The sequence below is a fragment of the Medicago sativa genome, chromosome 8 (genome assembly GCF_051527215.1).
Source record: "Medicago sativa cultivar Bolivia chromosome 8, Bolivia_mono, whole genome shotgun sequence".
Taxonomy (NCBI): domain Eukaryota; kingdom Viridiplantae; phylum Streptophyta; class Magnoliopsida; order Fabales; family Fabaceae; genus Medicago; species Medicago sativa.
In genome coordinates, this window is record NC_140756.1 from 78,465,241 (window position 1) to 78,608,464 (window position 143,224).

A 143,224-nucleotide genomic window follows, 5' to 3' on the forward strand; every position below is an offset into this window, starting at 1 on the left:
TGGAAAATAACGTAAAGTGAAACGATTAAAATTGACAAAACGGACTAAAACGAACCAATGGCCTAAATGAGGTACTTTAAAGTAACCTCTCTTTGCCGAAATTTCGTGTGAAATGACCAAAATGCCCCTGGGGCTAAAACGACTGAAAATGACTCAGATGCAAACTTAAAATGGATTTTTAACAGAGAAATGAAACAAAGGCTTATACAAGCAAAATTAAAAGACTCAGAGACAATTTTTAGGATTTAAACAGTGACTTGACACTTGAAATGACCAAAATGCCCCTAGGGGCAAAACTGACTCAAAATGGCTTCAAATGCAATTTTAAAAATGGATTTTGACATAGAATGATACAGAGACTTATTCACACTACTTGAAAGGACTTCAAACAAAATTTTGAAAGACTGAGAGACACTTGACATAGGAAATGACTAAAATGCCCCTGCATGTGAATTTTGCAAATAAAATTGAAATAAAATGCAGAGAAAGATGCAACTGATCAGAGATAGTTCAAATAGCTTGTAATGCAAGAAAAGAAGAATTGGACTAGTATTTTTAGGTCCAAAATTAGGGTATAACAAGTGTAACTCGCTTACGCGAGATCAATGTCGAGAGCAAAAAGAATCTCGCTTTTCATCTCGCTTCCAGTTCGCGCAAGCCAGGTTCAAAGGCGGTTTAAAGATTGAAGCAAGTTCGCTTACGCGAGTTAATGTCGCTTACGCGAAATCATTGTCGAAAGGAACTTCAGGAACTCGCTTCTGGATCGCTTCCAGATCGCTTACGCGAGATGCAATTTCATCAGGTCTAAGGGCTACGTGGCAAGACTTCATTGGTCAGAATTAGATATTTATGCTACTCGCTTACGCGAGATGTAGCTCGCTTACGCGAGTGGTCACGTTTTCAGCCCATTTAAATATAACTTTTCCCTCTCTCTAGCACTATTCACTATTCCATTGATAAATTTTATACATTTTAAGAGAGAGGTTAGAGCTATTTCCAAGAGAGAAACACAAAGCAAGGTGTTTAGGAGTAGATTCAACTCAAGATCACTTTGGACACGAAGGATCTTGACATAGAATCTTCATCTTTCCTTCATCCTTTGCATAGTATACATGTCTATGTGTAGCTATCATCTTCTTTGTAGTATTGAGGTAACAAACAAGCTATTATGTAATCTTTTGATCTTTTAATATATAAGGTTCTAGCTTAATGATTCAATATTGTTGTTATTCTTATGTTTAATGCTTTCAATGAGATTCAAGATGATTTGGACACGAACTCTTGAATCTAGAACTAGAATAACAATCTATCTTATGTTATATCACTCTTGACAAGTTTGTAAACCTTTGATAATTACTTTTAATCAAGATTTTAATGCTTTCGGATACTTAATCAGGTTGGACACGGTCGATTAAGTTATCCGATCGACTTTGTTATCGTTTAAGGGATTTGGACACGAATGTTTAAACGCTAACTTAGAAATAACGATGTCGCTTTGGACACGAAGGATGTTGTAGAAATGATTGTAATAATATTGGTTATAAAGCTAGAGTCTGTTAATCGATCGAGAGATTGCTGCTGTTATGCTTGCTCGTTATCTTATACCGCAAGCGAAATAGTTCGATCTCCTCTCGTTTTTACTTTTATGTCATCTGTGGATATAGTGTTACAAACAAACATTTTATAAAGGATACCTTAATGTGAAAGATTGTGAAAATGCTTATGATTTAACGCAACTCCCTGCGGAAAACGATCCTATATATACTCACGTGTACATAGTTATATGACATGTAGAAATCCTACATCACTACCTACCCTAGAAAAGGCTCTATCGATGGATACTTGTCTATACAGGTAGTAATTTAATTTGTTTATATAATAGTGATTGTATATATATGTGTTAATATAATTTGATGTACATAAATGTGATGTTGAAATATTTGTTTGTATTTGTAGGTTTGAGCTCTAGAGAACTTCACTAGATTATATCCATGGAACCCTAATCTAGATTATTCCCCACAGTTTCCACGTGCCAACCGTTTTGTTCAGAAAAGGGCCCACATTTCACCAAGTCGCTAGCGAGACATCCTAGATCGGCTACCGATGGAGGACGTCGTATTCTCCTCGTACGACGATCGTCGAGATGTTGTTTCATTAGCAGAAATATGCTGGTACTCCAGTTGGATTATGGTCGGCAAAAGTACACCGTTGGCTGAGTCGGGTCTGGTGGCAGCGGATTAGTGGATGACCGAAGGGGGTTATACTGATTAGACTAATTAGTTAGACTAATTAGAATAATATTTTCTATCTATATATAGATAGAGTATTATTATATTCTCATATTCAATATTAGATATTTTATTGAATCAAAAAATAAAATAAAAAAAAACAGGAGCACGTTTATTATATCGAAAGTAAGGAGCAATAATCTATCGTGGGTAAAGATACTATCGCTGATATGCTAACTTTGATACGCAATGCTGACATGAATAGAAAAAGAACGGTACATTACATGGTTCTATTGAGTCTCTCATCTGATTATGACCCACCTGCGGAGGTTGTTGTGGTACCACTTCCTAGGCCTCTTAATGAGGAGATCATTATTAAGGAGGAGTATGTAACATCCCAGACTGCTTTCAGGATTGCCGACTGACCCCACAAACCAACACGAGTCTTTTTAGCATTTTTTGTCCTCACTCGTACACTTACCGGGAAACTTCCCAGTAGGTCACCCATCCCAAAATTGCTCCAAGTCAAGCACGCTTAACTGTGGGGTTCTTAAGGAATGAGCTACCGAAAAGAAGATGCATCTTGTTGATATAGGTAGTACCAAACAATTCTTATAAGCTTTCCTTCAACCACGTAGTCTCATACCTACAAGGCCTCAGGATCCCTCTCATTCCGGTGTAATTCGGTTCCTCTAGATGCTATCGGGAGCTGCTCATTGTCGTGCCTTGTGCACCGGCGACCACTCCCCGCCCTCGTCAGCCTTGGGGGTTACAGAGTATGCCAGAGACCGTCCCAACCCACTCCAGATCATACAGAACATCTACAACATTACGAAATAGGCGTTGCGTGATGGCTATCCACATGGATACTATCATAATATATTGAAGATGATGCAAGATGAGATGCACCTGGTCACCGAGCTTTAGATTGCCCGGAGGAGGAGGTGGGGAGGTAGTTTATGGTTTGTTTTTTTTTAATGATTTCCGTGATTGTAAATTATCGCTTTTCCATGACATTATTGTTCTTATAGTGAATTAATGAAATTTGCGTACTTGCTTATTTTTCTACGACATTTGCGTTATTTTGGAATTTATTTTAATTTTGCGCATTTTTAGTTAGAATTGATTTTGAAAATGGTTAATGAATTTATTTTTCTATTACATGTGAATGATTGAATGAATGAATATAGTGAAAGCATGTAGCAGTAGTGAATGATTAAAAATGAAAAAAAAAATGCAAGTTTAAATCCTTAAAAAAACAGCAACCTGAAACCAACTGTCGTTGGAGCAGCAATTGTTAACTATCATTGAGACAACGATAGTTAACTGGTGTTGATAGCGAGCGATAATGAACTAGCACTAAAATTAATAGGGTAAACTTCAGGTGTTAATGAACAATTACAAGAGTATGTCCTCGTGAGCATAACACTCTCACACACTAAATCAAGGGTTAGAAAAGTATTGAAAAAATAGCGTGGATAGATATTTATATTTTCATCCCAAAAAATAATAATTATATATATTTTTATAGAAAGAAGTTGATAGCGAGCGATAATGAACTAGCACTAAAATTAATAGGGTAAACTTCAGGTGTTAATGAACAATTACAAGCTATGAAGCCCGGATACGTAGTGCGATACGGGTACGCGAATACGCGAAATTTTTAAAATTTAGGATACGATACGGCTAAGATGCGTTAACAAAATATTTATATTAAAATTTATATGCGTGTAAAATACTTAAAAAAAACATTGATTACTCATACTATATAATCATAAAAGTTACAATTTACAAAAAAAAAAAAAAATACATATGATCAAAATAAAAAATGTATAGTTTTTGTATAAATCATATTCTATTTTCATTCATATGTTAGGATATCAACAAATGTATCAATAAAAGAACTCAAAACAAAGTTTGTTTAATGTTGATTGATTAAATCTCCCCTCTCTCGTTACTTTCATCCACCAAAATCATAATATTTAATTTGTTAATTGAAAAGTAATTATAGTGATTCGTATCTTAAATTTTCACAACACAATCTCATTTTTATACACTTCATTTTTTTTGGATACGTCTGTGTGAAGTATCTTATAAGTATCTGTGTGTATCTGTCGAGTATCTTTTAAGTATCCGATAAAATATATATTTTAAATTAAAATAATTAATTCCGATACTTCTGGGATACGGTATCCGGAGTATCCGCGAAGTATCGGTATCCGATACGTATCCGACACGGGTACGGCACCATTTTAGAGTATCCGGGCTTCATAGATTACAAGAGTATGTCCTCGTGAGCATAACACTCTCACACACTAAATCAAGGGTTAGAAAAGTATTGAAAAAATAGCGTGGATAGATATTTATATTTTCATCCCAAAAAATAATAATTATATATATTTTTACAAAAAGAAGTTGATAGCGAGCGATAATGAACTAGCACTAAAATTAATAGGGTAAACTTCAGGTGTTAATGAACAATTACAAATTTACAAGAGTATGTCCTCGTGAGCATAACACTCTCACACACTAAATCAAGGGTTAGAAAAGTATTGAAAAAATAGCGTGGATAGATATTTATATTTTCATCCCAAAAAATAATAATTAGGGTTAATATGTGTTTACCCCCATTTAGGCGAGTTCCGGTTTTCCCCCTGTGAAAAATTTTGTTAAAATTCAGACCCTGTAATTTGAAGATTCCGTCGAAAACCCCCCTGGTCGAATCTGGCACACGCCAGGTGTTGATGTGGCGTGTCACGTCACCTTTTTATGATGATGTGGCACGCTGACTGTATAATTATTTTATTTTTTAAATTTTTTTTGAAAAAAAATTTCTAAAAAAAACGGAAAAAATTTTTAACCAAAAAAAAATGAAAAAATACCGAAAAAATTAATAAAAATGAAAAAAAAATCTGGAAAATTTTAAAAATAAAAAATAAAATCTGGAAAAATTAAAAAATGAAAACATTCTGGAAAAAAATTAATAAATTTCGAAAAATTCATATTTTCAGATTTTTTTAATACCGGAAAAATGAAAAAAATTCATTTTTTTAGAAAGTACTTTTCAAAAATGTCCTCAATTTTCAATACAAATAATTTCCAGATTGTTTTTATCCTCAATTTTTAAATATTAGAAAATATTCTCAAATTTGTAACACATCATAAAAAAAAATTGAAAAAAAATCTGAATTTTCCTAAATTTTTAAATAAATTTGTACACAGATTTTTAAAAATAAAAATATTTTCAAGATTTTTTTTTGTTGAGAAAATTTGAAAAACTTCTTTTTCAAAAAATAAAAACAATCTGGAATTTTTTTTAATATTTACGATGTATTACATGTTGAAAATTGAGGACATTTTTGAAAAGAAACAACCAGTCCCAAAGAGTTGATTAATCTTTTTTCAAAAATTTCAAAATTGATCATTTTCAAAATTTTCAAGATTAATCATATTTATAAAAATCATGTCCGAATAATAGGATACAATGTATATTGATTGAGACCGGTATATAAATCATGTTATACGGTTGAAAGACAAGTACTTTCCGGAAAAAAAAGAATTTTTTTCATTTTTCCGGTATTTAAAAAAATCTGGAAATATGAATTTTTCAAAATTTATTAATTTTTTCCCGAATGTTTTCATTTTTTTTTATTTTTCCAGATTTTATTTTTTATTTTTAAAATTTTCCAGATTTTTGTTTTCATTTTTATTATTTTTTCGGTATTTTTTTCATTTTTTTTTATTTGTTAAGAATTTTTTTCGTTTTTTTTTAAAAAAAAATTTAAAACATTTTTTTTAAAAAAAGTTAAAAAAAAATATTTTTTAATTAAAAAAAATATTTTTTTAATAAAAAAATAAAAAATGCCACGTGTACAATATAAAAAAATAAAAAATAAAATAATTATACATTCAGCGTGCCACGTCATCATAAAAAGGTGATGTGGCACTCCACATCAGCACCTGGCGTGTGCCAGATTCGACCAGGGGGTTTTCGACGGAATCTTCAAATTACAGGGTCTGAATTTTAACAAAATTTTTTACAGGGGGAAGAACCGGAACTCGCCCAAATTACAGGGGTAAACACATATTAACCCATAATAATTATAGGGTTAATACATTTTTACCCCCCTGTAATATAGGCGAGTTCCGGTTTTCCCCCTGTAAAAAAGATTCTTTCGATTCCAACCCTGAAATATGAAGATTCCGTCGAAAACACCCCTGGTCAAATCTGGCACACGCCAGGTGCTGATGTGGCGCGCAACGTCACCTTTTTTGATGACGTGGCACGCTGACTGTATAATTATTTTTATTTTTTATTTTTTTAATAGGGACACGTGGCATTTCTTATTTTTTAATAAAAAAATATTTTTTTAATAAAAAAAATATTTTTTTAATAATTAAAAAAATATTTTTTTTAAAGTTTTTTTTAAATTTTTTTTTAAAAAATAAAAAAAATTCTTAACAAATATAAAAAATGAAAAAAAATCTGAAAAAAAATAAAAAAATACCGAAATTTTTTTAAAAAAATTGGAAAAATTAAAAAAATGAAAACATTATGGAAAAAATTAATAAATTTTGAAAAATTCATATTTCCAGATTTTTTTCAATACCGGAAAAATGAAAAAAAAATCATATTTTTTTCGGAAAGTACTTGTCATTCAACCGTATAACATGATTTATATACCGATCTCAATCAATATACATTGTATCCTGTTATTCGGACATGGTTTTTATAAATATGAATAATCCTCAAATTTTTGAAAATGACCAATCTTGAAATTTTTGAAAAAAGATTAATCATATTTACAAAAACTAAATTTTCGAAAAAAAAAAGAAAAAAAAATATGGTATTTGAGTCAAACATAATTCATATTTTTTTCGAAAAACATACAAACTGCTCAAAACATTTTTTATATTAGTGCTACTAGTTTCAATGGTATTTGAGTCAAACATAATTCAAGATTCATCATTTTCTAAAATTTGAAGATTAATCATATTTATAAAAAGCATGTCCGAATAACAAGATACAAAGTATATTGATTGACACCGGTATATAAATCATGTTATACGGTTGAATGACAAGTACTTTTCGAAAAAAAAAATATGATTTTTTTTTCATTTTTCCGGTATTGAAAAAAATCTGGAAATATGAATTTTTCAAAATTTATTAATTTTTTCCATAATGTTTTCATTTTTTTAATTTTTCCAGATTTTTGTTTTCATTTTTATTAATTTTTCCGATTTTTTTAAAAAAAATTCGGTATTTTTTTAGTTTTTTTTAGAATTTTTTTCATTTTTTTTATTTGTTAAGAATTTTTTTCGTTTTTTTTATTTTTTTAGAATTTTTTTTTTAAAAAAACTTAAAAAAAATATTTTTTAATTATTAAAAAAATATTTTTTTTATTAAAAAAAATAAGAAATGCCACGTGTCCCTATTAAAAAAATAAAAAATAAAAAAAATTATACAGTCAGCGTGCCACGTCATCAAAAAAGGTGACGTGGCGCGCCACATCAGCACCTGGCGTGTGCCAGATTTGACCAGGGGTGTTTTCGACGGAATCTTCATATTTCAGGGTTGGAATCGAAAGAATCTTTTTTACAGGGGGGAAAACCGGAACTCGTCTATATTACATGGGGTAAAAATGTATTAACCCATAATTATATATATTTTTATAGAAAGAAAGATTTAAAAACAAAACATCTCTCTTTTCTCTTTTTGTCATAGAGAATAGAAGAAAGAAATGATATAAGAGTGGAAGGGGACGGTGATTAGACCAGAATCGAAACCAACCACGCCACGCCTGCCTTTAAATTCTAAATTCACCATAGCCGCCTGCCGTTGCTTTCGATTCGATCCCTCTCTCTCTCTCTCTCTCTCTCTCTCCCAAACACTAACGGGTCAGTCAATTATTCCCTCTCCGTTTTCAATCAATTGTATTGCTTTTATCTCCTTGTTGTTTCCGTGATCGATTTATACTCTGGATCTGCATCAAAACCCTATATTATTTGTATTCATCAAAATTGAAATTGAAAATCTCCACTTTTTCTTAATTTTTGGGGTTTTGCTTTTTGTTGCCGACATAATTCACTGTGAGATTACTCTGAAATTTAATTTAATTTTATGAATTAACTTGTCATTAAATTGATTTTGGAGGTTTTGCCTTTTGTTGCCGGCACATGTAATTACGTTGAATTATACTGAATTATGTTATTTTATCAAGTTATTGTCTGTGTCTGTGTTTCATAGCATACTAGGTTTTGTCTTGTGGAACTTTTAATTTTATTGAAGTTGGAAAAAATTGATTTTTGCAGGTGGTATCGATGTCGACTCCAGCTAGGAAGAGACTGATGAGAGATTTCAAGAGATTGCAACATGACCCACCTGCAGGAATTAGTGGTGCTCCTCAGGATAACAATATCATGCTGTGGAATGCTGTTATATTTGGGTGAGTTGGATTGAGAATTGTATAAATATGCATATTATTATGTATAATTGTATAATTTAGTCAGTTTGTTTTATTTTATTTCATTTTTTCACTTTGTTTAAGTATATGAATGGATAAGCAATTTCTCTGCTTTCTTGTCTGCTTTGGATTGCAGTCCTGATGATACTCCATGGGATGGAGGTGAGTCAGTTCTTTACCACCACAACTCTTATTTGCAAACTATTTTTATTTTTATACTAGTGTCAGTTAGGTTATCAAGCCATTTTGTGTGTTACAAGTATTTTCAATGATTCTGTTATATTCATTTTTGAATAGTAAAGTCCAATTTGGTCCCCCGCAGTTTTCTTACGGCCCAATTCAGTCTCAGACAAAATATAATATTCAAATCAGTTCCTCGCATTTTATATAGGGTACAGATTAGTCCCTCTATCATTATAGCAGAGGGACTAGTTTGTCTCCCATATGAAAATCTGAGGATTAATTTGAATATTTTTTTTTGTCAAGGACTGAAGGCCTGTTTGGATAAACAACTTATTTGCAACTTATAGCACAAGCGATTATCATGGTAAGAGATTATATATAAGCTTGCATAAGCTATTTTTATAGCAAAAGATAAAACAGCGTTAAATTGATTGTGTACGCTATAAGTTGTTTTTATAAGCTAATATTGATTATATATAAGTTGTTTTTATAAAACAGCGTTAAAGATAAGTTTAAAAAAAAAAAAAAAAACTTATGAAAAATGCCATGCGCTGTTTTCATCCCAAACAGTCTCACAAAACTTATGCCAGTATATAAGCTTAAATCAGCCAATCCAAACAGGCCCGAGAAAATTGTCAGGGACCAAATTGAGTCTTTGCTCTTAATTTTTTTTAGGTTATGTTAATATTAGCCGAACTTGGTTTTAGATGGCATTAGAATTATGTTGCAAAGAACATCATAGGCCTTCCATCCTATAAAAGATTTTGGGTTGCTCTAGATAGGTATCTAAGCTATCTTAAAATTGAGTTTTTTAAAATCTAAAACTGGCTTATGTTTTGTGGTTTGACACTATTTTATGACTCTCTTTTCCTTTGTTTTTCAATATTAATTTTAACACTCTTGATCGTTGTGTTGTCGTTCTCTACCTGATGCGCCTGTTACAGGGCTACATTTGCACTCTCTTGAAATCTATACTTTCTGTCACACTGTTGAGCAAAATTAATTTTTTCCATCAAATCAAAATATGTTGTACATTTGGGGGCTCTTGCTCGAGTAGTCTGTCTTCATGTATGTATTTTGATGTGACATTTTATGTTGTGTTTTGATAGTATCATGAAATTAGATATGTTTACATAACTGCATGTATATATTTTGAGTTATTCAGGCACGTTTAAGTTGAGCCTTCAATTTTCCGAGGATTATCCGAACAAGCCACCCACTGTACGATTTGTCTCCCGAATGTTTCATCCAAACAGTAAGTATTAGGTGGAAAATACAAACCTTCTTATCTGTTAGTTGTGTCTGCCAACTAATGTAATTGCTGCTCTGAACAGTTTATGCAGATGGAAGTATTTGTCTGGATATATTGCAAAATCAGTGGAGTCCTATATATGATGTTGCTGCGATTCTCACTTCTATCCAGGTATCATTTAGTATAGTGTATCAGTTATATCTTAATTTTATCAAATTGTAAATTAGAAATGAAACTTATAGTTGTGAATCATAAAAAAATAAAAGTAGCAAGATATAAATTGTACAATACAAGTTATGTAGTGTTTTCAATGTGATAATTTTAAATTATGAGTTGACAAAACAAATTAATCATAAGTACCATAATTTATAAGTCAGAACAAAACCAGAGCATATAATCATTGAGATACACATGGAGTATATGAATGACTCTGCGATGAAGGCTTTGTGTTAGATTAATGAAAACTAAATGGAAATGCCAAATAGGGTGAATGGGGTGAGTGAGTGAGTGACTTTGTGAAGCCCCTGTTTTGAAATGATTCCCTTTTTTCTTTAACCCCCCTTTGCACTGAACAGTTTAAGTCTATACGACCTTCCAATTTCTTTGATGAGAATTGGTGAACAAAATCAAGAAAGAAGTAATATTTTTTGTTGAACTGTGCAATTCATATTGGTGAGATTGAATTGCAGTATTCATGCATGTATAGTATGAATATGAGTCATAGCTATTTGTTGATTTGCCCTTTGTTTAGCATACTTATTTCTGTAGTTTCTTTGTTCGTGGCTGCTAAGGCATTTATAAGAGTTTCTTAAGTCTGATATGCAAATGGATTGCACTTTCTGTTTTCATCTGATGTACTTTTCCCCCTTCTTTCTCCTGTATTGCTTTTTGTAGTTTTAAGATGATTTCAGTCCTCCTGTTTTGTAGATTTCTCTTTCTGAATAGATTCTTTTGCTTGCAACCTAAAAATCTAAGGAAGAGCCTTGTTATGTTTGTTTTCCACAAAGTTTACTGTCTTTTTCTGGTTCTCCCACTTCTGTTTACTAGGGAATTTTAAGACTGTTTTGGAGGGGTTGTGAAGGGTCAACTAGCTGAAAGGTATAGAACCTCTTTGAAAAATGAGAATTAAACCTGTTATGAGGTGCTTCCCAAAGGACTGTGTGCTGATAGTCTGCAAGGCCATCATTGGCAGATATTACAGTTGATTTACATGCCTATGTGAAATATCAAATGATATGCGCTTTAATGTTTTCCTGTGTGGGATCACGGTTCCAATGTGCCCTTGATGCAAGAGTGTGATATGCAAGTATTCAATGTGGATGAGATAATGTTGAACATTATTTTGTGCCATTTTTCAATAACCTGCAATTACTCAGCTTCTACACTGGTTGAGATGTAATAATTTTCTTTGTGGATGTCCTAATCTTCGTCTTCCTGACTCCACTCTTTAACATCCCATCCCATTATATTATTGTATTTGGAAGTTTCCGGGGAACTTTTATCTCCATACTAAATAGAATCAAACTTTTAAAATTGATTTGCCTGTTATGTATTGACCAGCATTGTGTGATTATTTTCTGAGAAGTTATTATTCCTTTTTGACAGTCATTGCTTTGTGATCCCAACCCAAATTCTCCTGCAAACTCTGAAGCGGCTCGAATGTTCAGTGAGAACAAGCGTGAGTACAATCGTAGAGTGCGGGAAGTTGTGGAGCAGAGTTGGACAGCTGACTAAGGTCATCTTGATATGCTTGTTGGCGGCCTGTGAAGGCAGGATTTGGATTGCATTGCTACCTATGAGAGTCATGCAAACTCATTCCTTGTTATGAATGTTAGGTTCATCTTATCTTTCATTCATGGTAGTTTATGCATCTTCCAATGCAGTTCATGTAATATAAAATTGTATCAATGTGCACCGGATTGTTGTCAACACTGTTCAATGTATAAGTTGTACTTGTCTGAATTGGTTATGATCATAAGGATTATTTAAACCGGGTTGAATTCTGTTTGCACTGTATAATTTCCAACATTCAATGTTTGATTGATTTTTGTTATGTATGAATGGATATTAGTTAAAATGAGGAATAAATCTGGTTTTGTTCTAATAAAATCATTGAATTTTGGTGTTGGTTTGTCCTAGTTTACCCTCGTTTTTTCTTTTTCTTTTGAAAGATAGTTTTCTCCCCTCTTAAAATGTTTGGAATCTGTTCATGAATATTCTTGATGTGTTGATATAGGCTATTGAATTAAATCTCTACAACTTGCACATAGTAATATGGGCGTACCTACCTTTTACAAATTATCGTATCTAGTAACCTGCATGTTAAGACTTTTCTTCCCTCTCAAATAATCATATCTAGTTTTTTCTATGAATTGTGTTTATTTGTTGTAGCTAGCAGTCTAGCATGACAGTAGGACTAATCATCAAAAATGAAAATTGAAGGTTTGCTTGTTTATGTGTTGTAACCGTTGCTATAGTGTATCCAATTGAACTACATGAAATGCAGTATTAATGTCATTGTTTTTTTTTTTTTTTAATTCATCATCAAGATGACAATCAAACTAAACCGTCCAAACAAATAACACGCAACACAATCGAACCAAAGACAAGAGATAGAGTGACAAACACTGAGATTGTTTTTGTTCAATTGAAACTGACCTATGTCTTGGGAGGAGAGAGCAACTATCCGATTCACTATCAATGAGTCTTAGAGTTAAAAAGTTACAAGAAATTAGTTTTCAATGTTCAACAAGAACAATACTTTCTACCATTTATCTTTTTTTCAATAGAGGCAAAAGTGAACAAGAAATTATTTTGAATTGCTCGCCAAGAGCAATCTCAAATTTCCTTCATTTTCTCTCTCAACCCTTAAATAGTTTTCACACAATAACTCACTAGAGAAATCATGAATCTTTTTCTTGTTGATTTCAAACCACCCAAAGTGTTTAGATGTATTTCTCAACCCTATAATCTCACCTAAAAACCGTCAGCACTCAATGAGTAACTCTAAAATTAAAATATTTGGTAAATAACATTTTATGTTTTGGACTATAAACAAAGTGAAAAGTTGATCCTGAGTAACTCTAAGATGAGTTATTCTGCTTAATAATTCATTATAAACAACAAATTTCACTAATTCAACCATCAATTCGAAAGTTCGTATCAACTCAATGACTTTTTATAGAGTTTGATACCTTATAAAATGATTTTAAAGGAACGTATAATAACATTTTAAATAACTTTGAATTAATTTTGGATTAATGTAAACCTTTGTGTGTTTAATCATAAAATTAATAGTATATTTTGACTAAACATTAGAATATCGTCGATATACAAATGGCAACGGAGTTACCAAAAGATGGTCTGCAAAATCGAATAAAAAATGTGACAAAGTGAGGCTTGAAAGTTAATAGACATCTTGAAAGTTAGAAAACTATTTTTTTTTTTTTTTGACAATTGAAAGTTAGTAAAACTTAAAACACAACTTTTTTTTTTGATGGAACTTATTTGTTAACTAAACATATATATAGGCTCTGTTTGGTAAACCCAAAAAAAGAGCTTTTAGCTCTTAACTTTTAGCTTATAAGCTCATTTGACAAAAAAAACTCTGTTTGGTAACACTTTAGCTCTGTTTGGTACAACGAGCTTATAGCTTATTTCAGGAGCTTATAAGCTATTTTTCAGAAGCTACTTCAAGTAGCTTTTGAGCTTATAGCTTTTAGCTTCTCATTTTTTCTTCCATATTTACCCTTATTATTCAAAGCAAAAGCTATCAGTTAATTTTACCAAACACTTCAACTAGCTTATCAGCTAAAAGCTATCAGCTAGCTTATCAGCTAAAAGCTATCAGCTATCAGCTAATTTTACCAAACAGATTATGTATCAAACATTCTCAGATTATATATATATATCTATATATGGTCAGTTATCATTTGCGTAAATGCGTGAGAAGAAATAATAATTCACAACCTTCCCTCAAAAAAAATAAAAATAATAATTCACAACCTTAAAAAAGAAAAGAAATAATATAATTCACAAAAGATTCAAATTTATCTCAAATTGCAGTTTCCACAGACCACTATAATAAAACCAAATATATAGAGTATAAAGTATTATACACAAACAAACCATAACATTCAATACAAGAAGAAATCTAATTTTCATCTGTACTCCTAAAAAGATCAAGCAAACTCCACACACAGAATATTATACACATCCAAACAAAGTTTCAGAATGACAAAATTCAGAACTGCAACTTGTTACATGACTTCAATCAAATCATCATCAGTGGACCGAACATCCTACAAGACAAAACCAACATATCAGACATATATTCTCTTCTAACACATTGTAGAAACTGTAATTGTAGAAACTGTAATTCATTATCATAGTAAACCACTTACCATATTTTCTTTTTCTTCAGCACTTGTAATAGGACTAACAGAAACTGTAAAAAAAGCAAAAAGTAACAACACCAAGGCATTAGATTTTAGACAATGAACTAGAAAAAATTAAGTGTGATAAAAGAAAAATTTATGCACCTTCTTTAGCATCAGCTTTCCTTCCATATTTCTTGACCCCACTCTTATTGGTTTCAAGCTTGCTTGGCTTATCTGACTTTTTAACTGACCTACTACGGTTCAAACTACCAGAAGCAGATTTTGAAATTGCAGAGTTCATTCTGAGATTTTCTCTCAACTTGGTTCCAAGATTTTTCTTTTGGCTAGTTTCCTTTTTGGGTGACTCTATGGTTTTACCAGGAGAAGTGACTTGAATAGAGGCAGTGAGATTTTTCTTTTGGCTAATTTCCTTTTTGGGCGACTCTATGGCTTTAACAGGAGAAATGACTTGAATAGAGGCAGTGTTTAAGCACTTGGGGGTCAGTTTACCAGTAGCCATGGTAGAAGAAGTGCTGAAGTTGCCTTCATCATCAGACGAACGAGTTTCCTCTTCTGGCATCTGTGAAATACTCTCAGAAACTTGAGACTGCTCTATGACTTCTGCAATGTTATAGCTTTCTACCAGTACTTTCACTTGTTCTCCAAGTTCAGTAAGTTTTTGTTGGTGTCGGAGCAAGTAACACTTCAGCTCGTCTTGTAATTTCTGGAAGGGCTGTAGTTGAAATTTCACAAAAACCATAAAAAAGACGACTTGATTAGTTCATGGGAAAACACAAGATCTGTAGTCTAGCCCACAACCACGGTTGAGGCCACTCATGTATATATGTGATTTATACAACCAAAGATCATGATGCGATTGCAATCAAAGTTTATCAATTGGATTTGACTGCTATACTCCACAATATCAAAAATCACAATACAGTCAAAATTTTAAAACTTGCTAAGTAGGTACATTGTTGAAAAGAAAAAATGACAAAATTGAAATAAACAGGAATGAATTGATTGGTGTGTGTTTTACCTCACATCCTGCCTCCAAGGCTAGTTTGAAGAATCCAAGTGAAATGTTGTGCTTTTCAACATTTTCAGAGAGCTTGATTTGGCTTAACCAATATGAAGCTGAAGACAAGAGACTAAACTTCATTTTAGTAGATGATCTGAAAATCTCAGAGACCGGCGTTCGGGTTCTGGTTTGAGGCTCTTGGCTATTTCCAGACCTCCTTGATCTTGTCTCAGAGATTGGGGTTATGTTGCCAACCGCCTTTGGACTCGGAGTTGTAGATGATTTGACAGGATTAGAGAGCCTTCTTGGTGGTTTAGCACTTGAAGATCTGTCCTTGCCAGAGAAATCAAGGGCACCTACACTTTGGCTTACATTGGCAGTACTTCTTCCTCTGAAAATGTAAATTAGATTTTTTTAATTTGTACTCTACTTCAATTCAAGGGACACAATTAAAGAAAATACCCTAAAAAGTATTCACTCAGTTTTCATATATAACTAAGGTTATGGTGAATAAGTAAGATAAGTCTTGCATAATGCAAATGGATCAATAAATCTCACTATTAGATCAAATGAGATATGACAAAGACTTATCGATCTTAAGGTGAAAACAGATTTGTGCATGATACAAAACTATTTTACTTGTTCACATTAAACAAACTAAAGGCAAATGCCAATATATGTATACATGTTGGTAAGCTAAATGTAGAAATATATTATTTCTGAATTCGTGTATTGAAAAAGTTAAAAATTACATTTTTCAACCTAAAGCTCTTATTTTTAGATTCCTTAACATGTATCTTTAGGCACAAGTTCAAGTTAGCAAGATTTTTAACATAAAGTTTTTAGTTTAATATATATATATATATAAATAAAAATAAACAAATATGAATCAAATTACGCATATCCAATATTATCCTTCTTGCATGAATTTTCAGTTTTCTGTTTTGTTTTGTTTATTATGTTGAAAATCGAAGGGAAAAGTGTATAATGTAATTAACGTTGGAAGTAGTGACTCAAAAATCAAAATCCAATGTTTTGAAATTAACTTCATCTAAAAAATAATCCCCACAAATTCAAACAATCTGAGTAAAAGTATAACGTTTTCCAAACAAAACTATAATTCTCTACATTCTGAAAAATTTCAACAAATATTTAAGAAAAGATGAAAAAATACCTCTTAGATTGAGAAGCATTGGTGCTAACAGGTGCATCTGGCTTCTGTTCCTTGGATCTAGAAGCCGAACGCAGTGGATATCTTTGAAGTTTTGGTTTCGCAGAAGCAGAGTTCCCTGAAAGGAAAAAAAAAACAGTTGAATTGTTTGTTACTGCATAGTAACAGAACAATCAATAATTAATTGAAAAAGGAAAGAAAGAAAAAAATAGAATACCAGAAACATCAACAGAGGATTGTTGTTCTTCCATCGTTTTTGGTGAAGAATGAGAGAAACTAATTCCAAAGTTGGTTTTTTGTGTTAGATAGAAATGAAAAGCATGAAAACGCGTTTGATTTTATAAAGAGTGTGTATCTTTTACACGTGTCAAGGCTTTGAGCGGGAAAAGGATCAACTCAAAATTTGTTGCCACAACGAATAGGCGAGCGTGATTACGTGGATAAAGGGGACCCACTCATCATGGGCCATGTCTTCTCCTTTCCTGCATTTGAATTTGAAATTTGAATATCAAAATTCAAAATGAATGAAAGAGCTGTTATTTGTGCGGTACGGGGTCTTTGTTCCGTTTTCTAAAGCAGAAACTGCTTTACAGTTGGTTGATTTTATGATAACCGTTGCCCACCCCACTGATTAAACCTTGCATAGGACATTAACCCGTTGTATTGAAGTTGTTTTCTTTGAAGTACCCGTTGTGTGGGAGTTACTTGACTTATTTTAAGCAATTGGATTTAAAGCTGATCTGGAAGTCAAGCTCTCTCCTTGTATAACTTTAGGGTTCAAATAAATCTTCCAATATGATTTTCTAATAAAAAAAATATATATACAAAGACGTGTCACTCCACCCGTTGTATGTGATAATAAAAGAAATATATACGAGGATGTGTCACTCCACTCTTGTATATGATAAGATGTTCATCTCTTTTTCTAAAAGATGTGTTGGTTATAGTAAGATTTTTTTTGAAGGAGTAATACTAAGATTAAAAGCAAACAAAAAAAATCTATTATGGATTTACCCGCCACATTAATCTCCCTCATATCATACCCCTTGTTCAAGCCCTCAAAAAACCTCTTGATATACTTCATACATGCTCATTTAGATCCCTTCCTAGAAAAATATTTTCTTCTAGCAGTTTATCCTGAATTAAGTAAGCCTTCTAACTCCTCCTAAAATTTTACTTTAAGATGTTTTTCTAACCCTACATGAGGTGTGTAACCCTACATTAAAGATGTCATGTTCTATTACAAATTTTAGAGCTATTATCTGATCTCTTATCATTTTAATATACACAATATCTTTCTTTCACTCCTTATCCATAATATTGCTTATCTCATTTCTTAATCTAACATTACGAGTGTACTAGTAATCTGATTTGACAAGTGCACCTCACTTTGCCCCATGCACCTAGGGCAAGTGAGGCACACGCGAACCATATGACCTTAGCCTCTAGTGCTAATTGTACCTTTTTCGAGTGTTTTCTTTCTTTGATTTAGTCTGGGGGATCGATACATGTTTTTCTCAACTTGTAATGTCTTCATGTGCTTCTTGAAATTTATTCCATGTCTTCTAAAACTTTTACGGGGTGTCTTGTTTTGCCGAATTACATGATTTTTCACCAAAAGGCTCAAAATACCTATGATATTGTCTGATTTAGGGAAAAAACAAAATTACACGACTCGTTTTGAAAACATTACAAAATGTCAATTAAACCATGAGAAACTTCTCTTAAACTCCTCTTATTGACTCGATTACTTACTAAAATGAGTGAAAAACATGCTGAAAAGAACGTAAGATTACTTGTCATCATGTGCCAAAGCTTAAATCGTGAATTGTCTGTTCACTTCACCTTTTTCACCCATCCACTTAGTTTCGTGTAGCCACATAAAATTAATCCAATTTCTAGTCACAATCAGGGCCGGCCTAATAATTTTAAAAAATAAGCAGGGCCTAAAGCAAGATTGAATACATGAGACATTTTTTATTTGAATATGTAACGCCCGTCTTAATTATTTACTTAATTTAATGAGGATTTATATATTTATTTATATATATATTTATATGATTTAAGAATTTAAATAGTTTGCATGATTTATAGATAAATTATGTGATTTTCTAGAATGACGTGAAGTATATTGATGTTGTGAAGTTGTTATGTTAGTGTGACTTATTTTATTATTAAATAAAATAAGATATGAGAAATAAAATAAAAATATTAAAGATTGGGCTGCGTGGTGAGATGAGCAATTAGTAGTGAGAAGAGTAATAAGGAGAGATAAATAGACAGACATAAGTTAGGAAAAGTAGTACGTACGTTTTTGGAGAAAAAGGGAGAAAAGTCAGAAAGAGAGAAGAACCAAAGGAGGGCTGCGATTCTGCTGTTATCAGGTAAGGGTGAGACTAATTTTCAATATTATTAAGGGTATAATTCTATAGGATGAATTTAGCATGATTAGGTTAAGTTTTGGTGAGAATTGAGAATTTGGTTTAGGATCAATTTTGATGAATGAATCAAGAACAGATGTTAGATTGATGCAAAATTAGTGTACAGACCTTAGATATGACTTAAGATGATAATTAGATGCTATTTGGATGAAGGAATCATGAATATAGGTGAAAAGTTGTGATTTTTAGGTTTCTGGCCGTACTGACATTCATCGCTCGCATCTGCGAGCAAGAACACTCGCAACGGCGAGCTAGAACCCAGAGCTCGCATCTGCGAGCAATGCAACTCGCAACTGCGAGTGACCTGTAAGCTCGCAACCGCGAGCAGAATAACTCGCCACTGCGAGTAAGGACTTAGGAACCCAGAATGCACGCTTTGCTCGCCATTGCGAGCAGAGTTACTCGCCACTGCGAGTTAGGCTGTTAGTTGCCCAAAATTGTCCCGATGCGATCCCTTCGCACGTGTAGTCTTGAGTTGACCTTAGAATTAAGTAAGAGAGCTGTTTAGGATGTTTTTATAGACCATGCAGTCTGTTCAGGTGACTGAGATTAGAAGTGTGGTTGCATGAATGTTATAATGATGCTTTATGGTATTTATGTTGATGTAATTCATACCTTAGATGATGTTAACGCATTCAAATGTTAATAAATGTTGTATCTTGCTGCTGTTCCCTGCTTTTGACTGTTAGTGTCTTGAAGTTGCATGAGTCGGTCTATGTTGTAGAATTCAAGGAGTGGTCCATGATTATGAGTCGTATGAGTTGTTTATGTTGTTGTCTAAGTTGTTGGAAGTTGAGTTCATTGCATACTCATTAAAGTTGGGGGCTTTAGGCCCGGCAGCCATTGTGCTCATTAAAGTTGGGGGCTTTAGGCCTGGCAGCCATTGTGCTCATTGAAGTTGGGGGCTTTAGGCCCGGCAGCCTTTGTGCTCATTAAAGTTGGGGGCTTTAGGCCCGGCAGCCTTTGTGCTCACACGTTGAAAAGCCTATTATGCTCATTTTGTTGTTGATTGGTACCACATGCATTTGCATATCAAGAAGTTTCATGATGTTTAAGTTGTCAAGTTGTTGTTGAGTTGATAGAGTTGCATGGTCAAAGATGAGTTGTGTTGTCAAGTTGTTGTTGAGTTGATAGAGTTGCATGGTCAAAGATGAGTTGTGTCGTCAAGTTGAGTGTTAAGTTGATTATGATTTGTGATGAAAATTAGTAATGGTATTTGATGATTGTATTTGTTATGAAATGAAAAATATGTTAATTGTTAATTTGTTGATATGTTATTAATGTTTAAGTTGTTAAATGCATTTTATTGGATTATATGCTTAATGTATTGATTATGAAATCTCACCCCTTCTGCGTATATGTTGCCTCGACCGTGGGTAATGTGCAGGTAATAAAGATTAGAGGCATTCGTGAGTGGACTCCTCACTTGGTGTTTAGGTGCTCTGATACGTAACGGGATGGGGGCTTGCTTTTACTGCTATTCCTTACGTGTCTCTTTTATGAACTAATTTATGAGATTTTCCAATAAGGCCTGCGTGCCAAGACTTTAAAATGTTGAACTATTTTCCGCTGCAACAGTTTAAGATTTTTCATGATGTTGAATTTGAAGGATAATTATTATTATCTGTTTTGAGATGTTAAAGTAGTGTGTAGCATTCCGTTATGAATTAAATACTCTGATTTTAAATGAAATTTTTATGTTGGGAAAACGGGGTGTTACAATTGGTATCAGAGCAGGTCGGTCCGTCCGGCCAAGTAGTGAGTCGAGTTGTGTCTTTAGGAGTTGGAATACCACTATTATGATATTCTAAATGTTGTGTGTTGTGCAGAGAAGAGACCTGGAGGCTGCGAATCTTATTTGCTACAAGAGGACTAGAATGGCTGGAAGAAATGATGCTGCGATTGCTGCTGCTTTGGAAGCTGTAGCCCAAGCTGTGGGACAACATCCAAATGCTGGTGCTGGTGCGAATGCTGATGTGAGGATGTTGGAGACCTTTCTGAGAAATCATCCTCCTACCTTCAAAGGAAGGTACGACCCTGATGGAGCACAGGCGTGGCTCAAGGAGGTTGAGAGAATTTTCAGAGTTATGCAATGTACTGATGATCAGAAGGTGCGTTTTGGAACGCATATGCTGGATGAGGAAGCTGATGACTGGTGGGTGAGCCTCCAACCTACCCTAGAGCAGGATGATGCAGTTATTACTTGGGCTGTGTTTAAGAGAGAGTTCCTCAACAGATATTTTCCTGAGGATGTTCGCGGAAGAAAAGAGATCGAGTTCCTTGAGCTGAAGCAAGAAAACATGTCGGTGACAGAGTATGCAGCAAAGTTTGTGGAGCTGGCTCAGTTCTATCCACACTACACTGGGGACAATGCCGAGTTCTCTAAGTGTATCAAGTTCGAGAATGGTTTGCGTGCTGATATTAAGCGAGCCATTGGTTACCAACAGATCCGTGACTTTTCTGCTTTGGTGAGCAGATGCAGAATCTATGAAGATGACAGCAAAGCTCATTATAAGATTATGAGTGAGAAGAGGGGTAAGGGCCAACAAAGTCGCCCAAAGCCTTACAGTGCTCCTGCTGACAAAGGAAAAGGAAGAGCTAATGATGAGAGGAGGTCAAATAAGAAGGATGCTGGTGCTGAGGTTGTTTGTTACACTTGTGGCGAGAAAGGCCATAAGAGTAATGCTTGCACTAAGGATATTAAACGGTGCTTTCGTTGTGGCAGTAAAGGACATACACTTGCAGAGTGTAAGCATGCGGACATTGTGTGTTTTAACTGCAAAGAAGAGGGTCATATTGGGTCTCAGTGTACGAATCCGAAGAAGGCTCAGACTAGAGGGAAAGTGTTTGCTTTGACTGGTACTCAGACTGAAAATGAGGATCGTTTGATCAGAGGTACTTGTTATATTAACAATACTCCTTTAGTTGCTATTATTGATACTGGTGCTACACATTGTTTTGTTGCCTTTGATTGTGCTTCTAAGTTGGGTCTTGCTGTGTCTGATATGAGTGGAGAAATGGTCGTCGAAACTCCAGCTAAGGGTTCGGTGACTACTTCTCTTGTTTGTTTACGATGTCCTTTGTTTATGTTTGATCGTGATTTTGAGATTGATTTAGTTTGTCTGCCTCTGAGTGGAATGGATGTAATTCTTGGTATGAACTGGTTAGAGTACAACCATGTTCTCATTAATTGTTTTAGTAAGTCGGTGCGTTTCTCTTCTGCTGAAGAGGAAAGTGGAGCAGAATTTTTGTCTACTAAGCAGCTGAAGCAATTAGAACGCGATGGGATCTTGATGTTTTCCTTGATGGCATCCTTATCTTTGGAGAATCAAGCAGTGATTGATAAGTTGCAGGTGGTGTGTGATTTTCCTGAAGTTTTCCCTGATGAAATCCCTGATGTACCACCGGAGAGAGAAGTTGAATTTTCTATTGACCTTGTTCCGGGAACGAAGCCTGTGTCTATGACACCTTATCGTATGTCAGCTTCTGAGTTGGCTGAGTTGAAGAAATAGTTGGAGGAATTGCTAGATAAGAAGTTCATTAGACCGAGTGTTTCACCTTGGGGAGCGCCGGTATTGTTGGTTAAGAAGAAAGATGGAAGTATGAGGTTGTGCATTGATTATCGACAACTGAATAAAGTAACTATAAAGAATAGATATCCACTTTCTAGAATTGATGATTTGATGGACCAGCTGGTGGGTGCACGTGTGTTCAGCAAGATTGATTTAAGGTCGGGTTATCATCAGATTAAAGTAAAAGATGAAGACATGCAGAAGACGGCCTTTAGGACGCGATATGGTCATTATGAATATAAGGTGATGCCTTTTGGTGTGAGTAATGCGCCTGGCGTGTTTATGGAGTATATGAATCGCATCTTCCATGCATTTTTGGATCGCTTTGTGGTTGTGTTCATCGATGATATTCTGATTTACTCTAAGACAGAAGAAGAACATGCAGAACATTTGAAGATTGTCTTGCAAGTGCTGAAAGAGAAGAAGTTGTATGCTAAATTGTCTAAGTGTGAATTCTGGTTGAACGAGGTAAGTTTTCTGGGCCATGTTATTTCTGGTAGTGGTATTGCAGTCGATCCATCTAAAGTTGAAGCAGTATCACAATGGGAGACTCCTAAGTCAGTTACAGAGATTAGAAGCTTTTTGGGTTTGGCAGGATACTATCGAAGATTTATAGAAGGATTTTCTAAGTTGGCACTTCCGTTAACTCAATTGACGTGTAAAAGTAAAACCTTTGTGTGGGATGTTCATTGTGAGAACAGTTTTAATGAATTGAAGAAGCGTTTGACGACGGCTCCAGTTTTGATTTTGCCAAAACCTGATGAACCTTTTGCGGTGTATTGTGATGCGTCCAAATTGGGTTTAGGCGGTGTGCTTATGCAAGATGGTAAAGTTGTTGCTTATGCATCAAGACAGTTGAGAACTCATGAACGAAACTATCCTACTCATGACCTTGAATTAGCTGCAGTCGTATTTGTCCTTAAGATTTGGAGACACTACTTGTATGGTTCGAGATTCGAGGTGTTTAGTGATCACAAGAGCTTGAAGTATTTGTTTGATCAGAAAGAATTGAATATGCGACAGCGACGGTGGCTCGAATTGTTGAAGGATTATGACTTTAGTTTGAATTACCATCCGGGTAAAGCTAATGTTGTTGCGGATGCCTTAAGTAGGAAGAGTTTACATATGTCTGCTATGATGGTGAAGGAATTTGAATTACTTGAACAGTTTAGAGATATGAGCTTAGTTTGTGAAATGTCGTCTCGGAGCGTTAAGTTAGGAATGCTGAAAATTGATAACGATTTCTTGAAAAGTATTAGAGATGCACAGAAGGTTGATGTTAAGTTTGTGGACTTGTTGGTTGCTAGTAACCAAACTGAAGATGGTGACTTTAAAGTCGATGATCAAGGTTTGTTGAGGTTCCGAGGTAGGATTTGTATTCCAGACAATGATGAGATAAAAAGGATGATTCTGGAAGAGAGTCATAGGAGTAGCTTGAGCATTCATCCGGGAGCTACAAAGATGTATCATGATTTAAAGAAGCTGTTTTGGTGGTCAGGATTGAAACGTGATGTGGCACAATTTGTGTACTCTTGTTTGATTTGTCAGAAGTCGAAGGTAGAGCATCAGAAACCTGCTGGGTTGATGACACCGTTAGATGTACCAGAATGGAAATGGGATAGTATATCCATGGATTTTTTGACGAGTTTGCCAAATACTCCTAAAGGGAATGACGCAATTTGGGTGATTGTTGACAGATTGACGAAGTCGGCACATTTCCTTCCGATTAATATTAGTTTTCCTGTGGCTCAGTTGGCAGATATTTATATTCGAGACATTGTGAAGCTGCATGGTGTTCCTTCGAGCATTGTGTCAGACAGAGACCCACGATTTACTTCTAGATTTTGGAAGAGTTTGCAAGAGGCTTTAGGCTCTAAGTTGAGATTGAGTTCGGCTTATCATCCTCAGACAGATGGTCAGTCGGAAAGAACAATTCAGTCACTCGAAGACTTGTTGAGAGTTTGTGTACTTGAGCAAGGTGGGACTTGGGATAGTCATCTCCCGTTAATAGAGTTCACATATAATAACAGCTATCATTCAAGTATTGGGATGGCACCTTTCGAGGCTTTGTATGGTCGGAAGTGTAGGACTCCGTTGTGTTGGTTTGAAACAGGTGAAAGTGTAGTTTTAGGACCAGAAATTGTTCAGCAGACTACTGAGAAAGTGAAAATGATTCAAGAAAAGATGAAAGCGTCGCAGAGTCGACAAAAGAGTTACCATGATAAGCGTAGGAAAGACATTGAGTTTCAAGAAGGGGACCACGTGTTCTTGAGAGTTACTCCGATGACCGGTGTTGGTCGTGCATTGAAGTCTAAGAAGTTGACTCCGAAGTTTATTGGTCCTTATCAGATATCTGAGAGAATTGGCACGGTGGCTTATAGAGTTGGCTTACCACCGCATTTATCAAATTTGCATGATGTGTTTCATGTGTCGTAGTTGAGGAAGTATGTCCCAGACCTGTCCCATGTGATTCAGAGTGATGATGTGCAAGTTAGAGACAACCTTACGGTGGAGACTTTACCTTTGAGGATCGATGATCGCAAAATGAAGACGTTGAGAGGCAAAGAAATACCTCTAGTGAGAGTTGTTTGGAGCGGCACTACTGGTGAAAGCTTGACGTGGGAGCTGGAGAGTAAGATGATGGAGTCTTACCCAGAGTTGTTTGCTTGAGGTAAATTTTCGAGGACGAAAATTCTATAAGTTGGGGAGAGTTGTAACGCCCGTCTTAATTATTTACTTAATTTAATGAGGATTTATATATTTATTTATATATATATTTATATGATTTAAGAATTTAAATAGTTTGCATGATTTATAGATAAATTATGTGATTTTCTAGAATGACGTGAAGTATATTGATGTTGTGAAGTTGTTATGTTAGTGTGACTTATTTTATTATTAAATAAAATAAGATATGAGAAATAAAATAAAAATATTAAAGATTGGGCTGCGTGGTGAGATGAGCAATTAGTAGTGAGAAGAGTAATAAGGAGAGATAAATAGACAGACATAAGTTAGGAAAAGTAGTACGTACGTTTTTGGAGAAAAAGGGAGAAAAGTCAGAAAGAGAGAAGAACCAAAGGAGGGCTGCGATTCTGCTATTATCAGGTAAGGGTGAGACTAATTTTCAATATTATTAAGGGTATAATTCTATAGGATGAATTTAGCATGATTAGGTTAAGTTTTGGTGAGAATTGAGAATTTGGTTTAGGATCAATTTTGATGAATGAATCAAGAACAGATGTTAGATTGATGCAAAATTAGTGTACAGACCTTAGATATGACTTAAGATGATAATTAGATGCTATTTGGATGAAGGAATCATGAATATAGGTGAAAAGTTGTGATTTTTAGGTTTCTGGCCGTACTGACATTCATCGCTCGCATCTGCGAGCAAGAACACTCGCAACGGCGAGCTAGAACCCAGAGCTCGCATCTGCGAGCAATGCAACTCGCAACTGCGAGTGACCTGTAAGCTCGCAACCGCGAGCAGAATAACTCGCCACTGCGAGTAAGGACTTAGGAACCCAGAATGCACGCTTTGCTCGCCATTGCGAGCAGAGTTACTCGCCACTGCGAGTTAGGCTGTTAGTTGCCCAAAATTGTCCCGATGCGATCCCTTCGCACGTGTAGTCTTGAGTTGACCTTAGAATTAAGTAAGAGAGCTGTTTAGGATGTTTTTATAGACCATGCAGTCTGTTCAGGTGACTGAGATTAGAAGTGTGGTTGCATGAATGTTATAATGATGCTTTATGGTATTTATGTTGATGTAATTCATACCTTAGATGATGTTAACGCATTCAAATGTTAATAAATGTTGTATCTTGCTGCTGTTCCCTGCTTTTGACTGTTAGTGTCTTGAAGTTGCATGAGTCGGTCTATGTTGTAGAATTCAAGGAGTGGTCCATGATTATGAGTCGTATGAGTTGTTTATGTTGTTGTCTAAGTTGTTGGAAGTTGAGTTCATTGCATACTCATTAAAGTTGGGGGCTTTAGGCCCGGCAGCCATTGTGCTCATTAAAGTTGGGGGCTTTAGGCCTGGCAGCCATTGTGCTCATTGAAGTTGGGGGCTTTAGGCCCGGCAGCCTTTGTGCTCATTAAAGTTGGGGGCTTTAGGCCCGGCAGCCTTTGTGCTCACACGTTGAAAAGCCTATTATGCTCATTTTGTTGTTGATTGGTACCACATGCATTTGCATATCAAGAAGTTTCATGATGTTTAAGTTGTCAAGTTGTTGTTGAGTTGATAGAGTTGCATGGTCAAAGATGAGTTGTGTTGTCAAGTTGTTGTTGAGTTGATAGAGTTGCATGGTCAAAGATGAGTTGTGTCGTCAAGTTGAGTGTTAAGTTGATTATGATTTGTGATGAAAATTAGTAATGGTATTTGATGATTGTATTTGTTATGAAATGAAAAATATGTTAATTGTTAATTTGTTGATATGTTATTAATGTTTAAGTTGTTAAATGCATTTTATTGGATTATATGCTTAATGTATTGATTATGAAATCTCACCCCTTCTGCGTATATGTTGCTTCGACCGTGGGTAATGTGCAGGTAATAAAGATTAGAGGCGTTCGTGAGTGGACTCCTCACTTGGTGTTTAGGTGCTCTGATACGTAACGGGATGGGGGCTTGCTTTTACTGCTATTCCTTACGTGTCTCTTTTATGAACTAATTTATGAGATTTTCCAATAAGGCCTGCGTGCCAAGACTTTAAAATGTTGAACTATTTTCCGCTGCAACAGTTTAAGATTTTTCATGATGTTGAATTTGAAGGATAATTATTATTATCTGTTTTGAGATGTTAAAGTAGTGTGTAGCATTCCGTTATGAATTAAATACTCTGATTTTAAATGAAATTTTTATGTTGGGTAAACGGGGTGTTACAGAATATGTGGCCTTTTTGCTTGTAAAATCTAATAAAAAAATGATTTTTTGTTAGGAGGCCTAAAGTTAGGGCTTTGGTGGCCTTACCCTTAGATCGGCCTTGGTCACAATGTTCAATACCTCCATTTATTTTCATGTAAGAGTGCCTGCATTTTATGTTCCAAAACTATCATGTTCTCTTGAACTACCTTCTTTAGCCATACCTATTCACCAAGATGTGGGAACATTTGCTTATATCTAGGCGACCTAGTTTTAACCACACTTTTCATCTTGAGAATTTCTAATCTTTTTAACTGTTTTCCTAACCTTTAACTTTTTATATTTATTGTTGTGACAAATGATTTATTTTGATTTTCTTGCAAACAAGTTTTCTAATGAAAAACTATATGAAGCTATAGCTTCCCAGTCCCTGCGGGATCAATATATTTTTACACTATAACTTGAATAGTGTATACTTGCACTCAGTTTTTCTACCTTAAAATACTCATGGTGTTTTGGGAGACACCAATTATCATACATTGACCACGACATATCTTCGACAAGGTATCCCTTACATATCTCAACGAGAACATTTTCAAATAGTACAATAATGTACATTTAATCTAACTTACTATAGTAAGTATTAACAACCCATTGCATATCTATTTAAAAAAGAATTGTGATATTTGATCACCGTATAAAAAAACACACACATAACAAATGTTAACATGATCAATAGAGAAAAAAAATTAGTGTTAAAACAACAACGATATAAAAATTGTATTACAATGTCTGATAATTTTTATTTTGGTTTTAATCCTCTAATTTTTAGAGAAAATGGTCCATGTCAATTCAAAGTTTAGTTAGAAGATAATTCTAACAAATAATTATTTTGCACCTGAATATAGGGGTGTTCAAAACCGAACCAACCCAATAGAAAAACCGCAAATCAAACCAATTCAAACCGAAACCGCAAAAAACCGCACTTGGTTCGGATGACTTTTGCACTGAACCGTGCGGTTCGGTTCGGTTTGTGGCTTGACTTTCTCAGCAACCGAACCAAATCAAACCAAACCGCAAGAATAATGAATATTACTTAAATATGTACTAGCCCAATTACATAACTCAAGAATAATCTCTTTTGATTCGATTTTTCCATCGTTGCACCATCAGGTTCGATTATAATTCCTTTTCATCTCTTTCAATTCATTTAGTGATGAATTTGTTTTCTTTACTTTCCAATAATTTGTTTCATGCTTATGTTTCTTCTTAATTTTACCTATTTTGATATAAGTTTTACCTAATATTTTATCATATAAACATCAAAATAAAATGTCCTAAGTTTATTTTGTAACAAGTTGGCAATATTAGAGTTAATGTAATATTTTTTTATCTTGCGATAAACCACACAAACCAAACCAATCCAAACCGCATTGGTTTGGTTTGGTTGGGATGACTTTTTAAAAATCAACCGAACCAAAGCAAACCGCATGCTTTTTTATCTCGCGGTTTGGATGAATTTTTTGCTCAAAACCGAACCAAACCGCACCGCGAACACTCCTACCTAACTCAAAGTCAGACTCTCACAAATAATTCATCTTTATTGGAGTTTATTAACCACTATAAACTAAATTGTATTTGTTTGGTTATTTAACTTTTTTTTTGTGTACAAGTTATTTAACATTTTAATTTATTTTAAAATAAATACTTAATCAAACTTAACGGAGACCATTGTTTATTAATAATTAATCACAAAAAATACCTTAAAATGAGAGGAGTTGGTCATTGTGAAAAAACTTTTATGAGAGGGTTAACCTTACCTTAATTTAATTGAGTTTGTTACGAAGGAGGGTAGGGTCAGTAACTACACTCCTTGACTACATTACCTACTGTAGCATATCTCCTACATCCTCCGTCTTTGTTTTTGTCGGCACGTATCCACTAATGCCAGCGTGGCACCTTTTCCACGCGCCACGCAATCCCACTTCACCAAACGCCACGCATTCAATCCACGCCTCTGCAGTCCACATCACTCCATCAACGGCCCTCATTTTCCAACACGCGCATTCGCGGGTGACTCTTATCTCAACATCACGGGTCATAAATGTAATTTCCAATGCTTCAGAATAAAGCTAAAAAAGAAACAGTAAAGAAAACAAACACTTGGTTTTGAAGTAACTCCACTGGGACTCCCCAAGAACAACCCTTTTTTAATCACAACCACTCTCTGTCTCCCTCACGTGTGTAAAAGTCTACCACAAGTTTTTCATATTCACCCTTTGATCAAATCATTAACTAAATCAATGGTTCCAACCTAATCAAATCATTACATCATGAGTATGTTTGGTTAAACATAAATTTGAAAAGCTTCAAAAATATCAATAATGGAAGATATATTATATATGAAAACTTATAAGGTAATAGGCCAGGCTCAGGCCTAACATTTTTGAAGTAGGTCAGGCTTAGGCCTTACAAAGCCCAGCCCGGCCTAGCCCATTTCCACCCCTAGTAGTATATAATTAAAAAAACCTATTTGATAACTGTGAATTTTATACGAGCTTGTAACTTATTTTCATGAGTTTATAATTGTTTTTGATAAGTTCATTCAATTAGTTTATAACTTATCAGTTCATATCTCATTTTTACTCTTGCAATCAATGTTCTTTAATTCGAATGTTAACTCGCTGAGTTTACCGAGTTTACGTTTTTAGGTGCCAAAATCGTGTCAACTCGAAGGTAAACTCGATTTTTGGTAAAATCGGAATGTTTGACGAGTTTAACTCGAGTTAACTCGGTCAAACTCGGTAAACACGGGTAAAATCAGGTAAACTCGGGTCAAATCGGAATGTAAGTCTAATTTTTTTTTTTTATAGTTTTATTAAAAACTGTAGGAACTTGTGAAACTTGCCTTTTTGGATGGTTAAGACTTATGATTTTGCAAGTTTATTTTGTATTTTGATGTTTAGTTGAACATAATTCTTTATTATGGTGCTTGTAAACCTTTATAATTTAGTCATATTTTACACTATTGGACTATTTACAATATTACATTAGTTTAAATATGTCATGTAAATAATAAATTTTATTGAATTTTAATTTTAGGTAAACTCGTACGAGTTCTCGAGTCGAGTTTACGATTCGAGTTTACCTGGGTAAAACGAGTTGAAGTAAACTCTCGAGTTGTAAAAACTTGCTTGCAATCTTAATTGAAAAAAAAAACAATTCTTATACCATTTCATATTTATAAGTTATTTCAACCACTAATTTTATCAAACAATATAAATTCAATCGACTAGTTTATCCGCTATCATCTATAAATTAACTTATAAGTCATTTGTTATAAATTAGTCTATCAGCTATCTACAATTTTTTATTAAACAAAGTCTAAGATGAGACGATAAATTATCTCTTTCGACTTAAAAAATGTTATGAATTCAAATTCAGCCATAGATATACAACAATGTTAAATCCCTGGTCATAGAGTTTATACACTAACTATAATTTTTCCTCAGATTTGAGAGATTAGTCTTTTTTTTTTGACGTTAAAGACAATTTCATTAATGAAAGTCTGGCAACAAATCAAATGCCAAGACTGCAGAAATACAAGACGGAGTTTCTTCGATCCATATGCAATCTGAATTCTTAAGAGTATATTTAGCTAAATAATGAGCAGCTTGGTTGGCTTCACGCCTAACATGCAAAAAATTTAAACTACGAAAACTACCCTTAAAACTAATACAATCTCGAATAATAGAGCCAACATAGTTGAAAGATTGTTGGTGAGCATTCAACGCTAAAACCACATTAGAAGCATCAGATTCTATTTGAAGGATTAGTCTTAGTTGCACACACATGGTTAAAAAAATAAGAAAACATTACAAGATCATACGGTTGAAAATATGGGTCCTAACTTGTTCCACGTGTGACTAACTTACACATTATGATTCCCAAGAAATTATCTCAGCTTTTCAATTTTCAATTTTCACTATACCAGCTAGCACAGTGACAGAGAGAGTAACAAACAAAGCAACCACAAAATTTATGCAGCTTTAGATCAACAATCTCTCACTGTCTTCTTCTATGGTACACTCAAAACTTCTTCTCTCTCCCTGTCTTCTTTTCTCCTCACTTTATATATTTCTCTTCTTTTCTCTCTATGAAAAAAATAAGTGATTATTTTAAGTCTATAAGCTGATTATTTGGTTCTGCTTCACAGGAATGGTAGATTTGAGCTGAACAACTTCCACATTGGTAAGGTAATTGTTAGATCTACCCTCAAACAACCTCTTCACCACCAATTTCAAACACTGATTCATGGATTATGCATGTTCTGTGTTTTACACTTCTTGCTTGTACTAGATCTCGTCGATTCTAGGGTTTACACTGTCTGTTACATTACATTCTCCGTGTTTTGCGGTTCTATGTTCTTGTTTGATCACTTTTACCGTGTAATTTGTTTAGATTTGTTGATCTTTCAAGAAGATTGAGACATGAAGCGTAATTTGTGGTGTGATTTGATTAATCTTTTGATTAGTGTAAGCTACTATTATTGTCGGTGGCTTACGGTGGAGATCGCAAAAAAGTCAATGTATGTGTGTGACGGTCCAATCATGTTAAAAAGGAAATAATATGATGGTGTTTAATTGGTGATGTATTATTGCATAAAGAAAATATGCTACTATTAATTCTGCATGATGTCTATGTTACTGTTTAATAATTGTTTGATCATTATTTCTATAAATATAAATTATGCCTGTTCTGGTTGGGTTCGGTTTGCATGTTACCCTATACTTACTTTTGATCTTAGTAGTAAATAAAATAATAATAGTTTAATATAATTACCTATAAATATAATTACTTGATCTTATAGTAAAATAATACTAATAGTTTAATATAATTTTTTTCTTTTGACAAGGATAGTTTAATATAATATATGCATTTTTTGAGGGTTTATTTATTTACTGAGAATTAAGAACAAAAACTATTCTCTGAGAGCAACAACACCTCAAATTATTTTCATAGCTCAATTAAATTAAATGAGATGTCAATGTCATTATCAGATGCACTTTATAAAATTGTGACAACTAAAATTTATATTCTCCTACAACTTCAACTTCAACTTATTTTTTTGCACTCGTATTTTCATGGTCCAACTTAATTAAATGTTTTTATTTTTTATTTTTAAAATCACAACATTTTATCTGTGAGTACTTTAGCTAACCAAGCACTGAAAGAAGCTGGCTATAGGAATTGAGTTACAACAATTGAAGCTCATTGTCAATTGCACCAACTTAAGTTGACTGAATTTGCGGTCTAGTTTAAGCAACCATGTTGCATGATTTAAGAATTAATTGTATTTTTGTGTGTATTAATAACTTGCATATTTATAAAAATATGAAATAAAAATAATAATCCTAGGATCCATTTAGAGACTGATATCGCCTTTTTTCTGTTACAGATCTTGGTATCACAATGGGTAAATCACCAGGAAAATGGATCAAAACTGTACTGTTTGGGAAGAAGGCATCCAAATCAAATATACCAAGAGGAAGAGAGGTAAATCTGTAATGCTATGATAGTTAAGGCAAAATTAGTCCTCTGTTCATTATTAAACCACATGCATAATTTATTGAATGCATTCCTAAACATCCATTGAAGTTACATTATTGGTGACACAACACAAATATTGAACTCTAAATTAACCGTTCACCCTTTAAATTCTTACCAAAACGGCATCATCAGATCTATTAGTTAATTGTTGTCATAGATAGACAGAAAGGAAGCAGACATTATGCTTTGGCGATGTTGCCACAATTCTTAAATTTTATTCGATACTTTTACACTTCATGGACTTCGTTAACTTCATTTACAAACGGTCTAAAATTATGCACACTAGTTGTTGCATTGGATCATAAGTATAACTGCTGTAATATTATTGAAAAGTATCACTGTTGGATTGCTTTTTTCTCAACAAAATTGAGAGTAATTTGATATGACCGGTAATGAAAATCCTGATGTCTTTTACTATATTTTAATTTAGAAGCTTGTTAATCAAAAGGAAGGAGTTGTTGCTTCCAAGGTTTCGGAAACTGGTTTAGCTTTAGAGCCATCCTCCAACACTATTGCCGTACATGTGGAAGACCTGGAGCTGGAGAATAAAGAAGCAGAAAATGTTTTACCTGGAGATCAAGAAATTGACACAGTGGGACCTGTTGATCAAGATGCACCACTTGATCCAGAGAAGATGAAGCTGGAGGAAGCAGCTACAAAAGCACAGGCTGCTTTCAGGGGTTATTTGGTACGTAACTAACTGTTTTATAGATATTTTCCGATGGAACTCTAAGTGCCTTTTAGTCTGCAAAATTATGAATTTTTAACTATAAACCATGGAAACATATTTTGAAGTGCACTTTCTGATTGTAGTGGATTGAGAATTATGAATTTTTAACTATAAACCATGGAAACATATTTTGAAGTGCACTTTCTGATTGTAGTGGATTGAGAAATGAAGTTTAGAAGATTTAATGTTACTACTTACTAGAGCACAATCTTGAAGCTTAGTGCAGCATTTTAGTTTTAGTGTTACAATAACCCCTACATTTTTACAGTTTGTCTTTATTTCTCCTTAATTTCAATTCGATAATAAATTTGTGCTCTTAATTTGAAATTGATTTTGGGACTTTGAAATATTTATTTGTCCAGAGCAGCTATCAAGCAATGTTCTGCCTTCATGTTCTCTAAATAGAGAAACTTTATTATTTCTTTCATATTATAACTAATTCTCGAAAGCTTCTTGTTGGAGATCAATACCTCTTGGTTCTCACTGATATGTCACTCTAGATAGAAAAACATACTTCATCAATAAATTTGTTGACATCTTGAATTCTTTGCTGTATCTGTCTCTGATTATTTGTTTACTGACAAATATGTCGATGAAAGAATTGGCAAGTGGACCAGTTTTTAATTTATTGGCATTATTTTTTTGGTGGATTGATTGTGTGAGTTCTTATAAGTTGTTATATTTGATATTTTGCCTTAACTAATGCAAATGTCTCTATTGAAGGCCCGGAGAGCATTTAGAGCCTTAAAAGGCATAATAAGGTTACAAGCACTTATTCGTGGGCACTTGGTTAGAAGACAAGCTGTTGCTACTTTGTGCTGTATGTATGGAATTGTCAAATTACAAGCACTTGTTCGTGGACAAATAATTAGAAAGTCTGATGTTGGATTTGAAATTCATGAGAAGTGCAATCTATTGAAGCTCCAGGTTATTATTTCCAAATCCATTTTCTCTCTACATTATAATTTATTTGTCGAGGGGTAACCTTGGCGCAACTGGTAAAGTTGTTGTCATGTGACTGAAAGGTCACGGGTTCAAGTCCTGGAAACAGCCTCTTGTGTAAAACAAGGTAAGGCTGCGTACAATACACCAAATGGTGAGACCCCTTCCCGGACCCTGCATATGCGGGAGCTCTAGTGCACCGGGTTGCCCCCCCTTTTTTTTTTTATTATAATTTATTTGTCATCTTTTCTTTAAATTCTTCTGATTAGTCCATGGGTGGGGTTGGCATATGAAATTGAATTTATAATTTACCTGATTTCCTTGCCCAAACTGAAATTAGAGCTAAATTGTTCTATTACAACAACAACCAAGCCTTATCCCGTAAATTGTTCTATTAAAGATCATAATTCTTGCTGGGCTGGCAGCCACGACATTCAAAATGAGGACTTACTGTGCAAATAAAGGTGCAAGCTGGTGCTTTAAAGCTTGGCTCCTTGCTGTTCAAATAAATGGGTTTATTTTAAGTTATTTGCTACAACTAGAATTATGGATGTCTCTTATCATGCAATACTTTTTAATCTTATTAAGAAGTTGGTGCAATGCACAAGCTGTTGCGGATTGTCTTCAAAGATTTTTTTTTTCTTTCTGAGGGAACTTATTGTTAAAGACAAGCATGGTTTCTATTATCAAACAATGTGTGAAAATTCTTATGAGTGTCTTTTGGTTATTTAAGTATTGTTAGAGTTTGATAACTTCAAAGTGCACAACAAGTCAGTGATAAGAAAGGGAGGGGAGGTTGCATGTTTAATATTTGTTAACTGCTGTTGCTGCTAATGATTTTCTTTCTCAATGTGTTTTTCCTCAGGATGCCAAACCTGTCAAGCCAATTGCTATATCTGGTAAAATTATGAAGCTGTCAGCAAACACTTTCACCCGTAAGGTAACCTACATTACACCATATATGTGTGATAACTATGCTAGATCAGTTTTTTTCTGTGGCTACAAATTCCAGACTGAGTTTCTTTCGAGAACAAACAATGCGATAGATTAGAAAATAAGAAGTTTAATTTTTTCTTAAAGCTGATGAAATTTGAAGTTTAACTTTTTCGCTACAATAATACTATAGATCTCATCAATAGCCGTATCTTTTGTGTATTTAATACTGAACTAGCAATCATGCATAAAACAGAGGCCTTAGATCTATATATTATTCGTGGCATCTCAGGGCTAGTCACTTCTCTCCCCAATTACTCAAGTGATCTCTGTATTGATAATTGATATGGTGGAGGGAGAAATTATAGGAATGTAGGGGGGCACAGTCTATTTTGTTTTCTGTGACCCACCGTTTGAAATAATAGGAATGTGGTTGTTAGGCATATCAACTCAACAAGAAATATTACAGTATTATCTCAAGAACTTTTTCATCTCTTCATATATTGGAAATGCAATCTTCAAGCTGAGGTTTAGGTAAATAGTCTTAGTTAGAGCAACACTTTGAGAAAGTCAAATTAAATTAATTAAAGCAGATGCCAAGATTATACACGTAATTATTGTTACCTAACCGTGTGTGTTCTTAATCCCAGTTGCATGTAGACTAATTCATAATCTACTAATTTTGTAGTTAAAGCACTTGATTATTGACACTATTCACAGGAAGGCTAACTGGGTTTAATTCACATGGGGGATGTAATTGAGTAAAAGCTGGAGTAAATTATATCATGATATAGTGAATGAATATCTTATAAATTATCAGAGACTGTCCATTAATTTGTTCTGAGTGGGGTTTTTGTCCATTATTTGGTTATGTCATGTCATATTTTAGTTTGGTTAAATCCAAAAAAACCCGGTTTTCACATCAATTAGATTTTTTTAAAGAGAGTATATCTTTGAAGTGAGAAAGTAAGGCATATCTAATTGATTTCATTCAACTCTATAAAAACCCGGTTTTCACATCAATTAGACTTTTCTTGCTTTATTTAAGACAGCTTTTTTCTGTTTCATTTATCTAAGTTCATGCATGTGTCAATTATATAGAACACATACTTCTATTACAATTTGCCTCTGGATCTATTTGTTGTTTCAGCTTATTGCTTCATCAACTACAATTATGGCCCTGCGTTTGCAATATGTTTGTGGTGATCCAAATTCAGTCCTTAGTTGGTCTGAGCGCTGGTCAGCATGTCGGTTTTGGAAGCCAATTCCCCAACCCAAGAAAATCCGGGATACTAAGTCTCAGAAAAAGCAGGGTAATATTTCAACTGGAGACGCTCAGATGACCAAGTCTAAACGTACCCACAGGAAGCTTCCTACTGCAAATTTTGACCTAGCCCCAGCACAAGCAAACCCTGAAATTGAAAAACCAAAACGAAACGCAAGGAAATTTCCTAGCCAACCCTCAGATCCTTTGCTGGAAAATCCACAGATTGAGCTTGAGAAGGTTAAACGTAACTTGCGAAAGGTTCATAACCCAGTTGTTGAAGCTGCAGTTCCGTCAGAAGTTGAATCTGAGATTCCAAAGCCTCATTTGGAAAAGGAAACAGTTGCCTCAAGTGTTGGTGTTTCAGAACAAGGGGTCATTAGTTCCAATGAAATGGTCAGAAAGGAAGCAATGTTAACCAGTGAGCCAGAGATGGGAATTACTCCTAGTCCTAGAGATTTAGTTACTAAGGAGGTGTTTGACACTCCAAACAGTTATCAGGTGAATGTGGAATCAAAGCCTTTGACAGATATTACAAGTAAAGATAAAAACATTTCCGATGATGAAGTTAAAAACGAACCCAAAGATTTAGAAGAGACTGTTTGCAAAGATGAAAATTCTCACTTAACAAACGGAGATTTGAATCACAAGGAAGATCAAACAGGAAGTGAAAACCAGAAACCAACCCGAAAAACCTCAACTGGAGCTAAGCAGGAACGTGCAGAGAATGGTTTGCATAATAGTCCGACGATACCAAGTTATATGGCAGCAACTGAATCTGCCAAGGCAAAATTGAGGGCTCAAGGATCACCAAAAGTCGTACAAGATGGAAGTGAGAAAAACAACAGTGCTCGGCGACAGTCCCTGCCATCTTCAACTAACAGCAAAATCAGTTCGCATTCACCTAGGACACAGAGACCAGTTCATTCAGGTGGTAAAGGGGGACATAAAAGTGACAAAGCAGTATCTTCTTCTAGAGATGGAAATGGTATGATGTAGTGTTCCTTCTGCATAGAAAATTTACCAAAAAAGTGCTTTGAAAATATCACCTGAAAAAGAAAATATCACACCATAATATCACGTAAAAATGACTTTTCAGTAAAAATATCAACTTAGTGGCATGCCTTGTTTCATAAGTATGACAAATAATGCCTCCTTTCTAAACAATATGTATGAGAACTTTTCTCCAAAATTTGATTGCAGGTTCAAATATCACTACATTCAAATAACAATACGGTTTCTTTCATCTACTGTAAAACAACTTGATAGAATACTTGAAGTGAACTACTTTCATCTACCGTAAAACAACTTGATAGAATACTTGAAGTGAACTACAAAATCCATGTTTGTTTATTCTGGCGTATGTCTTTATTCATTATGATTTATATGATTTATGATCATCAACTATTCCGTTATTCTTGCAGGAAAGGTAGTTCAAGCAGAATGGAAGAGGTGATTTGAGGAAGACTATTTTCCGGAGTTGACATGAAGAAATTGAAACTTGTGATGTTTATGTGTTATCTTTGATGGAAATTGCTGAATTGACCGAACTATAGGTGTGTTTGATCAAGTTTATCTTCGCTGCATTTTGGCGTTTGAGAGTGATTTGTACATTATAGGTTTTTAGTTTTGCATGAAGCAACTATACCCAAATTTATGTCCTGTTTGTTTTCGAGCATTATTTCTGGGCTGTCCATATTGTTTGTTTTTTTCCCTGAAGTGTGTATGATCTTAACACGTACCTTCCTAGGTGTTACAAAGTACTTATGTGTGTTGAATTTCGACCTAAATATTTTATGGTAACATGAATTTGTTCTTGCTAGATTTCTTCATATTTGTTTTAGGCATTTCGTTGAGGTAAACTAACAAATGTTGAAGGATGCCAGTAGTGAAGGGTGTGTTAAAAAGTATGTTTTTAATTGATGATTGTATAGGACAGGTGGAAACAATTTGAAAATATTTAGTGAGATTGGATAACTAAGGCTAAGGTTAACATGTGAGAGATGAGCATGGTAGTTCGTCAAACATGATGAGAAAATATCAAATTTCACCAATCTTGATAAGGATTAGCACAGCATGGAAATGAAGAAAAGAGAAGTAGAAGTGCCATCTTTTAACGGAGATGAACCTTTTGAGTGGAAAACCAGGGTTGAGATTTATTTCGAAGTTTACAATATTTGTGAAGATATGAAAATTTAGACCAAGGAGAATTAAGTTTTAAAAGTACGGAGAAGAGATAAAAGATTAGACATGAATGATGCACTTTAGAAAAGGATTAACGTAGTTTTTTTTATACAATTTACGATAATTGTTTAGAGTCTTGTTAACAAAAACTCCCTTCCCGATATTTTTTTTTTTTTGAAGTAAAATCCCTTCCTGATAATGATATATGACCTATATACTCTTAGACTTAGTAGATGCTATGGGCGATGACCTTGGTTTGGGTCTTTTCCCTGTAGTTTTCTTGTTTTTTTTCCTCTTTCCTTTTTTCCCTTTTGTTATAAAAAAAAATACTCCTAAAATCTACACAAATTTTTGGAAATAAATATTTTTAAAAAGTAAACGGACATTTAATTAGCTAAGCATGATAAGTTCCACTATCCGTCAGTGCAATAGAAGATGAACATACATGAGAGAAATTGAAAAGAGAACTTTTTTATGTTGAGAAAAGTTGAAAAGAGAACTGTTGACATTGTTTAGGGGTGACGATATGAAAACCGTTTGCCTAAATTGTCATTTGCATTTGCATATTTCTCATCACAAGCTTAACATTTTCTAAAAGGATAATAATTTTGCCTAGAAAAAAAGAGAGCATAGTATTTAGTTTTTTTTTTTTTTTTTGACAAAAGAGGATAATATTAAGTTGTTTTTGGAAAGGTTATTATAACATGAAATTAAGCATCAAGGGCAAAATTTCAACCTACAGCTAGAATTCAAGCCACGAGGTAGAGAGAAACACACCTACATTTCTACTTAGAACAATCTCGAGAATCAACACACCATAGAATTTTCGCTTAAACATAGAATTTTTATTAATACAAGAAATTTCACTTAGATGGAATACAAATTACTTGTCACTATAGTGAGGCTATGAAAAAGAAGACAAAGATGCTTCAATTTTAAACCATCACAATAATAATGATAATAATCAAGTATGAACGAAATGTTCATTGGCAAAAACAAATAACAAGTGCTAGAGAGAATATACCAAAAAGTACAAAATCCACACACCACATGAAGAATAAAAAATATAGTGCGACACAACTATATCAGGTAGTAGTGTCTATTTAAGCGCACACGAAACCCTTTGGAACTCCCTTTCCACAATAGTTAAGAACCAAGCTCAAATTAATGGGAAGATTAAGGTTAATGCCTAAGATATTAGCCTTAAGAGCAGTACAAAGGCACACAGCAGCTTCAAGATTAGCAAGACCATCAATGAGAGAGCAGCATGGTGTCTTTGGTGGCTTACCAAGCTCAACATTAATCAAACCCAATACATCAGCACACACACCAAACTTAATTGTGTCTCTAGGACAAGTTGGATATTTAGAGGAAGGTGGATGTGGGTGTTTGTGGCTGTGATCTTTGTGAGGTGGTGGGGGACATGGAACATATGTAGAGCTTACCACAGTGAAAAATAGGATGTTGAGGCAAAGGAGCATAGCAACCTTGGAAGCCATTTGGAATGATTGAGGTGCTAATACTCTTAGTTTGATTTGGTGTGTGAGTGAGTGATGATGTTTGAGAGGAATGAGAGGGGTTTTTATAGGGAAGGATTAGTGAATTTGTTGATTAAAATAACTGGTTTATTTGGAGGGCCATGTGAGTGGAAACTTGATTAGTCACCAGCACAAGCTGGCAGATCAACATGGATGAAGGAAATATGATCTTCATTGAGGGAGTATGATATGTATTTTATGGTAAAGTTTGGAACTATCTACTATATAAGTTGCAATTTATGATTTGTCATTTTGTGATCATATCAACTCAATGAAATCATTTCATACGTATAAGTTGTTGTGAAGCAGTCCTCAGTCCCCGTAAACTTAGATCAGTTGGTAAGCACAATGCATAATATACGCAAAGTCCGGGGTTCGAACCTCGTACACAAGTAATTTTCATTAGTTTGATTAATTGAAACTAAATCAATATTGAAACTAAATCAATAATAGAGATTACTAATTTCAAAGATCTTTTATACATTCAATTAAATTACACAATAATATCACTTTGATTTTGAAAATATTTTTACAATTATCTACATAGTTATTAGAAGTGATTAGATGCATGTTTGAAAGAAGAAAAATTCACACTAGTAGAAGAATATGCAAATTAAATCCTAAAGCATATGATATCATTTCTTGTGTTTGTCATTTTTCATTTATTATTGAAAATGAACTGACAAGGCCTCAAGATTGTTCTTATTACTCTGTATTTGTCTCTTACAACTCAAATCCCGTTGTCGAATATGTAAGAAATTATTAAATCATACGTAACATTATCAATGTTTTCTACTGTGTCTATATACCATATTAATTATTTCCTTGAGTAATTTTAACTAAATATCATGATTCATGTAAGTGATTTTAATTTGTTTATGTTGGTTTGAAAACATTTTGAACTAAAATGTGATTAATTAACAATGTAGCTGATGTCTGAAATTCATGTGCTGATCATGTGAAAACTGCAAAACATTTGTCACTTAGCCTGAAAAATACATACATATTTGAGACTAAAAAATAGGTATACATTCCAATATTTTGATAAAAGTGCATATCAAATCTGGTAATTGGGATTGACCATCCATACTTTTCTAGACTCTCTGTCTTTGCTTTTCTTCTTAATTTCTCTCTCTTTCTATTTTTATGTCTATTTTTTGTTTCCCCATCACATATACATCATGCATCACATCTTCTATTTTCTCTCATGCATTTCCCACCATTAATTTCTCACACCCATTGAGAAGTGTTAGATGGTCTTTACCTAAAATATCATATATATAGAGATCTGTGTGTTTTTTAGGGATCAAATCAAACCATCAACTTTCTTAAATTAAACTTCTTCAGCATCTGAATCCATACTGACTAAATTTTAAGTTAATCATGCAAGAATAGCTTATTAAGTTTTTAGTGCAATATAAATCATTCAATTTGTAAAAAACATAAAACTAGTGATGATGCAACAAGATTGGAAAGTGTAACGCCTGAGGCTGACGAGGGTGGTGAGTGGTCATGGGTGCACAAGGCATGACAATGAGCGACTCCCGACAGCTTTTAGAAAACTGAATCACATCAGAATGAGAGGGATCCTTAGGCAATGTAAGTATGAGTCTGCATTGTTGAAAGAAGACATATAAGAATTGTTTGGTACTACCTATACCAACAAGATGCATATTTTTCGGTAGACCATTTCATATGAACAACGTGCTTGACTTGAAGTGGTCTTTGGATGGGTGACATTTTGGAAAGTTTCCTAGAAAGCGTGCGAGTGAAGACAAAACACGCTGAAAAGACTCGTGTTGGTTTATGGGGCCAGTCGACAATACTTAAAGTCGTCTGGAATATTACAAGTGGTATCAGAGCAGACCTCTCCCAGTATGATGTGGTTCTGGGACGAACTAAGCGGAAGTTGGTGGGCATGTAACACCCGCAAGGAATAAGGAGGGCAGGGAGTGGTTGCTGATGCACAAGCATGACAATGAGTGACTCCCAATAACTTCTAGACAAACAAAATCACATCAGAATGAGAGGGATCATGATGCCATTTAGGCATGAGACTACATGGTTGAAGGAAGACACACATCTTCTTTTCGGTAGCCCATTTCATATCCACAATTAAGTGTGTTTGACTTGGAGTAGTCTTTGGATGAGTGACCTTATAAGAAATTTCTAAAAAAACGTGCGAGTGAGGACAAAAACGTTGAAAAGACTCGTAGTTGTCTGGGATATTACAGAAAGCATGTGTTATGTTTCCTTATTGCATTATTCCATGTCTATCCCAATAAAATTAGTGAAGTTCCCATTTTTGGGTCTAATACGTATGAATTTTATTATAGTTTTAAGGGCAACCCGGTGCACTAAAGCTCCCGCATATGCAGGGTCCGGGAAGGGGTCCCACCATTTGGTGTATTGTACGCAGCCTTACCCTGTTTTACACAAGAGGCTGTTTCCAGGACTTGAACCCGTGACCTTTCAGTCACATGACAACAACTTTACCAGTTGCGCCAAGGTTACCCCTCAATTTTATTATAGTTTTAAAAGAGAAAAATATAATATTTTATTAAAAATGATATTGATCAACCTGTGAGTATTATTTTTTAAATTAGCAGAGGAAGATATAAAAAAAAAGGACAACACAAAATATAGAGGGGTCTTTAATAATATACTATAATAGTTATTCTTGCGTAACCGACAGGAGTTTGGTCGAGTGGAAGAAATTAGACTGTCAGAGTATCGCTAACCAAAATGTGGTTGGAAGACTTAAAATTGATTGAGAGAAGTGTTCACATTTATAACACATCACTTCCACAAATTTTGTAGATAGAACTTATGAGAGAAAAAAAAAAAAACTAGAAAAACGATTATTTTGTTACTCGGCATCCAAGCTTAAACAATAGGATGATGCTTGTTTACAGCGAAAACAACATTTTCGAAGTTATACCGACCGCTATCCTTTTATTGCAGCACCTCCCATGTATGACAAGTGGGTCCTATTTTATGTTTTTTTTTTTTGTTACAACTGCATTTTATGTTCGCGAGAAATTCTTGAGAAATTTGCTCGCGACAAATAGCACTGCCCTAAACAATATTGTTCATGATAAATTATTTTTAACAAATTCTCATCCTATAAAAGTAATAAACAAAAGAAACTCCATTACAAAGATATTGACCAAACTAGCTGTTACACGCTCTCCACTAATCCCTATAGATAATATATAAAATATGGGATTATTAGTTGTGTTTTCCTTTTAAAAATGACTCCAGGTGCTAAACGTGTATATTTTTTTGATTGAAATGCTGAACGTGTATCTTTTTTTGATTTTGATTGAAATGTTGGATGTGTATCTAGACATGAACTGGTTCTGGATTCTTAAATACATCTTTTGTTCATAAAAAGAAAACTAATAGGTAACATTTCAACCTTACTAGGTCCCTTCATAACCACTCTAATTCTTGCATACTAAGGCACAAAAGAAGAGCAAGGTTGCACGTTGCAGTGACATACACGCAGCAAAAATATGGTAAACCCTGATCCTTCCCCTATCAGCTTCTGCACTCAAGCAAACACACTTCTCAGGAAGAATTTAACTTTCCAGGTACAATCCATCATTATTCATTACACTAACATTTACAATTCAATTATTCATCTCATTGAACGTGTTCGTCCACATTATTTGCATGAAAGTTTAAAGAAACGGAACCTGAAGACAAACATTCGGTTGATTCTGTTCCCTATGATCTTTTGCATTTTGCTGGTTCTCCTTCAAAGTATAATGGACACTTTATTGGATAAACCCAAATACAAATGTGGCTGCATCTGTGCCAACAATAAAATAAAATGTGACGACTCAGAGAAGGTTTGTGGGATTCAGTATTCTGATCAGACTCAAGTTGTAACCTGTGCTATTCCTAATCCACCTGAATGGCCTCCTCTCTTGCAACTTCCCGCTCTCTCATGCAATACAACCGCCACCTGTTATTTTACCATGCTCTTTACCGCCAACAATCACTCCTTTGGACAAAGTATTGCACCTTTTTTTGTTCAAATTTCTGATAGAGTCAACAAAAGTTGATGTATTTTGTTGACTCAACTTTTTTTTATGTACAAGATACTTACTTTTGTTTTGTTTGCCTTATGTTTACTTGTCTTTTCTTGGCACAGGTGTGTCTAAAAATATGTTCCCAAGTGCGTTAACTATGAATGACTCTGATATCATGGCGAGTTTGGCACCAAATGTGCTGGTGAGTTTTATTGTTTTGTTTTGCAACTCAAAAGCATTTATTTAGCTATCTAGATTTTAAATGTCTTTTTTTATTAGTCTATTTATTTTTGTGGACTCTTGTTGTTGTTGGTGCAACTTTGAAAGGGATCTGGAACAAAGCCTACGGATAACAATTATCATGAAACTGCTTTTACTCCGGAGCATCCCATTTTTAATTTACAAACTCAGTGCCCTCAAAACAACTCCGGATTCTCATTTCCCTACCAAATAGCAGGCACTACTGCGCAACAAGGTATGGAACATCCTTATAATTAAGGACAATGTATGATAAATAGAGGTAAAATTGAATCAATAGGTGTTTCCTTTTTCCTTTTTTTTGAATCAATGTGTTTTTTTGTTGTTGAAGGAGTGAATCAATAGGTGTTGTTGGCATGTGGTTGCTTCCTTAAAAAAAATGTTGTTGCTGTGCATGCATATAACTATTTTATAATGGAAATTGATAATTGAATGTGTGATTAACTCATTCTTGATGTTTCCGCAAGCTGTGGAGACTCAAGATATCCTGGCTGTATTTATATGACCAATACCGTATAAATACTTAATCTATTTTTCAATATTTTTTTGGGTATGATTTGTAACTTGTAAGTATTTAATTGCAATATAAAAATAATTCCAAGAGGCATATAAAAAGTAGTTAGTGTTGTTTTGTTTTAGTCTATCCTATATTATTAGACAAATTTTTTCATAAAATTGAAACTCATTTCTATCATTTAACAAAAGAAAAGATCGTTCCATCCTTCAAACACAAAATTTCTCATAGTAACTGTTATTTTTTTATTTTTTAATTGTCAAGTAGTTGAGTGGTTAGAAATTCACTTCTATAAAATGAACAAGTGGTTTAGTTAATCATATTGATTTGTGATCAAACTCAAACTATTCATTTTAAAAAAGGAAAATTACTTTTGTACATCCATAATTCATTTAAAACCATAAGAGAGATATAAATAGAGATAAGGATAATTCTAAGTGTTACCAAATGTAAAACAAAGAAATGCAAGAATAACAACAATCATAATCCATGTATCCCGTGAAATCCCACTTTTATCCTTTCTTAATATTTTCAATTTGCCCATCGCATGTTTCGTGTGTCGTAACAAATAGCATAGCTCTAGATATAATGATATGATTGATGTGATCAATATTACGAGGAGTGATAGAAATATTCTTTTATTGAGTTAAATCAATGCAATGTGAATCTTCCACTTTAAAAATAGATCCCACATAAGAGAAATGCGGTTAGGCACACCACTAAATATTACATGTTAGGCGCGCACACACATGAAACTAAAAAAGTTAAAAAGAAAAGGATTAAAGTGATGTTAATTAATGTGACTATTTTATTTATCTTTTAATTTTATTTATTTATTTATGTGTGTGTGCCTAAATGCTTGTGCCTATGCAAGACTATCTCCCATGTAAAATGGTGGGAGTGAGATTACATTGATTCCATCTTTTTTTGATGGTGGCCGAAGTTTGAATCCCAAACCTTACACATATAATGTATTGTTCCTACCAACTGAAGACTCATTTTCAAATTCTCCGCGTTCCTATCCTAACATACATTCATCTAAATACTAATAATAGGTGATTTGATATGAAAAGAGATAGGGAGAAAATGAAGCTTTAAATCACTACTCCCTTCCATTCTTTTATGAAAAACAAATCACTTAATAGGTGATCTTATAAGTCAAATACATCAATTAAATCTAAAAAATGAATAGTTTTTTCTTATAAAAAAAGATATTTGAGAATATTGAGTATCTAAAAATAAGAACCGTATTACGCATTCATTAAATGGGTTACAAAGCATCTCATCCGTCAATTTAAATTGGACGGTTGAAGTCAGCTAAATCCATTTCCCTCCAATTTCTAGAGAACTTAGCTGCTCAAGAATTCCCAATCCAATACAATACTTTGCACATTCCTTCTTATCGATAATTGCTTAGAATTCAATACATTTACGAATCACTTGTAGTAGAATGTTTTATAATGATTGAATTTATTTCTCCTTGATGTAGAAATCAAATGTGCTCGAGGTATATATTTATGGCGTAACACTTCTTCTGATATCAACAAAGAGTTATATCAAACGTATCAAAGAGGTAACCCAAAACGACGGATCAACAACATAGTTTCAGGTACATACTTTTATCATTATGTTTCAACAATCTGTTTGCATAAACAACTTATTTGCATCATAAGCACTTATCATCATAAAGCTAAATTGTTTTTGTATAAGTTAACTCGTTTTTATATATTATTGTTTGGACATTTGACAGTTTTCGATTTTCTCAATTCAAATGAGGATGGATTCAATGTCACTGTACGGTTCAACTCAACAACCAAGGGTTCCGATCGTAATCATCTTAATGCAATGTTGCGGATTCCTCGTTCCGTAAATCTGGTATACTTTTTGTTGTTGTTATCCTAAATCCATATAATGAGCCTTTCTCAGTGACTGATCTAGGATCATTATGCATGCAGATATCAAATGCCTACCTGCAGTTTCTGCGTGGTTCCGGTACCAAAATTTTATTTGAGTTTGTAAAGGAAATGCCTAAGTCTGAGACCCCAATTAGGATTGAGATAGCTACTCTCCTGGGCAGTCTGTTCTTTACATGGGTTGTCCTGCAACTTTTTCCGGTAAGTGCATAAATATCTCAACAAATGGCTATTTATAAAAAAATCACCTTTATATGTCTATAAGTTATAACCATGATGTAAGTAAACTTTCTTAACGGATTTTTTGCTCATGGAACAATACATGACTCATATTCAAAGTCAATAATCGTACCTAACATCTAATGCAAACACAACAGACTAGATGTTTTAGCGTACTTATATTATATATGCATTTTATATAGGTTGTTCTAATATCACTGGTTTATGAGAAGCAACAAAAATTAAGAATCATGATGAAAATGCATGGTCTTGGTGATGGGCCATATTGGATGATTACATATGGTTATTTTCTTGCCTTATCAGCGATATACATGTTGTGTTTTGTGATATTCGGCTCAGTCTTGGGTAAGAATATAATTATTTGACTCTCTATTCTTGGCATTCTCCCACTCTTTCTAATGCTGCTGACATCATTTTCAGGATTAAAATTCTTCACCTTGAATGACTACAGCATCCAATTCGTGTTCTATTTCATCTATATAAACTTACAAATTTCAACGGCATTTCTTCTGTCTTCCTTTTTTGCAAATGTTAAGACCGCTACAGGTTTGTTTCTACTTCAAGTTGTTTATAGTAATGGGTGTATTGGTATTTTCTTTTCTCAGATCTCATTACTGACTTGTGTTTTTGATATTTGCAGTAACCGCATATATAGGTGTCTTTGGAACCGGGCTATTAGGCGGCTTTCTTTTCCAATTTTTTGTGCAAGAAACATCATTTCCAAGTAAGTTATGCGACTGAAGAATGATACCATTCCGAGTTGTTATTATGGTTTCCACTATGACTGGGTAACATTGTTGATGATGCTAATTACACAGGCATGATCCATTACATTAATTGTTTCATTTACGGTTATTATTATATTCTTTAAGAGGCAGGGAAAAAGGAAAAAATGCCGAATGTGACAGATAAATAATAACGTTCAAGTGTTTAGAGACCTGATTCAGTTCTCTATTTCTTCTAATAGGATAGATCTTTTCCTGTTCTGTCATGTTGTAAGCAACAATTTATTAATACCTTCTCTTAGGGAATAACATGCTAGAAGAAATTAGTTTCTGTTTGAGATCTAACACTCGTCCACTAGAAATATTCTGAAGTTTAGACGGGTAAAATTAAAAGGAGAGAACGATGGTTAAGGTTAACAATGTATTGTGAGATTGATAGTATTATTTTTTATTTTTTGAAGGACGATTGATAGTATTATGTTATGCACAAATACAATAACCGAGTGCACCTACTTAAACTATTAATTAAGCCAATCACTTTCACTTTTAGTTCAAGCCCAAGCCCACAACTAATAAACCTTATATTAACTACTACTGTCAATTGAGTTTAATCTTGTTACAATTACAAGAAAACCTATAAATAAAAACCAAGAGCACCGGCCTTTCAAAACATAGAACTTCGGCAACTAGTACTCCACCTGATTCACAAATGTTGGTGTTAATATCCTGTTTTTGGCTCCTTGCTTGTCTTGGTACGTTCCCAAAACATGGTGGGAGAATTTTACAGAGTCCCCGTAAATTAATGGGGTTCATTTCTAAGTATCCCAAGTCTTCATTTTACAAAACATTAAAAGGAAAGAAGGAAATCTAGAGGAACGATGATCTTCACATAAACCACATGAAATTACTTCAAAAAATTTCAACACAACCAAGTAAAGATAGGACAGAAACTATAACATTATTGCCAATTTTCCTCTGTTGGCAGCTTCTAAACTTCTAGCCTGTTGATTTCCTACGCTATTTCTGCAGGAGGCTGGATCATTTGTATGGAGTTGTATCCTGGGTTTGCTTTATATCGTGGGTTGTATGAGTTTGCACAGTTTTCCTCCAGTCTCAGTAATTTAAGGACTGATGGTATGCGGTGGAAGGATCTGAGTGATGGCGTGAATGGCATGAAAGAAGTCTTAATTATCATGTTTGCTGAGTGGATAGTAGTGCTTTTAGTTGCTTATTACATCGACCAAGTATTGTCAACAGGAAGTGGGAAAGGTCCTCTATTCTTCTTGAAAGGATTTCAGATAAAACCACTTCCATCATTGAAAAAGCCCAGTATTCAAAGGCAAGGGTCAAAAGTTTTTGCTCAGATGGAGAAACCTGATGTCATCCAAGAGGTGAACTTTATGTCTATTGATTAAATGTACTTTTATTATATGTTCACCTTAAGGATTAAGAAAATAAGAAAGCTAATGTCTATCAAGAGGGTGCATTTCACCTACTGGTTTTAGAAATTTAAGTCACCTCAGTGAGGTGTAGTAGTGTGATTTACAAAACAGCAGTAAATTGGGACAGCTAGAGGGAACTTTAATTAGGTATGAATTCTACCAGAGAACCAAAAAACTTTTCTTTCCATCACAACCTTTTCCCTTTTTTCGAACACCAGTTTTGTATTATAAGAAAATTAACACCAAAGTATGAGTTTTACTTCAATAGAGCAACTCCAGTGACTTTCTTCTTAAAATGGACTTTTATCTTTTAGAACCACTTCTTAACATATTCAGCTTTTGAGATGAATGAATTGGTTTGCCACATGTGACTTACTTACATGCTTAATGTATTAAATGCGTTCTTATTTCTGTCTCAAGAGGGAGACGGTGAAGCAGCTGCTGCATGAACCAACCATTAATCATGTAATTGTTTGTGACAACCTAAAAAAATTCTATCCAGGAAGGGATGGAAATCCAGGGAAATTTGCAGTGAGAGGATTGTTCCTTGCTGTTCCTCGAGGGGAATGCTTCGGTATGCTTGGTCCTAATGGTGCTGGGAAGACTTCTTTTATCAGTATGGTTAGTTAAAAGTTGATTTTGTTTGATATATTTAATTTTTTATTTATTTTTTGTTGTGAATTATCCCTCCCGGAAAATATATTTGAAGAGGGTTCCTTCAAGCTTTTCTTCTCACATAAGAGAAAGGAATAAGTTTTGAAACACCTCACGAAGTTTATCTTCCTCTGAATGAATCCATGGGATGATTGGTCCATACATATAATGGACATCGGATGACACACACTAGAATTCAACGAATCATGTTTCATCCTTTGAATTGTTTTCTCAATTTATAAATCTAATCAGCTTATGTGTGCTTATAGATGATTGGTCTCACAAAGCCAGCATCTGGCGCGGCATATGTTCAAGGCCTGGACATTGGAACTCATATGAAAGGAATATATACTAGCATGGGAGTATGCCCACAGCACGAGTAAGTGAAAATTTCCTACAGCTTTTTTATTTTTCCTGAAATCAAATTTGTATCAAATGAAAGAATTTTTTTAATTATCTTATGATCCTATAGCTTGCTGTGGGAAAGCTTGACAGGTAGAGAGCACCTACTTTTTTATGGAAGACTTAAAAACCTTACAGGTTCAATCTTGACTCAAGTAAGTTGATACCATAGGAATTCTTACTGTTTGAAACATTACTTGTGTTAGGAGTTTATGCTATACATAGGTGTTTTAGGTAGCTAGAGCAATGAAATAGGCAGTTTGTATTTCATAATTATGAAGAACATTATTCCATATCATCATGTTAGTTTTTTCTATAAACTATTACATTGTTAAGTTTTGATGAAGGACCCAAACTTTTTATGATAAACCCGTTAAAGTACTAACTTTTTATGGTTACCATCGAAACATAGTTTTATACGGAGAAATGTATTTAATAAATATGGAAAAGACAATACTAATCTACTTGAAAAAATATTACATGGAACATTACAGATATATATGACTAAATCTTTTACTTTTTCCTTTCAATTGATTAATAACAAACCTGTTTTTCTAATTAACGTTTAGGCCCTTGATTAGTTATCATATTGAAGGGGAGATTCGTAGTTAAGTATTACAGTAAATTTTACGCTCTTTAACATGTTTCTCAAGCACTTTTAATTGCTTATTTTTCTGTTAAGGGTATGGATCAGTAAAATATGGCTGTATAAAAGATGGTTTCAGTTTAGATGCAATTTGATCAACTTTCTCTGTAGCTTGCCTTTGTTTGACAGGGAATTTTTTAACTATTTAGCATCAATTATATTGTTACAGGCAGTAGAAGAATCTTTGAAGAGTTTGAACCTTTACCATGGAGGGATTGCTGATAAACAAGCTGGAAAATACAGTGGAGGGATGAAGAGGAGGCTTAGTGTTGCAATTTCATTGATTGGGGACCCCAGAGTTTGTTTTTCTTTTCAACCAATCTGCTTTTTTTTCTTTTTCACTTTTTTTAAAAAAGAAAAGAAAAAAGAAGATAAGTTTTCTTATTTTGTAAATGCCAATTCAAATTTAGATTGTTTATTTGGATGAGCCAAGTACTGGATTAGACCCTGCTTCGAGGAAATGGCTTTGGAATGTTATCAAGATTGCGAAACGGGACCGTGCAATCATTTTGACTAGTATTTTCTCAATCTTTCATGGATCTTGTATCACTATATTCAGCTTCTTGTTTATGCTTTAGATATATTAGCATGATTTATATGTTATTCCATAGCGACATCAAGGTGTTGGCTCTTTCTCTCGTTACATTTAGATTGACAAATCTTGGTTTTATGCTTTCAGCACATTCTATGGAAGAGGCAGATGCCTTATGTGATCGATTAGGAATATTTGTAAATGGTAGCTTGCAATGCATAGGAAATCCAAAGGAGGTACATTTCTCTAGTGTTATGCTTTATGGAACTGTATTTCCAAATGAAACTTTAAAATAGGTCTGTGTATAAAATATTAAAATACGGATCCTAACTGTTAATAATTTACTGATCCGGATCCCCATTGTTAGGGATCACGTACACTTGTGTAGTCACCACCATCATTCGACAGATCTTGATTGGATGACTCGGATTTTCTGATCAGTAAATGAGGTTTGAAAATGTTTGTAGTGTTCAGTAGAAATTTGAGCCAATCAATCAAGATCAAACTCTGTTGTGCTGACTGTGTGAATGTAGGAATCCTTAACAGTAGGGTTTAGTATGGGCTTAAATTATCGATTGCAAAAGACATTTTTTTCATCATTATATGGTTAATGTATGCAAGTTTGAATGCAACTTTAAAAATCCAAGCTGATGGCAGATACACATCCATTGTTTTTTTGAAGAGATATACACATCTGTTGTATTTTCAATATATTGCCAAATAAAAAGTGCAAACTTAAACCATGCATAGTTTTGACTTTTTATAGCTACCTTTGTTGTTTTGTCATAGCTGAAAGGCAGATATGGAGGAACTTATTTGTTCACAATGACAACATCTTCCGATCACGAGAAGGATGTCGAGAACATTGTACAACGCCTCACCCCAAATGCCAACAAGATATACCATCTCTCTGGTACTCTGAAATTTGAGCTGCCAAAAGAGGATGTTAAAATAGCAAATGTATTTCAAGCTGTTGAAGTTGCAAAAAGAAACTTCACTGTTTTTGCATGGGGTTTATCTGACACAACATTGGAAGATGTCTTCATTAAGGTAGCACGCGAGGCTCAAGCATTTGATACATTGCAATAATTTTCCATCCCATAAAGATTAATATATCGGTATAGAGCACTGCTATTTCTAACGAGAAATAACAGTGCAAAACTTTCACACCATAGGATTTGCATTTGGCGAAAATAATGGGCGGTGGGATGAAAAAGTGAGACTTTGCTACTATTTGAATACAATTACTCGGGATGCATCTGCGATTGAAGTTTTCGCCATAACCAGCTGCCAGCATTACCGATCGGTATATAATTGTGTTTTGAGTAGTGCTATATAATGTGAATTTATCCTCACGAAAGCATGCGAGTGTACACACACATTGAAATTGTTTTTTTTAAGGCAATGCTATGTACTCACAAACCCACGATGAATTATGGCTTATTTTTTAATTAAAAGGTGAATTCTAGGATGAAGGTTCAATTAAGTCCCTCACTGTAACGCCCGTCTTAATTATTTAATTAATTCGATGAAGTTTAGAGTATATTTATAAATATATGCTTATATGATTTATGATTTAAGTGATTGAGATGTGTGAATTATATGGTTCATAAGGTCGAGTGATTTATATGATTTATAAATAAATTGTGTGGAGTATATGATATTGTGAAGTTGTTATGTTGGTGTGACTTATTTTATTATTAAATAAAATAAGATATGAGAAATAAAATAAAAATATTAAAAGTGGGGTTGTGTTGTGAGGCGAGTAAGTTAAGTGGTGAGAAGAGTAATACAAGTGTTATAAATAGAAGGTTTAGGTTGTGAGAATTAGTTTACAACGTACGTGAAACGTTTTTGGAGAAAAAGGGAGAAAAGTCAGAAAGAGAGAAGAACCAAGGGAGGGCTGCGATCCTGCTATTACCAGGTAAGGGTGAGACTAATTTTCGATATTATTAAGGGTATAATTCTATAGGATGAATTTAGCATGATTAGGTTAAGTTTTGGTGAGAATTGAGAATTAGGTTTAAGATCAATTTTGATGATTGAATCAAGAATAGATGTTAGATTGATGCAAAATTAGTGTACATACCTTAGATATTACTTAAGATGATAATTAGATGCTATTTGGATGAAAGAATCATGAATATAGGTGAAAAGTTGTGATTTTTAGGTTTCTGGCCGTACTGACATTCATCACTCGCATCTGCGAGCAAGGACACTCGCAACTGCGAGCAATGCAACTCGCAACTGCGAGTGACCTGTAAGCTCGCCATTGCGAGCAGAATAACTCGCCACTGCGAGTAAGGACTTAGGAACCCAGAATGCACGCTTTGCTCGCCATTGCGAGCAAAGTTACTCGCCACTGCGAGTTAGGCTGATAGTTGCCCAAAAATTGTCCCGACGCAATCCTTTCGCACGTGTAGTCTTGAGTTGACCTTAGCAGTAAGTAAGAGAGCTGTTTAGGATACTTTCATAAGCTCCAGAAGTTTGTTCAGGTAACTGAGATTAATAGTGTTGTTGCATGAATGTTTTAATGATGCTTTATGATACTTATGTTGATGTAATTCATTCCTTAGATGATGTTAACGCATTCAAGTGTTATTAAATGTTGTATCTTGCTGCTGTTCCCTGCTATTGACTGTTAGTGTCTTGAAGTTGCATGAGTCGGTCTATGTTGTTGGAATTTAAGAAGTTGTCCATGATTATGAGTCGCATGAGTTGTGCATGTTGTTGTCTAAGTTGTTGGAAGTTTGAGTTCATTGCATGCTCATTAAAGTTGGGGGCTTTATGTAACGCCCTCCTTTATATTTAATTATTTAAATTAGTTTTAGAATATATTTATATATTTATATGATGTATATGAGGGATATATGATTTGTTGATATTAGATGTCTTTTTATAATTTAGTTAATATATTTTGTTGAGTGATATTTTGTTATGTTATATGTTGGTATTTACTAGCATAATATATTTGTTAATTGTTATAGATATATATTTGTTATTTGGTGTATTATTATATATTTAGTAGAGAAATATTATTTATTAGAATATGAGGATTATTAGTGTGAGTGGATTTGAGGGTTAGAATAGAAAGAAGAGTAAGTTGTTGGGCCTAAATAGATTTGGGAAGAATATTTTAGTATTATAAATAGAGAAGCTTAGGTTAGAAAGAGTTTACCCTAAAAACCGCTTTTTTGGAAAAGAGGAGAACAAGAAAGAAGAGAAGAGAAGAGAAAAGTCAAGAGAAGAGGAGAATACCTTAGGAAAGAAGAACGCTGCTGCTGATTCAGGAATTAATCTAAGGTGAGGGTGAGACTATCTTGCATTAATATTAAGTTGTTAAATCATTAGATTGCATCTAACAAGTTGGGGAAAGTTTGTGAGAATTTGAGAATTAGGGTTTTGAGAGAGATTTGATGATTAGATGATGAAAACTTGTTGAATTGATGTAGAAATTGTATACAATCCTTAGATAACCCATAGGATGATTATTGGATGTAGTTTTGAGGTTAAAACCATGGAATTGGATGAGATGTTGGTGAGTTTAAGAATTAGGGTTTAATAATTGTAATAGGTTGTTAATAGATTTGAGAACCCTTTGAATTTGCATACAGTAAGTTGATGAATAATTAATGTTCTAATGATAGGGTAATCATAGGGTAATGATTAGGGTCAAGTTTGGAGAGTATTGGATCGAATACGAAGTGGAAAAGATTTCCCCAAAGCGAAATCGCAGCTGAACTGCGATTTTGCTGTCAATGTCCAAAACACGTTTTATTGTCTCAGTTTGACAAGTTTAAGTTCCGAACTGGGTTTAGGTGTAAACACAAAAGTTGTAGGTATGGATGTTAGCTTTCTAATTCCGTTGGTCTCACGTCAATAGGATTTATAGAACTTGAGTTATGGTCAAATTACTGCACGTAGGTCACAGTGAATTTTTATGGACTTTCAGCACAACTTTTCCAAATTTAAAATAAAAACTGGTACTGATCGGTACAGAATTGGTCTTAGGCGTAAACATGAAAGGTTTAGATAATTTTGTTAGCTTTCTAGTGGCTTTGGTTTTACGTGAAAATGATGTTTGGTCTTTGAGTTATGATGAAAGTACTACAGGAAGGTCTTAGCAAAATTGTACGGTGACAACATTCTCTGTTTCATGTTTTTGCGTTTTGTTCATATGTTTCTGTTTTGAATTGATCTTTGTTGTAAACATGAAAGTTGTTGATATTTGTGATATCTTTCCAGTAGTTTTGGTTTGACATGAAAATATGTTGTGGATAATTTATTATGTTTTTACAACGATACATAGTGAATTATTGTCGATGTTTAAATACGATGTTATATGAAGTTGTTTATGATTGATGAATATGATGTTTTAAGATGTTGTTTATTATCATTTGATATTGTTATATTATGATATGACATGAATTATTTATGTGATCCATATGTTGTCAAGATGCTAAGATGTTAAGACGTTAAGATGATAAGAGTTGTTAAGTCGTCGAGTCGTTATGAAGTCATCAAGTTGTTAAGATGTTATGTTGTCAAGATGTCAAGATGTTAGGATGTCATAGATGTTCATGAAGTTGTCTAAGTTGTACGAAAGTTATGTCGTTGCATTAGAGTTGTGTCGTTGCATAGTCAGAGATGGGGGCTCAATGCCCGACAGGTCCTTTATGACCTTAGAGATGGGGGCTTAATGCCCGACATGTTCTTTATGACCTTAGCGATGAGGGCTTAATGCCCGAAAGGTCCAAATATGACCTTAGCGAAGGGGGCTTAATGCCCTGGTGGTACCACATGCATATTGAAGTTGTCGAAGGTGTTGTTGAAGTTGTCTAATTTGTTGTTGAAGATGTTGTTGCATTGTAGAATCGTCATAACTTATATTTGATGATGATTTAATGATGATGTTTGTTTAAGAAGTTGAGTACGAACTTAATTATGAAGTTGTTTTCGATAAATGATATGCTTTGATAATGATACTTATGTGAAATACATGATGATGCTTATGATTATATTTGGTGTTAGATGTTGATGCTTATGATCATTATATGTGTTGATGTTTGTGATTAATATACGTGTTGATGTTTGTAATTAATATTTGATGATGTATGCTGATGTTTATGAATTAGTAATCAATGTTATATGATGATGTTTACGTCTATAATTAAGATGATATAAGATGAAGTGTATAACTAATGTAGGAGATTAATGATGCTAGTTAATGAAGTATAAGATATGTTAATGATGTTTAAGATGTTTAATGTACTTTATATGATTTATATGTTTAATATTATTGTTTGAGAAATCTCACCCCTTCTGCTTGAAAATGTTGCCCTTTGTATGGGTAACTTGCAGTTAATAAAGACTAGAAGTGTTCGTGAGTAGACTCCTCACTTGTGTCTAGGCGCTCTGATACGTAACGGGATGGGTCTTACTTTCATATCTATTCCTTACGTGCCTTTTATGAACTTTTTATGAATAAATATTGAACCAAATTATGAGATTTTCTGATAAGGCCTGCGTGCCAAGACTTTATTCATGTCGAACTATTTCCGCTGCGTATTTCCAGACTTTTATGATGTTGAACCTGGAAGGATATTTATTAATATCTATTTTTTGACTTTAAAGTAGTATGTGACATTCCGTTTATGATTTAAATACTCTGATTTAATATGAAATTTTTATGTTGGGAAAACGGGATTTTACAATTGGTATCAGAGCAGGTCGGTCCGTCCGGCCAAGTAGATGAGTCGTTGTGTCGTGTCGTCATGTTTTCTAGTTAGTAGTTATGTTTTTTATGTGATCATTTTAACTGACTAACTTGATATGGTTTTTGTGTTTTGTTTGAAGAAGTAATGACTAAATTTATTTTCTATTGTGCTTGAATTTCGAAGACGAAATTCTTTTAAGTTGGGGAGAGTTGTAACGCCCTCCTTTTTATTTAATTATTTAAATTAGTTTTAGAATATATTTATATATTTATATGATGTATATGAGGGATATATGATTTGTTGAGATTAGATGTCTTTTTATAATTTAGTTAATATGTTTTGTTGAGTGATATTTTGTTATGTTATATGTTGGTATTTACTAGCATAATATATTTGTTAATTGTTATAGATATATATTTGTTATTTGGTGTATTATTATATATTTAGTAGAGAAATATTATTTATTAGAATATGAGGATTATTAGTGTGAGTGGATTTGAGGGTTAGAATAGAAAGAAGAGTAAGTTGTTGGGCCTAAATAGATTTGGGAAGAATATTTTAGTATTATAAATAGAGAAGCTTAGGTTAGAAAGAGTTTACCCTAAAAACCGCTTTTTTGGAAAAGAGGAGAACAAGAAAGAAGAGAAGAGAAGAGAAAAGTCAAGAGAAGAGGAGAATACCTTAGGAAAGAAGAACGCTGCTGCTGATTCAGGAATTAATCTAAGGTGAGGGTGAGACTATCTTGCATTAATATTAAGTTGTTAAATCATTAGATTGCATCTAACAAGTTGGGGAAAGTTTGTGAGAATTTGAGAATTATGGTTTTGAGAGAGATTTGATGATTAGATGATGAAAGCTTGTTGAATTGATGTAGAAATTGTATACAATCCTTAGATAACCCATAGGATGATTATTGGATGTAGTTTTGAGGTTAGAACCATGGAATTGGATGAGATGTTGGTGAGTTTAAGAATTAGGGTTTAATAATTGTAATAGGTTGTTAATAGATTTGAGAACCCTTTGAATTTGCATACAGTAAGTTGATAAATAATTAATGTTCTAATGATAGGGTAATCATAGGGTAATGATTAGGGTCAAGTTTGGAGAGTATTGGATCGAATACGAAGTGGAAAAGATTTCCCCAAAGCGAAATCGCAGCTGAACTGCGATTTTGCTGTCAATGTGCAAAACACGTTTTATTGTCTCAGTTTGACAAGTTTAAGTTCCGAACTGGGTTTAGGTGTAAACACAAAAGTTGTAGGTATGGATGTTAGCTTTCTAATGCCGTTGGTATCACGTCAATAGTATTTATAGAACTTGAGTTATGGTCAAATTACTGCACGTAGGTCACAGTGAATTTTTATGGACTTTCAGCACAACTTTTCCAAATTTAAAATAAAAACTGGTACTGATCGGTACAGAATTGGTCTTAGGCGTAAACATGAAAGTTTTTGATAATTTTGTTAGCTTTCTAGTGGCTTTGGTTTTACGTGAAAATGATGTTTGGTCTTTGAGTTATGATGAAAATACTACAGGGAGGTCTTAGCAAAATTGTACGGTGACAACATTCTCTGTTTCATGTTTTTGCGTTTTGTTCATATGTTTCTGTTTTGAATTGATCTTTGTTGTAAACATGAAAGTTGTTGATATTTGTGATATCTTTCCAGTAGTTTTGGTTTGACATGAAAATATGTTGTGGATAATTTATTATGTTTTTACAACGATACATAGTGAATTATTGTCGATGTTTAAATACGATGTTATATGAAGTTGTTTATGATTGATGAATATGATGTTTTAAGATGTTGTTTATTATCATTTGATATTGTTATATTATGATATGACATGAATTATTTATGTGATCCATATGTTGTCAAGATGCTAAGATGTTAAGATGTTAAGACGTTAAGATGATAAGAGTTGTTAAGTCGTCGAGTCGTTATGAAGTCATCAAGTTGTTAAGATGTTATGTTGTCAAGATGTCAAGATGTTAGGATGTCATAGATGTTCATGAAGTTGTCTAAGTTGTACGAAAGTTATGTCGTTGCATTAGAGTTGTGTCGTTGCATAGTCAGAGATGGGGGCTCAATGCCCGACAGGTCCTTTATGACCTTAGAGATGGGGGCTCAATGCCCGACATGTTCTTTATGACCTTAGCGATGGGGGCTTAATGCCCGACAGGTCCAAATATGACCTTAGCGAAGGGGGCTTAATGCCCTGGTGGTACCACATGCATATTGAAGTTGTCTAAGGTGTTGTTGAAGTTGTCTAATTTGTTGTTGAAGATGTTGTTGCATTGTAGAATCGTCATAACTTTTATTTGATGATGATTTAATGATGATGTTTGTTTAAGAAGTTGAGTACGAACTTAATTATGAAGTTGTTTTCGATAAATGATATGCTTTGATAATGATACTTATGTGAAATACATGATGATGCTTATGATTATATTTGGTGTTAGATGTTGATGCTTATGATCATTATATGTGTTGATGTTTGTGATTAATATATGTGTTGATGTTTGTAATTAATATTTGATGATGTATGCTGATGTTTATGAATTAGTAATCGATGTTATATGATGATGTTTACGTCTATAATTAAGATGATATAAGATGAAGTGTATAACTAATGTAGGAGATTAATGATGCTAGTTAATGGAGTATAAGATATGTTAATGATGTTTAAGTTGTTGAATGTACTTTATATGATTTATATGTTTAATATTATTGTTTGAGAAATCTCACCCCTTCTGCTTGAAAATGCTGCCCTTCGTATGGGTAACTTGCAGGTAATAAAGACTAGAAGTGTTCGTGAGTGGACTGCTCACTTGTGTCTAGGTGCTCTGATACGTAACGGGATGGGTCTTACTTTCATATCTATTCCTTACGTGCCTTTTATGAACTTTTTATGAATAAGTATTGAACCAAATTATGAGATTTTCTGATAAGGCCTGCGTGCCTAGACTTTATTCATGTCGAACTATATCCGCTGCGTATTTCCAGACTTTTATGATGTTGAACCTGGAAGGATATTTATTAATATCTATTTTATGACTTTAAAGTAGTATGTGACATTCCGTTTATGATTTAAATACTCTGATTTAATATGAAATTTTTATGTTGGGAAAACGGGATGTTACACTTTAGGCCCGGCAGCCTTTGTGCTCATTAAAGTTGGGGGCTTTAGGCCCGGCAGCCTTTGTGCTCATTAAAGTTGGGGGCTTTAGGCCCGACAGCCTTTGTGGTCATTAAAGTTGGGGGCTTTAGGCCCGGCAGCCTTTGTGCTCACACGTTGAAGAGCCTGTTTTGCTCATTTTTGTAGTTGATTGGTACCACATGCATTTGCATATCAAGAAGTTTCATGATGGTCTAAGTTGTTAAGCTGTTATTGAGTTGATAGAGTTGCATGGTCAAAGATGAGTTGTGTCGTCAAGTTGAGTGTTAAGTTGATTATGATTTGAGATGAAAATTAGTAATAGTATTTGATGATTGTATTTGTTATGAAATGAAAAATATGCTAAGTTGTACTTGCCAAGAAGTACGGTAAGGATTCTAGGGTTAGGAATCGTATACTAGGGTTTTTGGACTGATGATTAGATGCCTTGAGACTGCTCTCAAGAGTGTTATTTATAGCCTGTTTACGGGCTTGGGCCTTGGTTGCTTGGTTTCCAAGCAACAGGGGCATTGGCGTACTTTTGGTGTTTTTAGAGGGTTCTAGAGACTTAAGTGAGGCGGCGGCTTCATGGAAGACGCGCCTGGGCCTGGTGGCCCTTCTAACGGGCGACTTGGTCATTATGGAGGGCGCCTAGGCCCTAATGGAGGGATAATGAGCCTTTAGGAATATTATGACGGTCCACAGCCCCCCAAGCACGAGTCTTGGGACAAGGCGAAGTGTTTGGGATACGTCACGAGGTGTCGTTGCCTCACGGATCTAATACTCCCTGGTCTCACTTCTCGAGGGCGTTCATATGAAGGGTGCACGCAGCACGCCTTTACGACTGTGACGAGATGTTCCGATACTTCCTGAGGATGGACATATCATGCTTAACTTATTCGCGTAACACCTGCGCCCCTCAAGCACGAGCCATTGGAAGCGGGCGAAAGTGTTTTAACTGCGTCATGAACGCGTGAACGCCGAGTGTTGTGACGCCCGGGGCGTGACAGGCATTCGAGGCGCGCTTAACTTAATGGCGACCGTTTCGTATTCTTCTTCACCGATGAACGACACGCGTCACGATCCTACGACCTAAATCTACTCAATCGTCTGCGACACGCTTCCCTAAAACGAAATTCTCGCCTCCCTATAAAAAGGTCGTGTTTGGTTCTTCCAATATTTTTTCCACTTTCCTTCTCCCTCATTTCGCTATACCAGCTTGCCTGAAGCTTCGACGATTTGTGCCAAACTCTTACACAGGTATCTTTCGTCACTTCTTCTCTTATTATTTTCATTTTTTGCTTTAAGTGCGATCGTAGCTTCTAGGGGGATGGTTTTAATTAGGGATTGTGATGCGGACGGTAAACTAATTAGTCCTACTGACCCAAACGAAAGGGATCAGTTGAGGAAGGAATGTTTGCGACATGCTACCGGGCCAGATGGGATTATTGACTGGGATAAGTACTATTTTGGGTTACACGGAGAGGAGTTGTTTAGTGACTTGTCTAGCGATTCCAGCGTTGATTCGGGTAGGGATAGTGACTGTGTGATTCTGTCTGCTACTCCAGGAACTCAGGGCAGACAGGAGGACTCCCAGGGCAACTCGCCACCTCAGGAACTCTTGCCAGGATCTGACGACGAGGGTTCCTTTGTCAACTCAGTAGAAATGGTTACTTTTGCGGATGAGGTGCGTATGGAGGAGTCGCTATACATTGATGTCTCGGCCGTAGACCAGTTTAGGAGCAATTTTGACATTTCCGCAACTGGCAACGAGGAGGATGTGGTGTTGCTATCTTGCGATCCTGATGAGCGAGTCTGTGATCAGGAGGTGGCTGGTGAGGGCGACGAGTCGTATTTTGTTTATACCACCTTTCTCGAGGAGTTTGGCGTGAAGATACCGTTCACGCCCTTTGAAATGGATGTCCTGAAGTTCTTAAACGTGGCTCCGACCCAAATTCGGCCGAATAGTTGGGCGTTCATTAGGGCTTTTGAGATACTGTGCAAGGCTTTAGGTTTGGAGCCTTCTGTTGGCGCGTTCCTTTGTTTCTATGGAACGAAAGACGTCAACAAAGGTACGTGGATCGCCATCTGCGCTCACCCCGGGAAGCGACTTTTTCCCCAATACGCCTGCAACTTTAAGAAGGAGTGGCGCGATACCTTTGTTAGAGTCCAGGGATTACCTGGATGTTCAACTTCGTCAGTGCTGTTGGATGGCAAGCCGAAGTTTCCTCTGAGGTGGACAAATAATCCTCTGGCGGTGAGGGGATACGACTTGGACGCCATGTCCTCCTATGAACGAACCTTGGTACAATTCCTTGAAGAGGTTCCTCTGACCAAGATTAACGAACTGTTGAATAGGGAAGGTGATGAGACACGCTTGACGGCTTACTTGCGTGAGTGTCCTACTTGGCCTTGCTTGTCGTATTTCTGTTGGTTCCCATTTTGCTTTTACTGATCTTTCTTTTTTCACTTTTCTTTGCAGAAGAGATGCTGCCTTTGACTGGAGCGGAGATGAGGAAATACCTTGCGGAGCTGGAGGCGAGCAAGAACCCTGAAGGGTATGTGACAAGTGATCCGGCGGGAATGTCCTTGAGGAAGCTGAAAAGGAAGGAGGCTTCTTCGAAGGATGACGCTGGGGGTGCCGAAGCGGATGAGCCGGAGTCAGCGGCTGATGGGAACGCTGTTATCCATCTTGACTCGCCATCTTCCAAGAGGGCGAGAACCGGCAAGGGAGCCAGATCAGGAGGTAGCCGTTCCTCGGCGCGTGCTAACGTTGGGGGTACTTCTCTGAACGACCTAGCCATGGAGTCGTTCTGGCATTCAGAGTTCGACTTCCGCCGGTAAACTCCCTTTCCTTGTTGTTTTTTTTGGAATCTTGATTTTTAGTCATCGCAATTTAAATGAGCTTGGCTGCTTTATTTCGCAGGTACATGGCAGAGAAGGTTCCATTTGCCCAGGTTGATGTTGAAGCGGCGGTGAAGGCGAAGTCTAGTGACTTGGTCGCCGACGTTGGCACAGCTGCCCTTCGCACTCTGCTGTTGAGTCATGCCTGGGAGTTGAAGTATGGATCCTTGGAAAAGAAACATTTGGATGCTGCAGAGGATGTGGAGAAATGGAAGCACAAAGCTGTTGGTTTGGAGGGGCGACTATCGGACGCGTTGCAAGAAAAGAAAGCTGCGGAGAAGGCCATGGAGGAGATGAAGCGGGAAAAGGAAGCTGCTGAGAAAGAGAGAGACGAGAAGGACGCGGCTCTGAAGAAGTCTAACTTGGCGGTGGACGAGGGAAGGCGCTCTCTAGCTGTGTATTTCCAGAATGGATTCAAGCTGGCTACCGAACAAGTTGCTCTTTTTAACCCAGAGGCCAAGTTGGAGGAGCTTGATCCGTTCAAAGTCATTGTGGATGGTCAGCTGGTAGATGACGAGTAATTTTAATGTTCTAACTATGGCGGCTTTATGTAGCGCCTTTATTTTGAACAATGTGTAATGGCGTTTTTAACTTAAACTTTGCGAATTTTATCCTATTCTTGTTTAAACAATGCTTGCGTAGGCGGCCCCGCTTATATTTATCTTGATTGAAAAGCGTTTACGTTCGCAATTTTCCTTCGACTTTTTATGACTCCCATGTGGAAGGTCATGGCGTCTTTAGAGTTTGTGGCGCCTTAAAATCTTTGTTTGGTGGAAATTCATTTTGGTGGCGCGCATAGTATATTTAGCTTCTCGTTTTGGGATGATTTCGTTTCTTCTTTCTTTCGGCGACTTATTTAATCGAACCCTCTTTTTTCAGGGTGGCCGCCTATATTGTTGCTAGCGACTTGTTTAGTCGAACCCTCTTCAGGGTGGTCGCAATATCTTTTACTTTTTCTTTCGGCGACTTATTTAGTCGAACCCTCTTTTTTCAGGGTGGCCGCCTATATTGTTGCTAGCGACTTATTTAGTCGAACCCTCTTCAGGGTGGTCGCAATATCTTTTACTTTTTCTTTCGGCGACTTATTTAGTCGAACCCTCTTTTTTCAGGGTGGCCGCCTATATTGTTGCTAGCGACTTATTTAGTCGAACCCTCTTCAGGGTGGTCGCAATATCTTTTACTTTTTCTTTCGGCGACTTATTTAGTCGAACCCTCTTTTTTCAGGGTGGCCGCCTATATTGTTGCTAGCGACTTATTTAGTCGAACCCTCTTCAGGGTGGTCGCAATATCTTTTACTTTTCTTTGTGTCGCGTCGTCCTTTCTAAAAAATGGAAAATAACAAGTGACATGTGGAGAGACAATCATATATGGAAAGGAGAGGGCACCTCGTTAAAAACCCCTGCCCTTGCAGGGGAAAAGAGTGCTACCCTAACCTCATGCTTCTTTAATATCTTGAAGAAATAACAAAGAAATAACAATATTCATCGTGGTGGCAGTACGCCATCCTTATTCATAAATCAAAAAGACATTAACTATAATAATGGCGTAGATTGGCTATATTCCAGGTGCGGGGAATAGCCACTCCGTTCAATTCTTCCAGCTTGTATGCACCATGCGAGCACTTCTCTCGGATTCTGTAGGGGCCTTCCCAGTTGGGAAATAGCTTGCCAATTCTTGTTGGGGCGATGACTTGTTTTAATACCAGATCGCCCTCCTTCAACTCCCTGGGTGTCACTCTAGAATTGTAGCGGCGAGCTGCTCTTTGTTTGGCGGCGAACTCGCGGATGTGGGCTTGTTCCCTCACCTCATCAATGACATCCATGTTTACTGCCATACCTGCGTCGTTTGCTTTTGTACAGAAATAAAATAACGTAAATTGGAGAAACAGTTAAGTCAATTCGTTCTGAAGTAAAGTTTGTTTCCCTGCACAAAAAATGTGTTAGATGGTCTAATAACAATACGGTACCTTCTTCCGAAAACGCTTCTCGTCGCCACGTGGGAGTATCTATTTCCACGGGTAGCATGGCGTCCGCGCCGTAAACCATTGTGAATGGCGTTTCCTTGGTGGTGGAGTGCGGAGTAGTGTGATATGACCATAGTACCTGTACTTACGTGGACGTGGCTCTTATCGTAATCTATTCATGGAATATCTCAAAATCAAAGAATTTTATTTTAACAGCTTAGATTAATTTACTACACTTACCTCATGTAGCTGCTCTGCCCAAAGGCTCTTGGCCGCCTCTAGCTTTTTCTTGATTCCGTTCAGAATAACTTTATTCGCTGATTCGGCTTGTCCATTGGCCTGTGGATGGATCACTGAAGCGAAGTTCGTTTGGATTCCTAAGTGCTTGCAGAAGTCTACTACTGTTGAGCTTGCGAACTGCGTTCCGTTGTCCGATACTATGCACCTGGGGAGCCCAAAGCGGCAAATAATCCTTTTCCAGTAGAACTTCTTGACCCTTTCGGCTGTTATTTTGGCGACCGCTTCCGCCTCGATCCATTTAGTAAAATAGTCAACGCCCACAATAAGAAACTTCAGCTGTCCTGGGGCGAGAGGAAAAGGGCCGACTATGTCAACCGCCCATTTGTGAAAGGGCCATGGAGAATACACAGAAGTTAGCTCCTGGGCTGGAGCGTGCTTTTTGTCGGAGAACCTTTGGCACTTGTCGCATTTTTTTACGAAGTCTGAACTGTCCTGAAGCATAGTGGGCCAGTAGTATCCCGCGCGGAGTAGCTTTGCCGCCAGCGCGCGTCCTCCGATGTGGCTGCCACAAACGCCTTCATGCACCTCGAGCAATACTAATTGGGTCTCATCTTCACTCAAGCAGCGCAGCAACGGATTCGTTCGTCCTCGTTTGTAGAGTTTTCCTGATATGATGACAAATTTGGAAGCTCTTTTTCGTACTGTCTGTTCCTCTTCGCTGTTTTTAGGCGTGAATGATCCAGTTAAGTATCTTAGCAATGGTTCCATCCATCCTTCCTCTCCCTTATCAATGTGATGCACACTTTCGTTATTGGTGCTGGGCGTTGTAATAACTTCTTGGATGACTGTCCTATTGTTCCCTGGCCGTTTAGTGCTGGCGAGTTTGGCCAGTAGGTCGGCCCTGGCGTTTTGTTCTCGTGGCACGTAGACTGCTTCGAAGAACACGAACCTTTTGGCGAGGTCTTGTACTTTTGTCAAATATTTGATGAGTTGAGAGTCCTTGGTCTGATACTCGCCCGTGATCTGACTCATCACCAATTGAGAGTCACTCTTTGCTCTCAGGTTTTCTGCTCCCATTTCTTGCGCCAAAATCATGCCGGCAATTAGCGCTTCGTACTCCGCTTGATTGTTGCTTGCTTTGAATTCGAATCTGAGGGATTGTTCTATGAGGATATCTTCTGGTCCCTCCAAGACGATGCCTGCCCCGCTCCCTTTTAAATTGGAGGAGCCATCGACGGATAAAAGCCACACAAATGGGGGGCGTGCTTGTGCAGGCGATGTGAGCTCTACGACAAAATCTGCTAATACCTGAGACTTAATACTCCCTCTTGGTACGAACTGGACATCGTACTCTGATAGCTCTATGGACCACGCGACCATTCGTCCGGCTAGATCTGGCTTTCCGAGGACTTGCTTGATGGGATAATCTGACTTCACCACAATCTTATGACTTTGGAAGTACGGTCGGAGCTTCCTCGCCGTAGTTACCACTGCAAGGGCCAGGCGTTCTAGCTTCTGATATCGTAATTCAGCACCCTTGAACACTTTGCTGACAAAGTAGATTGGCCTTTCACCTGCGTCCGAGTCTTCTACCAGGACTGTGCTCATGGCGTTCTCAGAAATAGCCAAGTATAGGAACAGGACGGCGCTCGGGCTTGGTCGTTGAAGGATAGGCGGGCTAGATAAGAACCTCTTGATCTGCTGGAAGGCCTCTTCACATTCTGGCGTCCACTCGAATTTCTCTTTTTTCCTGATGGATGCGAAAAAAGAGAAAGCTTTATCGCCCGCACAAGATAGGAAACGAGATAGTGCGGCTAATCGTCCTGTTAGCTGCTGGACCTCTTTGACGCTGGAGGGGCTTCTCATGTCGATCACCGCCTGACACTTGTCTGGATTTGCTTCTATACCCCGTCTTGTCAAGAGGAAACCCAAAAACTTTCCCGCCTGTACTCCGAAAGAACACTTAGCTGGGTTCAACCGAATTCTGTATTTTCTCACTTGGCCCAAGATTTCTTCCAGGTCTTCAGTATGGCTGCGCCCTTCCTTTGTTTTTGCCACCAGATCGTCGATGTATACTTCCAGGTTCCTTCCTATTTGTTGGGCGAAAGCCATGTCCATGGATCTTTGAAAAGTGGCTCCGGCGTTTTTGAGGCCGAAGGACATGACTTCGTAGTGGTAGTTCTTCGTGTTGGTCATAAATGCTGTCTTGGGGGCATCCAAGGGGTCCATTCTAATTTGATTGTAACCTGAGTAGGCGTCCATGAAACTCAGAGTCCCGAAGCCTGAGGCGTTGTCAATTAGGTGGTCGATGTTCGGGAGTGGGTAAGGATCTTTGGGGCACGCCATGTTTAAGTCGGTATAGTCCACGCACATTCTCCACTTTCCGTTTGCCTTTTTTACCAGAACAGTATTAGCCAACCATGTGGGGTACTTGATCTCGCTAATGAAACGGGCGTCTGCTAGTTTCTTTACCTCTTCGTCTACGGCTTTCCTTCTTTCCTCGCCCATCTTACGCTTTCGTTGTATAACTGGTTTAATGCCTGGCTTGATGGATAGGTGGTGGCAAGCGATGTCAGGGTCCATCCCTGGCATTTCGGACGGATGCCAAGCAAAAAGATCTAGGTTCTTTCGGAGTAGATCTATGAGGGCGGCTTCTTCTTCTTTGCTAAGCGACGTACCAATCTTAGTTGTTTGATGGGCTTGAGGACCGATGGAGACTTCTTTCAGGTCTTCGGTGGGCTCTATTCGTTCTTGTTGGAACTCTTCCCTGGGGTCGAGATCTATCACGTTGACTTCGTGTGCGACTTCGTTGGCGGATTTCTTCGGAGTCTTCTGTAGGCGCAGGCTATTGTGATAGCATTCTCTGGCCAGCTTTTGGTCGCCCTTGATGGTGCCTATTTTTCCGTTGTCAAGGGGGTATTTCATGACCAAGAATTTTGTTGATAGGAAACCGCCCAGCAAGTTGAAAGCGGGACGCCCAATGATGATGTTGTAGGAACTTGGTGAGTTGACTACGAGATACCGTACGCGAACAGTTTTGGCATGGGATCCGTGACCGAACGTTGTCTTAAGGGTAATGTAGCCCCTGACGTGGACTTGTTCGCCGGTGAACCCCGCCAACGTGCCTCTGAAGGGCTGCAATTGCTCCGGATCTAACCCCATTCGGTCGAAAGTGTCGTAGTAGAGGATGTCAGCTGAGCTTCCTGGGTCTATTAGTACTCTCTTTACGTCCCATTTGAAGATTTGCAGCGTGACCACCATGGGATCGTCGTCATGTGGCACGACGTCTTTGTAATCCTTCGAAGTAAAGGATACGTCAGGCTCGTGTTCTGGAATTTGCTTCTCATATTCTTGGCAAAGCATGACCTGTCTTACATATTTCTTGCGGGACGAACTCGACTCTCCTCCTCCGGAGAAACCGCCAGAAATTGTGTTCAGTGTGTGCCTCTTTCCTTCTGGTGATCCCTCTTTTTTGTTTTCCCCCTCGTGCTTGTCTTCGCCCCGGCGGTCCTGGGCGTACCCCCTTAGCTTGCCATTTTGTATTAACCTCTCAATTTCGCGGCGCAAGTGTACGCACGAATCAGTATCGTGACCCTTTATCCTATGATACTTGCACCATTTGTCCTTGTCAGCTCCCATGGTGTTGAATCGTGGTGGGGGTGGTTCCCGTATTAGCTTAGTTTCGTAGATTTCCTTCATGATGCGCTCTGGTCTAGTGTTCAGAGGGGTGAAGTTTTCCGCGCGCGGCCTGTAGGTGTAGGGCGCATAGTTTCGCTTTTCTGCTTTCTGATAGGGAGCGCGATCCCTGTTGGAAGGCGGTTGGTAAGGTCGCCGTTCCGTATTGGTCGACGCCCGCTCCTTGGCGTCCCTGGCTTTCTTTTCTGCGTTGCTTTCCTCTCCTTTGATATAGCAATCCGCTCTGGCGATTACTTCCTCCATGGAATCGGCAGGTTTCTGAGCTAGCGACTCATTGAACTGACCCGCCCGAAGGCCATTCTGGAAAGCGCCCACAAATACTTCTTGATTAGGGTTAACTACCTTTATAGTTGTTTCGTTGAACCTTGCCAGGTAGTCTCTGAGGGATTCGTTGTGCCCCTGTCGCACGTTGAAAAGGCTGGTGGCGGGGACCTTACGGTGGCGACTTGCCGAGAACTGTTGGATAAGTTTCCTTGTCATATCTGGATAACTGATGATGGAGAATCGGGGAAGGTTCATATACCAGCGTAGGGCAGCATCTGAGAAAGTACCAGCCAATAATTTGCACTTAAGGGAATCAGGAGCTCCGACGACGGCCATGCGAGTATTGAAGGCCGTGACGTGTTCCATGGGATCGCTTTTTCCATCGAAAACGGAGAGGTGAGGAGGCTTAAAGTTCTCTGGGACTGGCGCGCCCCATATCTCGGCGGACAGGGGTTGAGGCTCCGGGTCGTCCATCTCGCCGTGGTTTGACTCATCTTTTTCTTCTTGCTGTTTCTGTTGCATGGTCTCCATCGAGGCTTGTAGGGCCTCGTTGTGTTCTTTCAACTGAGCGAGTTGAGTTCGCATGGTCTCTAATTCTTCAGCGGTTGCCATGGTGAGGCCTTTCTCTAAATCGTACGTGAGGTGCGATTTAGGTTGGTCGAAAGGGGTTAGGGTTTCTAAATCGCCAAGGAGTTTCACGATTTAGAGGTCTAGTTTAAGGGTTTCTGAATCACGATCTGCGATCCAGGAACGTGGTCAAGGCTAGTTTTACCTTTTCCCACAGACGGCGCCAACTGTACTTGCCAAGAAGTACGGTAAGGATTCTAGGGTTAGGAATCGTATACTAGGGTTTTTGGACTGATGATTAGATGCCTTGAGACTGCTCTCAAGAGTGTTATTTATAGCCTGTTTACGGGCTTGGGCCTTGGTTGCTTGGTTTCCAAGCAACAGGGGCATTGGCGTACTTTTGGTGTTTTTAGAGGGTTCTAGAGACTTAAGTGAGGCGGCGGCTTCATGGAAGACGCGCCTGGGCCTGGTGGCCCTTCTAACGGGCGACTTGGTCATTATGGAGGGCGCCTAGGCCCTAATGGAGGGATAATGAGCCTTTAGGAATATTATGACGGTCCATAAGTGTTAATTGTTGAGATGTTATTAATGTTTAACTTGTTAAATGCATTTTATTTAATGTATTGATCATGAAATCTCACCCCTTCTGCGTATATGTTGCCTCGACCGTGGGTAATGTGCAGGTAATAAAGATTAGAGGCGTTCGTGAGTGGACTCCTCACTTGGTGTCTAGGTGCTCTGATACGTAACGGGATGGGGGGCTTGCTTTTACTTCTATTCCTTACGTGTCTCTTTTACGAACTAATTTATGAGATTTTCCAATAAGGCCTGCGTGCCAAGACTTTTATATGTTGAACTATTTTCCGCTGCAACCGTTTTAAGATTTTCATGATGTTGAATTTGAAGGATAATTATTAATATCCATTTTATGATTTAAATGAAGTATGTGACATTCCGTTTGTGATCAAAATACTCTGATTTTAAATGAAATTTTAAAGTTTGGAAAACGGGGTGTTACACTCACCAATGAGCCATTATAAACAATAATTGAGAGCATTAGATCAATCAAGCTCACACATTCTATTATACACTCTATGCACTAGATTTTTTGTCTATTATCTGCCATCTTCCTCTCACCTTTTCCCATCCCCTCACTCCTCAGTGACTGGGTTTGCTCAAGCCCATCTCCCTTCATTATAACGGCATCTTTCCACCAAAGTCAACCAGCATTAGATCTCACATAATTTTTCAATGATTTTTTTTTTTTTTTTCATATAGCAAGTTCACTTGTTGTAATTCTTTCCAACTTTAAGGTTATAATGAAGAGAAGGAGGACATGCCTAAAATTGTTGCAGAGAGAGGTTTTCATTCCTTTCCAATTTAAAAATTCTATCTCCGTGATTTTAATTCTTCAACTCTGTCAGCGGAGGTGTAAAATATTTGTTGAAAATGTTTTGTTGCCGTGCCAAAATGAGGAACTTGATTGTTGAACTTGTGGTGCACTGGTGTCACTCTTGGAACGGTAGGTAATGAGAAATCCATGGTTTTCTATGCTATGAAAGGCGTGAAATGCGTATAGAAGAATAAAACTGAAACGCTACATTTAACATTTTCCTTGTATTTTTTAGTACGTTGAAATTAAGTAAAAAAATGTAACTTGAATTTGAAGTAACGACTAGGTGTACACTACTGTCCTCCAAGGTCACAAACTAAGGCTTTGTTTGGGAGTTTGGAGGAGAAGGGAGGGGAGGGCTTTGGGGGGTTGGAAATATATAGAAAAATGGACAAAAAATTCACATTTTTTGAAAAAACAGTTTTTTAGAGAATGATAAACTAATACTTATGATTAATATACTTTTAATTTTAAGAATATTATAACAACATAGATTGAATTTGAAAAATTCATATAAACCCTCCATAACCCCCCAAAACCCTCCCCCAATACAATTTTTGAGTTCCCCCAAATGAGGGAGATTTTTTATTATGAGTAAAAAATTAACCTCCAAAGCCCTCTCCTCCCAATGTCTTCTATTTCTTCCACTTGCTCCTTCCTTTTTTCCAAAACCCTCCCCTCCCCTCCCCTCCAAACTCCCAAACAAAGCCTAAGAGTAGCTTAAGTGGACCTTAGCCGTACACATTTATTCACTTCATTTTTAATTTAAATGTTTAATTACCACTCATTTACTCCAATCATAGAACTTTTAAGAAATCACTCTAAATTTTACATTGAATTCAAGCATTAATATTTTTTATTTGAAATGCAATGAAAGAAGTTGAATAAATATGCAATGAGATCATTCATATTTATGAGAAAGACGGTGCTTGTGCTTGCCTTACATCTCAATAACAATCCCTCTTATTTCTTCTCAACTAAGAATTGCTAATAACCTGTGCATGCTCTAAAATTTTCTTTCTCTTTTTGTTTTCTTCTTCTTACTATATTTACTACTCCCTGTTAATCATTACTATTAATGATCGTTTTTTACTCCCTATTAATGATTTTTTTACGGACACTATTAATGATTGCTTATCGTAGAAGCATTGTGTAAAATAAATTAAAACAAACAAATGAAAGATTAACACAATATTTTATACCGGTAAAATATATATATTGGTTTGCAGTTTTGATTTAGTTCGGTTGGGATATGAACACCTCCGGTGTCAAATACGATTGATCTTTTCCGAGCACGTTATAGACTGACCTCTTACAAAGGTTTTAAGCTTAATTGTAATTTTGGCTGTCCAATGAAACTTGTCTCCCATTTTAAAATTGCTCCGTTTTGACCTCTTAGACTTGGATTAGGATTTTAAAAGACTATTTTAATGAAAAAAAGTCTTTAAGATTTTAAAAGACTGTGTGAGATTGTATTGATTCTGTGAGATTTTAAAAGACTTTTTATGTAAAAGACTTTATACACTCAAGATTTTAATGGATTTATCACATTGACTTTTAAGGATTTCAAAGGATTTTATGGGATTTTAAAATTTTAAAGGATTCAATGAATTTTAGGAAAAAAAGAACAAACTTACAAGTGTGAATGATAAAAATAATGAACAAATAAATTCTAGCGTTTGAATTAGAGCTGTCAAAACGGGCTTGCCCGTATGGGCCGGCCCGAAAGCCCGAATAAAACGAAGGGCTTGGGCCTTAAAATTGCAGCCCGAATTTAAACAGGGCTTTTTGGCCCGGCCCGTAAAAGCCCGAAGCCCGTTAGGGCTAGCCCGTGCGGGCTACGGGTAGCCCGCCAGCCCGCGTAATTAAAATTACAAATTGAAGCTGCTGTTTGGGCTTGTGTGGTGTGTGTGGCCTAATTTCACTTTTCTGGCCCAATCCAACAAAATAAGCCATTTCTAGCTTTCTACCCATCCAACAAAAGAAACCAGTTCACGTCTCTCTCCCTTAGGTTCACTCTCTCACCATGGAAACTTCACAAACCATAAAAATTTCAGCTGCGCAGTCGATTTGTCATCCGTTCGTCTCGTTTTCTGTCATCGTGTAACTCGTGTTCTTCATTGACTCGTCTTCTTCCATCCATTTCTATTATATTCCATTTTTAATTTCTGCTTTAATATTACTCAAGTTGTGCTGAAAAATATTATGTCTATGTTGCTGGTTTATGTATTTATTGGGATCTAATGCATATTATTTTAATCAATATTTGTAGTATGTGGTTAAAAGGATTTACTTGATTATGTTAAATTGATTTTTGAAGCTGCAACTTCTGTTGTTAATGTTCATAAGTTTATTCATTTTTTTCTACAAGTTATTGAGAATAAATTTTAATAATTCACAATGATGCAGTTTCTGCCCTTTGTTCTCAAGTGGATTATGAATTCACTACAAATACATTAAAAAAAAAGGTAAGACGGGCCGGCCCGTTAGCCCGAGAGCCCGTATAGGGCCGGGCTCGGGCTCTAATATTCAAGCCCGTTTTTCAACAGGGCTTTTTGGCCCGGCCCGATAAAGCCCGAAGCCCGTTAGGGCCGGGCCTAAACGGGCCGGGCTGCCCGATTTGACAGCTCTAGTTTGAATAAAGAAAAATAAAACCAATAAAAAATTCTTTTACTATTGATTTTAAAATTTTAAGGATTTTATGGATTTTATAAGATTTTAAGGGACTAAAAAACACTCTTAACACATTATTCTCCATACACATTTTTTATTTGTTAAAAATGTTATTCCCACAAAATTCAATTGTACATATTTAAAATTATGACAGCCCTTACAAATCTTTAAAAAAAAAAAATTGTGTCAGCCCTCATTTTGTGTTTGAAATTAGAGAAGTCGTTTGAGTTTTCTAAGAGAGGTGAGAGAGAGAGAAGAAAGGAGGGAGAGAGAGAGAGAGAGAGAGAGAGAGAGAGAGAGAGAGAGAGAGAGAGAGAGAGAGAGAATGGAGAGATAGAGAGACGAAGAGAGAATGGAGAGATAGAGAGACGAAGAGAGAAAGGAGAGAGGGGGAGGGGAGAGAGAGAAGGGAGAAGAAAGAGATAGTAACTTTTAAATGAAAAACAATCCCAAGAAATCTCATCTTTTCATGAAAGACTTTTTCTTGTTAAAATTACACTACAAAATCCCACAAAATCCATCAAAATCCAATTTATTAAACAATCCTTCGAAATTTGAATGATTTTGAATACCATGAGACTTTTTTTAAGTTGCAAAAAGTCTTGATTGAATACCACAAGACTTTTTCATAATTAAAAAATCTTTTAAAATCCCATAGAATCCTAATCCAATACATCCCCCTAAAAAAATGCTGGAAAGTCCATTATCTTGCTTACAAAGTGTATGAATTTTAATATTTGTAATGGATATTGAGTACCCCTTGCACTCACATAAAAATGGATAAATTATTTGTTTACATGTTTTTTTTTTGAAGAAGCTAAATTAACCCACCCAAATTGGCACTGGAGAGAATCGAACCTGAGACCTCGAGGAGGAACACACTCCCAGATTCCTTATTTGTTTACATGTTATTAATTAAATTATTAAAATAAATAATTTCTAAAGTTGAAACTGATATTTTTTTTATGACAAGTTTTCTTTCGATTTCGTGGCTTTTAATCATTCCACATCACATCGTATATCACATCATTTAAAACACATTATTTTTTAGTCTAAAAATTTAAGGGAGTGACAAAAATCGAAGGATTTAAAATGGATGATTAATTTCTTGAGTGGATGAAAATAAGGTACCAAAACTACAATTAAATGTAATTTTTATTTTTGCAGGAAGTGTAAATTTTATTTGCATTATTATTAGATTGTGTAATAACACTGTCCTTGTGAGCTTACCTCAGTCGGTATGAACAATGCATAATATATGTAAGGTCTAGGGTTCAAACTCCGGCCACCACCAAAAAAAGATTGTGTAATAACACTAAAACTTTAATTCCTTAAAAAAAAAAAGATTAAACTTTAATTCCTTAAAAAAAAAAGATTGTGTAATAACTATCAAAATAACTTTTTTTTTGAAAGAACTATAAAAAAACTCCAATGCAAACATTTTAGCACGGACAATTTATACAAAATAAATATTTTTTTAAAAGAGTGTTCTTCTTTTATTTGCAAATCTTAGTTGTTAGTAAATTGTTAGAGAGAAAGAGAAAATGTTAGTTTCCGAGATCGAACCTAAAACCTCATACTTGAATCTCTTTTAATGTTCCTTAGTTCACCAACCCAACTATCACACGTTGAACGAAAGTTTAAAATGACCTCCCAAGAAAAAAGAGCTATTAGAAAAAGAAAAAAAAAAAAAAATCATATACATGCTTGATATGCGGCATAAAAAAGTCATTAACATAGATGGTTATAATTGATAGGTGGTATAAAAAGATGAATATCAATTAATTCCTTTTCTAAAATAGAAAGTTACATTAATTTCTACTATCATTTAAAAAAAAAAAAACTATGATCGCGGGAAGTCTGAATTCCTATATCTAGAACAGTAAGAGCCTTTGCATTGTCAGAGAAAACCAAGACACCAAAAAAAGATGGTAGATCCTTCCCCTGCTAGCTTCTTTACTCAAACAAACGCTCTTCTCAGAAAGAACTTAACCTTCCAGGTACAACTATATCACTATCCATTATTCATTATTTTTATTTTCTTACGCAGTATCAAGCACCACACCACTGAAACTCACACACACAACTGTTAGGTCTTGAGTTTAAATCCGGTTAAAAATGTCCGATCTAACAATATAGTCATTGTTAGGTCTTACGGAGTACGGACTATTATTATCTAACTTACTTGCATGTCACGTTTTTTTGGTCATACAGAAACGGAACGTGAAGACCAACATCTTGTTGATTCTGTTCCCACTGATTCTTTCCGTCTTGCTGATTTCCCTTCAAAGTTTGATCAATCATCAACTAAATCAACCTGAATCCAAATGTGGTTGTGTCTGTCGCGACAACAGTACAACATGTAACGATTCAGACAAGCTTTGTGGGGTTCAGTATTCTGATCAGACTCAAATGGCAGCCTGTGCTATTCCTCAGCCACATGAATGGCCTCCTCTCTTGCAACTTCCTGCAGTTTATTGCAAGGAAAATGTTTCCTGTGCTTTTAACTTGCTTTTCACTGCCGACAATCAATCCTTTGCACAGAGTATAACATCTTTTCTAAATTTTTATGTTTAAAATTTGTTTAATTAATATTATGCTTTGATCCATTCACCTCTAATTGAGTGTATGTTTAGTTCCTGTTCCACAGTCGGATGAATTCATTTTGACATAGTTGCACGATCTCAGATATTATAATTGATTTTTCGTCCAGAATTGCTTCTAACTTGAAGCAATAATTTATAGCTTTTCGTTGTAAACATGATTTTACATGAATGTATTCAAGTGTAGACCATTTATCATTCAACTCACTTTTAATCGGAATCAATTTTACAAAATCAATAAATTCAAATCAATTTTTGTCTCCGCGTAATCAAACACACACCGAGTTGAACAAAAATTTTAGGCTAAAAGTTAAGTTTGAAGACTATAGTAACAAATCTCAAGTTGCAGCTAAAACCTATTATAGAGGCTAAGTTAATTTTGATAACACTTGAACATATAAAATCAATTCTGCGCTTATAGAATCGCTTTTGCCTCATGTATAAGTGAAACCAAACATGCACTTCACCTCATTGTTTGCCTCATGATTACTTGTTTTTCTTTGCACAGCTGTGTCAGACAATATGTTCCCAATTGAGTCCTATCCGGATGACATTGATATCATGGCTAGTTTGCCATCAAATGTGCTGGTGAGTTTTTTTTTTTCCATCTCTGAAGTGTTTATTTGTCTGTCTAGAATGTCATTATATATCTTTTGAATCAGTCTAGAATTTAAATATTATTTATTGGTCTGTCTATTTTTGTGGATTCTGATGTTGTTGTTGCAACTGTGAAAATAATATAGGGATCTGATGCAATGCCTGGGACCAACAATTTTCTTGAACCTGCTTTCACCTCAGATCGTCCCATTTTTTATCTACAAACTCAGTGCCCTCGGTACAACTATGGATACTCATTTCCCTACCAGATACCAGGCAACGCCTCAGAGAAAGGTATAGAACATCCTTGTAATGGTAATGTATGATTACAAACATGGAATTGAAATTGAATCAACAGGTGTTACAGTGAATGCACACATCTATGTTTATAATGGAGATTGACAATCCAATGTGCTATTCTAATGAAATCATTCTCATTTGTTGTTTTGTGTTTCACAAAGCATTGAAATGCATGCTAACAGAAAATTAAATATTCAAATAGTTTTGAACCTAAGTCTTCATTTTTGTTTTGAACTGCTTGGTTAATTATAAAAAGGAGCATATAAAACATTAATGTACAAAATTTGTACCTGCACACACTTTTGCAGTGATAACAATCTTATGGAATTTGCGGCCAATAATGGCTCACACTGTAATAGATTGTTTCAAAACATTTATGAATGACAGGGAGTAAAATGTTACATAAGATTTGGAGTTTCTAATTGTTTATGGTTGAATTTATTTCCACTAGAAGTAGAAGTCAGATGTGGTCAAGTTATAAATTTTTGGCGTAACAGTTCCTCTGATATCGACACTGAGTTATATAAAGGTAATCAAAGAGGTAAATCAGAAGGACGGATCAATGATATAGTTTCAGGTACTTTTTTGTCATTATGTTTCATTATATATACATAATGTGTGGAAGATAATACTAATTTTTATACTTTTGTTTTGACATTTGACAGCTTTTGATTTTCTAAATTCGAATGAGGATGGACTCAATGCCACTGTATGGTACAACTCAACCCGCAAGGTTGGATTGTTGCGGATTCCTCGTTCTGTCAATCTGGTATAAATCTAAAACCTGTTTTAATTGTTTCACCCTCCTTGCTGATGTTATCCTGAATCTCTAATAATGGATATACACACACGCGCACACACAAGCACTACTACAAAACATAAAACTCTATCTCTACTTAGAAAGAGCATGCAACTTGGAAGCCTGTGGTACGAATCTTTGGTTTTTTAATTTTATATAAACATGAAGTAAAACATGTAATTGATTCATTAGCATCAGAATACATTTGGACTGGCAAAACAAATGGTTCAGTTGTTACTAATTCGAAAATGCATAATTTGAATAGAAGAAATTAGAGAAACTATGATCATGATATGACGTACACGGTACATCCAGCATTGAGTTACAATATTGCAAATTTTAACATTAATTGCATCAGTAAATTTTAGTTACTTAACATAAATAAGTCCCCTTCGTATACATTTACTCACTTTTTATTAAAAAAAATATACTAGTCTTTCTTTATCTGAATCTTCAAAGATAATAGTGACTGATACCTAGGATCATTGTCCATGCAGATATCAAATGCCTATCTGAAGTTTCTGCTTGGACCTGATACCAAAATGTTATTTGAGTTTGTAAAGGAAATACCAAAACCTGAGACCCCAATTAGGCTTGAGGTAGCTTCTCTTCTGAGCGGTCTGTTCTTTACATGGGTCGTCCTGCTACTTTTTCCGGTAAGTGCAGAAATATCTGAAATATATGAGTGAGAATAGTAGCTACTGACCATTTTGATTTTTTCAATAGCTGTGATATTCTTTCATGTCCCTGAAGCACCTTTATATTTGGATTTTCTGCTCATGGAACAATACATGACTCATATTCAAAGTCAACAATTGTATCTAACATCGAATGCAAGCACAGCAGAATATATGTTCTAATGTATTTATCTGTTCAACATGATTAATCTCTATGTGCATTTTATGTAGGTTATTCTGACATCACTGGTTTATGAGAAGCAACAAAAGTTGAGAATCATGATGAAAATGCATGGTCTTGGTGACGGGCCATATTGGATGATTTCATATGGCTACTTTCTTGCCTTATCGGTGATCTACATATTGTGTTTTGTGACATTTGGCTCAGTCTTTGGTAAGAATATAACCATTTAACTCTGTTCTTGGCATTTTCCCGTTTTTTCTGACACTGCTGACTTCATTTTCAGGATTAAAATTCTTCACCTTGAATGACTACAGCATCCAGTTCCTGTTTTACTTCATCTATATAAACTTGCAAATTTCAATGGCATTTCTGTTGTCTTCCTTTTATTCAAATGTTAAGACTGCCACAGGTATGTTGCCACCTCAAGCTGTTCATAATAATGGGTGTATTGGTATTTTCTTTTCTCATTACTGACTTGTCTTTTTATATTTTCAGTATCGTCATATATAGGCGTCTTTGGAACCGGGCTATTAGGTTCCCAGTTTTTCCAACATTTTATTCAAGTTTCATCATTTGCTAGTAAGTTATATGAGTGAATGCACATGCATACACTATTAATTAAGCCAAGCACTAGCATTTTCTAGTTCAAATAGAAACCCCCAACTAATAAACTTTCCATTGAGCTTAATCTTGGTACAGATGCTGTCAATGTCCTTGGTTTGTTGGTCCTTGCTTCTCTTGGTAGTTGGTACGATCCCAAAATACGACTGACTGGGACTCTCAATAAATTAAATGGGACTCCTCTCCTTTAATAGAAAAGAAGGAAATCTAGATAGAACAACGGTCCTCAAGTCTCATTTCAAACATGTTTGTTTGAGATACATGTTTTAAACTACTTTCTAGTTGTCTATTCTTGAGCGTTTAAGGTGTCTTGACTCTTGAGAGTTCGCATTAATTAGAGATAAGATTTTTAAGTAGTCCTCGCCTTACATGGGTAAGGCAATAGAAAAAAGAGGATGAGCAGCTCCCTATAATGGACAAGGAAATAGAGAAAGAGGATGACCAGCACTATGAAGATTCAAAAACACCAAAATATCTTGAATGTTCTGTGCTTATAATACAAAGTTGGCAATTAAGCTTGTATAGCTTATCAATTTTTATTTACAAATCAGAAATTATTTGATTCCTTACAAACTGTAAAAAATGGAATGATATGATAAAAATGATTAGAAGTTTTATTTTATCTACATAGACCTCATATCAGCATCTTTATATGTATCACATGCCTCTTAGTCAGCTTCTTACCTTCTAACGTGTTGACTTCCTGCGCTATTTCTGCAGGAGAATGGATCATTTGTATGGAGTTATATCCCGGGTTTGCTTTATATCGTGGGTTATATGAGTTTGCAGAGTCTGCTACAAATGGAAGTAATTCGGGGACTAATGGTATGAGGTGGGAGGATCTGAGCGATAGCGCCAATGGCATGAAAGAGGTCTTAATTATCATGTCTGCTGAGTGGGTCGTAGTGCTTTTTGTTGCTTATTACATCGATCAAGTATTGTCGACAGGAAGTGGAAAAAGTCCTCTTTTCTTCTTGAAAGGATTTCAGAAAAAACCTCTAACATCATTGAAGAAGCTCGGTATTCAAAGGCAGGGGTCAGAAGTTTTGGCTCAGATGGAGAAAGAAGATGTCATCCAAGAGGTGAGATTTATGTGTATTGAATAAATGTATCACCTCAGTCACAATATTTTGCTTTTGCAAAATCAGTTTTGTATTATATAAGTATCAACACCAAGGTATTATAGTGGATTTTCAACTTTAAGTACTAGTACGTTTTTTTTTTTTGACAGATTAAGTACTAGTACGTTACATATTCAGCTTTGGAGATAAATGAATTGGTTTGCCACATGTGGCTTACCTACATGCATAATGTATTAAATGTTTTTTTTTCCTTTTTCTATTTGTCTTAAGAGGGAGAAGGTGGAGCAATTGCTTCTTGAACCAACGAATGATCATGCGATTGTTTGTGACGACCTAAAGAAATTCTATCCAGGAAGGGATGGGAATCCAGGAAAATTTGCAGTGAAAGAATTGTTCCTTGCGGTGCCTCGAGGGGAATGCTTTGGTATGCTTGGTCCTAATGGTGCTGGGAAGACTTCTTTTATTAGTATGGTAAGTTAAAAGTTGATTTTGTTAATTTTTTGTGTGTGTAAAATTACATATTTTCTACTATAACTCAACGAATCATATTTTGTCCTAATAGATGTATTAATTGAGGGGAGGACTTCGAATATTTTTTGACAGAATTGTTACTATATATTTTTTGAATTGTTTTTTGCTGTTCCTCGAGGGGAACACTTTGGTATGCTTGTCAATACATATTAGGATGTATGGACCCCTGGCTATGATACGCTCGCTTCAACATCATAAGAAATTCTACTATAACTCAATGAATTCATTTTTCTTCATTTGAATAGTTTCTCCTTAATTTATAAATCTAATAAGCTTATGTGTGCTTATAGATGACTGGTCTGACAAAGCCAACATCTGGTGCGGCATATGTTCAAGGCCTGGACATTAGAACTCATATGGATAGAATATATACTAGCATGGGAGTATGCCCACAGCATGAGTAAGCTGAAATTTCCTCCAATGTTTATGTTCATGCTGAAATCAAATTTTGTATCAATCGAAAGAAGTTTCTAAATCTTTTCCTCATGATATTGTAGTTTGCTGTGGGAAAGCTTGACAGGTAGAGAACACCTACTTTTTTATGGCAGAATAAAGAATCTTACAGGTTCAGTTTTGACTCATGTAAGTTGAATTATTACTATTTGAAATATTTAGAATATTATCATTGTGGTAGGAGTCTGTTTATGTTAGGACTGTTAAGAAATAAGTTATACAAACTGTACTTTTCAAAGTATAAACAGGTGTTTTAGCTTAGTTGGTATTTTATGATTCTTGTGCGATATTTCATAATTTGTGCGTTACTTTAACACAACTGTATGTATTTCATATTAGTTTTGTCTACTAACTATCAAGGTTTTAAATACAGGACCGTTACCGCGATATCGGCCGTTACAAAACGGTATAGGCCATCACCGTTACCGTTATTTGCCGTTTTAACGCTGAGAAGAAAAATCACACTGAAACGCCATTACGTAACACCGTTACAGCCTCGAAACACCGTTACGACCGCAAAACTCGCCGTTACAGCCGCGAAACCCACCGTTACAACCGCGAAACATAGTTACAGATGCAAAAACTTCATCTGTTTCTTTTCTTTAGCTTCATTATTCAATTTTCATTGCCTCCTCTTCAATCTTCATGGCCTCCTCTAACTAATTTCACTCTCTTAATTTGGGTGTTGTTCTGTAAATTTGTATCATAGATGAGACGAGATTTTAGAGGGGAAAAAATGGGACTTTAAGTTGAGTTGATTGTGTCTTTGTGTGGAATCGGTGTATGAGAGTTTGGACCTTACAGATAAAATATTCATTTGTGTCAATATGTGGCTGCTTGCTTCTGTTTTGTGAGAAAGAAGTGAGAAAGAAGAAGAACCTAGAAAGAAGAAGGTGAGGTGAGAGGAATTGGGTGTAGTTGGGTTAGGCGAGGGAATCCCAAACTAATGAATGTCACTAACTTATTGACTTTTAACAAGATTTGTGGTTTTGTGCAACAATGTGATTAATTCACACCGCGACGACCGCAATATGTACGCAACGTCCGTGACAGTCCGAAACCGTGAAAACCTTAACGCGACCGTGACCGCAACCGTTACCGTTATTTAAAATCTTGCTAACTATTACTACATTGTTTGGTTTTGTTCAAGTAATCAAGAAGTTTATAATAAACCAATTAAGGAACAAGATTTATATGATTACCAATGAAACACCTTAGTTTTATTCAGAAAAAGTATTTAAAAATTGCTGAAAAGACAAAATACATTTTAGGTGCTTTAAGTCTTCAACATGATGTTTCTAAACCAATTTTTATTACTTATTTTTCTGCGAAGAGTATGGATCTATAAAATTTAATTGGCAGGGAAATTGTAACTATTTAGGTACCATTCTATTGTTACAGGCAGTAGAAGAATCTTTGAAGAGTTTAAACCTTTTCCATGGAGGGGTTGCTGATAAACAATGTGGAAAATACAGTGGAGGGATGAAGAGGAGGCTTAGTGTTGCAATCTCATTGATTGGCGACCCCAAAGTTTGTTTTTGTTTTCAACTCAATTTGTTCATTTTTTTTTAATAAAAAAGAAGATTCAAGTTTTCTTATCTTGTAAATGCCAATTCAAATTCAGGTTGTTTATATGGATGAGCCAAGTACAGGATTAGACCCTGCTTCAAGGAAATGCCTATGGAATGTTATCAAGCTTGCAAAACAGGATCGTGCAATCATTCTGACCAGTAACCTCACACACTCTTTCATGGATTTTGTAGCACTATATTCTGTTTCTAATTTTTGCTTTAGATATATTAGCCTGTTTTATATTTGATTCATAAATCTTGGTTCTATGATTTCAGCACATTCTATGGAAGAGGCAGATGCTTTATGTGATCGGTTAGGAATTTTCGTAGATGGTAGCTTGCAGTGCGTAGGATATCCAAAGGAGGTACGTTCCTCAAGTGATATACTTTATGGAAATGTATTTCAAAATGAAAATGTTAAATGGCTTTCATTGCATATAAAGTGTTAATTTACGCAACCAAACCATTATTTTACTGATTCCGATTCGCTCTAGTAAGGTATAACACACATTCATCAGCTCAACACTTTTTCATCTTGATTGGATGATTCAGATTTTGAGATTAGAAATCAGGTTTGAAAATAATTAAAATGCTCACTCAAATTTTGAGCCAATTGATCCAGATGAAACCGTGTCGTGTTGACTGGGTAAGTGTAGAAATCCTTAACTGCAGGGGATTTGCTATTAGTAAGGGTTTAAAAATAAATCAAGTTTGAATGTAACTCAAAATCCAAGCTGAGCACATACACTTCATAATTTTTTCAAATTACTCCAAATAGAAAGTGCGAATCTAAAACATGATTTTTTTAACAAAAATGTAAACCATGTATTGTTTGTCATTTTTTTCTACTTCTGTTGTTTTGTCATAGCTGAAAGGCAGATATGGAGGAACATATGTGTTCACAATGACAACATCTTCCGATCACGAAAAGGATGTCGAGAACATGGTACAACGGATCACCCCAAATGCCAACAAGATATACCATCTATCCGGTACTCAGAAATTTGAGCTGCCAAAAGAAGAAATTAAAATGGCGAATGTATTCCGAGCTGTTGAAGTTGCAAAAAGAAACTTCACTGTTTTCGCATGGGGTTTATCTGACACCACATTAGAAGATGTCTTCATTAAGGTAGCACGCGAGGCTCAAGCATTTGATACCTTGTCATAGTTTGTACTCACTATGCAAGAGTTATAAATTCTGATTCCATCATAGACCCGACTATACATGTTTGCTTTGCTGACTTCCAGTCCTGAAGTTAACGGGTAGCACTTTGGTGCCATTAATGGCACCGTGCCATTAAATCTGGGCCACACAAACACATTGTCATTGCATCTGGGCCACACAACACATCTATCTTGGTGCCATTAATGACCCAGATTTAATGGCACGGTGCCATTAATGGCACCAAAGTGCTACCTGAAGTCCCCGCTAGTGAAACTTTTTTCATCATTGTCTAAGACCCATTTTGCATCCCAAAATTCTTCTATTACAGTCTCATTACGAGTATATCTACGTACAACATATGAAATATCGGCTTAGTACAATTGTAATATACATAATACTGCCAATTATCTTTGCATATTTAGATTGAGAGACACAGGTTTCACTATTTTTCTTTAAATTAAACAAGTACTAGCATCATAAGGTGGTGTTCTACATAATGAGACTAGAGATGTAAATGAATATCCACGGGTCGATAGTATGATACATGTGTCTGTCCTATTGGATAAAAATGATATCCGTGCCGCCTCCATATCCGCGCGGATATCTGTTAAGTGGGTTATCCACAAATTTTGAGATATCCACGAGTATATATAGATATATGATTTTTGTATTTTTTTTTATAATTATCTAAAATTTAATAACAAAATTCATCACATTCATTTACTTCTTTTCACCAAAATATAATAATATTCATACATTACAATAACAATATCCATACATAATAAGATCAATACATTTCATTTATAAAAAAAAACACATTTAACAAAAACAAAAATTCTTGATTCAAAAAACATAAATAAAGGGTAATATTATTAATTTGTTTTAGAGGAGAATTGAAGTGTCATGTAATAATATTATTGTAAGTTTTAAGTTTTTTTTTTATTGAAGTTGAAAGGGAAGTAAGATTATTTATGTAATTTACTTAGTTTAATAGCGGATACATATATCTGCGGGTACATATTCCATTAAATCTACATTCATATCTTTTAAATAACGAATAGTTTTTTTTGACAAGAAATAACGAATAGTTGAAATATCAATTTATTTTATCCATAAATATTCATTAGTTGAAATATAAGGATTTTTTTGCCATCCCTAATTGTGACTGACTTAATGAGAAACCATTTTCATTTTGATACAATCATTTGTTCGTCTTTATCAGAAATATTGAAGGAAAATTTTCCATAGGTAAGTATCATCTGATGCAAAGCTTTTTTTGGTATAGTTGAGAGTTGTATCATCAAAGATTTTTTCGATATGCTTCTTTCATTTAATTGGCATATCATCTCTAACTCACCATTGGTGAACCAATTAACTAAAAGTGTTAATTTGCTCAAAAAAAAAAAAAAAACTAAAAGTGTTAATGTAAACCGATCACATCAAACATCATAACCTACTGCTCAAACACCTTATTAAAACACCTTATATCAACTTTTTCTTTTTCGAAATTCATACGTGAGTCAAACACCTTATATCAACTTTTTCTTTTTCTTTTTAAAACAATAATAGGGGAGAAGGAAAAGTTATTAATTAATTAAATTGTTATTTGTGCTCTTTTTTTGTCAAGTAGTCTAGTGAATAGAACTCATGAATTTTAAATGTGGAGAAGTGAGGTGTTCAGGGTTTAAACTCGGCCCCTACATATAATATGCAATATCCTTACCAACCAAACTAAGCTCCAAAGGATTTATTTCATTATTTGTGCACATTTTACCATTGTCTATATGGGATTTGAGCTTTTTTCTCTTTGATGTGACAATATCAACTCTTACAAATGAGCTAACATGACACCTCATAAATATAAAGAAAATTAGGGACTTGAGCTTTTTTCTCTTTGATGTGCCATTAGTGTAGTAAATAACAAATAAAATGATGACGTGAATATTAGGTGAATTTGATGTGTGCGTGTGTGTATATGCACACAAAATATGTGCGATATGTAATATGTCACATTAACATTGACCTACCGTTTGGCTAATAATTGTTTAAAAAAAGAACTTAATTGAAAAATAAAATAGTTTAAGGACCTATCTATATATATATATTTTTTTTTCAGTTTAGATACCTGTTTAGAATTTTTTAATTGTTTAAAAAAAGAACTTAATTGAAAAATAAAATAGTTTAAGGACCTATCTATATATATATATATTTTTTTTTCAGTTTAGATACCTGTTTAGAATTTTTTAAATAGTTCAGAGATCCACAAATTCTCCATATGCAAAGAGTCAATGCATGTTCAACTCATGACTCCTAGTCCCCTTGGGACCAAATCCCTTATAAATATTTAGACCGATTCATTATTAATTTTTTTAATGATTTAAAATTAAATAAAGTGACAATATATTGCTAAATTTTGTTAAATAGTTTTTTTTTTGTAGAAAACAAATAGTAATCATATTATTCTTCCGATCATCCACTTATTTACCTAAAATTCTAACCATTATATTACTTTGACTAAAAAATAAGATTTAAATATACATAGTATTTAATAACAACTGTCTACCACTTACCTTAAAAACTTGTACCAAAAAAAAAAATTATGAATCACTTTATACCATTACCATTTTATTGACGAACAATTACCAATTTTGTTTGACCCATAGAAAAAGTTCCAATTTTGTTTCGTCAACCGAATCACAATGAGGAAAAAAATGAATTTTGAGGAAAAATGAAACTTTTCTTAATGATTTAATTTTTTACCATTAGTTTAAAAATTAATTCAATATTGGGATTGTACCAAAATATTTCTACATTTAATTTAGGACACAAGTTAATATTCCCTTTATTTATTCGGTGCTTACCCTTTTGTTTCTAGAGTGTATTAATTTGAAGTTTGACTGCAAAATAAGTAAAGTATGATTAAAAATTTGACGTGGTAATTTTTTTATCCAATAATCAAATTCGAGTTTTCTAAAAAAAATTCATTCTTTGGTGGAACTGATTATATTTTTCTTGTAGTACCATGTTATATTTTTTTAACAATGTTGTTGACTCACCACCATTAATGATTTTCTTTTTTTCACAAAACTATTAATGTTTTCTTAGTGTTGAAGCATCGTGTATTTTTGCAATTTAATGAATAATGTTATTTTCTTTTGGGTTAATTAAGTAAATGGTCCCTATAAATATTCAGAATTTTGTTTTTAGTCCTTACAAAATAAAAATCACACTTTTTAGTCCCTATAAAATTTTTCATCAGCATTTTTAGTTCCTATAAAATTTTTCCATCAACATTTTTAGTCCATGCAAAAAATTTCCATTTGGTCCCTAAAATGCTTAAGGAAAATGTCACAGAGACTAAAAAAATGTGATTTTATTTTGCAGGGACTAAAAACAAAACTGTGATTATTTATAGGGACTAAAAACTTAATTAACCCTTTTCTTTTAAAGAATAATGATACATGTTATTAGAAGTGACTAGTGGAGTGTGTGTATATATATATACATGACATTTCTAATTTTCATTATACTTATGAATGTTATATTGTCGGTGTTACTAAAAGATAAGAATTTATATTATACATGTTTTATTGTTGGTGTCATTAACAAAAATAAATATGGTTTGTCACAAGTTGAAAGTGAGAAATATATATACCTATGATTTTAATTAAAATTAAAATCAAATGTTCATATAAGTATTGTTCGTAATTACAATCCTAAAATATTTGTTTTCCATATAGATTCGAGAAAATCATGAAGCCTTTTCTTCATCGCACCATTGCAATCCTATCGAGCTCGAAAAATTATTAATTAATACAATTGCGTACAAATTCACACTACCAAAAAGATAGTATATGCAATTTTAGTATATTCAAATTTATTTTTTTTCCCAAAAGTATATACAAATTTATTAATAATTATGATTTGAGTCAAAATATTTAATACCCTACTATCTTCTCCGTCCTACCACAATAATGAATTTCTATTTTTTATTATTTTGACGGTAACAAGGTTAAAGTCCTAATCTCCCACTCTCGTATACATACATATAACGTTAATAGTGTTTGAGTTGGCTGAGAAAACCAAGTTTGCATTATTTGCATTAGCTTTCACGCACACTCAAACATGTCAAATTCTTCCAGCTTTTGTACTCAAGCAAACGCTCTTCTCAGAAAGAATTTAACCTTCCAGGTATATCACAATCCATTATTCATCATTATTATTATAATTAAATTTTAATTATTCACCTTAGTATACTCAATGCATGGCACGTTTTATTTTGTTGCACAGAAACGGAACGTGAAGACAAATATTCGGTTGATTCTGTTACCGTTGATACTATGTGTTTTGCTTGTTGTCCTTCAACATTTAATAGACTCTCTATTGGATACACCGGATTTTAAATGTGGTTGTGCATGTCCTAACAAAAGAAAAACATGTAACAATTCAGAGAAGGTTTGTGGGGTCCAGTATTCTGATCAGAATCAAATTCTAACATGTCCTGTTCCTCATCCACCTGAATGGCCTCCTCTCTTGCAACTTCCTACTGTGTTGTGCAAGGAAAATGCTTCCTGTCGTTTTAATATGCTTTTCACCGCCGACAATCACTCCTTTGCACAGAGTATGTAACATGTTTTTTTTGTTGCTTATTGTGTGTTTAGTTCTAAGTTGATGTTAATTTGTAATCTATGAAGCACTGACACGGACACCAAACACGTTGACACTGATAATAATCCGAACACACATTCAATCAGAAGTGTCGGTGCTACAATGATTTAATCAATATTCTCAAATCGAGGAAAAAGTAATTTTGATGACACATGATATTAAATAGAGGCTGTGGTTAGCCCGAGGAAGTTTTTGTTTGTAAAACATGGCCGATGTGGTAAAAATTGTGATTGTGATGCCGGTGAATCTATCTCAATACCAAATCAAATTTTGCCTATTGTATAACTGAAACCTAACATGCACTTTGCCTTGTTTGTTTGCCTCATATTTACTTATTTTTTCTTTGCATAGGTGTGACTGACAATATGTTCCCAAGTGCCCCTACTGTGGATTACTCTGATATCATGGGTAGTTTGGCATCAAATGTGCTGGTGAGTTTTTATTTTTATTTTACAACTCAGAAGTATTTATTTGTCTGTCTAGAATTTAAATTTTATTTATTAGTCTACTTATTTTTGTGAATTATGTTGTTGTTGGTGCAACTGTGAAAATAATATAGGGATCTCAATCATATCCTGAGGACAACAATTTTCTTGAACCAGCTTTTATGTCGGGTCTTCCCATTTTTTATCTACAATCTCAGTGCCCAAAGAACAACTCTGGATTCTCATTTCCTTACCAGATGGCAGGCATTACTTCACAACAAGGTACGGAACATCCTTGTAATGTCTATGAATGATAACAGAAATGAAATTGAATCAACATGTGTTTCTGTATGATGCCATGAGCCATGTAGACACAGGACTAGATGTGTTATATGGATATATGTCCTTATGGCTGCACAATTACAATTGCTCGTTATAAATGATATATCATATATATGTATGCATTAACAATAACATTGAGATAGGACGCATGCAATCAATTTTTGTTTGATATTTTATTCTTGTTGTTTTTGAATTGAACCTAAGTCTTCCTTTGTGTCTTGAACAGCTTGGATATCATAAAAAAGGAGCATATAAAAAATTAATGTTCAAACTTTCTCATAAATTTTTAAGTACACACACTTGTGCAGTGATAATAACTTATAGACAATTGTGGCCAATAAAGGCTCACACTGTAAAAGATTGTTTCAATATATTTACGAATGATGGAGAGTAGAATGCTATATAAAATTTGGAGTTTTGCAATTGTTGATGATTGAATTTAATTCCATTTGATGTAGAAATCAGATGTGGTCAAGGTATAAATCTTTGGCGTAACAGTTCTTCTGATATCAACAATGAGTTATATAAAGGACAGACCAATGAGATCGCTTCAGGTACTTTTATCATTATGTTTCAATATACATAATGTGTGGAAGGTAATACTCAGTTTTTATATATTGTTTTGACAGCTTTTGATTTTCTAAGTTCAAATGAGGATGGATTCGATATCACTGTATGGTACAAGTCAGTCTTCAGTCGTGGCATACATTCTCGTCCAGCTACATTGTTGCGGATTCCTCGTTCTGTAAATCTGGTATATATCTAAAACCTATTTTAATTGTTGCATCCTGCTTGCTTCTGTTATCCAAAATCCCTAATATTGTATACATACATTAGGGATTAATGAGGAAACAGAACACTCAACCTTAGCCTATGAAAACAGAAGCAAAACTCAACCTCAACTTAAAAAAACATGCAACTTGGTAGCCTGTGCTACGGATCTATCAATTTTACACTTTTATATAAACATTAAAAAGGGGTTTTCATTGATTTGGAGGAGGCATACGATAGAGTGCCTAGACAGATTTTGTGGAAAGCCTTATAGAAGAAAGGGGTTAGGAATGTCTATGTTGTAATTGGCTTCAAAATTGTGAAGTTGGGAAAACTTGGAATCGTGACACGATTTGTGAAGCGTGTCACGATTTTTGCAATGCCGTGAGCATGTTTTGCAGGGTGTCCAATCGTGACACGATTTTGGGAAAACGTGACACGATTTTCGGCTTGCTGGGCAAGTTTTGAGGATAAGGTTGGTTGTACCTTGGGTCGTACGCACCAAACGTGTCACGATTTGGGAAAACGTGACACGATTTTGACGGTTGCTGAGTACTATTTAAGTGTTCTTTGCAGATTTTGAAGGAGAGCTTGAAGAGAGAGAAACTTGGGACTGCAAAGGAGGGAACTTTAGGGTTGAGTGTCTTTGTAGTGAGGTTCTCTTGGGTTGGGAAACATTGTAAACACCTTGGTGAGTGAAAATCATTGAGTGTCTTGTTCATTGGTGAGATTGGGAAAATGGGTAGAAATTAGGGTTGTTCTTTGTGAGCTTGTTGAAGCTAATTTCTTGTAACCCATTTGTATCTCTTTGTAAGAGCTCATTGATAGTGGATTGGAGAGATCAATCTCTCCCCCAGAGTAGGTCAAGTTAGGACCGAACTGGGTAATCATCTCTTGGTGTGTTTGTTGTTTTCTTTCTTGCTTTCATATGCTTGTGGTTTTGAGCTTTTCACTTTGATTCCTAGATTAGATCTAGGTGCTGTTATTGTTGTTATTGCTTGTGTTTACTTTGATATTGGTTGCTACTTTCCTTTGCTCCACACATCATAGTTTGTATTGGTGTGATTTTGAGTCCGAATTCACAACAGTCTATATTCGAGCTATCTAAGATATGTATGAGAGGACATCGACTATTGTAAGGATGCAGTGTAGGGCCACCGACGATTTTATCATAACAACAAGATTGCACCAAGGGTCAATCCTAAGCCCTTATTTTTTACTTTAGTTTGGATGTACTTGCAGAACACATCCAAGAGCTAGCACCGGTATGTATACTTTTTTCCAGATTCAAGTTGGTTGGTTGAAACGGAAGAGGGTCTCAAGTGTTTTATGTGATATGAAATTCCCTATCGAGTTGAAAGGAAATTTTTATTGGACAATAGTAAGACTGGGGATGTTGTACGGGACTGAGTGTTGGGCTGTGAAGAACCAAGGCGAAAATAAATTAAGCGTAGCAGAAATGAGGATGTTGCGTTGGATGTGTGGTAAGACTAGATGGAATAAGATTAGAAATGGTTACATTAGAGTGAAAAGTAACATCTATAGAAAAGATGGTGGAAACCAAGCTTAGGTGGTTTGCGCATGTATAGAGAAGAGCTGTAGATTTTGTAGTAGGATGGAGCGTAGTCAAAACACTAGAGGCAGAGGAAGACCTTGAAAAACTAGAAGGGAAACTATTAAGAAAGATCTAGAGATATGACTTGGATTGAAATATGGTATATGATGGAGCATTATGGCGTTGTTTAATTCTTGTAGCCGACTCCACTTAGAGGAATAAGGCTTGTTTGTTGTTTTTGTTATATAAACATTAAGCCAAAATATGTAGTACTTGATTCATTAGTATAGGAATAGATTTGGACTGGCAAAAAAACTTCTTCAGTTATTACAACTTCCAATGGAAAAAGTTAGTGAAACCATGATCATGATGTAGATGCAGCATTGAGTTACTATATTGCAAATTTTAACACTAATTGCATCACTAAATTTTACTTACCTAACATAATGATAGTCCCCCCTTGTATACATTTTCCCACTTTTTATTATAAGAATATATTCTGAATCTGGAAGATAAAAGTGACTTATATCTAGCATCATTCTGCATACAGATATCAAATGCCTACTTGCAGTTTCTGCGTGGACCCGGTACCAAAATATTATTTGAGTTTGTAAAGGAAATGCCAAAACCTGAGACCGTATTTAGAATTGAGTTAGCTTCTCTCCTGGGCGGTCTGTTCTTTACTTGGGTCGTCCTGCAACTTTTTCCGGTAAGTGCAGAAATATCTGAACAAATATATCAGCAAGAAATAAGTAGCTAATGACCAATTTTGAGTTTTCAAATAGCTCTGATATTCTTGCTGTCCATAAATCACCTTTATATGTCTGCAGCCATGATGAAAGTAAACTTTCAATTCAATTTGGATTTTCTGCTCATGGAACAATACATGACTAGTATTCAATTTCAACAATTGTATCTAACATCCAATAATCAAACACAACAGAATAAATGTTTTAGTATATTTATCTCTTCAACACGAGTGAACTCTATATATGCATTTTATGTAGGTTATTCTGACATCACTGGTTTATGAGAAGCAACAAAAATTAAGAATCATGATGAAAATGCATGGTCTTGGTGACGGGCCATATTGGTTGATTTCATATGGATATTTTCTTGCCTTATCTGTGATCTACATATTGTGTTTCGTGATATTCGGCTCAGTCTTAGGTAAGAATATAACCATTTCATTCTATGTTCTTGGCATTTTCTCGTTCTGTCTAATGCTGCTGATTTCTTTTTCAGGATTAAAATTCTTCACCTTGAATGACTACAGCATCCAATTCGTGTTTTATTTCATCTATGTAAACTTACAAATTTCAACCGCATTTCTGCTGTCTTCCTTTTTTTCAAATGTTAAGACCGCTACAGGTTTGTTTCTACTTGAAGTTGTTCATAATAATGGGTGTATTAGTATTTTCTTTTCTCAGATCTCATTACTGACTTGTGTTTTTGATATTTGCAGTAACCGCATATTTAGTCGTCTTTGGAACCGGGCTATTAGCCTGCTTTCTTTTCCAAAATTTTGTTGAAGCTACATCATTTCCAAGTAAGTTATTTGACTGAATGCATCAACATATACTATTATTTAAGCCAAGCACTAGCTTTTTTTAGTTCAAATCAAAGTTCGCAACTAATAAACCTTATATTGACCAATACTTTCCATTGAGCTTAAATTTGTTACAAGTAAACCTTTAAATTTAAAGCAAAGAACACCGACCTGTCAAAACATAGAACTTTGACAACTAGCACTCCCCCTGATTCACAGATGTTGTCTGTGTCCATTGTACGATTTCAAAACATGGTACGAAGTCCTCAATAAATTAAATGGGGGATTCTTTCCTTGTGTCCTATCTCTTCAATAAATTCATAGAACAATAATCTTCACATAAGCCATATAAAATTACTTCCAAAATTTTCAACGCAGCCACGTAGTGATACTCTAGCAACTAGAATATTATTGCCTGTTTTCCATTGCCAAATGCTAGCATGGACCTGTTTGGATTGACATATTTGAGCTTGTCTACTGGCAAAAGTTTTGTGAGATTGTTTGGGAGAAATTGTGTAAAGAAATTATGACGATTTTCATAAGCTTTTTTCAACTTATTTGCATAAGTTCTACAATTTATCTTATAAAAACAATTTAATGTTATTTTACCTTTTTCTATAAAAATAGCTCATGCATAAGCACTTATCATGATAAGTGCTTGTGCTATAAGCTGCAAATAAGCTGTTTATCCAAACACTCTGATGGGAACTCGTGATTTTTTTAGGGTCTCCACATGCTGCTTTTTCTTTTTATAATACAAAACTAGATGATCAGTCCTGAGTGTTGAGAGTCCACATCAATTAGAGATATGACATATGTAATGCTTATAAGGTTTAAGTAGTCATCGCCTTACAAGCTGGTTTAATCGGGTTGAGTTCGATCTTAAGCCCAAATTCTAAGAATGATGATCCCGTATCAGCAAGTAAATAGAAACAGCAGATGAGCAGCACACGTAAGATTCAGAAACACCAAAAGATATTGAATCTTCTGTACTTAAGCCATTAGCAAGAATAGTAGAAGGGACTGAATGGAAAAATCAATGCTGAGATAAAGAAAGCAAAGGCGCTGAGCTAAGAAAGTTTCAGAAATGTACTAAAATACCATTGAAGATATAAACCATTTATTTCATGATTTTTTGTTTCTTTGCTTCCTTGTACCTCCCCCCTTTTCCTAGTAACATATTCTACCACCAGACAAGAAAGTTCTTTCTGAATAGATACAAAAAGTTGGAATTAAGGTTGTGTAGTGTATCTCTGAATAATTCAGAAATAATTTGATTATCTATGAATTGAAAAAAGAAAAAGTGGAATGCTTTGATGACAATGATTAGGAGTTTTTTTTACATAGATTTCATATCAGTCATTTTTAGATGTATCACATGACAGTTTCTAACCTTCTAGCATGTTGATTTTCTATGCTATTTCTGCAGGAGGATGGATCATTTGTATGGAGTTGTATCCCGGGTTTTCTTTATATCGTGGGTTATATGAATTTGCACAGTCTGCTGCCACCATTGCTAGTAATTCGGGGACTGGTGGTATGCTGTGGCAGGATCTGAACGATAGCACCAATGGCATGAAAGAGGTCTTAATTATCATGTTTGTTGAGTGGATAGTAGTGCTTTTTGTTGCTTATTACATCGATCAAGTATTGTCGACAGGAAGTGGAAAAAGTCCTCTTTTCTTCTTGAAAAGATTTCAGAAAAAATCTCCATCATTCGAGAAGCCCAGTATTCAAAGGCAGGGGTCAAAAGTTTTGGCACAGTTGGAGAAAGAAGATGTCATCCAAGAGGTGAGCTTTATGTGTATTGAATAAATGTGTTACCTCAGTGAGGAGTGTTAGTAGTATGATTTACAAAGCATCAGTAACTTGGGACAGCTAGGTATAGATTCTAATTGAGAACCAAATAACTTTCCTTTTTTGGAGCATCAGTTATGTAATAAATTGTCACTAGTTCTTAACATATTCAGAATTGGAGATGAACAAATTGGTTTGTCATAAGTGACTTACTTACATGCATAATGTATTAAATGATTTATTCTTTTTGTCTTCAGAGGGAGAAGGTGGAGCAGTTGCTTCTTGAACAAACCATTAATCATGCAATTGTTTGCAACGACCTAAAAAAATTCTATCCAGGAAGGGATGGAAATCCAGGGAAATTTGCAGTGAGAGAGTTGTTCCTTGCTGTGCCTCGAGGGGAATGCTTTGGTATGCTTGGTCCTAATGGTGCTGGAAAGACTTCTTTCATTAGTATGGTCAGTTAAATGTTGATTTTGTTTAATATATTCATATTTTTTTTGTAAAATTACATGTATTCTAAAAGATTCTTGGTCCATACATATATGGACCTCTGATACACTCACTTTAGAATGTTACGAAATTCTACTATAATTCAATAAATCTTGTTTCATCCTTTGAATGGTTTGCCTCCTTAATTTATAAATCTAATCAGCTTATGTGTGTTTATAGATGATCGGTCTCACAAAGCCAACATCTGGTGCGGCATATGTTGAAGGCTTGGACATAAGAACTCATATGGATGGAATATATACTAGCATGGGAGTCTGCCCACAGCACGAGTAAGCTGAAATTTCCTCCAATGTTTATGTTTTTCCTGAAATCAAATTTGTATAATTAGAAAGAAGTTTCTAATTTTTTTTTCTCGTGATACTATATAGCTTGCTGTGGGAAAGCTTGACAGATAGAGAGCACCTACTTTTTTATGGCAGATTGAAAAATCTTAAAGGTTCAGTCTTGACTCAAGTAAGTTCATTCCACACAAGATCTCACTGTTTGAAATATTAAGATTATTATCATTGTGTTGGGAGTCTGATTATGTTAGGAGTGCTAAGTTATACAAATTGTAACCCACTTGGGTTGGCCTGATGGGTTGACTTGAGTCCTTGATGTGTGCTCCTCCTCAAGGTCTTAGCTTCGATTCTCCCCGGTGCCAATTTCGGTGGACTAGTTTAGTTTTTTATATTTTTTAAAAAAAGTTATACATATTGTACTTTTCAAAGTTTAATTATGTGTTTTAGGTTAGTTAGAGCAATGAAATTAGAAATTGGTATTTCGTAACTCTTGTGTGATATTTTACCACAACAGTATGTATTTCATGCCAATTGTCTACTTACTAACTATTAAATTGTTCAGGTTTGTTCAAGGACCCTGTAATTTTATAATAAACCAATTAAGGAACGGGTTTTTTATGATTACCTATGAATCATCTCAGCGTGATTCAGAATAAAGTATTTAAAAAAATGTGGAGAAGACAAAACACATTTTAGGTCCTTTAGTAACATGTTTCTCCTGCAATTTTTATTGCTTATTATTCTGTGAAGATAAAAGATGATTGCAGTTAAGATGTATTTTGAACAACTTCCTCTTTAGCTGCCATTTGTTTGAAAGGGAAAATCGTAACTATTTAGCTTGCATTCTACTGTTACAGGCAGTAGAAGAATCTTTGAAAAATTTAAACCTTTTCCATGGAGGGGTTGCTGATAAAAAAGCTGGAAAATACAGTGGAGGGATGAAGAGGAGGCTTAGTGTTGCAATTTCATTGATTGGGGACCCCAAAGTTTGTTTTTGTTTTCAACCCAATTTGATCATTTTTTTCATTTTCATTTTTTTTAATAAAAAAAGAAGATTCATGTTTTCGTATTTTGTAAATGACAATTCAAATTTAGGTTGTTTATATGGATGAACCAAGTACTGGATTAGACCCTGCTTCAAGGAAATGCCTATGGAATGTTATCAGGCTTGCAAAACAAGATCGTGCAATCATTCTGACCAGTAATCTCACACACTCTTTCATGGATTTTGTCGCACTATATTTTGTTTCAAGTTTATACTTTAGATATTTTAGCTTGTTTTATAATTTATTACATAACAACTTGAATGCGCTCTTTCTTTTTCTCTCTACATATAGATTGATATATATATATGTGTGTTTTATGTTTTCAGCACATTCTATGGAAGAGGCAGAGGCCTTATGTGATCGATTAGGAATTTTTGTCGATGGTAGCTTGCAGTGCGTAGGAAATCCAAAGGAGGTACATTGTTAAACTGATACGCTTTATCAAAATGTATTTCAAAATGAAAGTGTTGAATGGGTTCGCATACAAACTGTTAATTTACTGAACCAAACTCTTAATTTACTGATTCGGATTCCCCGTAGACAGGTATAACACACGTTCATTAGCTCAGCAATGTCAGATCTTGATTGGATAGCTGAAATTTTGAGTTTAAAAATCAGGTTTAGAAATAATTGAAATACTCATTCAAAATTTGAGCCAATCAATCCAAATCAAACTGTGCCGTGCTGACTGTGAGTGTAGGAATCGTTAACTGCAGAGGGTCTGTAATATTAGTATGGACTTAAAAATATAGATTGCAAAAGACATTATTTGTCATTATATGTTTAATGTATGCAATTTTGAATGCAACTTAAAAAATCCAAGCTGATTAGATACACGTTCACTGTTTTTTCAATTTACTGCCAAATAGAAAGTGCAAATTTAAATGTATTTTTTTTTTAACAAAAATTTAAACTTTGTATTGTTTGACTTTTTTTTCTCTTCTTCTGTTGTTTTGTCATAGCTGAAAGGAAGATATGGAGGAACATATGTGTTCACAATAACAACATCTTCTGATCACGAGAAGGATGTCGAGAACATGATACAACGTCTCACCCCAAATGCCAACAGGATATACCATCTCTCCGGCACCCAGAAGTTTGAGCTGCCAAAAAAGGACGTTAAAATAGCGAATGTATTCCGAGCTGTTGAAGTTGCAAAAAGAAACTTCACTGTTTTTGCATGGGGTTTAGCTGACACCACGTTAGAGGATGTCTTTATTAAGGTAGCACGCGAGGCCGAGGCATTTGATACCTTGTCATAATTTTACTCACTATGCTTGGTTAAGTAATATATCTGTATTTTATCGCAAAAGGAAAAATATTAAATGTGGATTTGCAAATCCGATTAACAAACACTGGAGTGATTTTCCTCTAGATCACTACAAATATGTTAATACTTTTTTCGGGGGGAAATATGTTTTTTTTAAGGATTGAGGGGAAATATGTTAATACTTGATTCATGAAATATTATATGGTTTTGGCTGAATTAATACTTTGTTTAAGAATTTGAAGGAGGAAAAAAGTTGGGAAATTTTCAATGGCTTCCAAAATTCTTCTAAGCCCTCCAATTCCTTTTGAGTTCTTTCAGATTGGGAAGTAAATTAAAAAAAAATCTCAATTAAAGATGGAGGATTGGCATGATTAAAAAAAGATGGAGGATTGTCCTTCATTCATCCTCCATTTTCCCTCAAATCTTTCCTTTCTCATCTCACTTTCAAACAAATAAGAAAAAAAAGCTTAAAGCAATTTACATTCCAATCCTCAAAATCATATAGGTCGGATAATTTAATCCACAATTTTAGTAAATGATAAATTAGTCACTAAAAGTTGAAGGTCAGAACATATGGATATTGTTTCATTGAATTTTGATGAGGAAAGTTTTACTCATCAGCTGAGGCCTTTTAAAACCAAGACCTTCATCCATCTTACGTAAACAACAAGTATAACAACCATTCAAGTCTGCTTTTTCTATTAGCTATATTTCATTATCCTGTTTTACTTCATCTATATAAACTTGCAAATTTCAATGGCATTTCTGTTGTCTTCCTTTTATTCAAATGTTAAGACTGCCACAGGTATGTTGCCACCTCAAGCTGTTCATAATAATGGGTGTATTGGTATTTTCTTTTCTCATTACTGACTTGTCTTTTTATATTTTCAGTATCGTCATATATAGGCGTCTTTGGAACCGGGCTATTAGGTTCCCAGTTTTTCCAACATTTTATTCAAGTTTCATCATTTGCTAGTAAGTTATATGAGTGAATGCACATGCATACACTATTAATTAAGCCAAGCACTAGCATTTTCTAGTTCAAATAGAAACCCCCAACTAATAAACTTTCCATTGAGCTTAATCTTGGTACAGATGCTGTCAATGTCCTTGGTTTGTTGGTCCTTGCTTCTCTTGGTAGTTGGTACGATCCCAAAATACGACTGACTGGGACTCTCAATAAATTAAATGGGACTCCTCTCCTTTAATAGAAAAGAAGGAAATCTAGATAGAACAACGGTCCTCAAGTCTCATTTCAAACATGTTTGTTTGAGATACATGTTTTAAACTACTTTCTAGTTGTCTATTCTTGAGCGTTTAAGGTGTCTTGACTCTTGAGAGTTCGCATTAATTAGAGATAAGATTTTTAAGTAGTCCTCGCCTTACATGGGTAAGGCAATAGAAAAAAGAGGATGAGCAGCTCCCTATAATGGACAAGGAAATAGAGAAAGAGGATGACCAGCACTATGAAGATTCAAAAACACCAAAATATCTTGAATGTTCTGTGCTTATAATACAAAGTTGGCAATTAAGCTTGTATAGCTTATCAATTTTTATTTACAAATCAGAAATTATTTGATTCCTTACAAACTGTAAAAAATGGAATGATATGATAAAAATGATTAGAAGTTTTATTTTATCTACATAGACCTCATATCAGCATCTTTATATGTATCACATGCCTCTTAGTCAGCTTCTTACCTTCTAACGTGTTGACTTCCTGCGCTATTTCTGCAGGAGAATGGATCATTTGTATGGAGTTATATCCCGGGTTTGCTTTATATCGTGGGTTATATGAGTTTGCAGAGTCTGCTACAAATGGAAGTAATTCGGGGACTAATGGTATGAGGTGGGAGGATCTGAGCGATAGCGCCAATGGCATGAAAGAGGTCTTAATTATCATGTCTGCTGAGTGGGTCGTAGTGCTTTTTGTTGCTTATTACATCGATCAAGTATTGTCGACAGGAAGTGGAAAAAGTCCTCTTTTCTTCTTGAAAGGATTTCAGAAAAAACCTCTAACATCATTGAAGAAGCTCGGTATTCAAAGGCAGGGGTCAGAAGTTTTGGCTCAGATGGAGAAAGAAGATGTCATCCAAGAGGTGAGATTTATGTGTATTGAATAAATGTATCACCTCAGTCACAATATTTTGCTTTTGCAAAATCAGTTTTGTATTATATAAGTATCAACACCAAGGTATTATAGTGGATTTTCAACTTTAAGTACTAGTACGTTTTTTTTTTTTGACAGATTAAGTACTAGTACGTTACATATTCAGCTTTGGAGATAAATGAATTGGTTTGCCACATGTGGCTTACCTACATGCATAATGTATTAAATGTTTTTTTTTCCTTTTTCTATTTGTCTTAAGAGGGAGAAGGTGGAGCAATTGCTTCTTGAACCAACGAATGATCATGCGATTGTTTGTGACGACCTAAAGAAATTCTATCCAGGAAGGGATGGGAATCCAGGAAAATTTGCAGTGAAAGAATTGTTCCTTGCGGTGCCTCGAGGGGAATGCTTTGGTATGCTTGGTCCTAATGGTGCTGGGAAGACTTCTTTTATTAGTATGGTAAGTTAAAAGTTGATTTTGTTAATTTTTTGTGTGTGTAAAATTACATATTTTCTACTATAACTCAACGAATCATATTTTGTCCTAATAGATGTATTAATTGAGGGGAGGACTTCGAATATTTTTTGACAGAATTGTTACTATATATTTTTTGAATTGTTTTTTGCTGTTCCTCGAGGGGAACACTTTGGTATGCTTGTCAATACATATTAGGATGTATGGACCCCTGGCTATGATACGCTCGCTTCAACATCATAAGAAATTCTACTATAACTCAATGAATTCATTTTTCTTCATTTGAATAGTTTCTCCTTAATTTATAAATCTAATAAGCTTATGTGTGCTTATAGATGACTGGTCTGACAAAGCCAACATCTGGTGCGGCATATGTTCAAGGCCTGGACATTAGAACTCATATGGATAGAATATATACTAGCATGGGAGTATGCCCACAGCATGAGTAAGCTGAAATTTCCTCCAATGTTTATGTTCATGCTGAAATCAAATTTTGTATCAATCGAAAGAAGTTTCTAAATCTTTTCCTCATGATATTGTAGTTTGCTGTGGGAAAGCTTGACAGGTAGAGAACACCTACTTTTTTATGGCAGACTAAAGAATCTTACAGGTTCAGTTTTGACTCATGTAAGTTGAATTATTACTATTTGAAATATTTAGAATATTATCATTGTGGTAGGAGTCTGTTTATGTTAGGACTGTTAAGAAATAAGTTATACAAACTGTACTTTTCAAAGTATAAACAGGTGTTTTAGCTTAGTTGGTATTTTATGATTCTTGTGCGATATTTCATAATTTGTGCGTTACTTTAACACAACTGTATGTATTTCATATTAGTTTTGTCTACTAACTATCAAGGTTTTAAATACAGGACCGTTACCGCGATATCGGCCGTTACAAAACGGTATAGGCCATCACCGTTACCGTTATTTGCCGTTTTAACGCTGAGAAGAAAAATCACACTGAAACGCCATTACGTAACACCGTTACAGCCTCGAAACACCGTTACGACCGCAAAACTCGCCGTTACAGCCGCGAAACCCACCGTTACAACCGCGAAACATAGTTACAGATGCAAAAACTTCATCTGTTTCTTTTCTTTAGCTTCATTATTCAATTTTCATTGCCTCCTCTTCAATCTTCATGGCCTCCTCTAACTAATTTCACTCTCTTAATTTGGGTGTTGTTCTGTAAATTTGTATCATAGATGAGACGAGATTTTAGAGGGGAAAAAATGGGACTTTAAGTTGAGTTGATTGTGTCTTTGTGTGGAATCGGTGTATGAGAGTTTGGACCTTACAGATAAAATATTCATTTGTGTCAATATGTGGCTGCTTGCTTCTGTTTTGTGAGAAAGAAGTGAGAAAGAAGAAGAACCTAGAAAGAAGAAGGTGAGGTGAGAGGAATTGGGTGTAGTTGGGTTAGGCGAGGGAATCCCAAACTAATGAATGTCACTAACTTATTGACTTTTAACAAGATTTGTGGTTTTGTGCAACAATGTGATTAATTCACACCGCGACGACCGCAATATGTACGCAACGTCCGTGACAGTCCGAAACCGTGAAAACCTTAACGCGACCGTGACCGCAACCGTTACCGTTATTTAAAATCTTGCTAACTATTACTACATTGTTTGGTTTTGTTCAAGTAATCAAGAAGTTTATAATAAACCAATTAAGGAACAAGATTTATATGATTACCAATGAAACACCTTAGTTTTATTCAGAAAAAGTATTTAAAAATTGCTGAAAAGACAAAATACATTTTAGGTGCTTTAAGTCTTCAACATGATGTTTCTAAACCAATTTTTATTACTTATTTTTCTGCGAAGAGTATGGATCTATAAAATTTAATTGGCAGGGAAATTGTAACTATTTAGGTACCATTCTATTGTTACAGGCAGTAGAAGAATCTTTGAAGAGTTTAAACCTTTTCCATGGAGGGGTTGCTGATAAACAATGTGGAAAATACAGTGGAGGGATGAAGAGGAGGCTTAGTGTTGCAATCTCATTGATTGGCGACCCCAAAGTTTGTTTTTGTTTTCAACTCAATTTGTTCATTTTTTTTTAATAAAAAAGAAGATTCAAGTTTTCTTATCTTGTAAATGCCAATTCAAATTCAGGTTGTTTATATGGATGAGCCAAGTACAGGATTAGACCCTGCTTCAAGGAAATGCCTATGGAATGTTATCAAGCTTGCAAAACAGGATCGTGCAATCATTCTGACCAGTAACCTCACACACTCTTTCATGGATTTTGTAGCACTATATTCTGTTTCTAATTTTTGCTTTAGATATATTAGCCTGTTTTATATTTGATTCATAAATCTTGGTTCTATGATTTCAGCACATTCTATGGAAGAGGCAGATGCTTTATGTGATCGGTTAGGAATTTTCGTAGATGGTAGCTTGCAGTGCGTAGGATATCCAAAGGAGGTACGTTCCTCAAGTGATATACTTTATGGAAATGTATTTCAAAATGAAAATGTTAAATGGCTTTCATTGCATATAAAGTGTTAATTTACGCAACCAAACCATTATTTTACTGATTCCGATTCGCTCTAGTAAGGTATAACACACATTCATCAGCTCAACACTTTTTCATCTTGATTGGATGATTCAGATTTTGAGATTAGAAATCAGGTTTGAAAATAATTAAAATGCTCACTCAAATTTTGAGCCAATTGATCCAGATGAAACCGTGTCGTGTTGACTGGGTAAGTGTAGAAATCCTTAACTGCAGGGGATTTGCTATTAGTAAGGGTTTAAAAATAAATCAAGTTTGAATGTAACTCAAAATCCAAGCTGAGCACATACACTTCATAATTTTTTCAAATTACTCCAAATAGAAAGTGCGAATCTAAAACATGATTTTTTTAACAAAAATGTAAACCATGTATTGTTTGTCATTTTTTTCTACTTCTGTTGTTTTGTCATAGCTGAAAGGCAGATATGGAGGAACATATGTGTTCACAATGACAACATCTTCCGATCACGAAAAGGATGTCGAGAACATGGTACAACGGATCACCCCAAATGCCAACAAGATATACCATCTATCCGGTACTCAGAAATTTGAGCTGCCAAAAGAAGAAATTAAAATGGCGAATGTATTCCGAGCTGTTGAAGTTGCAAAAAGAAACTTCACTGTTTTCGCATGGGGTTTATCTGACACCACATTAGAAGATGTCTTCATTAAGGTAGCACGCGAGGCTCAAGCATTTGATACCTTGTCATAGTTTGTACTCACTATGCAAGAGTTATAAATTCTGATTCCATCATAGACCCGACTATACATGTTTGCTTTGCTGACTTCCAGTCCTGAAGTTAACGGGTAGCACTTTGGTGCCATTAATGGCACCGTGCCATTAAATCTGGGCCACACAAACACATTGTCATTGCATCTGGGCCACACAACACATCTATCTTGGTGCCATTAATGACCCAGATTTAATGGCACGGTGCCATTAATGGCACCAAAGTGCTACCTGAAGTCCCCGCTAGTGAAACTTTTTTCATCATTGTCTAAGACCCATTTTGCATCCCAAAATTCTTCTATTACAGTCTCATTACGAGTATATCTACGTACAACATATGAAATATCGGCTTAGTACAATTGTAATATACATAATACTGCCAATTATCTTTGCATATTTAGATTGAGAGACACAGGTTTCACTATTTTTCTTTAAATTAAACAAGTACTAGCATCATAAGGTGGTGTTCTACATAATGAGACTAGAGATGTAAATGAATATCCACGGGTCGATAGTATGATACATGTGTCTGTCCTATTGGATAAAAATGATATCCGTGCCGCCTCCATATCCGCGCGGATATCTGTTAAGTGGGTTATCCACAAATTTTGAGATATCCACGAGTATATATAGATATATGATTTTTGTATTTTTTTTTTATAATTATCTAAAATTTAATAACAAAATTCATCACATTCATTTACTTCTTTTCACCAAAATATAATAATATTCATACATTACAATAACAATATCCATACATAATAAGATCAATACATTTCATTTATAAAAAAAAACACATTTAACAAAAACAAAAATTCTTGATTCAAAAAACATAAATAAAGGGTAATATTATTAATTTGTTTTAGAGGAGAATTGAAGTGTCATGTAATAATATTATTGTAAGTTTTAAGTTTTTTTTTTATTGAAGTTGAAAGGGAAGTAAGATTATTTATGTAATTTACTTAGTTTAATAGCGGATACATATATCTGCGGGTACATATTCCATTAAATCTACATTCATATCTTTTAAATAACGAATAGTTTTTTTTGACAAGAAATAACGAATAGTTGAAATATCAATTTATTTTATCCATAAATATTCATTAGTTGAAATATAAGGATTTTTTTGCCATCCCTAATTGTGACTGACTTAATGAGAAACCATTTTCATTTTGATACAATCATTTGTTCGTCTTTATCAGAAATATTGAAGGAAAATTTTCCATAGGTAAGTATCATCTGATGCAAAGCTTTTTTTGGTATAGTTGAGAGTTGTATCATCAAAGATTTTTTCGATATGCTTCTTTCATTTAATTGGCATATCATCTCTAACTCACCATTGGTGAACCAATTAACTAAAAGTGTTAATTTGCTCAAAAAAAAAAAAAAAACTAAAAGTGTTAATGTAAACCGATCACATCAAACATCATAACCTACTGCTCAAACACCTTATTAAAACACCTTATATCAACTTTTTCTTTTTCGAAATTCATACGTGAGTCAAACACCTTATATCAACTTTTTCTTTTTCTTTTTAAAACAATAATAGGGGAGAAGGAAAAGTTATTAATTAATTAAATTGTTATTTGTGCTCTTTTTTTGTCAAGTAGTCTAGTGAATAGAACTCATGAATTTTAAATGTGGAGAAGTGAGGTGTTCAGGGTTTAAACTCGGCCCCTACATATAATATGCAATATCCTTACCAACCAAACTAAGCTCCAAAGGATTTATTTCATTATTTGTGCACATTTTACCATTGTCTATATGGGATTTGAGCTTTTTTCTCTTTGATGTGACAATATCAACTCTTACAAATGAGCTAACATGACACCTCATAAATATAAAGAAAATTAGGGACTTGAGCTTTTTTCTCTTTGATGTGCCATTAGTGTAGTAAATAACAAATAAAATGATGACGTGAATATTAGGTGAATTTGATGTGTGCGTGTGTGTATATGCACACAAAATATGTGCGATATGTAATATGTCACATTAACATTGACCTACCGTTTGGCTAATAATTGTTTAAAAAAAGAACTTAATTGAAAAATAAAATAGTTTAAGGACCTATCTATATATATATATTTTTTTTTCAGTTTAGATACCTGTTTAGAATTTTTTAATTGTTTAAAAAAAGAACTTAATTGAAAAATAAAATAGTTTAAGGACCTATCTATATATATATATATTTTTTTTTCAGTTTAGATACCTGTTTAGAATTTTTTAAATAGTTCAGAGATCCACAAATTCTCCATATGCAAAGAGTCAATGCATGTTCAACTCATGACTCCTAGTCCCCTTGGGACCAAATCCCTTATAAATATTTAGACCGATTCATTATTAATTTTTTTAATGATTTAAAATTAAATAAAGTGACAATATATTGCTAAATTTTGTTAAATAGTTTTTTTTTTGTAGAAAACAAATAGTAATCATATTATTCTTCCGATCATCCACTTATTTACCTAAAATTCTAACCATTATATTACTTTGACTAAAAAATAAGATTTAAATATACATAGTATTTAATAACAACTGTCTACCACTTACCTTAAAAACTTGTACCAAAAAAAAAAATTATGAATCACTTTATACCATTACCATTTTATTGACGAACAATTACCAATTTTGTTTGACCCATAGAAAAAGTTCCAATTTTGTTTCGTCAACCGAATCACAATGAGGAAAAAAATGAATTTTGAGGAAAAATGAAACTTTTCTTAATGATTTAATTTTTTACCATTAGTTTAAAAATTAATTCAATATTGGGATTGTACCAAAATATTTCTACATTTAATTTAGGACACAAGTTAATATTCCCTTTATTTATTCGGTGCTTACCCTTTTGTTTCTAGAGTGTATTAATTTGAAGTTTGACTGCAAAATAAGTAAAGTATGATTAAAAATTTGACGTGGTAATTTTTTTATCCAATAATCAAATTCGAGTTTTCTAAAAAAAATTCATTCTTTGGTGGAACTGATTATATTTTTCTTGTAGTACCATGTTATATTTTTTTAACAATGTTGTTGACTCACCACCATTAATGATTTTCTTTTTTTCACAAAACTATTAATGTTTTCTTAGTGTTGAAGCATCGTGTATTTTTGCAATTTAATGAATAATGTTATTTTCTTTTGGGTTAATTAAGTAAATGGTCCCTATAAATATTCAGAATTTTGTTTTTAGTCCTTACAAAATAAAAATCACACTTTTTAGTCCCTATAAAATTTTTCATCAGCATTTTTAGTTCCTATAAAATTTTTCCATCAACATTTTTAGTCCATGCAAAAAATTTCCATTTGGTCCCTAAAATGCTTAAGGAAAATGTCACAGAGACTAAAAAAATGTGATTTTATTTTGCAGGGACTAAAAACAAAACTGTGATTATTTATAGGGACTAAAAACTTAATTAACCCTTTTCTTTTAAAGAATAATGATACATGTTATTAGAAGTGACTAGTGGAGTGTGTGTATATATATATACATGACATTTCTAATTTTCATTATACTTATGAATGTTATATTGTCGGTGTTACTAAAAGATAAGAATTTATATTATACATGTTTTATTGTTGGTGTCATTAACAAAAATAAATATGGTTTGTCACAAGTTGAAAGTGAGAAATATATATACCTATGATTTTAATTAAAATTAAAATCAAATGTTCATATAAGTATTGTTCGTAATTACAATCCTAAAATATTTGTTTTCCATATAGATTCGAGAAAATCATGAAGCCTTTTCTTCATCGCACCATTGCAATCCTATCGAGCTCGAAAAATTATTAATTAATACAATTGCGTACAAATTCACACTACCAAAAAGATAGTATATGCAATTTTAGTATATTCAAATTTATTTTTTTTCCCAAAAGTATATACAAATTTATTAATAATTATGATTTGAGTCAAAATATTTAATACCCTACTATCTTCTCCGTCCTACCACAATAATGAATTTCTATTTTTTATTATTTTGACGGTAACAAGGTTAAAGTCCTAATCTCCCACTCTCGTATACATACATATAACGTTAATAGTGTTTGAGTTGGCTGAGAAAACCAAGTTTGCATTATTTGCATTAGCTTTCACGCACACTCAAACATGTCAAATTCTTCCAGCTTTTGTACTCAAGCAAACGCTCTTCTCAGAAAGAATTTAACCTTCCAGGTATATCACAATCCATTATTCATCATTATTATTATAATTAAATTTTAATTATTCACCTTAGTATACTCAATGCATGGCACGTTTTATTTTGTTGCACAGAAACGGAACGTGAAGACAAATATTCGGTTGATTCTGTTACCGTTGATACTATGTGTTTTGCTTGTTGTCCTTCAACATTTAATAGACTCTCTATTGGATACACCGGATTTTAAATGTGGTTGTGCATGTCCTAACAAAAGAAAAACATGTAACAATTCAGAGAAGGTTTGTGGGGTCCAGTATTCTGATCAGAATCAAATTCTAACATGTCCTGTTCCTCATCCACCTGAATGGCCTCCTCTCTTGCAACTTCCTACTGTGTTGTGCAAGGAAAATGCTTCCTGTCGTTTTAATATGCTTTTCACCGCCGACAATCACTCCTTTGCACAGAGTATGTAACATGTTTTTTTTGTTGCTTATTGTGTGTTTAGTTCTAAGTTGATGTTAATTTGTAATCTATGAAGCACTGACACGGACACCAAACACGTTGACACTGATAATAATCCGAACACACATTCAATCAGAAGTGTCGGTGCTACAATGATTTAATCAATATTCTCAAATCGAGGAAAAAGTAATTTTGATGACACATGATATTAAATAGAGGCTGTGGTTAGCCCGAGGAAGTTTTTGTTTGTAAAACATGGCCGATGTGGTAAAAATTGTGATTGTGATGCCGGTGAATCTATCTCAATACCAAATCAAATTTTGCCTATTGTATAACTGAAACCTAACATGCACTTTGCCTTGTTTGTTTGCCTCATATTTACTTATTTTTTCTTTGCATAGGTGTGACTGACAATATGTTCCCAAGTGCCCCTACTGTGGATTACTCTGATATCATGGGTAGTTTGGCATCAAATGTGCTGGTGAGTTTTTATTTTTATTTTACAACTCAGAAGTATTTATTTGTCTGTCTAGAATTTAAATTTTATTTATTAGTCTACTTATTTTTGTGAATTATGTTGTTGTTGGTGCAACTGTGAAAATAATATAGGGATCTCAATCATATCCTGAGGACAACAATTTTCTTGAACCAGCTTTTATGTCGGGTCTTCCCATTTTTTATCTACAATCTCAGTGCCCAAAGAACAACTCTGGATTCTCATTTCCTTACCAGATGGCAGGCATTACTTCACAACAAGGTACGGAACATCCTTGTAATGTCTATGAATGATAACAGAAATGAAATTGAATCAACATGTGTTTCTGTATGATGCCATGAGCCATGTAGACACAGGACTAGATGTGTTATATGGATATATGTCCTTATGGCTGCACAATTACAATTGCTCGTTATAAATGATATATCATATATATGTATGCATTAACAATAACATTGAGATAGGACGCATGCAATCAATTTTTGTTTGATATTTTATTCTTGTTGTTTTTGAATTGAACCTAAGTCTTCCTTTGTGTCTTGAACAGCTTGGATATCATAAAAAAGGAGCATATAAAAAATTAATGTTCAAACTTTCTCATAAATTTTTAAGTACACACACTTGTGCAGTGATAATAACTTATAGACAATTGTGGCCAATAAAGGCTCACACTGTAAAAGATTGTTTCAATATATTTACGAATGATGGAGAGTAGAATGCTATATAAAATTTGGAGTTTTGCAATTGTTGATGATTGAATTTAATTCCATTTGATGTAGAAATCAGATGTGGTCAAGGTATAAATCTTTGGCGTAACAGTTCTTCTGATATCAACAATGAGTTATATAAAGGACAGACCAATGAGATCGCTTCAGGTACTTTTATCATTATGTTTCAATATACATAATGTGTGGAAGGTAATACTCAGTTTTTATATATTGTTTTGACAGCTTTTGATTTTCTAAGTTCAAATGAGGATGGATTCGATATCACTGTATGGTACAAGTCAGTCTTCAGTCGTGGCATACATTCTCGTCCAGCTACATTGTTGCGGATTCCTCGTTCTGTAAATCTGGTATATATCTAAAACCTATTTTAATTGTTGCATCCTGCTTGCTTCTGTTATCCAAAATCCCTAATATTGTATACATACATTAGGGATTAATGAGGAAACAGAACACTCAACCTTAGCCTATGAAAACAGAAGCAAAACTCAACCTCAACTTAAAAAAACATGCAACTTGGTAGCCTGTGCTACGGATCTATCAATTTTACACTTTTATATAAACATTAAAAAGGGGTTTTCATTGATTTGGAGGAGGCATACGATAGAGTGCCTAGACAGATTTTGTGGAAAGCCTTATAGAAGAAAGGGGTTAGGAATGTCTATGTTGTAATTGGCTTCAAAATTGTGAAGTTGGGAAAACTTGGAATCGTGACACGATTTGTGAAGCGTGTCACGATTTTTGCAATGCCGTGAGCATGTTTTGCAGGGTGTCCAATCGTGACACGATTTTGGGAAAACGTGACACGATTTTCGGCTTGCTGGGCAAGTTTTGAGGATAAGGTTGGTTGTACCTTGGGTCGTACGCACCAAACGTGTCACGATTTGGGAAAACGTGACACGATTTTGACGGTTGCTGAGTACTATTTAAGTGTTCTTTGCAGATTTTGAAGGAGAGCTTGAAGAGAGAGAAACTTGGGACTGCAAAGGAGGGAACTTTAGGGTTGAGTGTCTTTGTAGTGAGGTTCTCTTGGGTTGGGAAACATTGTAAACACCTTGGTGAGTGAAAATCATTGAGTGTCTTGTTCATTGGTGAGATTGGGAAAATGGGTAGAAATTAGGGTTGTTCTTTGTGAGCTTGTTGAAGCTAATTTCTTGTAACCCATTTGTATCTCTTTGTAAGAGCTCATTGATAGTGGATTGGAGAGATCAATCTCTCCCCCAGAGTAGGTCAAGTTAGGACCGAACTGGGTAATCATCTCTTGGTGTGTTTGTTGTTTTCTTTCTTGCTTTCATATGCTTGTGGTTTTGAGCTTTTCACTTTGATTCCTAGATTAGATCTAGGTGCTGTTATTGTTGTTATTGCTTGTGTTTACTTTGATATTGGTTGCTACTTTCCTTTGCTCCACACATCATAGTTTGTATTGGTGTGATTTTGAGTCCGAATTCACAACAGTCTATATTCGAGCTATCTAAGATATGTATGAGAGGACATCGACTATTGTAAGGATGCAGTGTAGGGCCACCGACGATTTTATCATAACAACAAGATTGCACCAAGGGTCAATCCTAAGCCCTTATTTTTTACTTTAGTTTGGATGTACTTGCAGAACACATCCAAGAGCTAGCACCGGTATGTATACTTTTTTCCAGATTCAAGTTGGTTGGTTGAAACGGAAGAGGGTCTCAAGTGTTTTATGTGATATGAAATTCCCTATCGAGTTGAAAGGAAATTTTTATTGGACAATAGTAAGACTGGGGATGTTGTACGGGACTGAGTGTTGGGCTGTGAAGAACCAAGGCGAAAATAAATTAAGCGTAGCAGAAATGAGGATGTTGCGTTGGATGTGTGGTAAGACTAGATGGAATAAGATTAGAAATGGTTACATTAGAGTGAAAAGTAACATCTATAGAAAAGATGGTGGAAACCAAGCTTAGGTGGTTTGCGCATGTATAGAGAAGAGCTGTAGATTTTGTAGTAGGATGGAGCGTAGTCAAAACACTAGAGGCAGAGGAAGACCTTGAAAAACTAGAAGGGAAACTATTAAGAAAGATCTAGAGATATGACTTGGATTGAAATATGGTATATGATGGAGCATTATGGCGTTGTTTAATTCTTGTAGCCGACTCCACTTAGAGGAATAAGGCTTGTTTGTTGTTTTTGTTATATAAACATTAAGCCAAAATATGTAGTACTTGATTCATTAGTATAGGAATAGATTTGGACTGGCAAAAAAACTTCTTCAGTTATTACAACTTCCAATGGAAAAAGTTAGTGAAACCATGATCATGATGTAGATGCAGCATTGAGTTACTATATTGCAAATTTTAACACTAATTGCATCACTAAATTTTACTTACCTAACATAATGATAGTCCCCCCTTGTATACATTTTCCCACTTTTTATTATAAGAATATATTCTGAATCTGGAAGATAAAAGTGACTTATATCTAGCATCATTCTGCATACAGATATCAAATGCCTACTTGCAGTTTCTGCGTGGACCCGGTACCAAAATATTATTTGAGTTTGTAAAGGAAATGCCAAAACCTGAGACCGTATTTAGAATTGAGTTAGCTTCTCTCCTGGGCGGTCTGTTCTTTACTTGGGTCGTCCTGCAACTTTTTCCGGTAAGTGCAGAAATATCTGAACAAATATATCAGCAAGAAATAAGTAGCTAATGACCAATTTTGAGTTTTCAAATAGCTCTGATATTCTTGCTGTCCATAAATCACCTTTATATGTCTGCAGCCATGATGAAAGTAAACTTTCAATTCAATTTGGATTTTCTGCTCATGGAACAATACATGACTAGTATTCAATTTCAACAATTGTATCTAACATCCAATAATCAAACACAACAGAATAAATGTTTTAGTATATTTATCTCTTCAACACGAGTGAACTCTATATATGCATTTTATGTAGGTTATTCTGACATCACTGGTTTATGAGAAGCAACAAAAATTAAGAATCATGATCAAAATGCATGGTCTTGGTGACGGGCCATATTGGTTGATTTCATATGGATATTTTCTTGCCTTATCTGTGATCTACATATTGTGTTTCGTGATATTCGGCTCAGTCTTAGGTAAGAATATAACCATTTCATTCTATGTTCTTGGCATTTTCTCGTTCTGTCTAATGCTGCTGATTTCTTTTTCAGGATTAAAATTCTTCACCTTGAATGACTACAGCATCCAATTCGTGTTTTATTTCATCTATGTAAACTTACAAATTTCAACCGCATTTCTGCTGTCTTCCTTTTTTTCAAATGTTAAGACCGCTACAGGTTTGTTTCTACTTGAAGTTGTTCATAATAATGGGTGTATTAGTATTTTCTTTTCTCAGATCTCATTACTGACTTGTGTTTTTGATATTTGCAGTAACCGCATATTTAGTCGTCTTTGGAACCGGGCTATTAGCCTGCTTTCTTTTCCAAAATTTTGTTGAAGCTACATCATTTCCAAGTAAGTTATTTGACTGAATGCATCAACATATACTATTATTTAAGCCAAGCACTAGCTTTTTTTAGTTCAAATCAAAGTTCGCAACTAATAAACCTTATATTGACCAATACTTTCCATTGAGCTTAAATTTGTTACAAGTAAACCTTTAAATTTAAAGCAAAGAACACCGACCTGTCAAAACATAGAACTTTGACAACTAGCACTCCCCCTGATTCACAGATGTTGTCTGTGTCCATTGTACGATTTCAAAACATGGTACGAAGTCCTCAATAAATTAAATGGGGGATTCTTTCCTTGTGTCCTATCTCTTCAATAAATTCATAGAACAATAATCTTCACATAAGCCATATAAAATTACTTCCAAAATTTTCAACGCAGCCACGTAGTGATACTCTAGCAACTAGAATATTATTGCCTGTTTTCCATTGCCAAATGCTAGCATGGACCTGTTTGGATTGACATATTTGAGCTTGTCTACTGGCAAAAGTTTTGTGAGATTGTTTGGGAGAAATTGTGTAAAGAAATTATGACGATTTTCATAAGCTTTTTTCAACTTATTTGCATAAGTTCTACAATTTATCTTATAAAAACAATTTAATGTTATTTTACCTTTTTCTATAAAAATAGCTCATGCATAAGCACTTATCATGATAAGTGCTTGTGCTATAAGCTGCAAATAAGCTGTTTATCCAAACACTCTGATGGGAACTCGTGATTTTTTTAGGGTCTCCACATGCTGCTTTTTCTTTTTATAATACAAAACTAGATGATCAGTCCTGAGTGTTGAGAGTCCACATCAATTAGAGATATGACATATGTAATGCTTATAAGGTTTAAGTAGTCATCGCCTTACAAGCTGGTTTAATCGGGTTGAGTTCGATCTTAAGCCCAAATTCTAAGAATGATGATCCCGTATCAGCAAGTAAATAGAAACAGCAGATGAGCAGCACACGTAAGATTCAGAAACACCAAAAGATATTGAATCTTCTGTACTTAAGCCATTAGCAAGAATAGTAGAAGGGACTGAATGGAAAAATCAATGCTGAGATAAAGAAAGCAAAGGCGCTGAGCTAAGAAAGTTTCAGAAATGTACTAAAATACCATTGAAGATATAAACCATTTATTTCATGATTTTTTGTTTCTTTGCTTCCTTGTACCTCCCCCCTTTTCCTAGTAACATATTCTACCACCAGACAAGAAAGTTCTTTCTGAATAGATACAAAAAGTTGGAATTAAGGTTGTGTAGTGTATCTCTGAATAATTCAGAAATAATTTGATTATCTATGAATTGAAAAAAGAAAAAGTGGAATGCTTTGATGACAATGATTAGGAGTTTTTTTTACATAGATTTCATATCAGTCATTTTTAGATGTATCACATGACAGTTTCTAACCTTCTAGCATGTTGATTTTCTATGCTATTTCTGCAGGAGGATGGATCATTTGTATGGAGTTGTATCCCGGGTTTTCTTTATATCGTGGGTTATATGAATTTGCACAGTCTGCTGCCACCATTGCTAGTAATTCGGGGACTGGTGGTATGCTGTGGCAGGATCTGAACGATAGCACCAATGGCATGAAAGAGGTCTTAATTATCATGTTTGTTGAGTGGATAGTAGTGCTTTTTGTTGCTTATTACATCGATCAAGTATTGTCGACAGGAAGTGGAAAAAGTCCTCTTTTCTTCTTGAAAAGATTTCAGAAAAAATCTCCATCATTCGAGAAGCCCAGTATTCAAAGGCAGGGGTCAAAAGTTTTGGCACAGTTGGAGAAAGAAGATGTCATCCAAGAGGTGAGCTTTATGTGTATTGAATAAATGTGTTACCTCAGTGAGGAGTGTTAGTAGTATGATTTACAAAGCATCAGTAACTTGGGACAGCTAGGTATAGATTCTAATTGAGAACCAAATAACTTTCCTTTTTTGGAGCATCAGTTATGTAATAAATTGTCACTAGTTCTTAACATATTCAGAATTGGAGATGAACAAATTGGTTTGTCATAAGTGACTTACTTACATGCATAATGTATTAAATGATTTATTCTTTTTGTCTTCAGAGGGAGAAGGTGGAGCAGTTGCTTCTTGAACAAACCATTAATCATGCAATTGTTTGCAACGACCTAAAAAAATTCTATCCAGGAAGGGATGGAAATCCAGGGAAATTTGCAGTGAGAGAGTTGTTCCTTGCTGTGCCTCGAGGGGAATGCTTTGGTATGCTTGGTCCTAATGGTGCTGGAAAGACTTCTTTCATTAGTATGGTCAGTTAAATGTTGATTTTGTTTAATATATTCATATTTTTTTTGTAAAATTACATGTATTCTAAAAGATTCTTGGTCCATACATATATGGACCTCTGATACACTCACTTTAGAATGTTACGAAATTCTACTATAATTCAATAAATCTTGTTTCATCCTTTGAATGGTTTGCCTCCTTAATTTATAAATCTAATCAGCTTATGTGTGTTTATAGATGATCGGTCTCACAAAGCCAACATCTGGTGCGGCATATGTTGAAGGCTTGGACATAAGAACTCATATGGATGGAATATATACTAGCATGGGAGTCTGCCCACAGCACGAGTAAGCTGAAATTTCCTCCAATGTTTATGTTTTTCCTGAAATCAAATTTGTATAATTAGAAAGAAGTTTCTAATTTTTTTTTCTCGTGATACTATATAGCTTGCTGTGGGAAAGCTTGACAGGTAGAGAGCACCTACTTTTTTATGGCAGATTGAAAAATCTTAAAGGTTCAGTCTTGACTCAAGTAAGTTCATTCCACACAAGATCTCACTGTTTGAAATATTAAGATTATTATCATTGTGTTGGGAGTCTGATTATGTTAGGAGTGCTAAGTTATACAAATTGTAACCCACTTGGGTTGGCCTGATGGGTTGACTTGAGTCCTTGATGTGTGCTCCTCCTCAAGGTCTTAGCTTCGATTCTCCCCGGTGCCAATTTCGGTGGACTAGTTTAGTTTTTTATATTTTTTAAAAAAAGTTATACATATTGTACTTTTCAAAGTTTAATTATGTGTTTTAGGTTAGTTAGAGCAATGAAATTAGAAATTGGTATTTCGTAACTCTTGTGTGATATTTTACCACAACAGTATGTATTTCATGCCAATTGTCTACTTACTAACTATTAAATTGTTCAGGTTTGTTCAAGGACCCTGTAATTTTATAATAAACCAATTAAGGAACGGGTTTTTTATGATTACCTATGAATCATCTCAGCGTGATTCAGAATAAAGTATTTAAAAAAATGTGGAGAAGACAAAACACATTTTAGGTCCTTTAGTAACATGTTTCTCCTGCAATTTTTATTGCTTATTATTCTGTGAAGATAAAAGATGATTGCAGTTAAGATGTATTTTGAACAACTTCCTCTTTAGCTGCCATTTGTTTGAAAGGGAAAATCGTAACTATTTAGCTTGCATTCTACTGTTACAGGCAGTAGAAGAATCTTTGAAAAATTTAAACCTTTTCCATGGAGGGGTTGCTGATAAAAAAGCTGGAAAATACAGTGGAGGGATGAAGAGGAGGCTTAGTGTTGCAATTTCATTGATTGGGGACCCCAAAGTTTGTTTTTGTTTTCAACCCAATTTGATCATTTTTTTCATTTTCATTTTTTTTAATAAAAAAAGAAGATTCATGTTTTCGTATTTTGTAAATGACAATTCAAATTTAGGTTGTTTATATGGATGAACCAAGTACTGGATTAGACCCTGCTTCAAGGAAATGCCTATGGAATGTTATCAGGCTTGCAAAACAAGATCGTGCAATCATTCTGACCAGTAATCTCACACACTCTTTCATGGATTTTGTCGCACTATATTTTGTTTCAAGTTTATACTTTAGATATTTTAGCTTGTTTTATAATTTATTACATAACAACTTGAATGCGCTCTTTCTTTTTCTCTCTACATATAGATTGATATATATATATGTGTGTTTTATGTTTTCAGCACATTCTATGGAAGAGGCAGAGGCCTTATGTGATCGATTAGGAATTTTTGTCGATGGTAGCTTGCAGTGCGTAGGAAATCCAAAGGAGGTACATTGTTAAACTGATACGCTTTATCAAAATGTATTTCAAAATGAAAGTGTTGAATGGGTTCGCATACAAACTGTTAATTTACTGAACCAAACTCTTAATTTACTGATTCGGATTCCCCGTAGACAGGTATAACACACGTTCATTAGCTCAGCAATGTCAGATCTTGATTGGATAGCTGAAATTTTGAGTTTAAAAATCAGGTTTAGAAATAATTGAAATACTCATTCAAAATTTGAGCCAATCAATCCAAATCAAACTGTGCCGTGCTGACTGTGAGTGTAGGAATCGTTAACTGCAGAGGGTCTGTAATATTAGTATGGACTTAAAAATATAGATTGCAAAAGACATTATTTGTCATTATATGTTTAATGTATGCAATTTTGAATGCAACTTAAAAAATCCAAGCTGATTAGATACACGTTCACTGTTTTTTCAATTTACTGCCAAATAGAAAGTGCAAATTTAAATGTATTTTTTTTTTAACAAAAATTTAAACTTTGTATTGTTTGACTTTTTTTTCTCTTCTTCTGTTGTTTTGTCATAGCTGAAAGGAAGATATGGAGGAACATATGTGTTCACAATAACAACATCTTCTGATCACGAGAAGGATGTCGAGAACATGATACAACGTCTCACCCCAAATGCCAACAGGATATACCATCTCTCCGGCACCCAGAAGTTTGAGCTGCCAAAAAAGGACGTTAAAATAGCGAATGTATTCCGAGCTGTTGAAGTTGCAAAAAGAAACTTCACTGTTTTTGCATGGGGTTTAGCTGACACCACGTTAGAGGATGTCTTTATTAAGGTAGCACGCGAGGCCGAGGCATTTGATACCTTGTCATAATTTTACTCACTATGCTTGGTTAAGTAATATATCTGTATTTTATCGCAAAAGGAAAAATATTAAATGTGGATTTGCAAATCCGATTAACAAACACTGGAGTGATTTTCCTCTAGATCACTACAAATATGTTAATACTTTTTTCGGGGGGAAATATGTTTTTTTTAAGGATTGAGGGGAAATATGTTAATACTTGATTCATGAAATATTATATGGTTTTGGCTGAATTAATACTTTGTTTAAGAATTTGAAGGAGGAAAAAAGTTGGGAAATTTTCAATGGCTTCCAAAATTCTTCTAAGCCCTCCAATTCCTTTTGAGTTCTTTCAGATTGGGAAGTAAATTAAAAAAAAATCTCAATTAAAGATGGAGGATTGGCATGATTAAAAAAAGATGGAGGATTGTCCTTCATTCATCCTCCATTTTCCCTCAAATCTTTCCTTTCTCATCTCACTTTCAAACAAATAAGAAAAAAAAGCTTAAAGCAATTTACATTCCAATCCTCAAAATCATATAGGTCGGATAATTTAATCCACAATTTTAGTAAATGATAAATTAGTCACTAAAAGTTGAAGGTCAGAACATATGGATATTGTTTCATTGAATTTTGATGAGGAAAGTTTTACTCATCAGCTGAGGCCTTTTAAAACCAAGACCTTCATCCATCTTACGTAAACAACAAGTATAACAACCATTCAAGTCTGCTTTTTCTATTAGCTATATTTCATTATCCGTGTAACAAACTAGCTACTTTCACAAAGAAGAGTAGAACACCCTTCACTGTTTTCTGGTGGAACATGAAGACCATGTGCAAGTCAGCTTTCTGATGCTTCCACTTGGAATTTTAAGTGTTTTGTGAATATTTTTGGGTACAATAAAACTCCAAAATTGACTATTATCTGCTAAATGAAGAAATTCTCATTTAACTGCACGTCCTAAATAAGAATGTTAAATATTGTGCCAACTGAAGCGTTACACTTACACCCCTAAAGAAAATAATAAAAAATATTTTATTACAGTAAAGTAAAAAATATTAAAAGCCTTACTTTTAGTGGTCTTTCACACATAAAATATTACTCTTTATCCAATTATAATAAAAAGGTGATTGGTTGACAATTCAAAATAACTTTGCATACACGACCAATTAAAATATTTAAAATTGTCACAATAATTAATGTTTTTAATTGATGTTGCAATTATGAATGTTTTGATTGGTTGTATGTGCAAAATTGTCTTTGACCGTTAATCCATGCCATTAAACTCTATAATTAAAACAAAATCTTCTATTTATAAAATCCTTCAAAGTAATGCAATCTACATCACACTCATATTTTTTTGTTGAATATCTCTTATCTAAAAGTACCTCTATGATACTTTCTCTCTTCTTTAAACAAATCTATTTATTTAGAAATTTATCATAGCGTCTCATTTGAAGCTCTTAAGGAGGGTTTATCACCCATTTAGGTCTCACAAGATTTAATGGACTAATTTTGCAAAGTACAATCAATTGATATATTTTTATTTTTGACTCAAAATTTGATATTTGTGTTTCTGCAAAATCGTGACACAATTTGATTCAGCAATTTAGAGGTTATAGTTCGCAAAAAGCTATGGCGTGATTGGAGAAATCATGACACAATTTTGGATCAAGTTCAGTTGCACTAAATTGTGGCTCAATCCAATATAATCATAGGAGAGAACTTTTAGGAAACTTAAAGACGAAAAGTTGAGGGTATTTGGGTGAGATTTAAAGGGTCGTGTGAATATGGGAGAACTAAAAAGGGAGCTCTTGGGTAATGGTTAGTGTTTTTGGAGAGATATTCATGGGTTGGGAAACACATGAGAGGTTGTGTCTTTGTGAGCAACTTGGTGGGTCTTGAAAGACAAAAATAGGAGATCATTAGAAAATCAAAGGCTAAGGGCTGGTTCCGTTTGAAGTTAGATTCTAGAGTTGGGAAATAATTGGGAAACATCTTGCTAGTGAAATTATTAAGTTCCTTGGTCACGAAGAGAGATTCGATAAAAGGGTAAAAATTAGGATTGTTCTTGGAGAGCTTGTTGAAGCTAATTTCTATTAACTCTTTTGTATCTCTTTGTAAATAACTCAATGATAATGAATTGATACTGAAGTGAAGAGATCTCTCTCCTCCAGGTGTATGGATCTTAGTCACACGCTTCACAATTCACTTCAGCACGTGGTACAGGTTCGTCACTCTCAAAGAATGCAGTACGTGAGGGGGTATACATAGTCGATATACGATATGGGCTCGTGGTACTCTCAAATATAATATCGATACATTTTTTTTAAATATTCAATCACAATTAGAATCTAAAGCTGATGGTTCCCACATCGGGCACTTACTAGACACCGATAGGAAGAGGAGCTTAAAAATATAAAATCTTACACCTCGTACTTTTAACAAGCTACAAGCCACGCCTTCCTGTGTACTCTGTCCGTCCCAAAATGTAAGCAAAAAAAACTCACTTTCTTTGCCCCAAAATGTAAGCAAAAAAGACAAACTTTTATCCTATTTAATCTTTTTTTTTTAAAAACCATCTTTTCCGAGAAAAACTTTTGCTTATTCTCATGAAATTAAATGCAAATTACATTTAACTTTCTCCCTCTTTCATTTTCTCCATAATCAATAGCCAATGAAAACTATTTTTACATCTTCACATGAAACTTGTTCCAAAGAAAACACAAAAAACTATATTCCAAATTCTTATGTTTTAATTTTCTTAATAAATGTGATTTGATTTTTTTCTTACAATTTGGGACGAATGGAGTATGTTGGTGGAGCCAGTGGATATTACCTGTCTCTTCCCAATGCCATTTAATTAGTTTAAAGTTTTTATTATTTAATTAAAATTTGATTTTTGTGTATGGTACTCCGTTACTCCACAATTATCTAATTTTGTGCTAATTATGGCTGAACCGGTTCATAAAAGTTTTGTAAATCGGTTTGTGGTTCTCTGGGCAAGGCAGCGAATTCTGTTGTTATGGTATCAACGAACAAATCCTTGGTGTGTTGTTCTTTAATCACTACTCTTATCTCGTTGTTCTTTGGCTCAATTGTGGTTTTGATTTACACTTGGTTGTTAGGTTAGATTAGATCTAGATTGATACTTGTCACACACATCTAAGTTTATTGGTGTGATTTTGAGTCGTTGATTCACAATAATATATATATTGTTATATATTTTGGGACCGTTATGATTGAAGTCAAAAAATTTAGGCTTAATTACACTTTTGGCCCCCTAAGTTTCCAAAAGTTGTGATTTTGGCTACAAAAAACAACTATTTCCAGGCCCCTAAGTTTACTTTCTGTTGCAATTTTGGCCCCCCACGCCAGTTTTGACCCAGTCAACGGACATGTGGGCGCCATGTGTGTAAATTTTTTTATTTTATTTTATTTTTTAATTATTTTTTTGTTTTTTAAAATAAAATTTAATTACAAAAAAAATATATTTTTTAATTACAAAAAATAATATTTTTTGTTTTTTATTACAAATAAAAAAATAATTACAAATTGTTTTTTGTTTTTTATTACAAAAATTAAAAATAAAATTTTTATTTTTTATTTTTTTAATTACAAAATAAAAAATATTAAAATATACAAAAATAATTAAAATTTTACACACGCCAACGCCCACGTCAACGTTGAATGGGTCAAAATTAGTGTGGGGGGCCAAAATTGCAACAGAAAGTAAACTTAGGGGGTCTGAAAAGAGTTGTTTTTTTAAGGGGCCAAAATCACAACTTTGAGAAACTTAGGGGGCCAAAAGTGTAAAAGCCAAAAATTTAATGAACCTAACTTGTCTATTTTATTACTATTTTTGAGCTGTAATGCAACAACGCTGAACTCCTCCAAAATCTCCAATATATAATATTATAACGAAGAGTGTTTACGACGTTGGCTGAGAAAACCAAGACACGAAAATGGCATACACACGTCTCAGGAGGCTGGTAAATTCTTCCAGCTTCTGGACTCAAACCAACGCTCTTCTCAGGAAGAATTTAACCTTCCAGGTACAATATATTTTTATACATCATTATTATCATTTACAATTCAATTATTCACCCCGCGGAATGTATGGCACTTTTTTTTTTGTTATACAGAAACGGAACAAGAACGCCAACATTCGGTTGATTCTGTTCCCTGTGATCCTTTGTGTCTTGCTTTATGTTGCACAATATTATGCCGACAAAAAAACAAAAATGGAATTTATATGTCCCGACAGCAAAACAACAACATGCAAAGGTCCAGGCAAGTTTTGCAGCATGGCAGCCTGTGATGTTCTTAGGCCACAAGAATCGCCTCCTCTCTTGCAACTTCCTGCCGTGTCGTGCAAGAAAAATGGCGCTTGTCCTTTTAACATAATTTTCACAGCTGACAATCAATCCTTTGCACAGAGTATGATGTTTTTTGTTATTATTATTTTTTAAATTTCATTGGCTTCCTCTGTCTTTAATTTCAAAAATATTGATTTGAATTCAATCTCAACTTCAAGCTAAAATCTATTATGGAGGAAAAATTAATTTTGATGATACAAGATTTAAATTGCGGTTGTGGTTAGCTTGAGAAACTTTTAATTGCGGTAAAATATAGGAAAATGTGGTGTGCCGTCAAAATTGTGGCCGTGATATGCCTTTCCCGATACCTCAAAACCCTTTATGTCTGCAAACTGCAATTTAAAACCATGCATGAAATTATAAAATCAATTTCGTTTAAAACTGATTTTAGTCCCTGCAGTTTTATTGTTTTTTAGTTTTATTCTCTGTAAGTTTTTTTTGACGTCATACGTGCGTGGTTCAATAAAATCTGACCAGGTGGGCCAATAAGTTGATATCAGGGACTAGAGTAAAGGTTTTTGAATTTGTAGAGACTAAATCTAAACAAAAAAACTTATAGGAACTAAAACCAAAAACCGCTATATCATCGCATGGCTAATATTATATTTAAACCAAACAAATTTATATGCTTATAGAATTTCTTTTGCCTCATGTTTACATTTTTTTTTTCACAGCTGTGTCTGACAATATGTTCCCAAGTGCCTTAATTATGAATGACTCTGAGATTGTGCTGGTTAGTTTCTTTTTGAAACAGATAAGAGTATTTATTTGTCTGTATAGATTTTAAATGTTATTTGTTAGTCTATTTATTTATGTGGATTTTGTTGTTGTTGATGGAACTTTGAAAATAATGTAGGGATTTCAACCACCTGATGAGGACAAAAAAAAAAAATTTGGACCTGCTTTTTTGTCGATGTCGGATCTTCCCAATTTTTATCTACAAACTCAGTGCCCTCAGAACAACTCTGGATTCTCATTTCCTAACCAGATAGGTATGGAACATCCTTTTAATTTCTATGTATGATAACAAATCAACAGGTGTTTCTATACAAACTATTTTATATTTGAAACTGACAATCCAATGCGTCATTCTTTATGTTTCCATGAGCCGTGTAGACACAGGACTGGATGTGTTTATATGGAAATATGTCCTTATGTCTGCAAAATGCTTGGCAATTTCTGGTTGCAAATGATATATCATATATATGTTTGCATTATCAACAACATTAAGATAGGCTGCATGCAATGCAAACATTCTCGTTTGCTGCTTTTGTGTTTCACAAAGTATTGAAATGCACGCTGACAGAAATGTAATTATTCAAATAGTTTGTTAGTTTGACTCCAAAAATAACATAGTTAGTGAGTATATATAGCCATAGGCTCATCACAGGCTTTTCAAAATCTTGTCTGCTATTTGTAAGGTGGGGGGATATTTGATATTTGATATTTTATTCTTGTGGTTGTTGACTTGAACCAAGTCTTCAGTTGTGTTTTGAACAGCTTGGAAATCAGAAAAGAAAAAAAAGAGCATATAAAAATTAATGTTCAAAATTTGTCATAAATTTGTAAGTGCACACACTTGTTCAGTGATAATAACTTATGGGCAGTTGTGGCCAATAAAAGCTCACACCGTAAAAGATTGTTTCAATATATTTACAAATGATGGAGAGTAAAATGCTATATAAAATTTGGAGTTTTGTAATCGTTAATGATTTTGAATTTATTTCCATTTGATATAGGAATCAGTTGTGGGCAGGTTATAAATCTTTGGCGTAACAGTTCTTCTGATATCAACAATGAGATATATAACGAACAGGTCAATGGGATGGTTTCAGGTACTTTTATCATTATGTTTCAACATACATAATTTTTTTTGACAAAATGTTTCAACATGCATAATGTGCGGAAGTTAATACTCATTTTTATATATTGTTATTTGACAGCTTTTGATTTTCTAAATTCAAATGAGGATGGTTTCAATATCGCTTTATGGTACAACTCAACCCTAATGGTTGGTCTTACAAAGTCGGAGATTAATCCCCGTTTTCTAAATCTGGTATAAATCTAAAACCTGTTTTAATTGTTGCATATTCCTTGCCATTGTTATCCTAAATACCTAAAAACGAAAAACTCAATTGCAACTTAAAAAGAACATGCAACTTGGCAGCCTTTGCTACGGATGTTTCAGTTTTTTAATTTTCTATAAACACTAAGTCAAAATATGTACTTGATTCATTAGCATAGGAATAGATTTTGACTGGCAAAAAAATTTGCTCACTTATTACAATACAACTTTCAAAATGCACAATTTGAATGGAAAAAGTCAGTAGAACTATGATCATGGTATGATGTACATACAACATTGAGTTACTATATTACAAATTTTAATACTGATTGTTAAACTCAGAGAAACTTGGAGAAATGAGGGTCAAAAATGTGTCCCTCTTCATTCTGGTTTCTCATATAAATACAATGTAATTACAAGATGTCAAGTTGACTTTCAACACACTAAATTAGCTAAGAGAATGATTATTTGACTACTACAAATAAATGTACAATCTCATACAATTTGATTTGCCATTAATTCCATTGACATCCCCCTCAAATTGATGCTGGAATCTACAAGCATCAATTTGCCAAGTAGAAAATTGTACCGCTGACGTGTCAAACTTTTAGTAAAAGTGTCAGCTATTTGAACAGATGTTGAGACATGTGGTAGATTGATGATTCTTCGATCATAGACTTCTCGAATAGAGTGACAATCAACCTCGATGTGTTTTGTCTGTTATGGTAAACTGGATTTGCTGCAATTTGAATGACACCGATGTTGTCATCATGCAGTGGAGTCGCGATCGGCTGTTCCTAAGAGAATCGAAGCTCTGTAAGAAGACCACACAACCATATTATTTCAAAACAAGCAGCAGACATTGCGCAATATTCTGCTTCAGTTTATGACTTTGAGACTGAATCTTATTTCTTACATTTTCATGAAATAGGAGCATTTCCTAGGAACATACACCAGCCAAATAGTATATTTTCTTGTGAATGTACGACCACCCCAATCGGCATCACTATATGCTTGGAGTTTGGTTTATGAACCAACAGAAATTAAATAAACCACACTTTAGGGTGCCAAGGAGGTATCTAATGATTTGTTGTACTACTGAAAGATGGAAATGTCGTGGAGCTTGCATGAACTTACTAACTGTGTGTACAAGAAAAAATATATATCGGCGAGTGATAGTTACATAGATGAGACTTCCCACCAGTTTGAGATATTGAGTGGGATCATCAAGAAGGTCACCTTCATCTCTTCTATATTTAACATTAACTTCCATGGGAGTGTTAACAGGGTTTTTTGTGAGTCCAACAAGTTGGACCAAGTCTTGAATATACTTTTGTTGATTTAGAAAAACACCTTCACGGTGATAATGCACCTCTAAACCTAAGAAATAAGTGAGATGGTCTAACTCTTTCATATGAAAAGTTGAATGCAACAAGTTTTTTATCTTAGAAATAACATCTTGATCAGAACCAATCACGACAATGTCATCCACATAAATAAGAAGCACCGCCATGCCTTTAGGTCCTTTGTAGCAAAAGAGATGGATCATACTGACTTTGATTGGATTCAAAATCATATATTGTCGATCGAAAATTTCCAAACCATACTCTTAGTGCCTGTTTCAATCCATACAAAGATCATTTTAGTTTGCAAACAATATTAGGTGAAAGTGTAGGCATAACATTAGGATGTTTGATGTAAACTTCCTCCTAAAGATCATTGTGGAGGAATACATTTTTGACATCCATTTGATGTAAGGTCCAAGCTTGTGACGCAACAATAGCAAGAATAGATTGCATGGTTGTCATCTTGGCAACCAGAGCAAATGTCTCATCATAGACTATTCCATATTCTTGCTTATTTCCAAGCACAACTAAACGAGCCTTGTAACGATTTATGGATCCATTTGAACGTAACTTTACAGAGAACACAAACTTGATATCCAAAGGTTTAACGTATGAGGAACATGGAACTATATCCCATGTTTGATTTTCTTCTAAGGCAAGAAGTTCAATTTCAATAGCTTTCTGCCAACAATCATTCTTCGTGGCATGTTTACAAGAGGAATGAATAGGAATAGAAGATAATGATGCTATCACGCATTTGATATAACTTTCTGGGGGATTACTTTCGCATGAGTTGCATAGTAGAGGAGCTAGTTCTGGTTCTTCTACTAGACCAGCAACCAAGGAATTATCTTGAGGGTCCCCATGAGTGGCAGTACTACATCTTTTGTAGGTCAAGAAAGGTTTAGATGATTATTGACCTGAATGAGAGTTAGAAAACAATGGCAAAACAGAAACTGGAGAATAGACAAGGTCATGATGTGCTGCAAATAAAAAATTATTTTCTTGAAATATGACATTTCTAGATACCCGAATCCTACGAAGGTTAGGATCATAACATAGAAAGCCTTTTTGATGAGGAGAATATCCGAGAAAAGCACATTCAACAGATTGTGCAGCGAGGTTGGTTCGTTCTTGTGGAGGAAGATGAACATAACACACACAATAGAAGATACAAATAGTGGAGTAATTTGGTGGGTGACCATATAACCAAGTGAAAGGAGATTCATCGCCTATTGATGAAGATGGAATTCTGTTTATAAGATGGACTGCGGTGGAAAGGGCTTCACGCCAAAACCGTGAAGGCACGTGAGACTCCAACAAAAGAGTGTGAACAACATCAAGCAAATGTTTCTTTCCGCTACCCCATTTTGTTGTGGAGCCGAGGGGCATGACCTTTGAGATATAATACCATTGGATTGCAAAAAAAAAATTGAAATGAGTGACATGTATTCCCCTCATTTTCAGAGCGAAGTATTTTTATTTTTTATGAAAATTGGGTCTGGACATAAGCATGAATTTTTTTGAAAGTGGAACAGACTTCGCCTTTTGATCGCAGAAAATAGACCCACATGAAACGACTATAATCGTCAATAAAATTTACAAAATATTTGTAATTAGCATGAAATATAATTGGTGCCACACCCCAAACATCACTGTGAAGGATATCAAAAGGTTGTGTTACATTAGACTGATTTGTTGGAAATGGCAGACTTTTACTTTTACCAAGCTTACAAGGATTACAATCAAAATGAACAAAATTAAGAGATGGAGTGTGTTTATTTCCAAGAAAACTAGATTTTAGCAAGTCATGAAGTACATTTGTGTTTGGATGTCCAAGACGCTTATGCCACACTTGATAATCAACAATAGCAGAATTATAGGAAATTAAAGGCAAGGAAAGACTTGGAGGCAATGAGAACTCGATTGGAAAAAGACGTCCAACTTTAGGCCCCTTCGCGATTCTCTTCCCTGATTGTTGATCCTGCACAAGACAACCAAATTGTGAGAATTGTACTTGACAATCATTCTCGACTAATTGACCAACTGATATTACTAGTGAGACTAGGAGAGACAAAAAAGTTTGTTAGAGGTGAAGAAATATCATCAGTGGTTGTGATTGGCAGTTGATTTCCATCAGCGGTATGCATCTTGAGATTTCTAAAATACTTTTTTATATTAGTAAGAAATTGGGCATTGTTGTTCATGTGGTTGGAAGCGCTTGAATCAAAGTACCAAGAGGAAGAGGATTTACCTGAGAATCCTAGAGCAGAGAATACAAAAATGATCATTTGTTGAACCATTTCAGGAATCACTGTTGAAGTAGTAGTAGTAGTAGGAGCATTTTGTTGAACCGATGTTGGATTGGTGGAAATGCTAGGAATAGATGAACCAACCGAGGCTGTAAAAGTTGTGACATTTCTCTTTGGTGGCCTTATTGTGCATTCCTTAAGAATATGTCCGTCTTTTTTGCAGTAGTTGCAGACTTTGTTTAGGCAGTTTGAAGCCTAATGTCCCAATTGTTTGCAACAGAAACATTGAACAATACTCATGTCATGACTTCTTGACTTTCACAGTCCCACTGGAACAATAGATGATTTTTTATCTTCAATGGTGGACTATGTCAGCAGACGTTGTTCTTCACGTAATAGGTTATTGAAACATGCATCCAATGATGGTACATGGTTTCTATGCATGAGATTGGACCGAATACCTTCAAATTTAGATCTCAATTTCATAAGAAATTGATCTCGCTCAGTAGTTTCATGAACATATTGTACCGAACTTAGACCTTTAGAAGTCGAGTTTGCATAAACTATATCATTCAGCCCAAAGATTCATGAATTGAGAATAAAATTCAAAGATGGAAAGACTATCCTGTTTAAATAAAGTTATGTCGTGTTCAATCTAGAATCTTCGAGCAACGTTATTCTGATTGTAGACTTTCTTCAAGTAATTCCACATTGTGGCTGCTGTTTTGTAAGGACGAATATTCAGGACATTGTTGGGATCAACATAACCTAGGACCCAGGACATGACTTGAGCATCTTTGACTACCTATTTGGCATGTGCAAACTTATCTTGAAATGGAGTGCTGCCATCGACATGACCCGACAAATCATTTCATGTGACAAATATGTCGAAATGGAGTGCCCAAGTTGAGTAGTTTTTGCAATTAAGGCGAACCACCAAGATTTCAGCCTTTTCGGTAGACATGTGACTATGAAAATTGGTATTGAACAAGAATGAGAGGTTAATGTGAACTGGGAAACAAATAACTGAGACACATAAGAGAAAAAACGAGAATGTGAATAGAAGTGAAGGAAAAAAAAACAGACCAGTCTCTCTTCATTCTAATTTCTCATATAAATGCAGTGTAATTATAAGTTGTCAAGTTAACATTCAACCCACTAAATTAGCGACGCATATCCTCGCAGCATACATCATTGCATGCATGTCTGACGCAACACATTAACCATTAGGATAGATAATATGTATTATATGATAATATGCCGCTACTTCAACAACAACTTCCCTCAACCATCGCAAATCACTGTTCTCACGCCGCACGCGGCACAATCAGAGTCATGGAGTTGCAACTTGTTGGGTTCTCATGAACAAGTAAGATTGAGATGGGTTTGTGGGGAAGAAAGGAATTATATGTTTTTGTTCCTATCCATTGATCTGTCAATAGCATAAATGAAAGGCTGAGATTGGTCACAGGAGAACTGGAGAAGATATTAACTGGAGACAATTTGTTCCCGCCTCACATACATACTCTGGTTTTTCTTTTATATCGATTTTTTCGACAAATTGTTATTGATTCCGTAAAAAAAACACTAATTAATTAAAAAGATGGTGGTGATTTTTTTGACGAGCAAAAGAAAATAATGGTGATGTAGTATTTTAAAATGATGGTATATTCATTTTTTTTATGATGATGTGGTATTTATTTATATTATACAACAGATACTATAGAAATTTAAAACAAAAATTAGGAAAAAATAATTTAATTGATTAAAAAGGAATAAATATTTGTGCCCAACACGTCTTAAATATAATTGACTGGGAACCTTAAAATAAAGATAATAAATAAATAAATTTACTTCGAGTTTTTCTCTAGTTATATTTAATTTAAAAATATGATGGAGGGACCAAAACCGTTACATTTTTAAATAGGGGCCCAAATCTATAAAATGGTAATAATAGGGGAGCAAAATTGCAATTAAATCAAGTTTTAACTTTTTTTTTTACAGATGAAGTTTTAACTAATGTACTAATAAAATATATAATATTTCTTTTATCTTAGTTCTTCTCTGGCTTTGGTTATTATATTTCATTTTAGCTTCTTAAAAAAAATATTATACATAACATGGACAAAAATCTTATACTATATGTCTAATCCGAATGGAAATTACAATAGTTTTATTTTAAAAAATAAAATACAAAATAATAATGTTAGAATTCCGTCAGAAAACTAATAATTTTTTTAAGGAAATAATTAATAATGTTACAGGTGGTTTTTTTTTTTTTTGACAAAGGTGGTGTTTTTTTTGTTTTTAATCATTCGTGGCTTTTTCCTTACGCTAATCTTTTGTTTGTTCGTCCTCGTGAACTTAGCTCAGTTGGTATGGACAATGCATAAAATATGCATTGTCCTTACCAACCAAGCTAAGCTCACGTGTAAAAAAAAAAAACTTATTCTAATTAAGAGAATGATTATTTGATTATTACAAATAAATGTGCAATCTCGTACATTTTGATTTGCCGTTAATTTCATTGACACTAATTGCATCACTAAATTTTAATTCCCTAGTCCATCTTTTGTACCAAAAAAAAAAAATTAATTACCTAACATAATGATAATAATTCCCCTTTGTATATATTTTCAAATTTTTTATTATAAAAATATATGGGTCTTTCTTTATCTTAAGCTCGGAAGATAATATTGGCCAGCACCATTGTGCATGCAGATATCAAATGCCTACTTGCAGTTTCTGCGTGGACCCGGTACCAAAATGTTATTTGAGTTTGTAAAGGAAATGCCAAAACATGAGAACGTAATTACGGAAGGAGGGTATGACTTAGCTTCTTTCATGGGCGTTTTGTTCTTTACATGGGTCGTCCTGCAACTTTTTCCGGTAAGTGCAGAAATATCTGAACAAATATATCAACAGGGGCGGTTCTAAGGCCCGGCGAGCCCGGGCCAAATTTTTTGCAATTTCTTATGTAAATCCCCTTGAATTTCTTATATAAACCCCTATAAATTGGGCAATTTCTTTAAATTTTTTATTATTTGCTTGCAATTTCTTATGTAAACCCCTATAAATGTATTGCAAATTTTTTTTTGCCCGGGCTTTATAAAAATCCTGGCTCCGCCACTGTATATCAGCAAGCCAATTTTGATTTTTCAAATAGCTGTGATATTTTTTTATGTCCCTAAATCAACTTTATATGTCTGTAGCCATGATGAAAGTAAACTTTTTATTTGGATTTTCTTCTCATGGAACAATACATGACCCGCATTCAAAGTCAATATATAATTGTATCTGACATCCAATTATGCAAACACAACAGAAATATATGTTCTAGTGTATTTATCTGTTCAGCATGATTAAGCTCTATGTGCATTTTATGTAGGTTATTCTGACATCACTGGTTTATGAGAAGCAACAAAAATTAAGAATCATGATGAAAATGCATGGTCTTGGTGACGGGCCATATTGGTTGATTACATATGGTTATTTTCTTGCATTATCAGGGATCTATATGTTGTGTTTTGTGATGTTCGGCTCATCCTTAGGTAAGAATATAACCATTTCACTCTCTGTTCTTGGCATTTTCTCACCCTGTCTGATGCTGCTCACTTCATTTTCAGGATTAAAATTCTTCAGCTCGAATGACTACAGCATCCAATTCCTATTTTATTTCATCTATGTAAACTTACAAATTTCAATGGCATTTCTGTTGTCTTCCTTTTTGTCAGATGTTAAGACCGCTACAGGTTTGTTTCTACTTCCAGTTGTTCATAATAATCAGTGCATTAGTATTTTCTTTTCTCAGATTTCCTCATTACTGAGTTGTGTTTTTTATATTTGCAGTAATCGCATATTTAGGCGTCTTTGCAACTGGGCTAGTAGGCAGCTTTCTTTTCCAAAAATTTCTTGAAGACTCGTCATTTCCAAGTAAGTAATAATACTGAATGCACCTTTCATATACTGTTAATTAAGCCAAGCACTAGCATTTTTTAATTAGTTCAAATCCATGATCCCAACTAATAAACCATTATATTACCTAATGCTTTCCATTGAGCTTAACCTTGTTACATGTAAACCTTTGAATTTAAAACAAAGAACACCAGCCTGTCGAAACATAGAACTTCGACAACTAGTACTCCCCCTGATTCACAGATGTCAATTTACGTTGTTGGTAGCTCCTTGGTTTTCTTGGTACGATCCCAAAACATGGTATGGAGTCCTCAATAAATTAAATGGGGTTCCTTTTCTAGTGTCCTAACTCTTCAATTCACAAAAATTAATAGAAAAGAAGCAAGTCTAGATAGGACAATGATCTTTACATAAACCATATGAAATCATTTCCAAAATTTCAAACACAGCCATGTAGAGATAGACTGTCAACTAGAACATCATTTCCAATTTGCCATTGCCAAATGTTGTTTTTGGATTTCCATACTGTTGTATTTGGATTTCCAAATTCTATTATCTACCGAAGTTGTTACTAGGTTGAGTCACAACCAGGTGCTCTCTTTAAGACGTTTCGTGGCACTACCGAAAATTGTGCAAGGTAGACTATCAACCACGCCGCCTCCAGGATAAAACAAGCTCAGTTAACTACTGCACTGTAGAAAACCGTTCGAGATATACACCCTCAAATATGGTACTAAGACCACTCTTTAATACTGAAACCACTTTAATATGGTATTATTACCATTCTATATGGTGCTAAGACCACTCAAATATGGTGTTTCCACCATTCTAACCTTTAAGTTCTCCAAACTTTCAATATGGTACTACGACCACTCAAATATGGTGATACCACCATTTCTCCTCAAATAGAAAAATATTTAAGTAATTTATATATTGTTAAGATCATTCATAATTCCGACGGGACATTATTATTACGAAAGGGACTATGATCTTAATAGTATTCTTTATTCCGAAGGGACATATATTATCGAAAGGGACTATGAACTTAAGACCACTCTTAATTCCGAAGGGACATTAAACCGAAAAAGGGACTATGGTCTTAAGAACACTCTTAAAATATGGTTCAATCGATTGATCGAAACCACTCGATACGGTACGTAACCGTTCTATTTGAAACCGAAAGGGACAGAAAGGAGTAGAAGCAGAAGAAACTTGTTAACACAAGTCGGAGGGAGAAGAGAAGAAAAGAATTCCCGACAACTCAATGAAATTCTTTTCGGTGTGTAGAATGTACTGTGTGAGCTCTCTATTTATAGAAAAAATTCACAACTAATAAGTGAGAAACTTTGGGAACAAGTAATACATTACTTTGTGATTAAGTAATTCACTTATTAGAGTTAGTACAAAAATATCTCAATTGAGTACCAAAATATATTATATTGAGTACAAAAATATATTATATTATGTACCAAAATATATTTCAGATCAAGCACCAAAATATTCTAGATTGCGTTACAAAATATTTTAGCAAAACTCGGGGACTAAGAAAGCACTTTCTAATAATGATTAAATTAATTATTTAATTTATCATTTCCAAATAATAAAATATATATCAATATATATTTTTTCTCTAGTGCTTATGTACCCCCATTAATTAGAGGTACACCCCCACTATATAAACACTACTAATGTGTGTGTTCCATCCGATGTGAGACTTCCACTTTTTTCAATTCACACAACACTAGTTCTACCCAACATGGGAATTTGTGTTTAGTCTTTTTACTCAATTTTCACACATGTTCCAACAATCCCCCACTTGAATTTAAAAAATGGTTTCATAAATAACGTCAAAAACGTCTCCATAAGATTTGCTAGTAAACAAAGGTGTCGCCTACAACTTGAACCTTTGCATAGCGAGTAAAATTCTGATTAACAAGAGTTGCTTACAGCATTGAACTCTATCTCAGACATAGAACCCACACACAAACCTTTTCATAAGGTGTATTCTAAAAGCCCGTGCGTTTATGGCCTTGCACGTGTATCCCGGTTTAACGAACGCTCTAGGTATTCTGCCCCGAATTCCATAGGAACCGGCCCTTAGCTCCACATTCGTATAGGTGAGTCTATCAAGAGTACTCCTATAGCTATGTACTCCACTCCAAATAGAGTATAGATCTCATTAAGAGTTTCTATTATCTCATCCTTCTATCGCTGCAGGAATCATGCTTTCTTACTTTTATCATAGCATGTTCTATCACTTGTGACTTGTTATTACCCATTGAACCTATTTCTTGGGATCTCCAGTCATGTAGGTCTGGTTACCATCACTTGTGACCTTTGGGCATTAGTCCCATCCTATTGGATGTGTTTAGGACTTTCTTTTTAGTAATTCCTTTCATCAAAGGATTGACTAATTCTTTATCAGTACGTACATGATCTACTTTAACCGTTCCTTTTGAGAGTAGATAGCTCTCTATTTTTCTATGTGTTCGTGCCTTAATAATCGCCTCTTACCATTGTGGTAATGATTCTCAATTTTGTAATAGCTGCAGACTATCACAATAAATTAACACTTCTGGAAACGGTTTTACCCACTAAGGGTTCTTAGCTAGCAAGCATCTTATCAACTTGCTTCTTCACTAGTTTTCTCTAGTGTTCTCATATCATATTCATTCCATAGTGGACTGAGTCAATATCATTTGTTTCAACAAACAATTCTTACAGTGATGCTTAATGTGCACTCACTGGTCGCTTTAATACTCATCTGAAGATGTTCTTATATCTTGTACCATTTAAGTACAATAGGTTACTCCTCATGAAGTAATCCTAGAGTCATAGTCTTCTTAAGGCACCTTATGACTCTTTCTATAGCATGGCAATGCTTCTCATCCGTATACTAGTAAACTTGCACAAGAGTTTCACGACATCAACAATGTCGGATCTAATACATTCAGTGGCATACCTAAGTATTGCCAATGATGCTCACAATTGTTTTTCTAACTCCATCTCAAGTGTTCTTACACTTGATCATAATATATGATTGCAAGTTTACGGTGAAATAATTACATTTCCTTAAGATCTTCTCAACTTTGTGAGATTTATCAAAAAAGTTCTCTTTTCTGATTTAGTAATCTTGAAACCAAGAATTACTTCAACTTTGTCTAGGTCTTTCTTATCAATGTTGTTGATAAACAATGATTTCACATAATTCATAACATGAATCTTTAAATCAAATATGAGCAAGTCGTCTTTATAGAGACATATGATCGTGCAAATATTATTTGTCACTTTCATTCACTTTATACTCATTCGATAGCATTAGAATGTCAAATTTTTCATGTCATTCCTTTTTAGACCTCACAAAGAATTATCTAACTTACAGACCTTGTTTTCTTGTCCATGAATCACAAAACCTTCAGGTTGTCTAATATAGAATTCTTCTTCTATTCACCATAAAAAAGAGGCAACTTTCACATCCATTTGGAGTACTATCGAGTTATGAACGGCGGCTAAAGGGACTAGTACTCTTATGGATATGATTTTTGTGACTGGTGAATGAATGTCAAAGAAGTCTATATTTTTCTCTGTCTAAAACCTTTGATTACAAGGAAAGCCTTGTATTCATCAACCGTACCATCAGGTTTTAGTTCCTTTTTCCAAAATCCAAATACAACCGATTGATTTTGCAACTATGAGACAAGTCAACCAAGTGTCATGTTTTGTTAGACTCTAGAAGATTCATTTCATCGTTTATTGCTTTTTGCCATAATTCAGCATCCAATGAGGATATAACTTCTTTAAGGCTTAATGAATCTTCTTCCAATGTATAAACCAAGTTCATACTCTTTAGCATTTTTAGCTTTCTTACCTCCTTGAGGTTCTATAACATCTCGTATGATGTTTTCATAACTATTTCTAATTACATGAATGTGATTAGATATAGTGCCCCCACTAGTTCTTAATTTTTATAAGGGAATTTATTTTGCCCTGCCCCCACTATTCTTTAATTTACAGGGGTACTTACTTCATAGAAATCAACATCTTTTAATTCTATGATCACTTTAACATTTAGGTCATAAACCTATATGTTTCGTTATTTATAACATACCTAATGAATACACATTCATAGGCTCTACTAGTGAGTTTAACTCTCTTGGGGTCCTGAAGCCAAATATAGTCTGGACAATCCCAAGTTCAAAAATAAGACAAGTTGGATTGTCTTTTCTTCAAAAATTTCTTAATTAGAATTTTTGTTCTTAGACTTGGGTACTCTATAAATTTCAATTTTTGTTTATAAAAATTGAACATTCAAGCATATCAATTTTATTTTCCAAAATTCACAGTCATCAATAAATTTGATAAAAACATCATTTTATCATTTCTTAATTAGAATTGTTGTTCTTAGACTTGGGTACTCTATAAATTTCAATTTTTGTTTATAAAAATTGAACATTCAAGCATATCAATTTTATTTTCCAAAATTCACAGTCATCAATAAATTTGATAAAAACATCATTTTATCATTTCTAATCTATGTGTCATCAAATTCACACATATCATAATTTATTATGTTTAGAGATTCATATTCTCTAAATTCTGATTTATATGAATTTTTGGTTCATATATCTTGACTGCAATAAATAAAATTGTCTAATCATATAACGTTGGAATTAAGTCCAAGTTACTCAAGTTTAAAATTAAACGCTTGTTCACACAATAAATTTTGATATGTCAAATATTAAAATCACACAACTAATAAAATAGAAGGATAATTTTAATTTTAACATACCATCAAAGTGCAGTCTTTTCCCACAAGAATGCATGGTACACAAGTCTCTCTTTAAGTCTGAGTAAACTCAGTCTTATTCAATAAAATCTGAAATTCAGATTTTTTTCTTAAACATAAAGTAGAATTTCACAATTCCATTTATTTTCCTTTAATTCACAATTATCGGTTTGGAGTTTTTGTGGCTCGATGGATCTATGGTTCATCGCTGGTACCCAATCTACTAACAATGTTGCTGCACTTATTTTGGTGCCTTGAATTCTCAATATCATTTTAAGCATAATTTTCTTTTCACCGTACGTGGCTGCAATTTGTCCAAAGTTTCAATTCACACTTCAAGTGTGATGACGAATCTTAAAACAATACATAAGAACCAAGATCACCAAAAAAATAATATTGCCCTTTTATCATTCCCTTAACATAAGAAGTAGCAACATTGATGTATCCAGGGACAAACATAGATACTCACAATTTACTCCAAACTTTACAAAAAAAAAGGATACACGAATTTCATAGTGTTGTTGTTTTACAACAAGCACTTCGTCGTGTTCAGTCGAAGGATGTATTTTTATAATCCTTAATGTATTTAGAGACAACTTAACCTTAATAAGTAACTTCTTCGGTAAACATAGTAGAACGAAACGTCTTAAAATTGTTGTTTTTGGATTTCCATACTGTTGTATTTGGATTTCCAAATTCTATTATCTACCGAAGTTGTTACTAGGTTGAGTCACGACCAGGTCGCTCTCTTTAAGACGTTTCGTGGCACTACCCAAAATTGTGCAAGGTAGACTATCAACCACGCCGCCTCCAGGATAAAACAAGCTCAGTTAACTACTGCACTGTAGAAAACCGTTCGAGATATACACCCTCAAATATGGTACTAAGACCACTCTTTAATACTGAAACCACTTTAATATGGTATTATTACCATTCTATATGGTGCTAAGACCACTCAAATATGGTGTTTCCACCATTCTAACATTTAAGTTCTCCAAACTTTCAATATGGTACTACGACCACTCAAATATGGTGATACCACCATTTCTCCTCAAATAGAAAAATATTTAAGTAATTTATATACTGTTAAGATCATTCATAATTCCGACGGGACATTATTATTACGAAAGGGACTATGATCTTAATAGTATTCTTTATTCCGAAGGGACATATATTATCGAAAGGGACTATGAACTTAAGACCACTCTTAATTCCGAAGGGACATTAAACTGAAAAAGGGACTATGGTCTTAAGAAGACTATTAAAATATGGTTCAATCGATTGATCGAAACCACTCGATACGGTACGTAACCGTTCTATTTGAAACCGAAAGGGACAGAAAGGAGTAGAAGCAGAAGAAACTTGTTAACACAAGTCGGAGGGAGAAGAGAAGAAAAGAATTCCCGACAACTCAATGAAATTCTTTTCGGTGTGTAGAATGTACTGTGTGAGCTCTCTATTTATAAAAAAAATTCACAACTAATAAGTGAGAAACTTTGGGAACAAGTAATACATTACTTTGTGATTAAGTAATTCACTTATTAGAGTTAGTACAAAAATATCTCAATTGAGTACCAAAATATATTATATTGAGTACAAAAATATATTATATTATGTACCAAAATATATTTCAGATCAAGCACCAAAATATTCTAGATTGCGTTACAAAATATTTTAGCAAAACTTGGGGACTAAGAAAGCACTTTCTAATAATGATTAAATTAATTATTTAATTTATCATTTCCAAATAATAAAATATATATCAATATATATTTTTTCTCTAGTGCTTATGTACCCCCATTAATTAGAGGTACACCCCCACTATATAAACACTACTAATGTGTGTGTTTCATCCGATGTGAGACTTCCACTTTTTTCAATTCACACAACACTAGTTCTACCCAACATGGGAATTTGTGTTTAGTCTTTTTACTCAATTTCCACACATGTTCCAACACCAAATGTTACAAAACACTATTGACGAGGAACTCTAATGGTTGTTTGAGGTCCATGTTATTCCACCCGCGTCCATCCACTTTCTTCTAGATATGGCATAGATATTATTTATAAGGTTTAAGTAGTCATCGCCTTACAAACTGGTTTAATGGGGTTAAGTTAGATCTTAATCCTAAAAAATTAGATTTTGGAAAAGCTGCTATGAATAGCTTTTTAATTTGAGGTTAAAAATGTTTTTTTTTTATTTATCAAAATGGTTGTTTTAAAAATTTGAAACAAACACTATTAAAAAAAAAAGTGATTATTTGGTTTTAAAAAATCCAAGACAAACGGAACCTTATTTTATTAGTGTTTGTCCATCCACCCTTGTCCTAGTATAGCATATTCTACCACTAGACAAGAAATTTCTTTCTGAATTTATTTGTGATTCTTTGAGCCTCTTGTCCATTTAAACCAAGGAAGAAGAGAAATGATAAGTTGGTTTAGTTGAACGAGAAGAGTTACAAAGTTGGAATTAAGGTTGTATAGCGTATCACTAACAAATTCAGAAATAATTTGATTCTAAGCAAATTGAAAAAAAGAAAAAAAGGAATGGTCTGATGACAATGATTTGAAGTTTTATCTACATAGATCTCATATCAGTCAATTTTATATGTATCGCATGTCCTTTGTTTCCAACTTCTAACCTTTTAGTGTGTTGATTTCCTATGCTATTTCTGCAGGAGGATGGATCATTTGTATGGAGTTGTATCCTGGATTTGCTTTATATCGTGGGTTGTATGAGTTTGGACAGTCTTCCGTTACTGGCCGTGGTATGCAATGGCAGGATTTGAGCGATGCCGATAGCGACAATGGCATGATAGTGGTCTTAATTATCATGTCTGTTGAGTGGGTCGTATTGATGTTTGTTGCTTATTACATCGATCAAGTAAACTCGACAGGAAATGGAAAAAGTCTTTGTTTCTTCTTGAAAGGATTTAGGAAACAACCTGCATCACTCAAGAATCTAAGTATTCAAAGGCAGGGGTCAAAAGCTTCGGCACAGATGGAGAAAGCGGACGTCATCCAAGAGGTGAGGAGTAGTGGTATGATTTACAAAACACCAAGAACTTGGGATAGCTATGGGTTCTACTTGAGAACCAAGTAACTTTCATTTTGGTTACAATCTTTTCCTTTTTTGGAACATCAGGCCAATAGGCCAGTAGCAACCTCCATGTGTGTCTGTTTTATTTGACTGTGTTGGGCACTAGACAAATAGCAAAATAATTATAAAAAAATTGGTTTGCCAGGTGTGGCGTACTTTCATGCATATATAATGTATTAAATGCTTTCTTCCTTTTGTCTTCAGAGGGAGAAGGTGGAGCAGTTGCTTCTTGAACCAACCATTAATCATGCAATTGTTTGCGACGACCTAAAAAAATTCTATCCAGGACGGGATGGAAATCCAGGAAAATTTGCTGTGAAAGAAATGTTCCTTGCTGTGCCTCGAGGGGAGTGCTTTGGTATGCTTGGTCCTAATGGGGCTGGGAAGAGTTCTTTTATTAGTATGGTCAGTTAAAAGTTGATTTTGTTCAATATATTCATATTTTTAGAAATAAATATTTACAAAAAGATGATTGTATATTACGAAAGTCTACTATTTTCAATGAATCATGTTTCATCCTTTGAATTTTTTTCTCCTTAATTTATAAATCTAATCAGCTTATGTGTGCTTATAGATGATTGGTCTCACAGAGCCATCATCTGGTGCGGCATATGTTCAAGGTCAGGACATAAGAACTCATATGAAAGCAATATATACTAACATGGGAGTATGCCCACAGCATGAGTAAGCTGAAATTTCCTACATTTTTTATGTTTATCTTGAAATCATATTTATATCAATTGAAAGAAGTTTTTAATTTTTTTTTCCTCATGATTCTATAGCTTGCTGTGGGAAAGCTTGACAGGCAGAGAGCACCTACTTTTCTATGGCAGACTTAAAAATCTTCAAGGTTCAGCCTTGACTCAAGTAAGTTCATTCCACATTACTGTTTGAAATATTAAGATTCTTGTTAGGAGTCTAACTATGTTCAGATTATAAAAATTGTACTTCCACGGCATAAATATGTGTTTTAGGTTAATAAGAGCAGTGAAATTAGAACTTTGATTTTTCGTAATTGTTGTGCATTTGAAGACAACAATATCTAGAACATCATTCCATATGGTCATATTAGTTTTGTCTACAAATTATTACATTGTTAACTTTTGTTCAAGAACATCGTTACATTGTTAAATTTTAATATTACCAAAGGAACAACTCAGTTTTATTCAGAAAAGTGTTTCTAAAAATGTGGAAAAAAAAAATCAAAGATAACCTACTTGGAAAAAGATATTACATGAAAAATCACATGATATTGATGACCTAAATTATCCTTTTTCTTTTCAATTGATAAATAATTTTTTTTTTTTATCAAAGCTAGAAAAATTAAATTGCGAAATAGGAGAAGGCCTGAACCTTATTACAACATATAAGCAGGCCAACTATGACCAGACTCAACTAAAACAAATCTTAACTCAAACAACAAATACGCAAAGAAGCAAATCAACTAGCTAGAATAATCTGCCAAACCCTACTTTTTAATGAAAGTTTAGGTCATTGATTAGTTATAACTAATTACATTAAATTTAGGTGCTTTAGTAACATGTTTCTCCTGCAATTGTTATTGTTTATTTTTCTGTTTAGAGTATGGATTTATAAAAGATTATTGCATATAAGATGCAATTTGAAAATTGTAAATATTTAGCTTCTATTTTATTGTTGCAGGCAGTAGAAGAATCTTTGAAGGTTTTAAACCTTTTCTATGGAGGGGTTGCTGATAAACAAGCGGGAAAATACAGTGGAGGGATGAAGAGGAGGCTTAGTGTTGCCATTTCATTGATTGGGGACCCCAAAGTTTGTTTCTGTTTTCAACTCAATTTGATCATTTTCCTTTTTCATTTTTTTTTAATAAATATGAAGATTCAAGTT

General features: G+C 34.6%; 10 protein-coding genes and 1 pseudogene across 18 annotated transcripts in view; 8 read left to right on the forward strand and 3 right to left on the reverse strand.

Annotated features, from left to right (window-relative positions):
* The first annotated feature begins 7,946 nt into the window (after positions 1-7,946).
* Positions 7,947-12,127, forward strand: LOC146901860 (ubiquitin-conjugating enzyme E2 2). 2 transcript variants are annotated; one of them, XM_085731781.1, is made up of 6 exons: positions 7,947-8,126; positions 8,541-8,674; positions 8,777-8,854; positions 10,041-10,130; positions 10,210-10,298; positions 11,733-12,127. In XM_085731781.1, exons 2-6 carry the CDS (start codon positions 8,602-8,604, stop codon positions 11,859-11,861), a joined length of 459 nt encoding a protein of 152 aa, XP_085587907.1. In that variant the 5' UTR covers positions 7,947-8,126; positions 8,541-8,601; the 3' UTR covers positions 11,862-12,127. The 2 variants fall into 2 exon arrangements, with proteins under 2 accessions (XP_085587907.1, XP_085587906.1); XM_085731780.1 differs by having other exon boundaries at positions 8,829-8,854.
* Positions 12,128-14,155: 2,028 nt separating this feature from the next.
* On the reverse strand, positions 14,156-17,011 carry LOC146901861 (microtubule-associated futsch-like protein). The gene is made up of 6 exons (XM_085733088.1): positions 16,916-17,011; positions 16,702-16,816; positions 15,546-15,918; positions 14,669-15,239; positions 14,531-14,574; positions 14,156-14,428 (listed from the first exon to the last, which is right to left on the reverse strand). The coding sequence occupies exons 1-6, from the start codon at positions 16,947-16,949 to the stop codon at positions 14,387-14,389; spliced, it is 1,179 nt and encodes a 392-aa protein (XP_085589214.1). The 5' UTR covers positions 16,950-17,011; the 3' UTR covers positions 14,156-14,386.
* A 14,580-nt stretch (positions 17,012-31,591) lies between these two features.
* Positions 31,592-38,876, forward strand: IQD31 (IQ-domain 31). Of its 4 annotated transcripts, none has more exons than XM_085731783.1 (8): positions 31,592-31,658; positions 31,792-31,831; positions 33,034-33,131; positions 33,616-33,873; positions 34,639-34,842; positions 35,723-35,797; positions 36,941-38,042; positions 38,479-38,876. In XM_085731783.1, the coding sequence occupies exons 3-8, from the start codon at positions 33,048-33,050 to the stop codon at positions 38,508-38,510; spliced, it is 1,755 nt and encodes a 584-aa protein (XP_085587909.1). In that variant the 5' UTR covers positions 31,592-31,658; positions 31,792-31,831; positions 33,034-33,047; the 3' UTR covers positions 38,511-38,876. The 4 variants fall into 4 exon arrangements, with proteins under 4 accessions (XP_085587909.1, XP_085587911.1, XP_085587910.1 ...); XM_085731785.1 differs by having other exon boundaries at positions 33,619-33,873; XM_085731784.1 differs by having other exon boundaries at positions 31,792-31,826.
* Positions 38,877-40,061: 1,185 nt separating this feature from the next.
* LOC146901863 (putative lipid-binding protein AIR1B pseudogene) lies at positions 40,062-40,802 on the reverse strand (annotated as a pseudogene). The gene has a single exon (XR_015021257.1). The product of XR_015021257.1 is annotated as a putative lipid-binding protein AIR1B pseudogene (transcript).
* A 3,492-nt stretch (positions 40,803-44,294) lies between these two features.
* Positions 44,295-53,625, forward strand: LOC146901864 (ABC transporter A family member 7-like). The gene is made up of 18 exons (XM_085731788.1): positions 44,295-44,372; positions 44,469-44,799; positions 44,939-45,018; positions 45,144-45,291; positions 47,078-47,197; positions 47,339-47,463; positions 47,544-47,702; positions 47,924-48,086; positions 48,162-48,287; positions 48,382-48,465; positions 49,496-49,857; positions 50,329-50,529; positions 50,832-50,941; positions 51,035-51,119; positions 51,780-51,908; positions 52,021-52,126; positions 52,290-52,378; positions 52,932-53,625. The coding sequence occupies exons 1-18, from the start codon at positions 44,295-44,297 to the stop codon at positions 53,229-53,231; spliced, it is 2,796 nt and encodes a 931-aa protein (XP_085587914.1). The 3' UTR covers positions 53,232-53,625.
* Positions 53,626-68,694: 15,069 nt separating this feature from the next.
* Positions 68,695-70,694, reverse strand: LOC146901865 (uncharacterized). The gene is made up of 2 exons (XM_085737086.1): positions 68,797-70,694; positions 68,695-68,707 (listed from the first exon to the last, which is right to left on the reverse strand). Exons 1-2 carry the CDS (start codon positions 70,692-70,694, stop codon positions 68,695-68,697), a joined length of 1,911 nt encoding a protein of 636 aa, XP_085593212.1.
* Positions 70,695-76,504: 5,810 nt separating this feature from the next.
* On the forward strand, positions 76,505-85,798 carry LOC146901866 (ABC transporter A family member 7-like). Its single transcript, XM_085731787.1, has 18 exons — positions 76,505-76,715; positions 76,930-77,260; positions 77,827-77,906; positions 78,062-78,209; positions 78,667-78,792; positions 78,881-78,984; positions 79,512-79,670; positions 79,923-80,085; positions 80,159-80,284; positions 80,371-80,454; positions 81,217-81,578; positions 81,849-82,049; positions 82,400-82,509; positions 82,607-82,691; positions 83,964-84,092; positions 84,187-84,292; positions 84,410-84,498; positions 85,002-85,798. The coding sequence occupies exons 1-18, from the start codon at positions 76,644-76,646 to the stop codon at positions 85,299-85,301; spliced, it is 2,775 nt and encodes a 924-aa protein (XP_085587913.1). The 5' UTR covers positions 76,505-76,643; the 3' UTR covers positions 85,302-85,798.
* A 3,465-nt stretch (positions 85,799-89,263) lies between these two features.
* LOC146901867 (ABC transporter A family member 7-like) lies at positions 89,264-99,731 on the forward strand. The gene is made up of 18 exons (XM_085731789.1): positions 89,264-89,489; positions 89,589-89,919; positions 90,318-90,397; positions 90,526-90,673; positions 91,192-91,287; positions 91,363-91,487; positions 93,610-93,768; positions 94,067-94,229; positions 94,305-94,430; positions 94,525-94,608; positions 96,038-96,399; positions 96,663-96,863; positions 97,078-97,187; positions 97,287-97,371; positions 98,057-98,185; positions 98,295-98,400; positions 98,572-98,660; positions 99,208-99,731. Exons 1-18 carry the CDS (start codon positions 89,424-89,426, stop codon positions 99,505-99,507), a joined length of 2,760 nt encoding a protein of 919 aa, XP_085587915.1. The 5' UTR covers positions 89,264-89,423; the 3' UTR covers positions 99,508-99,731.
* A 508-nt stretch (positions 99,732-100,239) lies between these two features.
* On the forward strand, positions 100,240-105,488 carry LOC146901868 (ABC transporter A family member 7-like). 2 transcript variants are annotated; one of them, XM_085731790.1, is made up of 10 exons: positions 100,240-100,320; positions 100,407-100,490; positions 101,253-101,614; positions 101,885-102,085; positions 102,436-102,545; positions 102,643-102,727; positions 104,000-104,128; positions 104,223-104,328; positions 104,446-104,534; positions 105,038-105,488. In XM_085731790.1, the coding sequence occupies exons 1-10, from the start codon at positions 100,272-100,274 to the stop codon at positions 105,335-105,337; spliced, it is 1,515 nt and encodes a 504-aa protein (XP_085587916.1). In that variant the 5' UTR covers positions 100,240-100,271; the 3' UTR covers positions 105,338-105,488. The 2 variants fall into 2 exon arrangements, with proteins under 2 accessions (XP_085587916.1, XP_085587917.1); XM_085731791.1 differs by lacking the exons at positions 100,240-100,320; positions 100,407-100,490 and adding an exon at positions 100,896-101,035.
* Positions 105,489-109,300: 3,812 nt separating this feature from the next.
* On the forward strand, positions 109,301-119,768 carry LOC146901869 (ABC transporter A family member 7-like). Its single transcript, XM_085738003.1, has 18 exons — positions 109,301-109,526; positions 109,626-109,956; positions 110,355-110,434; positions 110,563-110,710; positions 111,229-111,324; positions 111,400-111,524; positions 113,647-113,805; positions 114,104-114,266; positions 114,342-114,467; positions 114,562-114,645; positions 116,075-116,436; positions 116,700-116,900; positions 117,115-117,224; positions 117,324-117,408; positions 118,094-118,222; positions 118,332-118,437; positions 118,609-118,697; positions 119,245-119,768. The coding sequence occupies exons 1-18, from the start codon at positions 109,461-109,463 to the stop codon at positions 119,542-119,544; spliced, it is 2,760 nt and encodes a 919-aa protein (XP_085594129.1). The 5' UTR covers positions 109,301-109,460; the 3' UTR covers positions 119,545-119,768.
* Positions 119,769-123,440: 3,672 nt separating this feature from the next.
* Positions 123,441-143,224, forward strand: part of LOC146901870 (ABC transporter A family member 7-like) — a 20,988-nt gene continuing 1,204 nt past the window's right edge. The window contains exons 1-15 of one of the 3 annotated variants that reach the window (XM_085734267.1): positions 123,441-123,570; positions 123,661-123,955; positions 124,569-124,627; positions 124,751-124,886; positions 125,634-125,729; positions 125,838-125,950; positions 132,279-132,446; positions 132,946-133,108; positions 133,184-133,309; positions 133,407-133,490; positions 140,937-141,286; positions 141,563-141,763; positions 141,933-142,042; positions 142,141-142,225; positions 143,021-143,149. In XM_085734267.1, coding sequence (XP_085590393.1) covers positions 123,481-123,570; positions 123,661-123,955; positions 124,569-124,627; positions 124,751-124,886; positions 125,634-125,729; positions 125,838-125,950; positions 132,279-132,446; positions 132,946-133,108; positions 133,184-133,309; positions 133,407-133,490; positions 140,937-141,286; positions 141,563-141,763; positions 141,933-142,042; positions 142,141-142,225; positions 143,021-143,149 — 2,205 coding nt within the window. In that variant the 5' untranslated portion in view covers positions 123,441-123,480. Of the gene's footprint in view, positions 123,571-123,660; positions 123,956-124,568; positions 124,628-124,750; positions 124,887-125,633; positions 125,730-125,837; positions 125,951-132,278; positions 132,447-132,945; positions 133,310-133,406; positions 133,491-140,936; positions 141,287-141,562; positions 141,764-141,932; positions 142,043-142,140; positions 142,226-143,020; positions 143,150-143,224 lie in introns of all 3 variants that reach the window. The other 2 variants (XM_085734266.1, XM_085734268.1) reach the window with 2 other exon arrangements.

Excerpts from the sequence above, each read along its gene's own strand:
- LOC146901861 (XM_085733088.1), bottom strand. The coding sequence starts at position 16,949 with ATGGAAGAACAACAATCCTCTGTTGATGTTTCTG. Across the intron at positions 15,919-16,701 it reads AATGCTTCTCAATCTAAGAG|AGGAAGAAGTACTGCCAATG; the intron begins GTATTTTTTCAT and ends TTACATTTTCAG. Across the intron at positions 14,429-14,530 it reads CTGAAGAAAAAGAAAATATG|GATGTTCGGTCCACTGATGA; the intron begins GTAAGTGGTTTA and ends TTTGTCTTGTAG.
- IQD31 (XM_085731783.1), top strand. The coding sequence starts at position 33,048 with ATGGGTAAATCACCAGGAAAATGGATCAAAACTGTACTGTTTGGGAAG. Across the intron at positions 33,132-33,615 it reads ATATACCAAGAGGAAGAGAG|AAGCTTGTTAATCAAAAGGA; the intron begins GTAAATCTGTAA and ends ATTTTAATTTAG. Across the intron at positions 34,843-35,722 it reads GCAATCTATTGAAGCTCCAG|GATGCCAAACCTGTCAAGCC; the intron begins GTTATTATTTCC and ends GTTTTTCCTCAG.
- LOC146901865 (XM_085737086.1), bottom strand. The coding sequence starts at position 70,694 with ATGGCAACCGCTGAAGAATTAGAGACCATGCGAACTCAACTCGCTCAG.
- LOC146901866 (XM_085731787.1), top strand. The coding sequence starts at position 76,644 with ATGGTAGATCCTTCCCCTGCTAGCTTCTTTACTCAAACAAACGCTCTT. Across the intron at positions 79,671-79,922 it reads TCGTCCTGCTACTTTTTCCG|GTTATTCTGACATCACTGGT; the intron begins GTAAGTGCAGAA and ends CATTTTATGTAG. Across the intron at positions 80,086-80,158 it reads GACATTTGGCTCAGTCTTTG|GATTAAAATTCTTCACCTTG; the intron begins GTAAGAATATAA and ends CTTCATTTTCAG.
- LOC146901864 (XM_085731788.1), top strand. The coding sequence starts at position 44,295 with ATGGTAAACCCTGATCCTTCCCCTATCAGCTTCTGCACTCAAGCAAAC. Across the intron at positions 44,800-44,938 it reads CAATCACTCCTTTGGACAAA|GTGTGTCTAAAAATATGTTC; the intron begins GTATTGCACCTT and ends TTCTTGGCACAG. Across the intron at positions 50,530-50,831 it reads AGACTTCTTTTATCAGTATG|ATGATTGGTCTCACAAAGCC; the intron begins GTTAGTTAAAAG and ends GTGTGCTTATAG.
- LOC146901868 (XM_085731790.1), top strand. The coding sequence starts at position 100,272 with ATGGCATTTCTGTTGTCTTCCTTTTATTCAAATGTTAAGACTGCCACA. Across the intron at positions 100,321-100,406 it reads AAATGTTAAGACTGCCACAG|TATCGTCATATATAGGCGTC; the intron begins GTATGTTGCCAC and ends TTATATTTTCAG. Across the intron at positions 102,546-102,642 it reads GGAGTATGCCCACAGCATGA|TTTGCTGTGGGAAAGCTTGA; the intron begins GTAAGCTGAAAT and ends ATGATATTGTAG.
- LOC146901860 (XM_085731781.1), top strand. The coding sequence starts at position 8,602 with ATGACCCACCTGCAGGAATTAGTGGTGCTCCTCAGGATAACAATATCA. Across the intron at positions 8,855-10,040 it reads TGATACTCCATGGGATGGAG|GCACGTTTAAGTTGAGCCTT; the intron begins GTGAGTCAGTTC and ends TGAGTTATTCAG. Across the intron at positions 10,299-11,732 it reads CGATTCTCACTTCTATCCAG|TCATTGCTTTGTGATCCCAA; the intron begins GTATCATTTAGT and ends CCTTTTTGACAG.
- LOC146901867 (XM_085731789.1), top strand. The coding sequence starts at position 89,424 with ATGTCAAATTCTTCCAGCTTTTGTACTCAAGCAAACGCTCTTCTCAGA. Across the intron at positions 91,488-93,609 it reads TTCCTCGTTCTGTAAATCTG|ATATCAAATGCCTACTTGCA; the intron begins GTATATATCTAA and ends TTCTGCATACAG. Across the intron at positions 98,661-99,207 it reads GCGTAGGAAATCCAAAGGAG|CTGAAAGGAAGATATGGAGG; the intron begins GTACATTGTTAA and ends GTTTTGTCATAG.
- LOC146901869 (XM_085738003.1), top strand. The coding sequence starts at position 109,461 with ATGTCAAATTCTTCCAGCTTTTGTACTCAAGCAAACGCTCTTCTCAGA. Across the intron at positions 111,525-113,646 it reads TTCCTCGTTCTGTAAATCTG|ATATCAAATGCCTACTTGCA; the intron begins GTATATATCTAA and ends TTCTGCATACAG. Across the intron at positions 116,901-117,114 it reads AGACTTCTTTCATTAGTATG|ATGATCGGTCTCACAAAGCC; the intron begins GTCAGTTAAATG and ends GTGTGTTTATAG.